General features: G+C 37.9%; 2 protein-coding genes across 3 annotated transcripts; both read right to left on the bottom strand.

Moving 5' to 3' along the window:
* Positions 1 to 38309: 38309 nt before the first annotated feature.
* LOC149138475 (uncharacterized) lies at positions 38310 to 38918 on the bottom strand. The gene has a single exon (XM_089450366.1). The coding sequence runs from the start codon at positions 38916 to 38918 to the stop codon at positions 38310 to 38312; it is 609 nt and encodes a 202-aa protein (XP_089306492.1).
* A 7791-nt stretch (positions 38919 to 46709) lies between these two features.
* LOC149138474 (xylose isomerase-like) lies at positions 46710 to 105771 on the bottom strand. 2 transcript variants are annotated; one of them, XM_089446279.1, is made up of 21 exons: positions 105617 to 105771; positions 105328 to 105411; positions 104922 to 105038; positions 95002 to 95076; positions 94672 to 94801; positions 94389 to 94480; positions 93745 to 93795; positions 93404 to 93483; positions 93153 to 93207; positions 92790 to 92891; positions 53704 to 53755; positions 53329 to 53374; positions 53163 to 53218; positions 50624 to 50675; positions 50166 to 50245; positions 49944 to 50014; positions 49754 to 49794; positions 47550 to 47649; positions 47351 to 47422; positions 47126 to 47203; positions 46710 to 47010 (listed from the first exon to the last, which is right to left on the bottom strand). In XM_089446279.1, exons 2-21 carry the CDS (start codon positions 105409 to 105411, stop codon positions 46975 to 46977), a joined length of 1470 nt encoding a protein of 489 aa, XP_089302405.1. In that variant the 5' UTR covers positions 105617 to 105771; the 3' UTR covers positions 46710 to 46974. The 2 variants fall into 2 exon arrangements, with proteins under 2 accessions (XP_089302405.1, XP_089302406.1); XM_089446280.1 differs by having other exon boundaries at positions 105511 to 105717.
* Between the last annotated feature and the right edge of the window lie 38408 nt (positions 105772 to 144179).

The raw sequence follows: 144179 nt of genomic DNA, 5'->3' as shown, positions 1-144179 counted from the left end.
TTTGACCGCAGCTCGAATTGATCTTGTAAAACACAATATTAGTAGCATTGTGAGACAATGGAGATCATGTAGAATCAATCAGAGGGAGTCTCACTTCAAAGGGAGCATCCATATGGAAGCTCAAATCTCCAAGTCCTAACAAGATGAGGCAGAGGCACTACTGAGATAATGTGGTTCATTTTACAAGGTATGCTCTAGTGGTGAATGCCAGATTGGGGCTAGTGTCATTGGTGACAATGATGGTTACTTATGTTCAGTGTAAGTACCTCCCTCGTTAAGATGGAGTGTTGATTTGTGTAGATTAGGAGGTACTCCACAACCCTAGGTGATGCGTTTGTGAGAAGTTTGACCACAAAAGGGTTTTGTGGGAGAAGTACCTAAGTTGGGGATTTTGCACCTAAGGTGTGGACACGAAACCAAGTGAAGAAAATATTTGTTTATTCATTGTTGCAAAAGGGTCACCCTTAAAGGACCAAGGAGGACCTATGGCAACAATGAGGTGGCAAGATCAAATGAGAGAAATTAATTTTCATAATGTTAGTTAGGGTTTGTCTAGAAATTTCAAGTCAACCTAGGCTTGAAAAGACACCCTTTGAGGGCCAACGTATACCCTCATAGATGACTATAAGGAGGTGAGGGAGAGTCATTTGATCACCATCAAGTGCATTCGATCAAGAGGAGAAATCCAAGTATGAGGTATTGCAAACCTATATGAGCTTGCTAGAAGGTGAAGGAGGATGTGGATGGCGCCTTTCCTCTAAGTTTTGGTATGGATGTGTTAAGAGATCTGTAGGACAAGTTTGGAAGTGATTTTTTATGCATAAGATGGAGTGAAACCCTCTTTATTTCTAGCCTTGGGAATGGTGATCCCAAGAAGAGGTTCGATACCCTACAATAAGTGTTTTAGAGAGGCCCTAAGCTTTGCCTTGGAAGGTCGAGAACCCTAATCTATTGTATAAGTAGGGTCATCTAAGTTAAGGCACCAGCACATGGATGAAAAGGGTTTGTGAGAAGTTTTTTTCATAAGAAAATAGGAGTATTGGAGGTGGAGTCTAGGGCACACTTGTAGCTAGAACAAGTTCCCTAAAAGAGGTTGAAAACCTCAAGGACAATGCACAAAACAGTGACCTTAAGATGGTGCAGAAGATGTCTTAGAAAAGGTATGTTTGACTTGGTTCTCATGTTGATTCAATGTTAAGCGATAGAAGGTTTGTCCTAGGGTTTAGGACATAAGTTTGATGCCCTAGTTAGGGCTTCTTCCTATCCAAAGAATAACCCTAAAGTTATGTTCCATAAGGCTTGTATTATGGCCTATTCCTTTGCATAAAAGAGAGGGTCGAGACCCTAAAAGAAGAGGGCTTGGATCTCTGAATTAGGATTGCATTCCTCATGAAATTTGCACAGGTTTACAGCAAGTAAAAGAGGTTGCAACAGAAGTGGGAAAAGGAAAAAATGTAGGGCTAATTATGCAAGGGATGGAAGTATTGTTTAAAGTTTTTTCAAGGGTTTGAATAACAGTGACCATAGCCTTAGTTCAGTGGATAAGTAGTAGACTTGTCATTGATAAGAAGGGAAGTGTATGTGTGCCCTAAGAACTGGCCTTATGAAGGAGCAAAAGTTGGTTAGTGGGAAGATTTGAGGATGCCCTAGGATCAACATTCTGAAGTGACTAGAAGGTTGATAACTGGGAAGATATGGAAGGCCTTATGATAGTAGCTAAGACACTATGTGAAGGCAATTGAGTATTATTAACAAACAAATTTATGAATAGTCTTTCTCATTGTCAAGTATGCAGTGGGTAGATGGATTCATCTACTATGAGAAGTCATCTTTGTAGAAGTCCTCACTTATACTGTTCATGAAAGGATCCAATGGCTTGTTAGGAGGCAGATTTGTGGAGCCCTAATTCAATGAATGCAAAGAGGAAAGTCATTGATAAGAAGGAATATCCAGAAGACCTAATGAGCAAACATCTTAGTGGAGCAAGAAGGCTGCTAGTGGGAAGATCAGTGGGCCAGATTTCAATCATCTTGGAGCAGCCAAGAGTGCTTGATAGTGGCATGTCAAATAGTTGAAGGTGCAGTTTCAATGATTAGCAGATGAGAGGCAAAGTGACTTCCAGATGTGTTCAAGTTATGTGGACTAAAAGGGCTAAGCATGCACGCCATCAGCAAGTAGTTCAAGCGTATCTTGTTTGAGGTAGATCGGTGCTCAAAGTTGTTGACACCAAGCCCTAGTTGTGTCTTCATATCAGGGTTTTATGTAAGGCCCGTGATCCCTAGTATGGGAGCGCTAAGACTGTTGTATTACAATTTGTAATATAACAAGTAGTGGGTTCAAAAGTTAAAAATTATTATGTGCACTAGTTGATTCACTAATGTATGTTATTTCGTTGTACAAAGTTACAGTAGTGTTGTGGCATTTGAGTGTGTTTGTGATCGTGATATTAGACTCAAATCAGATTCTTGAGATTTGTGGAAAATTCAACATAAACCGCCTCTCCAAAGTTGGATTGGCAATAGACATAGGCATGTTGAAGATATCCAAAAAACCCGATCTATCCACTCCAAATATTTTCATATTTATTGGCTTCATTCATAAATACTTATGCTTAAAGACGTTCTCGAAACAAGTAGCACATTTAAAAGGCTATCATAATAAATGAGTTATTGTATATTTTGATCTATTTTTGGTAGAGCTAAAATTAATCCTCTAGACATATTGTTGTTAGTTTTTCGATTCCATATGAACAAATGATTTGGAGTTATGAACCTAATGAATGCCATAGAAATCTACAAATTTAATTTGTTTCTTTTGCAAAATATAAAATTCTATAGCTTTGGGCCCCACGCACTAAAAATAGCACTTTGTATTAACCACCCAGCACTTTGTCTTACCCATCCCAACTAACTCCATCGATAAACACACACACACACACACACATATAAACACTAAATAAAAATTTCACCCCAGCACTTTGTATTACCCATCCCAATTAACTCCATCGATAAACACACTTATATTGAAGCACGCATCGATGAAATCATTAATTTTTAAGAAGCCATCACACATTAATTAGTATTCAATTTCATCATCCAAGTAAGACAACCCAATCAACAACCCCATCAATTAGTTACTCCCTCTGTCTTTTAACGAAGAATCATAAAAAGAGGATAACTACATCTATCTAAATCGTGAGTTAAGTATCAACTGATGCTACGATATCTCCTCTATGAGAAGAGCTTAGATAGTATCTTCTCTTTAGTATTTTCAAGTTACGAAAGTGATATTTTATAAATAATAGTGGATGGTTTAGGAGGAAAGAGGAATGATTAAGGAGGAAAGGGAAGGTGGCATAGTTATAGTTCTCAAGTAATAGTCTGGATGAATGTGGTCATCACTCTTTTTAATAAGTTATTTGTGGTATATAACATGGTATAAACAAACAGAGTAATGATCTTTAACTCAAATTGAGCACCTCCCACATGCAACAAAAGATTTGAAGGTATGGCAAAGGGATTTGGCAAGACTTTTTAAGGTTTTTCATGTCATTTCATGATTGCAGAGATTTTTCACATTAGTAACTTTTATTTGTTAATAATGCATTTGATGATTTATCTACTCTTCTTCTAGTTGGTTTGGTGGTTAGGTTTTGTTTCTCTTCGTGGGATTTATATAAGTGTCGAACTTTGCTAAAAAGCACACTGAGTGAAGAACTAAGCCCCCACCCCTACCAAGTTCATTCTTTCCGTCCTAGATTTCCCTCAACCCTCACTCTGTCAAAAATCTTTTGGATGGTAAGGTTTATGTTTATTGGTTATTTTCAAGCTGCATTGATTTTACTATGTTTGAAGGTTAGTAATAAGAAGGGCGGATCTCATTGGTTTAGTGAATTACTCCCTGGAAATAACACTTTCAACAACGAAACTTATGTTGCTTTTGGTGGAAAATGATTTTTTTCTATTCTATGGGGTTGTTGGTGGTCTCCATTGTTACACTCGACAACTATAGCCTCCTCATACAAGTGTTCTTTGCTACTTTGTTTGGCGGTCAGTGGCTGACGAGGGTATCATTGTTGGCTTCTCAACCATAAGGTGATGACACTTTTTCCTTGGTTAGTACCTGATCTTCGGTCATCCCCTAATGTCGCAAACTCATGAGTGGGCAAAGAGGGTGCAGCGAAGGTCCTCGCTTTGCAAGAAGTTTGTTTGGTTTTCCGGGGTTAATTTTTTGGGGGTCAAGCTTAGTGCTTAGATTTCCTTCTTGGCATGCAACCCTCTCCCCCTAATCGCTAAAAAAAAATAATAAAAAATCCAACAAAAACTTCAGGAAGTTAAAAATCATATAGTCACTGAGAAAAACTACCATTCTAATTTAGAAGTTATAGCTACATTTGCTCACTTGGTACCAAAATCTTGTCATAAATGAGGGCACAAAATTTATAATATTGTGGACCTCCATTGGCAATTAAAAATAGCTTTAGGCAAAGTGCTTCTCAACATAAATGATGTTAAAAGATGAAATCTTAATGTTGATGGATGAGTTTCAACTGGAATGACAATGATAGTAGATATCATTCTACAAGGCAAAGGCTTTGCTCCTGGAGATAGTCCAAGTGATCCAATGCCCATTGACTTGGATGTTTCCACTTCCTCCTAGTTTTTTAATGATGTTATATATTTTTTATGATTATTGTTATAGTTTATCTCGATTTGTTATGGTAGTTTACTTCTGTTTTTTATAGTTCTTGTGGCAAACTAAAACATCATAAACCTTTTGTAGTCTTAGGTAGTTACTAGGCTTTGCATATTTTCTTAAAAACATCCATATTGTATTGCCCATGGTCTAGTTTCTCCAATCATAGGCCAAATGCATCTAAAAGGCTAGAATGTATAATCACTCTCTTATCTAAAAGACTCGATTATATGTAATCACTTTCTAATTCATATAACTTGGCTTAATCTAATAGAACAAAAAAAATATAGTCACTTAAAACTAGTGCAACTTGCTTTTTATATTTTTTATCACACAATTTCCAACTCGGTTTGACCCGCTATTTTAAAAGTCGTGAGATCTATTTTATAGTCATAGTTTTAAAAAATCACTAGGCAGGGAGATAAATAAGTAAAACAGATGTCCAAAGGATGGTATTAGTCAGATTCAATATGCTAGACGTGGTTAGAAGCCAAAAAGACAAAACAAAACAAAAACAATAATTATATGTAAAATATCTCTTGACTAGGGCGTTGTGCCCCACACTACCATAAAGATAAAACATAGTTACCAGCAACTAATCACTGACATTTCCCAAGCCCAAACAAATTGATATCTCAAATTCTCATTACTATTATCACTCCCCAAACCACTAAGAATTATAGATCTCATATTTTAGTATAGTAGCAATCAAAAGTTCAAAAAAATGCAACTATTTTTCAACCAATTTAAACATTTCAAAAATTCCTCTAACACCATAAATTTATAAAAAAATATTATTATTATTTAGATAATGGTCCTTCAAAATCAGTTTATTAAAATCAATATTACAAAAATGTTATCAACCATAAAATAAAATATAGTAAAAATACTCTAAATATGAAATAAATCTAACTCTTTCTACTTAGAAAATTATTTATATAATTAAAATCATATCAAACTTATAAATAATTAAAAGTTAAAAAATTATTTATGTAATTAAAAGTTAATTTATAAAGATCACAAACATAGACACCCTACAATAAATGAACATCTCTTCTCAAAAACTCAATGGCTATAAGTGAATCCATAAAAAAAAAAATTAACACAACAATATCTTGCCATTGGTCAAGCAAAGCTCCGCAAGTGATGATTTACCCTATGTGATTAATTTCACTAGTTTCAATCTCATTTCTTCACCCCTGTGAGCATCACCCTATGCAATGAGTGCTAAGTGGACTATTCAAAAATCATGAGAAACTAACCATTTATGACTATCTCATGAAAATGGTCATAGATGAATGACTTACTATTTACCCTGTGTGATTAATTTCACTAGTTTCAATCCCACTTCTTCACCCCTGTGAGCATCACCCTATGTAATGAGTGCTAAGTAGACTATTCAAAAATCATAAGAAACTAGTCATTTATGACTACCTCTCATGAAAATGGTCATAGATAAATGACTTACTTGACACAGTTGAATCCCAAAAATGATATCTAATATAATACACTGGAAAACCCCTAATACTTAAATTAATATATAATTTTGGTTTTACCAAAAGTGTAAAGAATAACGACTTTATTTTTGAAAAATTACAAAATTTATGTTTTTTTAAAATCAATTTGTATTTAGTTAATTTTCAATTTAAATATATATTTATAAATTCACAGAAGTTTGTTGGAAGAATGGATTGTTGTATTGGAATTTAAATATATATTTATAAATTCACAGAAGTTTCCACAAGTAACATATTGTATTGGTTAATTTTAAATTTTAAATCAGAAGAAATTTAAATATATAGTTAAATATATATTTATAAATTCAGGTAAGTTTGTTAGAAAAATTAATGGTTGTTTTTCTCATTGGAAGAAATTTCCACAAGTAACATGTTGCATTGATTAATTTTTAATTTTAAATATATATTTATAAATTTATTTTTCAACATTAAATTTATATTTATAAACTTATATAAATTTAATTTTTAAATAACTTCGAACCTTGTTGTTAAGCGGCCTTAAACCCTTAAGAATCTTATCGTGCTTACACCCTGGAGGGTAGAGTATTTTCTCACATGAAAAAAGCTCAAATAAATTTCTCTTTACCTCAAAATTATTAATATCTATTATGCTAAAAATAACACGACTATTTTCAAATTTGATTCCAATTGTAACAAAATGGGCTGGTTAATTTTTTTTAATGTGTATTTATAAATTTGTTTTTTCAATTTTAAATGTGTATTTATAAATTCACATAAATTTATTTTCACATTTTCATTACATCTATCACAAGAATAAGATTAAAAATTTTAAATATAAAACTAAATGGTTTTTTTATACTTAAAAATAATCAAAATTAGCATAGAATTAAACTAATAGATCATATGAATTAAAAAGTTGGTAAATGTTGATTGGCATCAATTTATGATAAACATTTACTTATGATACTTCTCATGTTGCTAAAATTTAAGTAAATTGTAATTTTATTTCATTTACTAAAACACATTCATATAAATTAAATGATTGGTAAATGTTAATGAGCATCAATCCATAATATACATAAAATCACTTATTTCATAATATATTTCACATTGCTAAAATTTCAAAGAAAAAAAAACATAAAAACTAATTAACTTATAAATTTATTTTAAATTATTATTATTATTATTATTAATTATAAAAATAATTAATATATAAGTTAAACTTATATGCAATTTCAAAAATATGGAATAAGAATTTTTACCATGGAGATTTACCTATTTTACCATGGAGATTCTCAATCTGTGAATAGGCTTTCTTAAAATACATGACTTATCAATACCACATGCCCAAAAAACCATAACTCACTTCATATCACATTTTTGTTAATTACTAGGTTTAACTAAAAGAGCATAACTATTGTGGAGATAAATCTCAATCTTTGATTTGTGTAATTACTAAGAATATTCTAGAATATTTTGTGGAGATTAATCCCTACCATCCACCTAATAACTATTGATAATTAAATTAAAATTCTAGAAGCCATGTTCGAAAATAAAATTGTTTATCAACATAAATATTATGTTCACAAACATACTACACTCTTTGTTTTAGCTTGAGTTTGACACTTTAAAATCCTAATATTTATTAATGTCTTGTATTACTTTTGTTGGTAACAAGATGTAAAGTTAATAAGAAAAATGTATTGTGTCAATACATTGTTCTAAATTATTATAGTTCCAAGCTAATCTTTTAGAAAGTAATCATTTTTCTTTAAAACTAAATAATCAACTTTATTGATAAATTGGACAACTCACAGGTGAGGAGCTCCACCTGGAGACTGCAAAACGCTCTACCTCAATCATCTCACAATAGAAAATATATATAGTTTTCACACATCTAGGAAAGTTAGAACCGCTACCTAAGAAGTAGGAACTAATTCCTAATCTAAGGCTCTAGTGAACAGAATCTCTCCATATTTACATATTCTTCATTATCTTCAACACTCCTCCTTAATGGAGAAAGAGGTTCACAAGTATTCCTAACATTTCCCTAAACAATTCAAACTTGATTCTACTGAGAGGCTTAGTGAAAATATCAGCAGCATTGTCACACATATTATAATATTCAATATGGATTTCCTTTGACTGAACTTTCTCCTTGACAAAAGATACTCAACTTCTATTGAAGACAAGGATACTGTGTTCTGCTTTTTGCTGCTCCATGCAATGACCCCGGACCCAATGCTAAATGCATCTGTCATTTACATTTCCAGCCCAATCGAAGTCTGAAAAACCTGTCAATCTAACATCAAATGAATCAATATAAATAATACCAAAGTCTAAGGTTCCTTGCAGATACCTTAAGACGCCTTTCGCTGCAACCCAATGACTCTCAAGAGGCTTTGACATGAATTGGCTCAATACACTGACTGCATAAGAAAAATCCGGCCTAGTTGTAGTCAAGTAGATTAGACTCCCAACCAGTTGTCTATATAATGTTGCATCTACCTCCTTAGAACCATCATCATTATGAAGTTTGGTATTCTGTTGTAAAGGCACTGCTGCAGCTTTGCACTGATCCATTTTGAACTTTTCCAATAAGATCCTGACATACTTACCCTATGACAGAAAAGTCTGGCCAGAATCCCTCCAGACTTCCAGACCCAAACAGTAGTGTAGTTCTCCAATGTCTTTCATCTCGAAAACCTTTAACATCTTTTATTTGATTTCTTTAATGAGTTCATCTACATTTCCTGTAAAGATAAGACCATCTACATATAAAGAAATCAAAACAATTTTCCCCTCTTTGTCAAACAGAGTGTACAGATTAGGGTCATTCTTGTTTCTTTTATAACTATGTTGTAGGAAAAATTAACCAATTATCATACCATGACCTAGGTTCTTGTTTTAGTCCATACAATGCTTTCTTCAATCTACAAACTAAATGTTCTTCCCTTTTTTTAACAAACTCCTCGGGTTGCACTAAATACACTTCTTCTTTTAATTCATCATTTAAGAATGTAGATTTCACATCTAGTTGGTGTATCGCCCAATCATGTTTGGTAGCTAAAGAAATTAACATTCTGATTGTGTTTAATTTAGCTACAAGGGCGAAGGCTTCCTCATATTCAATATCTTCTTTTTGCGAGTACCCCTTTGCAACCATCCTAGCTTTATATTTGTCTATACTCGCATCTACTTTAAATTTAGGCTTGTATAACCATTTACAACCTATGGGTTGTTTTCCTTCAGGTAATTCAACTAGATCTTAGGCTTTGTTTTTAAGTATTGATTCATATTCCTCTTCCATGGCTGCTCTCCATTCACTATATTGACTAACTTCTTTATAACTAGAGGGTTCAACAACACTTAACATACTAGTTATAAAAGCATTCTCCCTATATCTTGCTGGCAATTGAGTTTGCCTACCTAATCTCCTGAGTGGTGGAGTGGCTTCAAACCTGTTCTGATCACCCCTTTGCATACTAGTTTCAAACCTGATTTGATCGAACACGTCTTCTTTCTCCTACTGTTGTTGTTGTTGCTGTTGCTCACCAACCATGTTTCGTCACCTTCTTTTAATAGTAAAGGCACATTCCATTCTTCATCAGTACGAACACGGTTCCCATCATCAATTTGTTCATGGAATACCACATCTCTGCTTGCAAACACCTTGTGAGTAGAAGGATTAAACAACTTATAAGCCTTAAACTCATTGCAATATCCAACAAAAATACACTTAATGGCTTTTGTGTAGTGCCCACTCTAGTCTCCTGACCTTAATATGACATTATCTTAGACACTTTATTCTTTGAGGACCTCAGGTTGAGGATCCGGACACATGACACTATTATTAGCGATTGAGATAGTCATGGTTGTGATGTTTATGAATGCTTTCCATTGATATTATGATAGCATGAATGGTTATGTATCTTATCTATCAGTATTCTGATGATTGCAACATTAAATAGTTAAGTTGGTCTCTATTTGAATTTATGATGAGGGTAGTAAAGAATATGTATGCGCTCTACTAAAAGCATAATGATGATAAATTGGATGGATAGGTATATTTCTACAATGTTATGATGTTGATAGCTTAATGAATATGTATGTTTTCATTGATGATTATTGATGATAACCATGAGGGATGTGTCCCCTATGTTACCTACTTTCGTTAGTTCAGACTTACAATGGACAATGATGTGAATGACCAGGAATTGTTAATGATGCTATTATGATAATGACTAACATTGAGAAACCTTGTTACTGATGATTATTGAGTATGGCAGGAAACCATCAGAGGCACTCGCATATGACATGTCGATGACACCTAGTTTGATGAAAATTCATATTATTTTATCTTTTAAAGTCTAAGTCGATCTTGAAATCTGCCATATATGTTTAACTATATTCTGATGATATGTTAATGGTTGCAGGCACAGATTAGTTGCTTGACCGAATGACCCACATATGGGTGATGGGGTTGTACAGGTGGATGGAACTACATGGGAGGGGTGGGACAGAGTCCCTGATCTCACCCACTAGCACTCCCGCCGTGACTTGGGCTGGAAGGGATGAAACACCTTCGCCTTGAAGATCACGATGCCATGAGGGCAGGTCCCAAAGTTGGGTCGCTCATGAGGACTTTACCGGGGGGCGCGCATCAAGGCGGATTCCTTGATCCCCAACACCATTAGTCTCACTATAGCAGGCAACATAGGAGATGATAGTAGTCTATGACGTTGCACTATACTTTCCCCTCGTAGTCACTGGATGCTTGAAGGGCAAGTGGTGTGGCACCCTTGGAACTTCAGGGGAATTTCTTGAAGGGCACGACCAGCTTGGCACCCTTGGCATCACAAATAAACTAGTAGGTGTGGCACCCTTGGAACTTCTAGGGAAGTTCTTGAAGGGCACAACCAAACTGGCACCCTTGGCATCACAAATAAACTATTAAGTGTGGCACCCTTGGAACTTCTAGGGAAGTTCTTGAAGGGCACAACCAAACTTGGCATCCTTGGAATCATTAAAAATAAATAATAATAAATAAATATAAGCAAGGAATGAAAACTAGGTAAATTTACATCAAGGGTAAATGATGATTAGAAACCAATGTAATTAAATCAAAAATAAAACTTGGAATAAGGAGGATCATAGGAAGAATTAAAATAGAGTACCTTAAAAACTCTACCCTTCCCATTTTGGAAAATACTAGGAAGATTATGTGGTTTAATTAGGAAAAAGGGGAAAGACAAACATAATGGTAAGGATAAAGATTAATCCTAAACTAATTTAAACCTAATTAAGAAAAGAGGAAGGTGAATTAAAATGAGAATAATAGATTAAATTTAGAGAAATGTAGAGAAGCTCCATGTGTCAACAACCAACATAAGAATACCCATCTAGGAGATAACCTGAGTTAAATTAAGGAGTAGATTGGGGATAAAATCTTGACTCATTAATTGACTTCAAGTAATGAACACAAATTAAGGAATAAAAGGGGGGGAATAAAGAGACAACTAGGAGAAGAAATAGGAATCTTGTTGAGGTGAGGAAAATATTAGTTTTCAATAAAAATTTAAGTAAATAATTTTGGGAGACCCTTGATGTGAGAATGACACATGGGTGGGTGAATAATCAAGCTATTGAATTATAAAAAATAATTAATTATGCATGACATGACAAGTGTCACCTTGAGGACTCCTATAAAAGAAGGGGCAAGCCATGGGAGAAGGGACTTTTGGGAACCCTATTGTTGGATGGATGAGATGATGTCAGAGCAGTGATTATGAAGCTATAGTGAGTTTGGTGAGGTAGAGGATTTTAGAGAGGGGACTCTGAAGCCAAGGTGTGCTCTCCTCTACCAGCTAGTGCTTTCCTCCATTGTACAACCCCATTGCAGCTCGGGGGTCCGCGGGGAAGAAGAGTACCCAAGGAGTAGGCTGGGAGGTTAACCGGTGGGTCTTCACATTCGGATCAAGTGCGTCATCATTCACTCGTGGAGGTGACCAGCTACAAGGGAATACCAGCAACAGCAGAGCAAGTGGAGTCTCGCCTTCTGGTGAACGGTACATATGTATTTCATTACTATTGATCTTAGTTAAAAGTATGAAAATGTCATGATATGTTTCCTGAAATGAGTGGCAGGAATGTGTGTGTTAATTAAATTTGAATTTCAATGCGTTTCTTTTCTGGTTATATTTGCTAAAAAAAATATATACAGTCTGGATATGGTCCTTACATTTGGTATCAGAGCCTAGGTTCAAAATCTGGACCTTGAAGCCTACCTACTAGAAGAAAAAAAAAATATTGCAAACAAATTTAATTATATTAGAAACCAAAATAAATTGAATTATTAAATGACATTGACCATAAATTTAAATGAAATAGACCCCGTCTTCTGCTCTATTGATTTTAGAATAGTCTCGTCTATTTCCATTCCAGGAGGAGCTGGATATTCTGCCACATGGGGTCTTTTGTAAGCATAATAGTCTGCAGCCTGAGATGTAGCCATGGCTGCCCCTAAATATCACACTTGTCTGTATCTGTAACGTATTGTAGCTGTGAGTATACAAGCTGTTAACACAGAGAATTGATTTAAATTGCGGTTGGAATCAGTAAGCGGACTTCAGTTAAACTACCTCTCCATTTTGAAATAAATCGGATTTGAAGATATCGTAAGGATTTTGGAAATTGAGTCGGATCCGGCAGTTTCGCATCAGAGCGTAGTAAGTGAGTCGGATCCGGCAGTTTCGCATCAGAGCGTAGTAGGCATGAATAAGATAGTTGAGTCTCTGCTTAACAAATTTCCTAGCATACCAAAGAAGCAGTTGAAAAGCAAAGTTCGTGAAATATCGGATTTTGTAGAAAACCGTTGGTAGGTCAAAAAGGAGGTCCTTGAAAAATTGGGTATGTTGCTTCCAGGGCAAGCCTTGGAAGTGACAAGTAAACCAACACTAAATGCTTTGGAAGTGACAAAGACTCCAATACTAAAGGCTTCCGAAGTGACAGATACTCCAACAAGGAAAATTAAGGTATCACAACATACTTCTCAAAGCGATGTTTACCTCCTGAAGCAGCTGGATCGAATGTGCAGTCTTCTCCTGACGGTTCTGAAAAGAAAAAGATTATGCTTCCTGCGATGATGGAAGAGTGCAAAGTAAAGATGCCATAGCGTAGCTAAGTTATGGAGTTGCTCGTACTATGTAACTGTGTTAAATTTTTCGTTTAGAGGTGCCAATTTTTTTTCATGTACAAAGGAATTTCGAATGGGCCATAGGGAAGCATCATACCCCATGCATGGATGAAAAATTAACGGTTATTGTCCTTTATTACCGAGGCGCCCATGAGTCCAAGAACCAGTCTCTGGTCATACGAGGCTATGCATGGACGAAAAATTAACGGTTATTGTCCTTTATTACCGAGGCGCCCATGAGTCCAAGAACCAGTCTCTGGTCATACGAGGCTTGGAAAGTGGCTGGGTGGCTCTGTCTGACTGCGATGACCAGATTTACTCGCTCCCTGGGCAATTGTGTCTTCATTAGAGATTCTATTCTTCAGCGTCTATGGAAAAATCGCAGAAGATAGCATTTTTTTTTTTTTTAGATTCTGCTCTGCGTATTGACAGAAACAAAATTCTTGCATTCTCACACCTTCTTTGGGCAGATTCATATTGTCTACATTTCTGCAACTAGGGCTTTATGGGGCGGATTCTTTGTTAGTGTCGACTGTGGTCGGCCCATATCTTTCCTCTCAGCAGTGAATCCATGTCGGTGCTGATTTCATTTCTTGTTTATTGTTGCTTGTTCTCGCGCTCCCCTCAAGTGGGCTTATTGTATCCCTGGTCTAACGTCTCTGTTGTGGCCCCTGTCGGGTGGATTTCTTCACAATGTTCTGTAACTTTTTTGGTACATATCCAAGCCAAATTATTGAAAATGGTTTTAGACCAAAATAGTTTTGCAAATGTTGTTAAGCTTTTCTCAGCTATTAGGTTCTCATTGCAAGCTAGGTCATCTGTCCAGGATATGATTAGTGAGCAAAATTGTTATGTCAGCCTTCAGAGAGGTGTATTGGAATGCAGAGAGGCAATAAGAACCACATATTTTAGTTTCTGTTTCTCTTGTCTGTTACGTGGGTGAAACTTCCCCAAGAAAACATTGCTATATAGTCCGATAAAATTTACTGTGTGCAAGTGAGGCCGTATATCTGGAAAGCTATTTCAATTGAAAGTTGAATTGCAAATAGCCCGACTCTAAGAAACTGGTTTACTGAAGTAGAAGAAATAGAATGCCCATGCACTTACTAATAACATCTCTTCGGGAGCTTTTGGTGCCTGGCTTCAAATTCACGTTATTATTCACTAACATATTTTTAATGTATCCCAGTGTGTCAGTCTTGCTGTGTTCTGTTGTTGTGACGTATTTTTGGGAAATTTCCATGTTTGCCATTTAGGAAAAATGGACTAATAAATTTTTGTTGTGATGTAGTTTTTGTGATATTCCAATGTTTCCTATATAGGAAAATAGGACTAGTATTGTTGCAGAGTTTTTCTTCGAGCAAGGGACACTAAGCGACAGTCTCTCAATAGGGGAATAATAATGTAGTTTTGGTATATGAACATTCTTAAATTCATTGTGTCTTATTCTTATATCTTATTTTTTTTGAAGTGAGCATTGCATCTTCACAATTTATGCATACTGTTCCATTAGTTTAGCTTGGATCTGAAGATGTCACTGGGCTACTATTTGAAGTAAGAGCAGTTAGGAATTAGTAAGCATGGATTTAGCTGCTTGCTGTAGACATGTTTTCTTATGCATTTAAATTTTAAACTTATATGGTGAGCAGTAAAAGTAGGATTCATTTTTAGCTTTCAAATTGTATATCATGATTCTTAACTAAGTCCTGCAAATTTTGTACTTCCTTGAGGGGACTGTAAATATTGAAGTAAGGTCCTAGTGTTTCTATTTGTGGTGAGTTTTACCGGCAAAACTGGTGTCAGCACCCTTATCTTCTTACTTTCAGCAGCTTCCACACTGTAAAGCTAACAATTTACTTGTAGTTAAACTTGTCATTATCAGAGATACTACAAGGGTTTTTGATGTTTTTAATGTGTGGCTACATGTTGGTTGATAAAATGAAAATGGATGGGGAAATCATGAATTATTAGGAAATGGGTTTTGATTTCTTTTTCTCTGTTTCCAGGGGTGTATTTTGCAAAATTTGGAAATCAAGCTTTATAAGAAGGCTCTCAAGAACTTAGGAGGTTACTCTAGAAAGGTGCTTGCCACATTTGGTCTACATTCCTTTAGGTTCTTAGATTTGGTAATTCACATTTCGTCATCTTGACACCGTAAGGTGCTAATGTTCTCTGGCTATATTAGAGGTGATGGGGGGATTGATGGGCTATAGAAGCACCACTCTAGAGGCGCATTGAATCTGTTGCCATTGAGAGAACGGTGATAATTGTGGCACAAGTGCAGCCTTCCAGTGTAACCAACATAGGTTCTTTCCTTTTGGTTGCCACAGCAAAGGAGCTCCAAAGAATTTCTGGTGGGGACTATGATGTTCACTACTATAACATTCACTCTCACTCACACACACTACCTGGAAAGAGATGGGGAATATTCAAGCAATTGATTTAGTTCAAAGAACATTAACCATTTACATGTAACGTGCCTCTTACAAAACTAGTAATTATTTATTGGCATGGCAGATCATTCAACATGGTAAAATAAATTATCTGATGAAAATTACAGCACTTAGTTTGGCAAAACAAGTCCTATTTTTGCAAGAGCAGCACTTTTATCAGCCAGTCTTGGCTACAGATTGATTGGTTCTCACATCTACCACTAAATTTCACCCATGGCAATTTTCATCTACTGCTGCATTCCTTGTCTACTGAGACATTCAGTCTGACATGAATGCAACTCTACTAGCTTTCTTGTTAGCGACAGGCCCTCAAGTGACCAGTATACTTTATCTCAGCATTCATTATTTATTGTTGGGAAATTAGTTGTTCTTGATTCAAGGTATCATGTGATTTTATTTACTTCTGATTTGGCTCTTAGATGAATTCTTTACAAGAAACCTCGATCTCAAGTATTTTTGGTAGGAAATTGTATATTCAGTTATGACAGTACATGAGGGACAATGGAGTGACTATATACAGTGCATTACTTTTCAGAAGATATACACGAGCAAATTATTTTCTGACTTCACATGGATGAGTTGAAAACATCCGCAGACAAACAAGATGCAGGTCATAAAATTTGATGTGGCTCGAGATTTCCCATCCGAAGTTGCCAACTTTGCATAGAGGACATTCATACTCTGATAGATCATTGTATATGCAGATGGTCTTCTTCTGAGATCTACAGTTGGAAGTATTTCCACAAAAAGAAAAGCACCTTCTGTTTCTCACTCGCTCTTTCCTACAAATTCCGGTTAATTATTAATTCTCAAATGTCCATATGTTATACACATTCTCTCTGCAGCCAAAGCTGTAAATTTCTACGGCTCCTCTTGGACTTTCTGGGTTCCAAATGTGGAATATATACACCATGAACAAAAGGAAATACTGCAGATTTGGTTGTTCAAGGAATCTTCGTTTAACAATAGAAGCTCCTGATGACACAGCCCTGCATTTATGCCAGGTAAACTTACTGATCTGACTGAATTCTCTGACCACCCATTCTGTCTGAAGTTCTGTTAAGTAGGTTACATTCCTAATATATTCAATTTTCTGATTAGAAATATCTTATATATATTGGGTAAGGAATGCAGCTTTATTCTAGTTTGCTCTCTTCTTCTGGCATGCTGTTTCAAAATTTAAACTTCTATTGAGATGCACATTGGTCTAGATATCTCTTTTATCTTTGAGGATTCAATTATGGATGAATTCTGATTTTTTTAAATGATTGGTGCAAGCCTTGTATTACATTTTTTTTGTTTCCATTTGCATAGTTCATTGTAATTGATCATAAAGAATACACCTATGGTTGTAGTAGCAAGACTTGGCTCGGTGAATGACTTGGGGAACCTGGAGAGGAAAGTACAACTTGGACTGGACAAAACCTCAGAAAAAAAATCTTGCCCCAATTTAGATGACCCTTTTTAGTTTTTTTTTTACTTGATAGTGGTGCTTATTGAGTTTTCGGCTCACGCTTGCTTAATTGGGCATTGAAAACTTGTGAGTACTTACTGTTGACTCCCTGTAGCCAAGTTTGACTTCCTTACTTAGAGTATTCTTCTTTATGCCCAATTCAATGCTCAATATATTATTGACTGCATGTTTAGATTCTTCCATTGCTAGGTCACGTGCCACATCATCTCTAACTAGTTGAGACACTAACATCATTACTTACTAGGATATTATCTATAAGTAAGTAATGTGGTGATGTTTCAAAGAGTTTCTTGGTTGGATGAACTCCTAGGAACTATTCATAGAACACTACATCTTGACGCACAATCACTTGCTTTGTAATGTATCTAATTATATATTTATTTACAATTGCTAATAAGAATATTTTAAAATTTTAGCACTTTTGACATCAAAGTCCTTCATCTTTTACTAGCTTGTGAGCTTAAGTTCACCATTTGAATTTCTTATTCTTACTTGTCCACCTCTTTCGACATTTTTCCGCCTATGGCCTAAATACAATGCTACAATTATCATTTTAGGGAATATACTGACAAGGGTCCAAAATGACACTTATTGAGATATTGCAGAATTATCAGAAGGGATAACTTTGAATTTAAAACTTTTTGAAAAATATCAAGCGTATGGATAATTTATACAATCTTTTCTTCTATGACAATATTATTGCAACATCTATGACAGTGAACTCTACCATATGCAATGATGACCATACAAATCACTTTGTGTACCCGATATTGTCACTTATAGCGTCATGTAGGAGTAGTTGAAATGAACGACTATAATTGGAAGCTACATGAGTACAGTGAGTGGACGACTTTACTTGATTGAAAGCATAATATATTAACTGTACCCTGAGATGAATTTTGATTGTGATTATCCTACCCTTGTCTTGTTATTGCTTACTTAAAAAAAAAAAAAAAAAGAAGAGAGACCTGTGTTATGAACATAGTATGAAGGATGATCATAACAAGGACAATTGTTGGGCATTACATCTCAAGCTCATGTTCGAAGGAACTATACTTGAAAGACATTCTTGAATATTCAAGAGGTTAAAGGAATGAAAATGAAAAGCATTAGATTTTATGACAATGTTTCATGAGGGCCTAATAGAACTAATTAGGTAAAAATGATAAAAATAATAATAACAAATAAATAAATAAATTAGTTGAGAAAATTACTTAATCCAAAAGATGAAAACGATTTTGTTAATTGATTTTAATTCATTAGAAAAAGAAATGTGCTTAATTTAAAAATCAGAGATACCTGTTACCAGAAGGTTAGCAAGAGTTTCAGGAAGGATTCCTAGGATATGTGTCGTCGTTTTCCTTTCTGTTTCGAGGACTTCGGGACGAAGTCCATTGTTAAGAGGGGGTGTATGTAGTGCCCACTCTAGTCTCCTGACCTTAATATGACATTATCTTAGACACTTTATTCTTTGAGGACCTCAGGTTGAGGATCCGGACACATGACACTATTATTAGCGATTGAGATAGTCATGGTTGTGATGTTTATGAATGCTTTCCATTGATATTATGATAGAATGAATGGTTATGTATCTTATCTATCAGTATTTTGATGATTGCAACATTAAATAGTTAAGTTGGTCTCTATTTGAATTTATGATGAGGGTAGTAAAGAATATGTATGCGCTCTACTAAAAGCATAATGATGATAAATTGGATGGATAGGTATATTTCTACAATGTTATGATGTTGATAGCTTAATGAATATGTATGTTTCCATTGATGATTATTGATGATAGCCATGAGGGATGTGTCCCCTATGTTACCTACTTTCGTTAGTTCAGACTTACAATGGACAATGATGTGAATGACCAGGAATTGTTAATGATGCTATTATGATAATGACTAACATTGAGAAACCTTGTTACTGATGATTATTGAGTATGGCAGGAAACCATCAGAGGCACTCGCATATGACATGTCGATGACACCTGGTTTGATGAAAATTCATATTATTTTATCTTTTAAAGTCTAAGTCGATCTTGAAATCTGCCATATATGTTTAACTATATTCTGATGATATGTTAATGGTTGCAGGCACAAATTAGTTGCTTGACTGAATGACCCACATATGGGTGATGGGGTTGTACAGGTGGATGGAACTACATGGGAGGGGTGGGACAGAGTCCCTGATCTCACCCACTAGCACTCCCGCCGTGACTTGGGTTGGAAGGGATGAAACACCTTCGCCTTGAAGATCACGATGCCATGAGGGCAGGTCCCAAAGTTGGGTCGCTCATGAGGACTTTACCGGGGGGCGCGCATCAAGGCGGATTCCTTGATCCCCGACACCATTAGTCTCACTATAGCAGGCAACATAGGAGATGATAGTAGTCTATGACGTTGCACTATACTTTCCCCTCGTAGTCACTGGATGCTTGAAGGGCAAGTGGTGTGGCACCCTTGGAACTTCAGGGGAATTTCTTGAAGGGCACGACCAACTTGGCACCCTTGGCATCACAAATAAACTAGTAAGTGTGGCACCCTTGGAACTTCTAGGGAAGTTCTTGAAGGGCACAACCAAACTAGCACCCTTGGGATCACAAATAAACTATTAAGTGTGGCACCCTTGGAACTTCTAGGGAAGTTCTTGAAGGGCACAACCAAACTTAGCATCCTTGGAATCATTAAAAATAAATAATAATAAATAAATATAAGCAAGGAATGAAAACTAGGTAAATTTACATCAAGGGTAAATGATGATTAGAAACCAATGTAACTAAATCAAAAATAAAACTTGGAATAAGGAGGATCATAGGAAGAATTAAAATAGAGTACCTTAAAAACTCTACCCTTCCCATTTTGGAAAATACTAGGAAGATTATGTGGTTTAATTAGGAAAAAGGGGAAAGACAAACATAATGGTAAGGATAAAGATTAATCCTAAACTAATTTAAACCTAATTAAGAAAAGAGGAAGATGAATTAAAATGAGAATAATAAATTAAATTTAGAGAAATGTAGAGAAGCTCCATGTGTCAACAACCAACATAAGAATACCCATCTAGGAGATAACCTGAGTTAAATTAAGGAGTATATTGGGGATAAAATCTTGACTCATTAATTGACTTCAAGTAATGAACACAAATTAAGGAATAAAAGGGGGGGAATAAAGAGACAACTAAGAGAAGAAATAGGAATCTTGTTGAGGTGAGGAAAATATTAGTTTTCAATAAAAATTTAAGTAAATAATTTTGGGAGACCCTTGATGTGAGAATGACACATGGGTGGGTGAATAATCAAGCTATTGAATTATAAAAAAATAATTAATTATGCATGACATGACAAGTGTCACCTTGAGGACTCCTATAAAAGAAGGGGCAAGCCATGGGAGAAGGGGCTTTTGGGAACCCTATTGTTGGATGGATGAGATGATGTCAGAGCAGTGATTACGAAGCTATAGTGAGTTTGGTGAGGTAGAGGATTTTAGAGAGGGGACTCTGGAGCCAAGGTGTGCTCTCCTCTACCAGCTAGTGCTTTCCTCCATTGTACAACCCCATTGCAGTTCGGGGGTCCGCGGGGAAGAAGAGTACCCAAGGAGTAGGCTGGGAGGTTAACCAGTGGGTCTTCGCATTCGGATCAAGTGCGTCATCATTCACTCGCGGAGGTGACCAGCTACAAGGGAATACCAGCAACAGCAGAGCAAGTGGAGTCTCGCCTTCTGGTGAACGGTACATATGTATTTCATTACTATTGATCTTAGTTAAAAGTATGAAAATGTCATGATATGTTTCCTGAAATAAGTGGCAGGAATGTGTGTGTTAATTAAATTTGAATTTCAATGCGTTTCTTTTCTGGTTGTATTTGCTAAAAAAAAAAAAAATGTATACAGTCTGGATATGGTCCTTACATTTTGAATCTAACTTCTTCCTATCTTCTTTCGCGACATGAGCAAAATCCTTACATCCAAAGTGTTAGGGTCCCACCCTAACCCCCTTATTTATGTCATGGGATCACGTCATAGTCAAGAGTCAATAAAGCCCATATTAATATTTGTAAGTGGTTAACCCGCAATTAATGACGGGACCACAGTTAGTTGCAAATGGGCGGTAATATTAGATAGATGGTAAATGGGCGGTAGTATTAGATAGATGGGATTAATAAAACCCACGGTATTGGCCCGTGGTATTGCATGTATGAGTCATATATAAAGGATAGAGACTCCCTGCGAGGAGTATCGTGTCTTGTTTTGTAATCGAGCTCTGCTCTATTGGAGGTTGCCCCCTCGAAGAGGCCTGTGAACATTTCTCTCTGAGTAATAAAATCATTGCTATTCTGTGTTCTGGGTATATTTTATTCGCATATTCTGTGTTCTGGGTATCTTTTCTTCGCATATTCTATGTTCGGTATTACTTTGCAGGTTAAGAGCATAACAAGTGGTATCAGAGCACTTTCCAGGGCTCGGTGGGATCTCCAAATTTTAGCAAAAAAAAATTTGGCTAGAGACGTGTTCCGGCGTCTTTAAACCACGGGATCTGTCGTTAAGCGCATAAACCTGCGGATTTGGGGAGGCATGCACGCAGGAAATACAAGAGGTGGTCACGTCTGTTGGACTCCCTTGTAACCCCTGTGGGTACCCCTTCGAGTAGTAGCGCATTAGACAGAACCGCGCACGGACTGTCTTCCACGTACCCTCTGGGTATATAGGAAGCCCCCTAGCTCCCTTGAAGCCTTGCCATAGATAAACCTTCGGCCGTCTTGTGGCTACAGTACACCGAGAACAGCACTCAGAGAGATTACTCGCCCGTACGATAGGGTAGTCGGGTTGTACGGCTAAGGGTACGGTCGATCCTCCTTAGTTAGAGCCCTGAAACATTGGGCCGAGTACTACTGTCAGACCCTTATGTATATTGCGATCTGTAGCACCTGACACTCCTCAAGACCATAGTTCCCTTTCTATCGGGGGATCACACATCACCTATTCCAGATCAGTGAGTGCAGCAGCAGCCGACATCAGTCCCGCAGCTCCATCAGATCAGCAGCAGCAGTTGTTCCACCATTCAGATCTATCAGATCCACCAGATCGGAGTAGTTGTGAAGGGTTCCTGTCCCTGGATATAATTTTCGCAGGACTTTTGGCGGCATTGACAATCTGAGGATTTGGCGACTGCAGTATTGATCAGGAAGGAGTAAAACTCCGTTAGGAGTTTTCCAAAAAAAAAAAAGTCTGAGATCTTCCGGGGCGCTTATTGGTGACCTAGCCCATCAGAATCAGGACGACGAGCTGAGCAAGGTGGTACCATTCAATTTCTTAGTAAAAAAATTTTAGGCGGTCCCAATTTTTCATCAAGCTGGTGTATGGTAGAAACTCGAGCTCAAGCGATGGCCAATGAAAAGATAGACAAAATTGAAGACCATGTGAACTCCCTCCAAACTGCGGTGAAGAATATCGAACTTGAGCTTAAAGGAATAAGTCTCTAGATACATGATGCACTCCCAAAGGGCAAGGAACCAGCCCATGAGGAGGCGTATAATGGCCATGAATACCATGAGGGTGAGTCTAGCCACTCTCATCATGTCTGGCACACCCATCCACCACCCAGTCAGCGACCTCCCAAGTTGGATATGCATAAATTTGACGGTTCTCACACGTCCGCATGGCTAGCACAAATGGAGCAGTATTTCCAATTGAATCATATCATAGATGAGGGGACTAAGCTTATGGTGGGCACCATGTACTTGGACAATGAACGATGGCAATGGAAGGAATGGCATCAGCGTTGCAATGGACATTTTCAGAATTGGGCCCAATTTGCCAAAGCTCTTCGAAGTCGCTTTGAACAGGAAGACTCTTTTTTGGGGCGTCTCACTAAGCTCCGACAGACGGGTACAGTGGAGGAATATATTATTGCTTTTGAAGCCTTAGCCTTCCGCACTAGGGGTCTCACAGATGAGTTCTACATGGAATGCTTTATCAGTAGTCTTAAAGAAGCCATCAAAGCTCAGGTTCTACTCCACCACCCTCCCACATGGACAGAGGCTTGCCAGGTAGCTCGTAAGGTGGAACGTGCATTAACAGCCCAATCCAGCCGCCCCAACTTCCCCGCTAAAGGTCGTCCCTCACAGGCTCCCAATACGACTCAGACACTTAAGATTCAAAAGGTGTCACCTGCGGAAATGGCCGAAAGAAGGAAGCAAGGACTATGTTATTACTGTGATGAAAAATATTCCCTGGGTCATAAATGCAAAGAGCCCAAGTTTTTTCAAATAGATTCCACTGACTACAGCTCCTCCAAGGAAGATCCACCACTTGAGGAACCGGAGGCGATTGAAGAAGATAACCAAAAGGAGATTGTATCTGATGAACCCATTATTTCGCTAAATGCATTGGCAGGAATTTCTTCCCCTCAAACTCTCAAAATCAGGGGTTTTCTTAAACATCGCCCAGTAGTAGTCTTGATTGATAGTGGAAGCACCCATAATTTCATCCATCAAAAGATCGCTGAAGCAGCACATTGTTTCGTCAGGGCAGTTTCTAACTTCCAAGTCCAGATTGCAGATGGGGGCACAATGAAATGTGAAGGTCGTTGTGAAAATTCCAAACTTCAAATGGGGGATTATCAATTGAAAACCCACATGTTTGCAATACACATGGGGGGTTGCGACATTGTCCTAGGCGCGGAATGGCTCCGCACTCTTGGGCCAATCACAATGGATTTCCAGGAGTTATATATGAGTTTTAAGCAGAACAACTCCACACATACCCTCCGTGGACTACAGGCGGGAGCCCCCTCTATCATCAGCTCGCATAGGATGGAAAAATTGTTAAAAAAGGGCCATCATGGAGTGGTAGCTCAATTTAATGCCATCCAGGTAGTCGACACCATGTCTCTGCCAATTCATCCTGAGATGCAGCAGATTTTAAATAAACATCGGACGGTCTTTGACAAGCCTCATGAGCTTCCACCCTCGCGAGGGGAACATGATCATAGCATCACATTGGTTCCAGGGGCCCAACCCCCAAATGTGCGGCCTTACAGATATCTGTTCACCCAAAAGAATGAAATAGAAAAAATCATCAAGGAATTGTTGGAAGCAGGTGTCATTCGTCCCAGCATTAGTCCTTATTCATCCCCATTGGTCATGGTCCTCAAGAAAGATGGAGAGTGGCGGATGTGTCCCGACTTCAGGGCCCTCATTAAGTTAACAGTCAAAGATAAATTTCCCATCCCGGTGGTTGACGATTTGCTGGACGAACTCAATGGGGCTCAATTCTTCACTAAGTTGGATCTTCGCTCAGGCTACCACCAAATTCGCATGAAGGAAGTCGACATTCCCAAGACGGCTTTCAGAACTCATGAAGGCCATTATGAGTTCCTGGTCATGCCATTTGGTCTCTGTAATGCCCCCTCTACTTTTCAGAGCCTTATGAATCACCTCCTCAAACCATATCTCAGAAAATTTGTCCTTGTCTTCTTCGATGACATCCTCATCTATAGTGGCACTTGGGCGGCACATCTTCAGCATGTAGATCTACTCTTGCAACTGCTCCGCACGCATAAATTATTTGTCAAGATGTCTAAGTGTTCGTTTGGCATGGAAGAAGTTGAGTATTTGGGCCACATTGTGGGGCGTGAAGGTGTCAAGGTGGACCCCAAAAAGATCCAGGCAATGCAAGAATGGCCTCAACCTAAGACCTTGAAAAGCTTGAGAGGATTTTTGGGTCTCACAGGCTATTATCGTAAATTTGTCCGCAACTATGGCCACATAGCGAAGCCCCTAACGCAACTCCTAAAGAAAAATTCCTTCTTCTGGAACGAGGAAGCACAACAGCATTTACCGCTCTCAAAACCGCCATGTGTTCCACTCCCGTCTTAGCACTACCGGACTTCACCAAATCATTTGTCATTGAATGTGATGCTTCGGGAACAGGTATTGGAGCGGTCTTAATGCAGGAAGGGCGACCATTGGCCTTCACCAGCCAACAACTAAGTGGGAGGAATCTGGGCCAATCTACCTACGAGAAGGAAATGATGGCCATCTTACATGCAGTCGAGACCTGGCGACCTTACTTGTTGGGGCGACGTTTCCAAATCCGCACAGATCATCACAGTCTTAAATATTTTTTGGAGCAACGCCTATCTTCCCCACAACAAAATAAATGGTTAGCCAAAATGCTGGGATATGATTATGAGATCATTTACAAGAAAGGGAAAGACAACAGTGTAGCAGATGCATTGTCGCTTGTCGCGCCAATTTGAGGAGGAAAGTACTCTGCTCGCAATTTCCCTCCCCATTCCAGACTGGATTGAAGAGGCTCGCAGGGAATGGTTTTCACATCCCGGGCTCTCCCAACTCATTTCTCAATTGCAGGTAGATCCTAATTCCAGCAAGGGCTACTCGTGGCAGAATGATATTCTTCGCTACAAGGACAGAGTCGTAATATCACCAACATCCACCCTCAAAAGTCGCATTTTGGCAGAATTGCACTCATCTCCCATTGCAGGACATTCGGGCTTTCAGAAGACGTATTCTCGCACCAAAAGATCATTTTTTTGGACCGGCATGAAACAGGACATCCTTACTTTCGTAGCACAATGTGACATCTGTCAACGCCACAAAGGGGAAACCGTCAACACACCAGGCACATTACAACCATTGCCCATTCCGGCGTCAATTTGGACGGAGGTCTCCATGGATTTCATTACAGGTCTTCCAAAGTCTGGGAACAAGTCAGTCATCATGGTGGTTGTGGACCGACTGTCGAAGTATGCTCATTTCTGCGCCCTACCCCAACCATTTACACCAACTTTGGTTGCTCAAACTTTCATGGATCAGATCTTCAAATTGCATGGCATGCCCACTTCTATTGTGTCCGACCGTGACCCAATCTTCACTAGTAATTTTTGGCAGGAGCTCTTCAGAATACAAGGCACTCAACTCAAACTCAGTACTTCATATCATCCGCAAACAGATGGTCAAACCGAAGCCGTCAACAAATGTCTAGAAACCTACCTTAGGTGTTTCACTTCAGAAAAGCAACACCTTTGGGTACAGTGGTTACCTCTGGCGGAATGGTGGTATAACACCAACTATCATGCCACCACCAAAATGACTCCCTATGAAGCAGTCTATGGTCAACTTCTGCCTTCCCCTACTTCTTATCTCACGGGGTGCTCCAAAGTACAAGCCGTGGATCAACTCCTACAACACCGCGCAACCATGCTCGCCCATCTGCGCGAGAATCTTCATCAAGCTCAGAACCGTATGAAGCAACAGGCTGACCAACATCGCTCAGAGCGCCAATTTCAAGAAGGGGATCAGGTCTTTTTGAGGCTGCAACCATATAAGCAAACATCACTCAAAGACAAGGGTTATCAAAAGCTCTCTCCAAAATTCTATGGACCATACCAAGTACTTCAGCGCATTGGAGAAGTGGCTTACAAGTTGGCTTTGCCACCTACAGCAAAAATACACCCAGTTTTCCATGTATCGTGCCTCAAGAAAGTGATTGGGAACAATTGCCGAGTTCAAACCAGTCTACCTGAATTGGACGAAGAAGGGTCAATCTGGCTTCAACCTGAACAGGTTCTAGACACACGAGACAAGCACCTGCGCGGCCGCATGATTAAGGAGGTCCTCGTCAAATGGAAAGACACCTCTCCGGAAGATGCAACTTGGGAACCAGCCACTATTCTTCAGCAGTTTCCGCAGCTTCAGCCTTGAGGACAAGGCTAGTCTTAAGGGGGAGGGCATGTTAGGGTCCCACCCTAACCCCCTTATTTATGTCATGGGATCACGTCATAGTCAAGAGTCAATAAAGCCCATATTAATATTTGTAAGTGGTTAACCCGCAATTAATGATGGGACCACAGTTAGTTGCAAATGGGCGGTAATATTAGATAGATGGTAAATGGGCAGTAGTATTAGATAGATGGTATTAATAAAACCCACGGTATTGGCCCGTGGTATTGCATGTATGAGTCATATATAAAGGATAGAGACTCCCTGCGAGGAGTATCGTGTCTTGTTTTGTAATCGAGCTCTGCTCTATTGGAGGTTGCCCCCTCGAAGACGCCTGTGAACATTTCTCTCTGAGTAATAAAATCATTGCTATTCTGTGTTCTGGGTATATTTTCTTCGCATATTCTGTGTTCTGGGTATCTTTTCTTTGCATATTCTATGTTCGATATTACTTTGCAGGTTAAGAGCATAACACAAAGACTCTAAGATGACTTACTGTCGGCTTGAAGCCAAACAATTCTTCGAAAGCAGTTTTATAATCCAAATTGTTGGCTTGTTGGGGACTGACCCAGGTTCGGAGTTTATTAACCAAACAAATCCCTGTACTATTGGCCCTTTCGGCAACAATCCGCGGAGAGCGAACTGAGGTCTCACCCGAAGTAGTATGGGAGGGGTGCTGGAACCAGGTTTCCACACCCTTGAGATGTCTAAGGGTTTGGTTGGGTCCAAATGTGAGTCCCTTCGCACAGGTTACTTCGTGCACTTTCCTAGCCTTCGAGCCCTGATATATTCGCCTTCGCGCAGCCCTAACCCGAGGCTGAGGGACTTTCGCACTGCTGGAGTAGCAGTCTGCACTATTCCCGTAAATCACACCCGAGATATTACTTAACTTCTTATACCAGTTAGTTATCTTCGCGCAATTGGATGCCTTATGTTATATTTACTTGTTTTAGCACATTCATATGAGTTCGTGCAGTAAATAAATAGTAAAATTGCAATTCATACTCAATAATACATAAGAGGTAAAACTTCTCTTTATTAATTCTTCCAATGGTTATAGACTCGCCCTGCCTTGCGCACTCAGCTGAAGGGGTCCACGCACTCAGCTACAGACTACTAGGCCTCTGCGCACTCAGCCGCAAAGCCTTCTCCTACTCTACGACCCAAAGACACGATTTACACTTGACTCGATGCTTCATCAATCTTCTCTCGTCATCTTTGATTCTCCTTTCTACACTTAGAGCCTCGCTCTATTTATACAATTCCATGGCCCGTGGAACATGGGTAGATCTTTCAAATCGACATTATATTACAAAAACAAGAGCGAACAACCCTGTGACTCTATTATGACTCCGCGCCCACAAATCGCGGAGTCTTTACAATGGAATTAGTCAAAACTTGGGGTTTAAGCCCCAAAACATGCCTTGGGGGGATTCCACGCCCAACGGACCCCCAACACAAACATCGCGACTCACCCTCGAGTCACTCTGTCGGTGCCGATATCTTCGTGCGGAGACCCTCCAACTTTGCTCGAACCGCTGCAAGGTCGACAGTGCACTGAGCGGCTGCCTGTTGAATCTGTTGTACACGTTGTTCTGAGACCGCGGTGTCGGAATTGCTTCCCTGGATCTGTTCCTGCGTCCCCTGCATTTGCGCGAGCTTGCCTTCAATTGTTGTTGTAATGACGAAGGCCTCGTCGATCCAAGGTTGAACGTACGCCTTCAAAACCGCTTCTCGATGTCGTGCTGCGTCCATTTTCTCTTTTAGCGCTTTGGCCTACTACATCTGCACAAGCCTCTGAGTGAGGACCACCGTTTGCGCAGTCCCTTTGACGTTGTCATACTGCTGTTGGAGCTCACACGCCTTTGTCTCTAAGCGCTGGATGTTAGGGTCCTCCTGTAGGTTGGTGAGGACCTCGAATGACTCCTCCAACATTCTGATGCAGTCCCTTACTACACTATTGATCTCTTCCATCCCCGATGTAATAGTGTTGGTGCATTGTTCTCTAACTTCTGGAGGGGTGGACAGCTACGCCTTCAACCGCAGTTCTGCTATCTGAAGGTTTAGATCCAGTTGAACCTTGGTCATTTCTTCTCGCAACTCATGTACCCCTGCGACTAATCTGTGGATGCGTGCCTCCTTTGATGTGTCTGTTGGGATGGTCGGCTCAAGGACCATCTAGCAAGCTTCTTCCAGTACATGTACCATCTTCCTGTTCTACGACACCACTTCGTCGCGCTGCAAGATCAACTGCTCCATGTTGATATTTTGCTCGCTCAGCACTTGCAATGCGTGGCTCTCCTTAGCCCGTAATTCTGCAGTAATCCCATCCTACAGAACATAGAGTGTCTCTTGCGGGAGTGCAGCCATGTTGATCCCTATCCCTTTGTGTGCGCTAACCGTAGGTCTGTCGGCCTCTTTTGTTGTAACCAGTGCCCCTTCTGGCAGCGCTATTGTGTTTGTTGTTCGAGCGCACAGCATTTGCTCGGCTGCAGCTATCCCTACTGCAAGGCTGGTCAAAAGGGTACCAGCCTGAGGAGTGCGCACCTACAACTCCTAAACCTGCGCTCGGAGGGCCCCCAATACAATCTAATTCTCCTACGCGAAGTTCTGGAGCGCCTCAGAGGTGACGTCGTGCACCGTCTCACCTATGTTGTGTAGATCCCCCTCCGTAAGGGTGATCAGGTCGATAGACAGCTTCGATGCTTTGACCTTCTTGCGTGGCCCTGTCCGCTTGCTCAAGCACTCGTGCTTCAGTTGTGTTGCACTGTTTGTGGGTCCACACCGCCCTCCTCGTCCTTTGTTTCCATCTCTTTCTCCTGCCCATGCGAAGGTGACTTCTGGCCCTCGCGCACCTTCTCAGCTGCCTCCTGTGATGCTGCTGTTGCAGCCTTTTTTTGTTCAGATGTTGTTTGCGCAGTGTCCTGCGCCTCCTGCGCTTTTGCTGCTGCTGCTTCTTGCTTTCTCTTTTCTACCAACTGCGCCATGTGCAGTTTGGCCTCCTCTTTCCTCTTCTGCGCAACAGACTTCTCCACTACCACGATGTATGGGGCGTGCCACTCCGGCAGCCATGTCTCCAGTACATTCAAAATCACACCATTGGTGGCTATGAAGAGTAGCTCGTTCCATTTCTTGGCCGAGTCCTTGTGCACTCTGAGATATATGTTGTGGAAGTCTGCTTTAAATTTTGCAAAACTCTGCAGGCTGTTGTAGACAATGGGTGATAACCACGGCTTGTGGTTAATCCCCATTCTGATGTTCATCTCCATGAACACCCAGAATATCTTATTGTCGAGGATCCGGTTCAGGTCCTTAGTGGCCCATAGCGAAGCATACTTCACAACCTCTGGCAGATCCCTGTCAATTGTGTGGAATTGGTTGTCCTCCGGCAATTCCCCTGCCACCAGCACTATGGACAACAAAAGCCATGCATAGTGGAACGTCTTTCCTTGTTCCTGTGCCTCGCGACAATTTTCCAGGAACTCCTTACACAAAAACTCGGACTAGTTAAACTGGACTCCCTCCGCGCACTGCTCAACAAGTGCTACCACTAGCGCGGGTACCTCGTCCGCGCAGCACTTCCACATAACTTTACTCGCCAGTGTTTGAGTCGCCACCTTGATTGCTTTGTTGTTGATACTGGAGATCGCGTAGCCCCACTTCTTCTTCTCCAGCTCGTATTTCTTCTTCATGGCCTTCGCGATGGCCAAATTGCTGCTCTTCCCCTCCGAGATATCTGCGAGGTCCTCTCCTTTGCACAGGAGTTGGGTAATGCAATGAATTAAGTGGTCCATGATGGGGATGGGCTCCTCCAGCCAAAAACACCCATAATGCACCAGGCAGAGCATCTACCTGATGACGAATATCGTTACTGGGTTGCGGTGGAAATGCGGCACCCTAAGCAGGTTTAGTAACCCTACCTTTTCTACTCCGCGTAACCACTTTCGTGGCTCTAATTAAATAACCCTCGTTGCAGTGTTCTGCGTGGGCTTCATGAGATGCACAGTCTCTAGATGAGGGAATTTCTCGTGGTTAGTGAGATCCCAATCTTCAAATCTCAAGCTCGGCACTCGTCCCAGGTGCGTGCCCTCAAAGATGATGTCGTCCGGGAGGAGCAGAGTCTGGAGAGAGCTCTTGCTCTCGTTGAGGTCTATGGGAACTTTCACCTTCCCCTTCCGCGGAGGGATATACGTGGGCAACTTGGTTGGAAGGTTCACAGGCTCAGTTTCTTCCTCCATGCCCTCATCCTCGTCTTCTTCAATTATGAGGTCCTCTAGGTCTTCCTCCTCCTCATTGGTTTCCAAGTTAACCGCTTTCCCTTTCTCCTCCATCATTAATCTGGTGCGCAATGGGTTTCGCAGGGACACACGCACCAGAATCATCGGTTGTTTGTCTTTCTTTGGCCTCGGCGTGTGTAGTGATTTATGGATTTCCGCCACAATCCCGGCGCCTTCAAGGGCATCTTCCACAGTCAGGGCCTGCGCGGCCTCTTCAGCGGTCATCTCTGCAATTTCCCTAGCTTCCTCAGATGCTGCCATCTTGCTCATCCAGAAATCTCTCAATTGCTTAATCAGGGGCTCAATCAACTCTTAGAACAAGGCAAATAGATCTCAGCTCAGAATACGCGGGGCATACAATAGCGCAATTTGCAAATGACCAAGTGTTGTTTGCTGGGCAGCCCTTTGTAATTTATAGCGCCTTTTGAATTTGGAATCGATCGTTCCCCCCAAATCTGATTCATTAATGCTCCCTTGGCAACAGATTTTCACAAATCTTGCCCATAAAGCGCATCTTAAATGTCTACCGCCCGCTCCATTTGATCTCAAGTCGAGCATCACATCGTGAATAGTGACTCCAACAGTCATTTTCCAGCTAACCCGCGCAACAACGCATCCCCCATTGCGCGGTCGTGGACCTTGCGACACTTTGCTCCTACACGCATTTCCAACATCGCGCAACTCCCAGGAAAAGTAGTTTATAGTCCCACACCTCCTTTCAACTGCCTGGAGCGCTAAGACTGTACTTCCCACAGCTAGTCAGGTGGTTGCGCCACATGTATAGGGTTTCAATCGGTCATCCATCACTTTTCCTGGAACACATCCACCTTTTATTGTTACTGGCTGTGTCGCGCACTTTATCATCTACAGCGTGGTACCCTAGTTGATCCGTTTAGTAATGTGTGGTCCAATCCAAGGCATCAGGCTGGTCAACTCTCGGCGGTAGTCCCCAAATTTGTCAATGTAATCGTGCGCACCCTATTTTATCACCCTCGTTTTCTTATCAAGAAAATATTTCTTTATTTCGTCCTCACACTTATTGACTTCCGCTTCCAGCAAAGCGCTTTTCTCCCTTAATCGCATCCTTTCTTTCATAAGTTCCTGGAGCCTAAGATCACCTTGTCAGATTTCTTCCGCAAGTCCCAAGCGTTCTTCTTCGTTCAGCTGCACGATCCCTTCTTCCAAGGCTCCACGAGCCTTCGTATCTACCGGTGCTATTATGCATAGACTAGTCATTTTATACGCTATAGGGATTACATCATTCGCTCCATACTCCAAACTCGAAGGCCCCTACTCCGTCAGTTTCTTGCACGTTTTCCTATAAGCCCACAAAACCGCTGGTACGCGTAGGTCCCAATCAGTTCGTTGCGCCTTGTGTACCTTATTCAGCGCTTCGCATACTTCGTTAAAGGCTTCTGTGTGGATAACTTTTTGCACATCCGTTCCCTCCATACTTCGTTGTTCCAACCGGAGGGGTCATTCACGCAATTGCCTTGCCCGCACATGCTTACTGACCATGTCTCCTAATGCGAAGGTTGTGTGCATCCGTGTAGGTTTTGAAACATATGTTTGTATCCCTCTAGACAAGTGCCTGCGTAGATCGTTCCGTCCAGCGATCTTGTGTGTTAATCGCATATGAGGCTTCCCAAACCACATGCACATCATCCTCCTGCATTCTCACCAGTCCCCAAAGCTTCCTTGGTGTGTACCCCACCACCTCGCGGGCGTAGCGCGCAGTATCCATTTCAAAGCTTCGAAATGTTGTTGTTCCGGCACCTCTTTGAAATCTGTTCAGGAAGTCATCTACCTTGCTTAACCCATCATATGTAGGCAAATCCCTTACCTCCGTTGATACGCAGCGCAGCGATCTCGTCATCATGTTACAGTTCAGCGTGGTTACCTCGTGTAACCGGTTCTGCCATCGCTCTATCTCCTCGTCAGAATCCGATGTACAGAAGCTTTCGCGCTCCCATGAGATTCACCCATCCGCGGTGGAAATCACCCAATCTTGCTCTCGTGCAGTTATCTTGTAGATGCAGTCCAAGTCTTCGTCGCTTTCATAGTCACGCACTAGCTTCGTGTAGCGTGATTCTTCTACAGGGTCCAAAGATATAACTACGTGCAGAGACTTTTTCTCAAAACTCATCTTGCACTTCTTCAAATTTATCACCCCATTCATGTCAGTGGACCAATCGATTCCTAATAGCGCGGGTAGGGATTGTTTTCATCAACAATATATATCACTTCAAAATTTGCTAGTGCGCTCGCTCCTTCAATATCCACTGTGATCCCCTGCAATCTTCCCATAGGTAGGATCTTTTGTTGGTTCGCCATCCACTATTAAATAGGAGACCATTGCAGCATAGGCCTTCCCATGAGCTCCCATGTCTACTTCGACAAAACGTTCGCGTCTGATCCTAGGTCCAGAATCACTTGGTCCATCTCATATTCCCCAATCTGCTGGTCAATCTCATTTCTCTTCCTGTCTTCGTCACATGCTTTCCAACCTTCCTGACTACGCGTGGTTCGCCAAGCGCGGTCTTGGTGCATCTATTTATGGGTTCCTGCAATCCCTTTACAACGTTGTTGTCGCGTAGCAGCTTCATGTATGTTTCCAGGAACGTTGTGAGCATCAAGGGGTCCATTTTCGGCTCCGATCTGTCTTTGCTTTCTGAAATGGAGGCATCAGCGAAGCTCTTCCTAGCTTCTATGAAGGTTTCCTTATCGCGCTCCAAATCAAACTCTGGTTCTTTCGTCGGAGCCTTGTGAACCCAAGTACTCTCTTCAGGATGCTTTCCTTTGTCATCCCCTATCGTAATTCCACTTCGGAGCACAATATTCACGTTAGGGTCTTCCTCACGTGACTCGGACCTCATCATTTGCAGGTTTTGAGTCGGGGGAGGTTGGAGCTCCCTTGTCACGCAACCACGCTATTAATGTGGGACAATCCTCCATATCATGATCAAACAATGTACAATACAAGCATAATGGACGCGTCGAATTCATACAATCACAAGCATAATGCCTTGGCCCTTCGCAATTGTAACATATCAGTTGTTCGCGGCCTCTTCCAGGTCCTCCACCTCGGCCTCATTTGCGCCCCTGAAATCCGGTTCGCACCATTCCTGTGTTCTAGTCAAGAGGTCGCGTTTCGGCCTAAACCCTATAGGTGGGAGTCCTACCATCATCATTTCATAACTTCTACAGGTGCGCTCATCATGTCCCACTGACCTATAGAAATTACAAAACAACAGTTCCAAATTCTGTGTGTACTTCTGCAATAAATGGCAGTTGTCTGTAGCATGCTTTCCTCCTATTTGACAAATCACGCACCATAATGCAAGCGTTGCGCTAGGTCCTGCTTGTGCCTCTGGTCTCAACGGAATTAGTCCTCCTCCCGCAAGGTAATTCGCAAACACTGGGCAGTGGTCCTTGTCATGACCCGGACCCTTACATTTAACACACCATACCTCGTCGCGCACCTCTGGGCGAGTTGCCTTGTCTTGTTTCAAACTCTGCATCTCAAGGCACAAGTTTTTCAACTGCATGTGGATCTGCTAAACTCCCAGGTTAGGATCTTGTATCGGGGTCTCGTGTAGTCTCATCGCGATCTCCAAGGCCTCGTCCTGAGTGGTTAGCCTTTGTTGTGACAGTGTGTTCCTTAAATGCGAAGTTAGGGATGCTACAAACCATTCGTAGTGTTGTCCATCCGTCAAAGTCATGTTAGCTTCGTGAATTGTGCACTTCAATCCCTGATCTAACTCCCAAAGGGTCTCGCCTGGTAGCATTGTGATCTCCTTGAACCCAATAATCGACCGTGCCTCTGACTTCGGCCTGCTAAATTCTTTGTTTAACATAGTTTGGATATCCGCGATCCCCGCATTCAGATTGCCATTGGAATGCTTAATGTACCAGGTCAGCGCACGATCTTGCAGAGCGCTGACCAACGTTGTTTTCTTTATATTGTCATCTGTAACTCCCTGCACTTCCCATACAGCGTTTATCACGAACCAAAGCTGGTCCGGATCTTTATTCCCTACTCCCTTGAACACTGGCAACTTTATCGTGCTTGCCATATTGACTCGCAGTGGTGGCGGAAGTGATATGGGCGAAGATGGGGGTGAAGACGGTGAAACTAGCGTTGTTGTGGGTGGGGGTGGTATGCGCGGAATCCTCTACCTTATCAAATTGATCTCACTTCTTGGTGAGACCTTCGCAAGCTCTTCCTTGTCCCCTCGCGGAGGTGAAATCAAGGGGCTAATTTCTAGCTCTGCACTTCCTTCGTTTCTATAAATTCTCCCACTCGTGGTCCTTTGAGGAAGCGTCGCTCTGCCTCGCTGTAGTTGACTGAAGTATCTACCGCGAACTCAGAGATGAATCCTCTTATAATTCAATCGACCCAATGATCAATAGCGTGCCCGATCTTATCCTTCGATGCTTCCAATCTGCGCATCAATTCTAGAGTCCACACAATAGGTCTGTCGAGCTTGCAGCTTTCTTGGCTATCTGCTAGCTTTGCGATCCACTTGTATAGCTCAGTAGGAAAAGATGTGAAGAAAATTTCGTGGATTTCTGTGTACAGGTAGCAGTCCAACCATTCTTCTTTTGACAGTCGCGGATTCTTGTTCTCCTGCGCCGCGAACTCATGAATCTTCCTATCCAACCACTCTTCAATTCCTTTCTTAGTTGGATTCCAGTGATACGACATCAGACATCTCTATGCAGATCCCAATCTCGGCAACGGAACCATTTGTTGGTTTGTTGGGGCCTGACCCAGGTTCGGAGTTAATTAGCCAAACAAATCCTTGTACTACTGGCCTTTTAGCGACAGTCTGCGAAGCACGGACTGAGGTCTCATCCGAAGTAGTATGGGGTGGTGCTGGAACCAGGTTTCCGCACCCTTGAGATGTCTGAGGGTTTGGTTTGGTCCAACTGTGAGTCCCTTCACGCAGGTTACTTCACGCACTTTCTTGGCCTTCTAGCCCTGATATATTCGCCTTCGCGCAGCCCTAACCCGAGGCTGGGGGACTTACGCGCTACTGGAGAAGCAGTCTGCACGATTCCCCTAAATCACACCCAAGATATTACTTAAATTTTTATACCAGTTAGTTATCTTCACGCAATTGGATGCCTTATGTTATATTTACTTGTTTTAACACATTCATATGAGTTTGCACAGTAAATAAACAGTAAACTTGCAATTCATACTCAATAATACATAAGACAAGAAAAGATACACAGAAATATGGTAAAACTTCTCTTTATTAATTCTTCCAATGGTTATAGACTCGACCTGCCCTGCGCACTCAGTTGCAAAGGTCCGCGCACTAAGCCGCAAACTACTAGGCCTCTACGCACTCAGCTGCAAAGCCTTCTCCTACTCTACGACCCAAAGACACGATTTACACTTGACTCAATGCTTCATCAATTTTCTCTCTTCATCTTCGATTCTCCTTTCTACACTTAGAGCCTCGCTCTATTTATACAATCCCATGGTCCGAACCATGGATAGATCTTTCAAACCGACATTATATTACAAAAACAAGGGCGGAAAACCCTGTGACTCTATTATGACATCGCGCTCCGCGCCCACAAATGCAAAGTCTTTACAATGGACTTAGTTAAAACTTGGGGTTTAAGCCCCAAAACATGCCTTTGGGAGATTCCACGCCCAACGCAAACACTTAGTAGGACTCTTATTCTTAAGATATACTGCAGTGTTCATAGCTTCTGCCCAAAAACCATTGGTCAGATTATTACCTTTCAACATACTACGGGCACACTCCACGACATTTCTGTTTTTCCTTTCCGCAACCCCATTTTGCTGAGGAGTGTAAGGTGTTGTGAATTGTTGTTGTATTTTGTGTTCTTTGCAGTATTTGATGAAGTCACCATTCTTGAATTCTCCACCTTGGTCTGAGCGAAGAATTTTGATGAACTTTCGTGTTTGCTTCTCAATCATAATTCTAAATTGATTGAAGTATTCGAAAGCATGACTTTGCTGCTTGAGGAAATACACTCAGGTGAACCTTGTACATTCATCAAAAAAAATAAGAAAATAGTAGACCCCTCCTAACGACCTTGTCTGCATTGGCCTACATAGATCAGTGTGTACAAGTTCAAGTATATCCCTCTGCTTCCTATCAACAATAGCAGGAAATTCATCTCTATGTAATTTACCAAGGGCACATGCTTCACAATTAACATGCATAGTCTTCAAAACAGGCAGACCATTCACCATACCTTTTTTCTGAAGAAATAGTAGGTCACTAAAGTTTATATGCCCAAATCTCTTATGCCCGAGGTTCTCTGCAGACATGGTTGATGATGCCAACGCTTCTTGTGATGCACTTCTGACATCCAGTTTATATAATCCTCCTACACATACACATGTTGCAATGGACTTCACCTAATCCAGCATGTCTTTAATTACACAATAGAACTCTACCTTAAGATCCTGATCTATTATTCTAGATATAGAGGTCAGAGTCTTTATTATCCCGAGGATATCCATAACATCATGAATATGCCAAATGTTTCCATCGTGTAGTACGACAGGGACATCACCATATCCCTTGATTTCATACCATGTATCGTGTCTAAGGTATAACTCCGTACCAATGATGGATTCTCTAAAAAATTTAAACCATTGCCTCTTACCTGTCATATGGGAGGAGGCTCCTGAGTCCACGAACCAGATTTTTGCTTCATCCTCCTTAATTGACAACGCAGAATCAGATACGAATAATTTGATATTCGAATTCTGATTTGCATCAACCAGATGGCCTGCATGCTTCTTGTGTCTCTGTTGACCTTCATCAAACTTCTTCTTCTAGCAATGTTTATCCGTATGACCAAATTTACCGCAATAAAAACATTTTGGTCAAAAATCACGTTTGGAGACATACCTTGAGATGGAGGTGGCTTTCTTTGTGGGGTTCCTCCACTTTTCTGTGTTGCATTTGTCTTTCCTCTGAATGGCTTCTTCTTTGACATTAAGGCAAGATCTGAGCTCTAAGTTTCAGGGTCATCCTCATTTCCTCCTCCTGTATTAGGATCCATGTCAATTCTTCAAACTTGGGGGCTTTTTCTCTCGCATTCAACCCAGTGATGAACATCTGATAGTCGTCAATCATACCATTCATGGTAATCATGACCAAATCAGTGTATGATATTGTTTCATCAATGTCGCCTAGCTTATTCTTAAGCTTCAGCGTTGCTATTGATTCATTCTCCTCCATTTTAATGGAAAGAATCTTGCTCTTTAGAAACAATAGGTGATTTGTGTTCTTAATCTCGTACAAGTCTTTGAGAGTTGTCCAAATGTCTGTTGCAGCTTTACATTCTCGAATATGAGGAATAATGCAATCTTTCACAGACAATTTAAGCAACACCTTTGCCTTATTCTCCCTCTTTTCCCAGTCCTGGATTGTTGTTGTTGTTCCACCTGTGGCTAGGGTCGGCTTCAACTCATCACCGGTTGCAATCGCCCATGCGTTTTTCCCCTCCAACAGGGTCTGCAACTTAAATTTCCAATTGGAGTAATTGGAACCGCGGCGCTTATTTCTCTCGTTCAAATAAGCCTCTACCATTTGATTGTTCATCTTGACAAAAAAAACGACCTCCAACAACAAAAAAACTTGACCTATCCCAGATCCGAAAAGCAATTTCAAAATACAAACTTGAAATTCAAATTAAAAAAACATGTCCCACTTGAAACAAAAACACCTTTATTTTATTTTGTTTTATTTTAAACGCACAAAAAAAATCCTTTTTTAAAACCTCTTCCCTTTTTAAATGTATGCGACCAGCATTAATAATCCCAAAACATATTTTTTTAATGTTACCATACACGGACGCCCTCAAATTTGGCTCACCGCACCATTAGCGATCTTGCTCAGCACACAACTCTTCCACAGAACGCAGTCTCTCAGGTGCTCTTATTTAGTCACATCCAGCACAATCAGCCCCTTCAATTCACCACAGACTCCACCTCGCAGCAGGTAGGCAACGAACTTTCTCACGACAGAATGAGACTACTGAGTCGATGATTGCCTTCACGGAACAACTAGCCTTCACGCTTCCTTTGCAGCAGATAGCATTCGCCCTTCACCTCCACTACGGGCTCTTTCCAACGACAGAACCACCCACGGCTCCTTCACTGCTCGGACAGATCTCCTCAGACATATCTCCTCCAACAACTTCAAACAACGTTGCTCTCTCTGGATCTCCTCCTCAAACGGCAGAACCACCCACGGCTCCTTCACTGCTCGGACAGATCTCCTCCAACAACTTCAAACGACGTTGAGACCCACGGCTCCTCTGCTTGCTGGTTCCTCCAACCACAAAATTTTCAACGCCTTCAAGAGTGATAGATCCAATATGAGAGATGGATTGTTAGAGGAGATCCGAGTAGTAAGATATCTCTCATCAGATCGTGATCCAATCTAGATAAAGAGTGATAAGTGAAGAATTTACTCGGATCGGGATTGGTCAAGAGTAAGAGAACCATTGGTCTCATCTGTTCAAAGGTGTGGCTTCTATACTCTGGTATTCGTTGTTGCAAGAGGACATCCTAACAAAGGACGTGGTTTGGCCAGTACCATCGCTGCCTCCAAATTGGCGTGGTATGTTTTATTCAGAGATCAATTAATCCATTGCTATGAACTCTGCAGGAGAGAGTGTAGAATCCAAGTGCAATTGAGTCAAGTTGAGAGTCGTGAGGCCACTGAACATTGAAGGGAGATCGGACCTCCTAATCAAAGAGAGATCGAAGTTGTTGCTTCAATTAGTATCTATGTGAAGGATTTGGCACTGCCAGCTTGGCAATTAATTACATTCAGATTGCTTAACATTTTCTGCAGCCACTGCCTATGGTCATAATCAGCTATAGCACTAGATTCGTGTAACAATTTTCATTCCAGGATCCATGCCATCTGTTCAAGCAATTGCACTTAAAGACCAATTCTCTAGTTTCCTATGTTGTTTAGATTCGTAATAGCTTTCACATATTTAAAGAGAGCTACTAGCGGGTTTAGGCCAAGTCATTTGTTGAAGTAATGATAGTTTGTGAAATAAGGGGTTGGAAAAGGTCACCCAAAAAAAAAAGTGTTTATTGTGAGATTTTACAATAATACCAAAATCAAATGAAAAACCAATCTTTCTTATGAACTATCTTTAACCCCATAAACATTAAAAATAATTTATTTCTTACCCTATATGTTTTGAGTTTCATTTTGAGGGCAAATAATGAAAAGAAACCAAACCACAAGGGTAGTTCAATGGAAAATTGAGTGGATGAAATTCTAGATCTCGACATCATCAGTATGCTTCCCCTACCAACACATCGATCAAGAACTACAGATAATATATAAATCCCTACATCTGGGCAAAGTTTACGCTACTCCAAATCAAAACCGCACAAGCTTAAGATATATCTCGGCAAATCGAAAAATAAATATAGGCATGAAACTTAATATATCTCTATGAAAATTATGGTCAGATTACGTTGGTACGGAGCATATATACTTTAACCTTCAGAAGTGTTCTAGATTGTTAAAATTGGCAACTAGGGCCAAACTCCATGTGGATCATCTTATTAATGACAGTGGATATTTTTCTTGGATTCCTCTCATTGAGAGGTGTAGGATTGATCTAAAGATCATCTGATTCCGATAAGTATTCATGGAGATATGAATTTATTTGTGTTATGGGACAATTTGTCAAGGTCAGCCAGCAACCAAATAAACCCCACTTGTGCTCAATGTTTTAGTATAAATAGAGGTGCCTTGAAAGTCATTTGGACACACTCACTTGGGATCTCTTCCTCTCTACTTGTCTTTGGGTTTTGGTGAGAGGGGAGATCCTAAGGGATAATGTTGCCCTAATGGAGAAAGGTTCTATGCTAACTAGAGGGAGTGCCCTAGGCTCTACGCTGCCCTAATGGAGAAAGGTTCTATGCTATCTAGAGGGAGTGCCCTAGGCTCTACACTGCCCTAATGAAGAAGCCCTAGACGCAGGAGGAAAGGGAGATCTAGCACGGTGAAGGAGGCCTAACAGCAGACCCTAACGCAGTCCTATCATGCCCTAATCTATACGCTGTTCTGGAAGGGTTTGAGACAGCCCTTAGACACAGCAAAAGGGATACCCTAACAGCAATAAGGAGGCTCCCATTCACTGCCCTAACCTGCCCTCATACGTTGTCCAAAGGAGCCCTTATACGTTGCCCTAATCTATTGTCATAAGGAGGCCTTAAGTATGCCCTAGCCGCAGATCTAAGGTAGGGTTACAACTGAGTTAAATGTGCCCTAGCCGCAGATCTAAATGGAGACTTAGCCGCAGATGAAGGAGAGCTCTAGCAGCCGTTAAGGGAGAGGTCTGGCCGCAGTTAAAGGAGGCCTAAATCCACAGCAAAGAGAGGCCAAATCCAGAGCAAATGAGGAGACCTATACGCATCTAGGAGAGGAGGCCTAATCTACAGTCAAGAGGAGCTCCTATACGTTATCAAAGGGAAGTCCTAATCTGTTGTCAAGCATAGCCAAGATCTGCAGCAGAAATCTAAGTGTGTTGTAGGTGACAGCATGGAAATGTGTGTTGTAGGTGTTACAATGGGACAACAATATAGTTGTACATGATCAATACATGGACATCAAGGTATAGCATGTCTAAATAGGACAGCTGCAAGCATGATGACAATGGGAAAACAATGAAGCTTGTTAGAGCAAGCAAATAGGACAATGGGAAAACAATGAAGCTTGTTAGAGCAAGCAAATAGGACAATGGCAAGCATGATGACCATGGGACAGCAATGAAGCTTGGTGGAGCAAGCAAATACGACAGTTGCAAGCATGATGACAATGGGACAGCAATGAAGCTTGGTGGAGCAAGCAAATAGGACAGTTGCAAGCATGATGACACATGGGACAACTGCAAGCATGGTGAAGCATGGACAGCGGCAACATGGTGAATCATGGACAATGGCAAGCATAGTGTTGCAAGTACATTGGGACAGCAGTATAGTACTTGGAGCAACAAGTACACAAAGCAGCAATGGTGCAGCAAGCACATGGGTGACAGCATGGTGCAACATTGGCACAAGGTACAACAGTGCCAAACACTGGGACAATAGTGTAGCATGGTGCAGCACGGTGAGGTGCAGCATGATGACGAGATGCAGCACAATGATAGGTGAAGGAGTCACCTTGGAGAATCAGTTGAAGCAACTTGTCTTCAATTGATCTCATGTAGCATCTTCTTAGAGATGATCTATGCTCTTATCTAGACAAGTTAAAGTGTTGCCTTTTGTTGTAAATGTACTATCTCTCTCTCTCTTTATCTTTCCGCTGAACTATTGAAGAACATATAAAAAGAATTGATCAAGAGTTTCCCCACATTAGGGTTTGTCCCTGGCTAGTGCCACATCTTGTGTCCTCTTGTCTTGGCTTGTCTTCTGCGATTTATGTTTATGTTCTATCTGCGGTTTACTTTAATGCTGATGTGATTGCTAATTTTGAAAAGATATTGAGCTAACTATGAAAATTGAATTAAATTGCTCTAAGCACAAAACATACCTAAACTTAACATAGATCCTATGGTGGATTTTTCAAACTATGTGCTTATTTGGAAGAATGCACTGCAATTGGTATTTTCTTGAGTGCACCAATTCTTACTAAAAAAATTAAATCGCACTTGTAATGTACCTGTTCTGGAGCACGCACTTTTCTTGGAATAAACAGCAAAGTTTGAAAACATAATTTTCTGGCACAAAGCGCCGAACCTGAAATCTGCAAAAGAGGAATTCTTTAAGGCACAATTCACTAGAGAGATTGAAACCACATGTGGAGCAAAATTGATATGATCAACGGAGCATGAGGTGTCACAATGTTCATTGCCTTTGAAGATCTCGCAAAGAAGACAAGGTGTGGAAGATTTTAGTAGGTCCAAAAAATGATATAAACAGTGATGCAGATCCAAACTAGAAGTTAGTACTAGAAGGTATAGAAGATAAGAGCACTTTTAATGAATCTCAATACTTTATTTATTATGTTTATTCTTAAATAACGAGAATATTTTTAAAATGGGCAAGGAGGAAAAAGATTCAAAATGTTAATCATAAAATTGGCTTACTACAACAAAATCTTGATGATACTTCACAAAAAATAGAGGTTACAAAGGCAGAATAATTCCATAATTGGTAATGTACCAGAGCTAAGATTGCGAGATAGTAAACATTATCATGAATTTATTGTTCTCATTACACAACACATCATCATATTAGAGGAAATGTTGAAATCAAGGAATCAATGGGTAGTTAATCTTTTCAAAATTCAAGATCAAAAAAAGATAAATTGATAAAAGAAAATGTGTTGTTAGCAATTGAAAATAAATTAAAACAAGAGAAAGTAAAGTGTAATAAAATTTATAATACATATGATTTTCTTCAAAAGATTGATAGTTCTGGTAACACTTGTCATTTGATTGAAGATGATAATATTGACGTCCATCTCATGTTGTGGGGCATAGAATGGTATTCATGCTGATATTTTTAAAGATGAATATCTTAGTGAAGATGACAAAATAGGGTGTGTTGAAAAGCACATAAAAGGAATTGGTTCCAAGTACAAAATGGGTTCTGATGGGAATATTGCATAAATAATCAAGATATCTAGAAACCCATTCAAATATATGTAAGGCAAGAAATGAAGGCCTTGGTTATGAAGATCGAAGAACTAATGAAGCTATCAAGTTCATGAAAGCAGATTTATAAATAACAAGTGAATCATCTACAAGTACGAATGCAACAAATCAAGTGCAAAAGAAGAAACATTACTGCAATCATTTTAGCAAAAAAAGACGTGCAAGCTAAGTGTTGAAATAGAAAAATATTAAAACGCCACATTCAAGTACATTGTGGTTGGATAGAAGAGTAAGAATGGTAGAGAGTTACTTTTATGCTGAAAAAATATATAAGGTCAAATCTTCTAAGGTTCATGAGTCATTTGGTCCCCCAAAAGTTAGTAATAAGTTGTCATTTCTTTAAGTCAGATTGGTTCAATGGTAAATCAAAAACTAATTTGTACAGGTCAATTCAAGTGAATCAAATTTGTGGAAATGAGATGAGCTTCTATAATATAATTGTTTAATGGACACATGATCGGTTGTACTTGACATCCTAAAAGTTTTGGTCCAAGTTGAATTCCGCAAGTGTTTTGTAAACACTTTTGAGTCAAGTCTTATATGATAAGACATGTAATTGTGTATTATGTAACCTTTTATGTATAGACAGGATAGGGCATCAAGTTGTTGAATCAATCACTCGAATAATTGCAAGGTGGCAAGTAGACTAGTATCTAAACTTGATATAGAATTAAAGAGGAAATGTGAGATAGAGAGTAATCTTAACATGTAACATGGGACCAAGTTTAACATGTTGATGAACCATGTAGGGGAAACCGGGAGTAAAATGGATGGCACTCATATATCTCAGTAGATGATTTCTTTTTATATAGACATCACGATCAATGATTGCATTGAGAAGCAAAAGTTCATGGAATAATTAATTTTATGTGAATACAGAAAAAGACGCAAGAAATTTCAATTAAAGAAAGCCCAAGCAAAGACGTTGATATCATTATGGATGCAGCAAAAAATAAAAATTGTAGACATTGCATGTGAAGATATTGCAACAACAATGAAGATGGCAACACAGGAAAATAAATGATGATGGTAAATCAAAGTTGAAAATTTATGACTCGTGAGTCACACATTATCTTTATAAAGAAGTCCATAGTGTCATTATATTTGTAAAGAAGTCTAGTGTCATGTTTAAATATGTACCTAGTATATCTATCGATAAAGCATAAGAATTTTATATATACCTGAATCAAATGTGAGCTTGATTAGGCAAGTGTATTCCCATAAAATTTGTGGTAATCTAAAAACTACATTGATGCAGTGTATAGTTTGTGGTAAATGAGAAACCACTTGATGTGAAGGTTTGTAGTCATGTAGAAACCATTAATGCAAGGTATAGTAGTCATCCAAAACCACTTCATGTTCATGTGATGTTTATGGTAAATAGCCACTTGAAGTGTGATGGTTGAGGGTTATCCCCAAAAGACCCAAAGGTGTAATGTCAAAGTGTGATTCCGAGTAAAACCAAAGAAAACACAAAATAATGACGATGCAAGGGGTGTTACAAGGACAGGTGCAAGCATGAAGACGTGATGGAAGAATGCATGAATGAAACAGGTACATGAAAGAAATCCCATTACATTATCAGTTGCAACAGCATTTTACTCATGCATTCCAATGAATAATTATTCCTTTATACGAGTATCAAAATTACAAAAGTATGATGAAATTGAACCAAACATAAACACAAACATTGTTGATCAAGATGATCATGTGTTGCAAAGGAAAATAAGTTAGGTGTTGTAAAGAATATATTTCTTCATTAAGGGGGGAGTGTTGGAGATAATGGAAAAATGTATTATTCCCCTACATTCTTCTAGATTACTATAGTTCCATTATAGTCTTTAAAATATCGAATATCATAGTTGTTAGTTTCCAATGCAAGAGTGAACTGTAGTAGTTGTTAGTTTCCAATGCAAGAGTGGATTGTAGTTGTGAATAACACCTGCATTATTATAGTTCCACTGTAGTCTTCTAGATTATCATAGTCGTTAGTTTCCAATGTAAGAGTAAGAGTGAATTGTAGCTGTGCAGGTATTATTATCCTCCAAGTTGTTGCGGTTATCTCAATACTAAAATATGAGATTCTTCTGTGTTTCAAACACAGATCAGATTAAAATATTGTTGTTTTTTTTTCTATTTGAAAAAGTATCCACAGTTATGATTGAATTCACTGCTAGAGAAATAGTACATTGAAAAATACACATTAATCACATATTAATGCTTTAGGTTCTGTTAGTTAACCTTCCAATTTCTAGCACGGTAAACTGGATTGTGGTTTGTCCTGGTTAAATTACTAAATGTGTAACTGCATCCACTCCGTTTATCATTTTTTTGGTGTTATGTGCCTATAGATATAAACTAAATTCTTTGGTGTTACAAGCCATACATGTAAGATCTCCCTCACCCGACCTAGAGCACCTCGCCTATCAGAGGGATTAAAAACAAGAGTAATTAACCTTTTACATAATAGCCACCTTCAGTTTAACCTAGAATGAAATATGGAGTATGGCAGATGACCTTTTGACAGTAAAATTCAATGCAAATAATCCAGGCAATGTGTGATTTTCTTAATTGCATAGCAAGTCCACTGGGAAGGAGACAGACTAACAATTCGGCTTATCGTTAACTATGCGCAGAGTATGCACTACATGTTTCCTATTCTTTTGAACCACTTCTAAGAAAGTAACCATTGTTGATCCTGTGCTTCCCATTTGCTCTTGACAGATGGCCGCATGCGTGTTACTTCCGAAAATGGATTTATTACATGTTGAAAGCCACCTCGCTAACAGAAGAAGACAAACTAACAATTCGCGTATCGTTAACTAGGTGCAGAGCATTATGCGTTACATGTTTCCTATTCTTTTAAACCACTTATAAGAAAGTAACGATTGCTGATCCTGTGCTTCCCGTTTGCTCTCGACATATGAACAGTTTCTAATTACAAGTATGATTAACAGTTTCTAATTACAAGTATGACTGGAAAATCATCTCCGCAAGTTCCTGCAACCGAGAAAAAGAGTAAATACGTTGCAAGATAATTTCCTGGAATTCAAGAAACTGAACAGAATGCATCTTAGAAAATGCGAATTCACAAGGTGGTCCGTACGAAGATCACCTGCTTCCCTGATGACAGTGGAGGTTCACCCCATTCATGAGCTTTCTTTTCAAGTTCCTCAAAACTGACCTCTCCATCCTACAAAAAAACAAACTCAAACCAGATGCATATCCAGAGAAATCGATTCATGCGATAGTAATTTACATATTAAAGTAACAGAAACAGAAACAGCTTAAGGATTACTAAAAATAGAGACTACAACGGTTAAAATGGATTGTGAGGGACCTCAATCAGAGCTCCTAGTTTTGAATTGAAGGTTTCATAACGTTTTGCAACAAGCTCTGACATTCTTCCATCCTGAGCAAGAAGCATACAAGTAGAGATCACAAAGATGCTAAAAAATAAATTATATGAATGCCACTATAAAAAAGATATGAACCAGAACACCGGAAACATACTATACAAGGACGAAGAAAATGACAACCTGTAACAGCTTAGCCGCATTTCTCAAGCCCCGTGCAAGAGTGTCCATGCCCGATATATGAGCAATGAATAGATCTTCCACATCTACACTCTCTCTCCGCCTGTGCAGAATCAATAGCAAACGTAGATGAGCTCCACAGCAGATCTTATAAAAATAAGCCTAAAACGACAAAAACATGCTATGGCATGGGAAAAATAAAGTTGTCCGCTTCCCAGACATATGAAAAATTAAATGTTAATGAACAGAATATCGTGTGTTGCTTCGTTTATTTCGATACAACCTCTGAAAACAGCTTTCAGAAAACCTTGCTTCGTCTTTTTGAAGAAGTTATTGATATCTCTGAAGAGAACTTACTGAAAATAGCTTTCAGAAAACCTTGCTTCATTTTTTTGAAAAGTTATTGATATCTCTGAAGATAACTTTTAGAAGACCGGGAAAGATACTGAGGTCCATTTGAGTTGAGAATTTACAATGATAAGGCTAAATAGGAACCAACAAAACAAATAAATTTAATAAGCTAAGAAATTAATTAAATAATACATATTTGAAAAGAAATTAGGTGATAGTACAATTATGATAAGTAAAAAGCGAAGGAATAGGAACCAATAAAACAAATATTAAATAAGTTAAGAAATGAATTATATCATACATATATTTGTAAAAAGTTGGGTAACAGTTCAATTGTGAGAAATAAAATTGATAAAAAAAATCAATTTTATGAATAAAATGTACAAGAGGATGGGATTGTCGTCAACCTCGAAGGAAAAACTAAACTATGTTTTGCATGGAGAGTCCATCGACACTCGAACAGAAGTGTTGACTCTATTCCAAGAATTGTTCGTTATCAAATCAAGAGGAATCCAAAAATTAATAGTGATTAGAAATTCCAAGGATGGTTTATTATCATATCAAGGGGAATCCAGAAATTAATAGTGATTGGAAATTCAGTGCTTGTAATTCATCCTTCTAATCAAAATCTATCCAATCTATCCCAGGATAGTTACATGTCTAGATTGATATAAAGAGCTAAACGGGTAGTGAGGAGCATTGAGTCCATATAATTTGGACTTCAAAGTTCGATCTCCGAACAGATGAGCAGGCAAACGGTGGAGTTATTTTGAATGGCGAAGTTATTTTGAATGGCGATGTTAATAGGGAGAGTTATTTCGGAGGAATTATTTTTGTTTCATTCATCTCATAAATTGCAGGTATTCAAATTTTATAATATGAGTGTGTTTAAATGGACAAGTAGTGTGTGCATTAAGGTCGATGAGATGAGCGTTTATCTTACCTTACTCCCCTGTACATTTCACATGCTCCATGGCATATGGTGGAGGGTCGGTCCCTATTCTTTGATAGAGTAGAGCGATTGGAAAGGTGATAGTTTGGATGGGTTTTGATGAATCTCGGTGTTCCTGGTCTCACAGCCTTCCTTCAACTTGTTCTTCTAGATTGGACTCGGATCTGGCTCTGGTCTACCATGTTCAGAGGATAGGGGTTTTGCACCGAGTGTTGGTTCTTTGCTCTACTCTGATTCTTTGTCCTGGTCTGTTGTTTCTGGAAAATAAGGATTCCGCATAGGTCCTTCCAAGGATTGTTGTCTTTTCTTTTCTCTCATCTTTCAGGGAATTGAGCATTCTGGATGAAAACAATCACTCCAATCTTTATATTCACTGTGAAATTTCTAACTTGCATAGGGTTTCAAGGCAAATTGCCAGGAAAATTAAGGATCTTCAGGTGGCATTGTCACATTTAATTCGCAAAATGACGACTTAGCTTAGCTCTCAAAAGTCAAAGATGTTGACATACCAGCACTAATGGCTCATCAAAGTCGGCAGATTAAGAAACTGAAAACAAATTTAACAAATTGTATGAATTGGTTCGACTAGTTAGATACACAACTAGATTACTTCTCAATCAACGTCTTGAAATGGTCCATCTCTACAAGCAAAAAAAATGTTGAGTGGAGAGATCAGCCACAATACAATCATTCATCCAGCATGAGGAAGTGACTTATCAGAGACAGATTAAAACCTCATCCAAATTAATCTATATTTAAAGCAATTGAAGCTCAATAATTGGGGTGAACTGAAAAATAATTAATAAAGATTCGCAGATTGTTTCTTAGGAAGTAGATGCAGTTTGTAAGACAAGCTGAGTTTGACGAGTACAAAAATTGAAAAGTAAACCGACAGAATACCCACAATTTTGCATCAAAGTTGAACCCACCAGGTGCAAGCCCACCCTGCACAGAAGACCAGACTTGATTGATGAGGAAAAATATAAGGTAATGTTAAATGGAAACCAACAAAGATTCTCCAGAACATTAGTACAATTATGAAGAAACAACACTGTCAATAAAATTAGTAGAACCATGATCTAGTAGAGACTCACATTCTTTATAACAGTCAACATGATTAAAGTTGCTTCTCCAATATCCGTAGGAAATTGATCAGTATCCCAGCCTGCATAGGAGATTTCACATGAAAATTAGCCCCAAAAAACCACCAAGCTGAAAACATTCGCATTCAATTGAGCATCAATTTTACAGCTGGACCTGCCAACAACTCTGATTTATGTCAGTAAATTAACAACAGTGAATATAAACCCAGGTACCTGTTTGGGCATCTCCAGTGTTTGCATCGATGTTTCCAAGCATCCCATAAATCCGTGCTATTTCCAGCTCGTGATGACAGCTGAGAACAAGTTAAATAACTTAATTATCAAACATATGATTCATATTTTTAATTGGCCACAACTATCCGGAGAGAAGCATAAATGGTCTCTTGCTCTGATCGTGAAAAACTAACAAAAACATGACGCTAGATGTTTTTTCCTTCGTCATAAAGTATGTGACTTAACAAACATTAACTAGTGCAATGGCACTCACGACTGGCCAAATGATAACAAGGGACAGCCATTGTTGCATGGCTTTTAAAGAAAAAACGCAATCAAGATGAAAAAATGATAACAAAAAAAACCGTGCTTGCAAATTTAGCCCGCCCTTGAGAGACTTTACATAGGATCCAATAATCTCTGTTCAGAAAATTAATTTAAAGGGAAGATTTTTTTACCTGTGCCCAGACAGGGTTGCATGATTGCACTCAACATTTAATTTAAATTCTCCTGGATTGAAGCCAGCCATGTCAAGACAAGAAATTGAGTATGTTAGACACCAAGCCAGACAATAAATGAAACCTCTAGAAATCTTTAATCATCCACAACCATGGTTGACACACAAAATCATGTTCACCATTTGCAATCACAGATAAAAAATGTCATTAGAAAGCCACAAGAGAAGTATTCCCCTACACAAGAGGGATAGACTAAAATTTTAAATGACTTTATGCAGGGGATAAAGGGAAACCCAAGGATTTCAGGATGTGGGTGAGATTAGAGGAACAATAAAGGGGAGTGCCTCATCTCTACCTTGTTAAAATTTAAACCTACTTTATGCAGGGGGTAAAGGGAAACCCGGGAATTTCAGGATGTGGGTGAGACTACAGGAACAATAAAGGGGAGTGCCTCTATCTCTACCTTAATAATCCAGAATCAAGAATTACTGTGGAGACTATGACAAAAAAGATAAGGAAAACCCCAACATATTGGAGTGTATATTCCATAATAATAGGATGAAAAAAAAGGTGTGGCGTGAAAAACACATTAGAAATATATAAATTTAAGAAAAGATAGAAATAATTAACACATAAAAAACAAATAAAAAAATAAAATAAAAAACAGGAGGTGGATTTCCTTGCCAACATGGTCATGGATTGTGATGCATCATGCACCAAAGGGAGATAAAGGAAGGTGGAAGACGTGTATATAAATGAAAACAAAAACAAAATAATCGAATTGGTAAAATTAATCCAAAATAACTAGCGCAATCGCAATAAAAAAGGATGTGCTCATTATAAGAAAGGATATCATTCCAAAATCATGCAAAGAGGTGAGGGCAACTAAATAACTCGGTGAATTGCACGGAAAAAGGATGTGCTCATTAATTTCCTGTACCCTTCAAATAAGCAGGTTATCCTTGCAAAATCATGCAAAGCGGGGAGGGCAATTCAATCAATCAGGCAACAGCAGATATAGAAACAGCTAACCTTGGTTTTTTCAGACTTTGCAAACCACAAGATCAACTCAAATGTGTTTGTGGAGTCTACAACATCTCTGCATTAAAAAGGACAGAAGATAGAAGGCCTCCTAAAATCATGTGCATTTTGAGGAGCCATTATCGAAAAGAAAAGAGAAAAAATATAGTTTGCACTTGAAAGAATCTCAAGAAGTGAACTATATACTTAATGCTTGCAAGTTTGAAGGAGATTGGGAACCAGAGGCTGCTGATAGAGAAAGAGGTCTCAGGGACGAGGAAATAATGGCTCTCAACAGAAAGGCTACTCGTACAATGCCAAAAGAGCTTAGAGTCTGGCAAAAAGGGGAAAAGGAGCCAAGCTAAAGGAGAGGAAGACCCAGCTTATTGACCAATGAGGTGGTTGAATAGAAGAGGTTTGATAGGTTGCTCGAATCTAAATCCCTCCAAGTAAGGGATCCAAGGACGACTATGAGAAGGAAAACATATACAATCTAGTGGCCTAGAAGGCATGTCGATATTTGACAAAAAAGTTGTAAAAATCTCAAGTCGCCTGTCTACTAGTCTGTACATGGAGAAACAATGGGGTATAGGAAAGACTAAAAGAAAGGCATATCGAGATTGACAAAAAAGTTGTCAAAAATCTCAAGACACCTTTCTACTAGTACATACATGCAGAAATAATGGAGTATAGGAAGAGACTAAAAGAAATTGAAGAAAAGCTAGAAAAATTTAAGCTCCACTTTCAGACAATTGTTAAGACTGTTTTTATGTAGTTGAGGTTGTTGAAAGATGCAGTTACACAGGTGGTGGTGGAAGATATTCACACTATGGATTCTGGAAGAACCAGTGAATGTGAAGAAAACGATGTAAATAATGAAGGTAGAAACTAGAAAGTTGCATACTCTTGCAGATACAGCTTCTTGGAGACAATAAGATACATCAAGCATGGATAAAAGGATGCATCTCTGCCCTGTGGGATTAATATGAAGAGATGATGAGTATAGAAACTGAATTGCACCAGATGAAAATTCTCAGAACATTCAGAAATGAGATGGACAGGCTATCAGAGCATCTCTGATGGAATTGTTTGTTCAATTAACTATATACAACATTAACCACCAGAATGCAGAAACACACACATCTCCCAAAGATTTGCAATTTGTGATGCTTAAGAGTAGACATGCTTTGTGCATTACAACTACAGGAGAAAAAGGATGTATGATATGTAATGTCTTTAAACAGGTATCAGAGATCCATCATACCAGTAATCAGACATTGTGGATTGATGTTGTCAGAAATAGAAACATTTAACATTCAGACAGGAAGAGTTCTCACTGAGATAAAAAGACTATAATGGACATAATGTAGATAAATAAGAAGTTATGAAATGGAGAACTTGCTTCAGGCAAATACCAATATCCTCCTGTATAACAATAGTAGATTGGAAAACTGTACAGATGCATAGACAACTCTAACAGGACAGAAATAATAAATTCAGAAATAAATGGTCCACGCACCTGCAAGCCCATATCTTTGTAAGAAGCCCATAGTTGTTGCAGCATCCCAATCATACCTGAAAAAATAGGATAACCAAAAATTAGTATACAGAAGGGATTTATTTGGTAGTGAGAATGGGGTTGCAAGAACAAAATCATAGAAAATCATTCAGTGATTGAAATATACTGGTGTTTTGTAGGTTCTTGTGGCTTAGGCTCAATTAGAAGGGTCCCTGTAATCATAATACGAAAAGATTTAGAAATGATAAACAGGGAAAAATAAATTGAAAGAGTTCAAAGTAACCCAACACCAAAGTGACTTCGACATTTTTTAACATTTTCCTTTCCTATTTACTGACTTGATCCAAACTTCTTTTTAACTATCCACTACACTAATATCTCTTATTACTACTAAGTATCAAAGCATCAATTTCCATCTTATATTGTCAAATGTTGTTTAGGATTTGCTACCATATCAAGAACATTTCTATGGATTCTGCCATCAAGTCAAACTTGTCTTCTTCATTCTGAATAAGCATATTGATTTAAGAAATGAACTCACCATTGAAGCCAATGGTTTTCTTCCAGTTCACCACTGCTTGAAGAAATTTGGCCTGTGGATTCACATATATTTAGAACTACTTTAACTACTTTCAAGTATAGCAATCCTGACCACATCCAAAGTAAATCTGAGAGTAATTTCTCTTACTGTATTTGTGTGCAAGTGCATATGCACCAAACATTAGCTCATCAGTTTTAAAAAGAGGTCTTCAAAGAGCATGAAGCTGCCAGAGAATGGCTTACAAGTTACAACAGTACTTCTATACAAAGTCTTGATGAAAAGAGGAAACATAATGCTCACAAAAGCAGATGTGATCACAAGTTACAGGAGTTGGATGTTTGTTACCATTTTCAGACTTAAAAACAACTGTTTCAAAAAGAGCCATTTCAAGCAGTGCATCCCAAAATGGCTCAGAATACTTATCAAACAAAATAAACAGTGAAAAATTAAAGTTTAAAAACAGTAAGAAGAAAGAAAGCAAAGTTTTAAAAAAATATCATTTGCATTCTGCTTTTCAGGTGCTAGATCTAGCAAGATATCATTGCTCTTCTACATGTACAGTAGTGTCTCCCTTAGTTAAATGGCAGGTCCAATGGACTTTCGTGCCTATGAGTCTTGTTAACATTGAATTTGTCAATTTTGGCACATTTGTGAGTGCATATTTTGCTTCTAGTGTTCAAGATCAAGTGTGTTCTACTTCCATAGATTGGCACTCACATAAGGGCCATATTCAGTGCTTCAGTTCAAGATTCAGTTCTATTTTAATCAGCATTCCCATGCATGCACGATGCATACAATGCTTGGAGCATGCATGGGAGACTGATTACATAAAATGTGTACTTTATGATCTTGAGATCTGTTGATTTTTCATAGGATCTTCTAATTTGATAATTACTTCTTATGATTTTTTATATTAATCATTCTTGCATTCACATTCATCATAAAGCAATTACACAGAAAATCTCAACAGTGGAAACAAAATACCAGTAGGATCATAAAGAGACAGCCAAACAAGAGACACAAGAATTTTACCCAGGGAAAACCCATTCACATTCATCATAAAGCAATTACACAGAAAATCTCAACAGTAGAAACAAAATACCAGTAGGATCATAAAGAGACACAAGAATTTTACCCTGAGAAAACCCATATGGGGGAAAAACCCAGCAACCTTCTCTTTAGAAAAATTATTATGTTCAACAGATATACATCTAATTCTTCAAGTCAAACATAAAGCCAAACTGACTAGTAACATAACCCTGGTCACACCTGGTCAAACTGCCATTAACAGCCTCAGCAATTTGATCTTCATGTGCCTCAAAAATTTCGGTCTTCCTTAGATTTCGTCCTTCCATCTAGCCTCAGATTTTGTCCTTGTATTTTCCTCAGATAATGCCTCAGAACTTCGTCCTTCTGGTGAATCGAAATAAGCCTCAAATAATCCGAAATTGGATGCCAAAATTGGAGAGAATGAATGCCAATATATAGATGTTAAAAAGGGCCAAATGGGTGTGTCCTTTCAAGCTGGGCCGACTTGATCCTTTTGGATCCAAAATTCAAATTTCAAAAATTAAAAATTCTTTCTTTTGCAGCAGACGTTAAGAACATGTCTTATAATTCAAGGGCTATTGATTATAAAGACCGACCATAGCTACAAAATTCAACGCTCCCTCTTAGCTAGGGAGGTATTCATAATGACTATCCACATGTTCTCTTGTTAATAAATTTCTCTAAGAAAAGGTTATAACAATTCATCATCAACATCAGCATCATTTGATCATCATAAACATAGTCAACAACTTTGACCTATGGCAAAATCTATAGCATCAACTAGGTACCAGAATTCTGGTTGGTACCTCTGACCTATGGTGCATCATCACCATAATCTTGCTCGGTACTCCTAACACATGGTACATCATTAGCATCAACTAGTCACCATGATTTTGGTTGGCACCTTTGAACCATGGTACACTGACTAGTTGTGGTTCACCATCATCCTGGTCAATCTCTTTGACTTGTGGTGAAACCCTAAGGGCACGCTCAATCCATTTGAGTACTCTGGTCCCAAATCCAAAGGCCTCACTTTAGGTCATGATGCTAAACGAGCTCACTCAACGTATCTAGAGAGTAATCTGAGCATGATGCTGAAAGGCACCCACTCAACTAAGTGATTCTAGGCCTCTAGGACCACATTCTTCCTAATTCTAGTCAACATAGTTGACACAGGAAGAATGGTCCTCTTTCGGACCATTTTCCCTAATCCTGGTCAACCTACTTGACCAAGGGAGAATGTTTATCCCCGATGCTATCATATCAACACTCTGGACCATTCTCCCTAATCCTGGTCAACCTAAACTAGGGAGAATGATTGTCCTTCATGTTGCAATTTCATCACTCCCTCTTGCTCAGAGAGACATGCTCAATCACTACAAGCTTGTCCTTGAAGTATACAAAATTCATCTTGGGACAGATACTTTGTCAACAATCTACTTGACTATAGAATAGTACTAGAGCCATACTACTTCCTTCTGTGTCATGTTTCAATACTAGATCTCGTTGTTCTTTGACATGTCATCATGGTCGTCATCTACGCTTGATCAAACAATCCTACTAGTAGTTTATGAAGCCATATTTCTTCTCAAACTGCCAACCAATCTACAATATAGTTTGCTTTTGCAGTACTGAGTGCGACAGATATATGCTTCCTGCTCATCCATGAAATCATAACAGAGCCCAAACTGAAGAAATATCCTAATAACCTCTTTTTGTCTTTTGCACTCTCTGCCTAATCTGAATCTACATATCCCTGAAGTTGTACTTCCCTGTTTGAGTCATCTCAAACCATAACTCGTTGTGCCATAAGCAATTGTACCATGCTTGCACTTTAACATATGTTTGGCCACATGTCTTGGGTCAACCATACACTGATCAGCTATTTTCTGGTTATCCTAACTAGGTTCTCTTTCTGAAACAGATCCTATTGTGGTAATCCTGGCTACTCCCTCTGCCACTGCAGCCACTAGTCATTGTAGCATATCAATTATCTAGCCTGACAATCTCATTGACAGTCTATCATCCCAAAAATCTCTGAGGGATCTCAATAGAATGCTTCAAGAAGGTAATGCATCAAATCTAGGTCCTTCATCTCGAACTCAAAGGTCAACTTCCTCTGAAGCTAAAACAAACCTTGATTGCTCCCTCTATCACTCAAGTCTTTCTGCTTTTGGCATCTAGAGCAAATGTTTTTTCATGATTCTCTCCCTCTTTTCTAGGAGAACCTTCCAGTCTTAAATCTTGCTTTGTACTTGCCATCTACTACACACTAGATCTTGTAGATCTATTTGTAAGCCACTACTAACTTCCCCTTGGTATAATGAAGGTATACTTCAAACTTGTTGATATGCATGCTCCCTCTGAGCTCGAATCTCATCTAGTACAATATCTCAACACAAAGCACCGATCCTAGGAGAGTCCTCTTGTCACAAGCTTTGCTTCGTTCTTCCACCACTTCCATCTGCTGCCAGATCCTTCACAGCCTTTACCATGTACCTGCAATCCTCAGTAGGAAGCCATGGAAAAACAATTATAACCAAGCAAAAGATACAAAGACAAGAGGCTAACTAATTGGAAAACAATAACAATAATAATCAAGGTAGAGAGATATAAGTTACTTATCTTTTGAGGATTTAGGGGAATTTGTCAGCTCCCACTTGAGCCTTGCCATCTTGCAGAAATCATCCATCCGTAAAACTCTTCATTTGAATGTTGCTTTCCTTTCCTTCCTTTGCTAGGGTTTCTTCATGCAGCGGAATTGTAAGATAACTGCTAGGAAATGCCCCAAAATGGCCACTAATTTTCCGAGTTTTGATGAGCCTTTTCAATGAGATGTCTTATCAAACATTACTGTTGTTGGTATATTTTACCATTTTTCCATTCCCAAACAGAGATACACAATGGTAAATACTTGCCAAATGAGGGTCTCAAACAATAATAAATGAGAGCAAATAACTCAAGCAAGATCAGCACCACTATTTCATATTTGGGACATCATATAAGATCATTTTTCCTCTATTAAATATCAGCCCAAATTCATATAATGCAAGTCCAATAATATTCAGCCTTTCATTAAATATAAGACGTTGCAACTTGGAAAATAACACAATGGAACCTGGTATAAATGACTCAAATAGGAAAACTACAGAATGAGTTGTCTTTGAATAATATTAGTAGTAAACATTCCAGAAGAGTGACCCCATCAGTGCCATATCTTCATAGGATGTAGCAGTCGTACAAGATACCCAAGAAACTCAATGTACCTTGAAAATGTGCAAACCTTGCACTGATAAATATGCACGGGAAATGGGTGTTTTAGCCTTTGCGTCCAGTAAGATTAGGCCCATGAATTCTTTGAGTTTGGTTGCCCTCCAGTGCTAGTGACTCGTCCAACCCAGTGAAAAAAGCTCTTAAACTCAATCCCTTATGAAATGTGTTCAGCTATGAAACCGGATTCGTCCCCCAAGCCTGTCGTGTCCCGAATCGGGCGAATCAGACACGATTCAGTCGGATTCATGTCCTTCCGAATGTGTTCAATCAGGACACGATCGAATCCGGATCATGTCCCGATTTTCAGATTCGAATCTCGATTTTGGCAGTTTTTTTCCATTTTATTTTCACATTGACTTGTTTTGTTTGTTGTGGGTTTGCTATTGGTGGTGGGAGCAAAGAGCAAAGGGTGTGGGAGCATTTTCAAGGAAATTCAAGCAACAGGTAAGTGCATTTTCTCTCTATTTTTTTGCATTTTTATTATAGCAATTTGCATATGCATTTCTTTTACAAATTTGTGCATTTTTTGTTTTTTTTTTTACAACATTCATGGCTCAATCAAGGCTAGCAGGGAAGGGGCAAAGGAAGGGGAAGAATGTCCCCATTGGAGATGCCCTCCTCTCCCAATTTCATCAGGGTCTACTGCAAGTGTTCCCTCTATTGCAAGTGGCACTACAACAACAACTTCAAATGTTGAGGGAAAACTTCCTCCTCGAGATAACAAATATCCCCTGTGGAAATATGTCACAAGAGAACAAGGGCCAAGCAGCAAGGTGAAGGGAGGAGGGAATGTGAGTTGGAAATGCAGCTATTGCAACACTACTTTCACAAGCACATATTTCTGTGTGAAAGGTGATTTGTTGGCTTTACACAGGTTGTGGAATTGCAGCTTGTACAAAGGTGCATTTACCAAAGAGAAAAGAAATGGAAAGAGAGTCCAATGTTGGTATGGCAAATGTGGCTGCAAAATCTAAAAAAACCAAGAATGATGACCTCCTTCCATTCTTGAAGAAAAGCAACAACAAATTCCCATTTAAGAGTTCTGGTGGGGGACAATCAACAAAAAGAAAGGCAATTTCACTTGGTCCAATGGACAAGATTTTTCAAAAAGAGAAACGGGAAGAGCTTGATCTCACCATTGCCCTTTTTCTATCAAAACTTCATATCCTTTAATGTTGCACGCTCACCTCTATTTATTGAGATGTGTCGAGCTCTAACTCAAGGGGCTCTATCAGGGTATGTGCCTCTTGGGTCAGAGAAGCTTAGAACCACATTGTTGACGAAGGCAAAAAAAGAGGGGGAAAAAATGCTTGAGCCTATTAAAGCATCATGGCCAACATCTGGGGTTAGCATTGTTTCTAATGGATAGATAGATCCAGCACGGCACCCACTCATCAACTTCATGGTGTCTTTCTTGAATGGTCCAGTTTTCTTGAAAGCAGTGGATGCACTTGGACAATACAAGGATGCACAATATATGGGTGGGTTGTTTATTGAAGATGTAGGTGTTGATTCTTGTGCGCAAATCATTACAGATAATGCACCTGTTTGCAAGGTTGTTGGCATGATTGTGGAAGCTAAATATCCACAAGTGTTTTGGACACCTTGTATTGTCCATTCATTGAACTTACCACTTAAATCTATTGCTTCTTATATGCTTTGGATTGGTAGCATTATCGAGGATGCACGGCACATCTGCAACTTTCTACAAAATCATACAAATGCCCTCACTATCTACAAGGAGTACACCAATCTATCATTGTTGAAGATTTCGGATACACGGTTTGCCTCTTCATTCATCATGTTGAAGAGGTTGAGGGAGGTCAAGACCGCTCTTCGGGCCATGGTTATTTCAGAGTTTTGGTCTTTTTGGAGAAAGACAAATCAAGCAGCCTCTAAAAAAGTGAAGGACACAGTGTTAGATGATGCTTGGTGGGAGAGGGAAGATCTACTTATTCAGATCATGGACCCTATCATTTCTTTGCTTCAATTTGTAAATACAGACCAACCCATCCTAGGAGAGGTTTATGAGGGATGGGATTCCATGATTGAGTTTGTGAGGAGAATTGTTTTATAGAGTGAGTGCCCCGAGTGTGAGACATCATCAGAGGCCTCCTTCACCACCATACAGGATATTCTTGTCAACTTATGGGACAACAATTGCACACCTCTACATTGTTTGGCTCACTCATTAAACCCAAAATAATGGTGGACCTTCCTGCAGATTCCCTCCTCACATGGATGGTGAAATCTCCCAGGAGAGAAAAGATGCATTCAGGGGGGTTTTTCAGGATAAAGCATCCCTTGATGAGGTGGAGGATACCTTTGCAGATTTTTCCGCTGGCATTGGTCGATTTGCAAGATATGATCTGATTAGAGATAGGGGGCTAAGAAGCCCTATTCTTGGTGGGCAAATCATGGGGCAACAAACCCTCCTCTACAGCAGTTAGCCATGAAGCTCCTCTCTTAGGTGACTTCATCCTCTTGTTGCGAGAGGAATTGGAGCACATATGGGAATTTGTATAGTGTCAAGAAGAGCAGGCTTAAGCAATCCAGGGCAGAGACAATGGTGTATGTGCACACCAACCTTTGTCTTATTTACAGGCAGAGGGATGAGTGGTTGAAGGGAAAGACAAAAATGTGGGATGTCTTTCCTGATGATATGGGTCTGGACAGTAGTGGTGAGTTGGCATTGGCCAACTTGGATCTCAATGATCCAATGCTAGAGCTTGCCACATTTGATGATGGTGATACTATAGAGGGGTCATCCTCCACGCCAGCAGATGAAGAGTTGACTTTGGATACAGGGGAGGAGGATGCAGCGGATGAGAGAAGTGGTGACCATGATGATGAGTACAGTGATGCTAATTTTGATGATGACTATGAGGATTGATGGCTCATGAGTCATGAGCTACCTACTGCCTTGATGCCTATATACTTGTAGTTGTTTTGTATTTGCTATTTTTATTTTCCATTGGCATTGCACTACCTATGTAACACATTTTGATTTTGATGACTTAATGAGAAAACTACAATATCTTTATCTTGCTATCTTGTCTTTCTCCTATTGGATCATTGATGAATTGAATATGTATTATGATTTATCATTTATGTCACAATTGTATGAATTTGTGTCATGAATGATAATTTGTGTAAGAAATATCTAATTTTTAATATATATATATATATATATGTATATGTATAGATATATAACGTTGAATGTGTCTTGTTCCAGGGGATCAATGAGTCTGTATCCGACACTCGAATCCCCGTGTCCGTCGAATCCTGTATCCGCGTGTCATGTGACTTAAGTGTTCAGCCAGCAATATACAGAAGGAGTGCAGCCTAATACAGTGACAAACTCGACCCTTTAATAACCATAACTTGGCCAAGAGGAAAGAGGATGACTCAGCCCCTTAGGTAGAGGGAACTCATCCCTTATTGAATGGAACTTTGACCCCAATGTTACTCAGAATATCCAGACCCTTATTGAGAAAACTCGGCCTCATAGTAACAACTTCGACCCATCAAATCCATGGCAGAGTATGGATCTTCTTCTCTAGCAAAACCGACCCCAGCTTTGGCTTGGATCTCTACCTATGAGAAGAAAGTATAGAAAAATACACCATCCAAAGATAAAATCAACTAATAAAACCTCTTTACCTCAATATCTTCTGCAAATCATCTTCTGCATTGAACCTCAATAGTGAAATTAGTGTGATCCCACTCTCAAGACCAACTAGTGTGTCTAATTTCAACATCGAAGCTAGCATTGACAGCTAAGGTTTCTATAACCCTAAACTTCTCTCCAAAAACTCTCTAAGAGCTCTTTTTTTCCAAAATGCAAATGATAAAATGAAGAGAAACTCCTTACTTTTCACTTTTTATAATTGAGTGGCCACTTTTGCTGTCATTTTACCCTTTTAATTTTTTATTAAGTCACTTTAGAAGACTTTCACTTTATAAAATTAAGGTGAATTTTCATTAGCCTAAGATATGTCTTTCTTTTCACCCCTTAGGCAATTATAAAGTTTTCTTAGACGAATCATGTCCCTTATTAACAAATTTCCCAACCTTATCCTATGGGAATTTTTTAGGCTATTAGAACCCGTCTTATTTCTCCTAGACGGTTAGTGACATTACAATCCTCCCCGCCTAAGTTTGCTTTCCCTTAAGCAACTTCAACTCTAGATGTTTGAGAACATGTTCACCTTCCGAGGTGGTGTCCTCAACGAGTAGATCCTTCCATTTAACCATGTACTCTCATAGTTCTATTCCTCAACTTTCACTCCCTTGTTTTTGGGATCTCCTCCAGAAGCAGGATTATCTCTCCTTCCTCATCTAATGGAGGGAGCTTAGTGGAGGTGACTACTTGTTTCCCCAAGGCCTTCTTGAGGCATGATACATGAAAGATATTATGAATTTTACATCCTTCATGAAGCACAAGTTCATAGGCCACTACTCCAACTCGCCTCACGATTTCGCATGGCCCTTAGAACCTGGGTTTCAGTTTTTCTACCCCTTTGTTTTGAGCGATGACTGTCAATGGGGTTGAAGGTGAAGGTATACCATATTCCCCACCTCAAAACTGCGCTCCACCATATCCCTGTCTGCACACATTTTTTGTTGGTTCTGAGCCATTTGCAAGTTATCCTTAAGGACTCATAAGATATCATGGCTCTCCTGAATCCAGTCTTTAGCCAAAGGGGCACGACTATCCCCAAATACCCATCTACAAACATTGGGGCATCATATCTATATAGTGCCTTAAAGGGCATCACACCAATGGACATGTGGAAAGTGGTGTTGTAGCAATGTTCCCCAAGATGCAACCACTTAACCCATGCCTTTTGTTGGCTAGATACATAATTTCAGAGATAGCCCTCCAGCCACTTGTTGACTATCTTGGTCTAACCATCAGTCTATGGGTGGTAACTAGTGTTCGAGGTCAATTCCAAAAGCCGCCCATAAATCTACTATCTTTGTTGCTCACTATGGTATTCAATAACCCATGCAATCGGAAGACCTCTTTGAAGAATAGTTCGGCCACTTGTGATGTTGAATATTTAGATGGTATGGCAAAGAAGTGTGCGAACTTTATGATTTGATCCACCACTACATATATGCAGTCCTTTCCCTGTACCAGAGGTAGCCCAGTAATAAATTCCATGGAGATACTCTCCCACTTCTACTCAAGAATAGGGAGTGGTTGTAGCAACCCCACCGGGTGAGTATGTTCAGCTTTGTTCTGCTAGCAGATGCTACATTCTTTTACAAACCTCAACACATCCATCTTGAGGCCCTTCCAAGTGAACCTCTCCCTGATTTGTCGATATGTTTCTAGGTAACCCAAGTGTCTTGCCAAAGGTGAGCTATGAGCTACCTGGATAATTTTCTCCTTCAATTGTGATTCTAGTACAAGATAGATCCAATCCTTATAATAGATGATGTCATCCACAATCTGGTATCTTTAATCATGTATCAACCCTTCTAGAATCTCACATGCGAATTTGTTTTTGGAATATTCTACAACCAATGGCACCTTCCAGTCATCTGTTATCTCCATGAGTGAGACAATGGATGGCATCCTCGAGAAGGCATCTGCTACTACATTGTGTTTTCCCTTGATACGCTCGGTCTCGAAGTCACAGGCCTGTAATTTACTAATCCACTTTTGTTGTCTCTCACTCAGCTCCTTTTGCTCCATGAGAAATCTCAGGCTATTATGATATGTTTTTACTTTGAACCTGTTCCCCACAAGATACTATCAGAATTTGGCCAATGCATGCATGATGGCCAACATTTCTTTGTCATAAATTGAGTAATGTCGCTCATAATCTTTGAGTTTGTAGCTCTCAAACACTATGGGGTGGTGATCCTGCATCAAAATTGCTCCTATTCCAGTCCCCAAAGTGTCACACTCCAACACGAAAAGCTAGGTGAAATCTGATAATGCAAGCATAGGGCACGAACTCATCACCTGCTTCATCTTCTCAAATGTTTCATGTGCCTTCTCAGTCCAACTGAAAGACCCCTTTTTGGTGAGGTCTGTAAGGGGCACTGTCAACTGTGAGAACCCCTTGACAAACTTTCTATAGTACATGCAAAGGCCAAGGAAGCTTTTCAGTTCAGTTATATCTTTTGAGACAAGCCATTCGATGATTACCTAGATTTCCCCTAATGGACCTAAACCCCATCATTCCCAATCACTTTCCTTAAGTAGAGCATCTTTGTCATGTTGAATTCACGCTTGAAATCCTTTGCATATAGTTCCTGCTCCTCCAAAATCCCCAACACCTCGTCCAAGTGCATCAAATGGTCCTCCCAAGTCTTGTTGTAGACCAATATATCATCAAAGAAAACTAGCAAGTACTTCCACAACTGTTTATTGAACACATGGTTCATGCATGACTGGAAAGTTAGGGGGCATTGGTTAGCCCAAATGGCATAACCAAGAACTCATAATGCCCATAGTGGCACCTGAAAGTTGTCTTTAGCATGTCCTGCACCCGGACCCGAATTTGATGTTAGCTTGAATGAAGATCAATCTTCGAAAAGTATTTGGCCCCCCACAATTCATCTATCAACTCATCTATCTTGGGGATAAGATACCTGTTTTTATTGTTCGTTTGTTAAGAGCCCGATAGTCAATACACATTTGCAAGGTACCATCCTTCTTCTTAGCCATGACCATTGAAGAAGCGAAAGGACTGGAACTAGGCCGAATGTGACCCAACCTCAACAACTCCTTGATGGCCTTCTCAATTTCATCTTTGTAAACCTTGGGATGTCGATAGGGGCTGGTAATGACCGCCTGTACACCCTCCTCCAATTCTATAACATGTTCAAAACCTCTGTCTGGTGGTCTACCTGGAGGAATGTCAAAAAAAACTTCTGGTGTTTACGGAGCAATACCTGAATGTCGTTGGGATGTTGCCACAGTTGGTTCGGTTGTCTGTTGTCTATAATAAAGCACTCAACCACCCACTCAATATCACCTCGCCTCAATATTGCTTCCATGTTGTTGGATGATACTATCTTCGGTGGATACTGATGCATGGCCCTCAAAACTACCTTTCTGCCATCCACTAGATCTTTGAATTCCATCTCCATGTTTTGTTGATCCATAGTATACTTCCCGATGTAGTAGAGCCATTGAACTCCTAACACCACATTGGTGTCTAACACATCCACCACGAAGAAGTCATTAGTCACTGTGTAATTCCCCATGGTTAACTGCAGCTTGGGGATGTATCTAGTGCAGTCCATCTGATGGCCACCAAGTATGGCTACCACAAAGCCATCGAACTCCTCCGTAGGAATCCCTCTCCGTTCAACCATGGTTGCATCTATGATGTCGTGGGAGGCCCCACTGTCTATCAATATTGTCACCTTGTTGTTGGCATTATGAGATAAGTGTTGTCCTTGATGGCAAACCTCACTGATGACAAATCATAGTACAGAAGGTCAGCAGCAAGGAATTGATGATCAGACTATAAGAAGAAGAGAAAGCTCATACACGCAGGTTCGTTAAGCCCAAGTCGCGTGTACACGCAGGTTGGCTTCAGCAAAAGCGCGTGTATGTTGAAAAGTACCTTTGGTCCATGGCGGTTAGTCCTTGGAAGTTGTGCCTATGGTTTCGGACCATTATGTCTCGACGGGCGTGTCGATCCCTAGTTTTGAAGTTGATGGTATTGTGTTACTATGGTTTTGGCTCTTGGTATTGAACAAGGCCTAAGGCTATATAAGGAGAAGGAAATCATTAGGCAAGTGCATCTGAAATGTCTTGAATATCTGATGAAGCATTAGATCCAGTATGCAAGGTTATGGGTTGATGATGCATTGCTTGATCTGAACTAAGGAGAGATCTCACCTGTTGATGGAGAACTAGATCTAAGGAGAGATCGGGATCAAATGGTTTGAAATAAACTATCTTTATGATGCTTATTCTAGATCTACATACTGACGCATGTATTGTTCTATAAGTGTTATGAGTATGACTGATGTCTGGTACAGCTGCAAGTTATGAGAAATTATTTTTAGATCTGTACGCGGGTTGGCTTTGATAAAAGCGCGTATACACGCGGGTTTGATTCATCGAAGTAGCGTATACATTGTAAATCTTAATATTTGAAGTTGCAGATGGATCTGATGGTTATTACAGAGTTCTGTGTCTGCTCTGTGTTCTGGTGACTGTTGTTAACAGGGTTTCAGTGATTCAGAGTTTGATGATTGTTTTGAGCTTCAATGATAGTTATGGGTCCAGTATGAAAATTGGATGAAAAGTGGCCTTACAGATTATGTGTTGTGCTTCAGTGTATCCAGTCTGAAAATTGATGAAACGTGGTACCTGGAGGTGAGAAGATTGTAGGCAAGCACCTACGTACTAGCATCTAAGCTAGTACAAAAGCTAAAGGAGATCTTTGGAGCATTGTAGCAGGTAGCAGCCTGCGTACTAGTAAATGGATCGGCTAGTACAAGAGCAAAGGGGGTTGTAGCTCCCGTACTGGTATAAGACTGCACCAGTACAAATATTGTAAAAGGATTTTCTTATTAAGAAGAAGATTGAGATGACTTGCAGCAGGTGGTTTTCACCCACATTGGGTTTCCACCTTATATCTTTGTGTTCATGTGTGTGGCTCTTGTGTGATGTTCTGTTCTGTCATTCTGCACCTGTTTACTGTTAATATGCTTAATAATGATCTGATGCATTTACTGAAGATTAAGCTAACTGAATTATAAGATCTCTGGATATACGCGAGTTTCATTAGACACAGTAGCGTGTACACGCGGGTTCACTTAATTGAAGTAGCGTATATGTTTCTGAGTATGAAATTGAAAAGTTTGATTGATCTGATAATACTGATTCACCCCCCCTCTCAGTATTATTTCCAACACTTGTGTCCTGCCAAAACCCCTCTAACTCTAAAAGTATGATTCTTGGGGAATCTCGACATGGATGCAATAATAGGGGCTTTGCCCTCTACATGTGACGTCTCACCCCCAACTGTTTGATGTATCTATCCCTATACATGTTCTTACACTGGCTCCTCATCTCCATCATCACTATCACTCTCATAGTACACCTCAATATAGTGGGCCTTAACCACCTTGTCCTTACATGCACACATTTGTTCCCTGGTGCCCAAGGCTCCTAACAACTAAAATAGAGCTTCTTCTTTCCAAACTCCTTTCGGGTTTCATCATCCATCCTTCGTTTCCTAGTGCCCTCCCTTTGAAAAGATTTGGCTTCTTTACCTTTATAGGGAAAGGAAGGCTTAGGAGGGAATCTTCTCTTTGAAACAACGTCTTGCATGCCCCTGATATTGTTAATTGTTTCACAAAGACTGGTGGGTTCAAAGCCTTTATTACTTCACATCCACAAGAGACCCATCCCATCTCCTTTGACAGAAAATGCAATCGTTCTATTTAATTATTTTCCATTGAAATTGTGTTGAGGCTCTCTCAACCCTCTTGACTTAGACACTCTTGAATATCATATTTGGGTTTTATTATTTAATTCAACTCCACAAAGAACTACATAAGCAGCCCTTAGCTTTTGTGAATTCTATGTCGTGTCAAATCAATGGAATCTCCAGTAGATGGCTCTTTTTCATCTTGTTTGATCATTAACGCAACAGTCCTTTAAAGTTCTTTGATGACCTACACATCTTTTTTTATTTCTTTCATCTTGTAAAGTCATGGTTGATTATGTGCTTATACTCTAGAAAGAAAGGAAACTATGTTGTGGGCAGCGTTGCGGGTTATAATAATTTGCAATATTTGTTTTCTTTCTTTAAGTATTTGAGACAGCCTAGTCCTACTTAAGTGGCGTTGTGCTTAAATGAAAATATTTCCATGTTGAAGAGTATGTTGGGGTTTGTTGTTTTGCACTCACCCATTTTTCAACTAACAAAGAAAATCTAGAACTTAAAAAGAGGAGTACCATCTCTATAAAAATGGAATAGAGAATTCTAGGATTCTCCCATGACCCCTCCAATGTTGATCCTTTTTCTTTGACAAGGGAAATGTAATATCCCGTTTCAGAGATATTCCCCAAACCCCAGCAAAACTCCCTCCAAAATCCGTACAAATGATATAATAACCGGGAAGCTCAAAAATGATAAGGATAACAGTGGTGCAACATATAATAATATAAACATGAAATATAAGCTACTCAAGAAATGCAGCGAGAAATGCTAAGTCATTTTAATTTTTATTATACTGAGTAATAGAATGAGTACAGGAGGTAATCAGAAAGATGGCACCTCGACTTGCACAAGGCAAGTGAAGAAATACACTTAGAATAGCAAAGGAATGGCCCCTCTCTGAACTGTGTCCAAGCTACTAGAGAACTGTCGTGTTGTTGTTGCTGGTGGAAATCAAATGAGGATTTGGGGTTGTTCCCCTCCTCGGAATGAGCTGAAACTCTGGAATCGGACTCTACTCAAGAAACCCAGAAAAACCCAGAAAGCTTTTCTGAAATGGCCAACCCCCGAAAATCACCCCCTTGGGGTTCTACGCTGTCCCTCAAGGCTCTGCGCTACCACTGAAATAAACCCACCAAAACTCTGCCTGAAACTCAGCCAAAATCCTCCAATATGCAAGGGCTGATCCCCTACTCAATCTCCCAACACAAATCCCTCTGCAAAATCTCAATCCAAAACTCCTACTAGAAAGAACTGCATCATCCCTCTCAAGACTACGCAGTGATCCAAAATGCTCAATCCTCCTGCCAGAACGCTGATGAAACTACTGCAAAAATACTGATGGAAATACCTTGCCCGAGCAGGCACTCGAAGTCCCCCGGGGCTAAGGGTGAGATCTCCGAAAAGAGACACTCAATGCACTAAACAGTGTTGCAGACTAGCTAAATAGCCAGCGTGCTCTAAGTCGAAGTGACTAGCTCAAATGCACATAATCGAATGCCAAAATGAGGAAGCTCCTCTTCCCTTTATAGCCTTTGCCTCTCTTAATCCCAAGGCCCACCTTCTCCAGCGTAATTCCTCTCTTGCCACGTGTTTCTTCCCTTTTGCGCAGTCCCTCCAAGTGTCTGCGTGGGCTCCATCTCTGCATCCCCCTTTGGCCCCCTTGGCTCCCCTTTAAGTCACAACGTTGTGCTACTAGGAAGTGACTTTTATTCTAAAGGTGAGTCATGTCCCCTTTCCCTCACCTTTTTATTCATAAATAACTATAGAAGGCAAAAATAAGCAAAATCGAATATTCCAATTAGCCGTGGCTAATTAGGAATATTACAGTCTCCCCCAGCAAAATGTTGCTTGTCCTCAAGCAACTGAAGTGATGGATGCTGCAATATTTTCTCACTCTCCCAAGTGGCATCCTCATCCGACAAATTCTTCCACCTCACCAAGAATTCCCGGACCGTCCTGCTCCGCAACTGCCTCTCCCTGGTATCAATAATAGCCTCTGGCTACAACACCAAATGCCCCTCATCATCCATGGGCGGTAGCTCATCTGTCACTGTCACCTGCTGACCCAATGCCTTCTTCAGGCATGATACATGAAAAATGTTATGAATCTTGCTGCCTTGGGGCAGCTCCAACTCATATGCAACCTGTCCAATCCTGCGTATCACCCTGTATGGCCCATAAAAGCAGGGCTTGAGCTTCTCAGCCCCCTTCTACTTCAGTGACGACTGTCGGTATGGCTGTAATCGTAGGTAGACCATGTCCCCTACCTCAAACTGTCTCTCCACCCGACCCCTGTCAGCATACAGCTTCTGCTGGTTCTGCGCTATAGCCATGTTATCCTTGAGAGCTCAGAGGATATCCTGACTCTCTTGGATCCAAATCTTGGCTCTCGGAGCCTTGCTATCACCAAACATCATGTCAACAAAAGATAAAGGATGATACCCATACAAAGCATAGAATGGTGACATACCAATGGACATGTGATGTGTAGTGTTGTAGCAGTACTCCCCTAGATGCAGCCACTTCAGCCATGCCCTCTGCTGCCCACTGACATAGTTACGCAAGTAGCCCTCCAGCCACATGTTAACTATCTCTGTCTGTCCGTCTGTCTATGGGTGATAGCTGGTACTCAATGTCAACTCCGTCCCCACTAACCGAAAAAGCTCCTGCCAAAACCCGCCCATGAAACGGCTGTCCCTGTCACTGACGATGGTCTTAGGAAGACCATGTAGCCTGAAAACCTCTCTGAAGAACGGCACGGCCACCTGTGCTACTGTGTAGTGTGCGGATATGGCAAAGAAATGTGCGTACTTCGTCAGTCGGTCAATGACGACAAAGATACAATCCTTGCCCTGCACCATGGGCAACTCTGTGATGAAGTCCATCGAAATACCCTCCCATTTCCCCTCCGGAATGGGAAGAGGCTGCAATAAACCAGTGGGATGGCTCATCTCCCCCTTGTTCCTCTGACAAACGTCGCACTCCGGGACATGTTGGGGTACGTCCTCCTTGAGGCCCTTCCATGAGAACCTCTCTTTGATGGCCCTGTAGGTTTTGGTAAACCCCTGATGGCCAGCCAATGGTGAATCATGTGATGCCTAGAGTATCTTCTTCTTGAGCTGAGATCCCTCAGTCAAGAAGATCCGATCCCTGTAGTAGATGATCTCATCGACCACCCTGTACCTGTCATCCGCCACCTGCCCGTCCAAAACCTCACATGCAAACCTGTCCTTGTAGTACTCAACTAAGATTCGAGCCCTCCGGTCTATGTCCAAGCTCATAAGAGACAACGTGGCTAGTCTACGTGAAAGAGCATTTGCTACCACGTTGTTCTTACCCTTGACATACTCAATGTCAAAGTCATATGCTTGGATCTTGTTGATCCACTTCTGCTGCCTCTCCTATAGCTGCTTCTGCTCCAAAAAGAATCTGAGGTTGTTGCGATCACTCCTCACCCTGAACCTGTTACCTACCAAATACTGCCGGAACTTGGCCAATGCATGCATGATGGCCAGCGTCTCCTTGTCGTATATAGAATACAACCTCTCGTGCGGAAGGAGCTTCCTGCTCTCATAGGCTATAGGGTGACCTCCCTGCATCAATATTGCGCCAATCCCCTCTCCCAACGCGTCACACTCCAAAACAAATGGCTACGTGAAATCTGGCAATGCAAGTACTGGGCAGCTGCTCATAACCTCCTTGAGCCTATCAAAGGCTCGGTGCGTTGTATCCGTCCAACTGAAAGCCCCCTTCCTCGTCAAATCTATCAGGGGTGCAGCAAGCTGTTAGAAACTCTTGACGAACTTCCGGTAGTAAGTACAAATGCCAATGAATCCCCGGAGTTCTGTCACGTTCCTCGGCTCCGGCCACTCTCTAATGGCCCTGATCTTCTCCTCATGGACTCTCACTCCGTCCACCCCTATGATGTGTCCCAAATACAACATCTCCGTCAACCCAAACTCACACTTGCAGAGTTTGGCATAGAACTACTACTCCTGCAAGATACGCAACACTGTCTCAATGCGCTGGAGATGCTCCTCCCAAGTCCTGGTGTAAATGAGAATGTCATCAAAGAATACCGACACAAACTTCCTCAAGTGACTACGAAAGATGTGATTCATGCAGGGCTGAAATGTGGCGGGGGCGTTGGTTAGCCCAAAGGGCATCACCAAAAACTCAAAGTGCCCATAATGACACCTAAGGCGGTCTTGGGAATGTCCTGCTCCCTCACGCGAATCTAATGGTACCCAGATCTCAAATCAATCTTTGAGAAGAATCGTGCTCCTCTCAACTCATCCATCAACTCGTCGATCTTGGCTATGGGGTACCTGTTCTTCAGTGTCTTCTTATTCAGGGCCCTGTAGTTAATGCACATCCTCAATGTACCGTCCTCCTTCACCAACACCACGGAAGAAGCAAAAGGACTCGTGCTCGACCGAATGTGCCCAAGAGCCAGCAACTCCTGAATGGCCCGCTCAATCTCATCCTGATAGGCCTTAGGATACCTATAGGGGGTAGTAAGCACTGCCTGTGTACCCTGCTCTAGCTCAATGGTGTGCTCAAATCCCCGATCCAGTGGCTGTCCCGGCGGAATCTCCCCAAACACTATGGCATACCGGTCAAGGATGGACTGTACCTCTGGATGCACCATCTGCCCTGCAATCCCTGCCTCTAATGCACGCAGCTCCACTGCCCACTCTACATCTCCCTTTCGGAAGACTGCCTCCATCCAATGAGCCGAAACAGTCTGAGGCGGATATGTGTGCTATCCCCGTATCTTCTCATGCCTCCCTATCTTCTCATCATCCCACTCCATCTCTAGGGTCTTCCAATCCATCGTGACTTTCCCGAGAGTGATGAGCCACTGAACACCTAGTATCATGTTGGTGTCCGGAATATCGACCACGAAAAAGTGGTCAGTCAATGTGTAGGTACCCATCGTCACTGATAGCTCTGGAACATAACGAGCACACATCATGGTCTGATCTCCTGGGACCAAGACTGAAAACCCATCGAAGCTCTTTGTCTGTATACCTCTCCGCTCAACCATCTGCATCAATGAAGTTGTGGGTTGCCCCGCTGTCAACCAAAACTGATACTCGCTGGCCACGTACTGTCCCCCGTACGCGTAGCGTCAAATACTTGGGAACTCCTCGCAACGCTACAAGGGCCCCTCCGTTAGGTGCAAAAGATGCACCACCTGCTGCTGGCGGTGGAGGTGGCAAAGGTCCCAGCATGGCGTGACTATCTCCTGCCTCCACATCATCCTCGTCATCTTCTTCCCCACTGCTCTCAGAGAAGACCTCAATAAAATGTGCTTTGCCAACAACACATCTATGCCCTGGTGCCCACGGCTCCTAACAGGTGAAGCACAACCGCTTCTTCTTCAGCTCCCTCCTGGCATCATCATCAACCTGTACTCGTCCTAGATTCCCCTTTGGAGGTGGAATCTTCACATCCTTCCCCTTAGACTGGAAAGTCTGTCTCTAGGGGTAAGGTGTCCGAGTCCTGGGCAAGACATCCTGTAAGTCCCGAGTCCTGCTAATAGCATCCTGGAGTGTGGCTGGTCTAGTAGATTAGACTAAACCCCGAAGTGGCTCTGCTAACCCTTCGATATACATATAGATCCTCCGTGTCGTGGATAGATCTGGCACGATCACTGAGACCCTCAAGAAATCTGCAATGTAGGTCTCTGGGCTCCCTGTCTGTTTGAGCCTCGTCAGCTCAACAAAATGCTACTTTGGATCCCTCCAATCAAATCACTCCATCAATCTCCTGGTGAACTCGGCATATGTTGTCACTGTGGAGTGTCCGAGTGTAACCATCCCATAAAACCACCAATCCTGAACCTCACCATCCAAATGCAATGTTGCCACCTTGATGGCCTCCGTCTCCGACATCTGGTTAAGCTGGAAATAAATGTCCAGCTTCTCCACCCAAGACTTTGCCAAACTGTTTGATGAACCATCAAACGTAGGCAAGTGGAATCTACTAGCTACACAGCGGGTGTCACCATCATGGTAATGTCGGTACCCTCTGTGATGGTAGCGGGGTCTACTATCCCGCTGGAGCTGAACAAAGTCTCTGAATGAGAGGGCTTCCCTGAACTCCTGCCCATAGGCCTAGTACTCTGCAAAATAATCGCCCCTATGTCCGGGCTCTGCCTCCTGCTGGGCTACGGCCCCCGTGTCTGCTCCTAAGAAAGTGGGCATGGTAGAGCATGTAGGGACATGTGAGGCCACCTGTTGCGCAATATCAAGCTGCTCTGGCAAATGGTGGGATACGCCCGATCCTTCACCAACCTGAAAAAACCGTGGGCTCTCATGATGTCTAGCCTATACTACCGTCAATCTCTGCCCCATCACCTCAATCTGCCTCGACAGATCCTGTACTGATTTGAGGAGCATATCTGCAAATCTCTTCTCGTCCTCATCTGCCATCGGATCCCCCTGCTCTGCATCCACCCTAGGATCCTCCTGTTCTGCATCCACCACCGGAACACAGTCTCCCTCTCCGTAGGTATTCTCCAACCTACGCCCAGTGTCTCTGTATCTCCTACCTCTGTAACAGATGTAGGGTTTTTCCCCCGGTGTCATAGATTGCTAGCTCCACAAGTTGAGCCAGATCTATGCTCTGATACCACTGTAATATCCCGTTTCAGAGATATTCCCCAAACCCCAGCAAAACTCCCACCAAATCTGTACAAATGATATAATAACCGGGAAGCTCAAAATGATAAGGATAATAGTCTTGCAACATATAATAATATAAACATGAAATATAAGCAGATACTCAAAAAATGCAGCGAGAAATGCTAAGCCATTTTATTATACTGAGTAATAGAATGAGTACAGGAGGTGATCAGAAAGATGGCACCTCGACTTGCACAAGGCAAGTGAAGAAATACACTCAGAATAGCAAAGGAATGGCCCCTCTCTGAACTGCGTCCAAGCTGCTCGAGAACTGTCGTGTTGCTGCTGCTACTGGAAATCAAATGAGGATTTGGGGTTGTTCCCCTCCTCGGAATGAGTTGAAACTCTGGAATAGGACTCTACTCAAGAAACCCGGAAAAACCCAGAAAGCTTTTCTGAAATGGCCGACCCCCGAAAATCACCCCCTTGGGGTTCTACGCTGTCCCTCAAGGCTCTGCGCTGCCACTGAAATAAACCGACCAAAACTCTGCCTGAAACTCAACCAAAATCCTCCAATATGCAAGGGCTAATCCCCTGCTCAATCTCCCAGCGCAAATCCCCCTGCAAAATCTCAATCCAAAACTCCTGCTAGAAAGAACTGCATCATCCCTCTCAAGACTGCGCAATCATCCAGAATGCTCAATCCTCTTGCCAAAAACACTGATGAAACTACTGCAAAAATACTGATGGAAATACCTTGCCCGAGCAGGCACTCGAAGTCCCCCGGGGCTAAGCTAAGGGTGAAATCTCCGACGGAGACACTCTATGCACTAAATAGTGCTACAGACTAGCTAAACAGCCAACATGCTCTAAGTCGAAGTGACTAGCTCAAATGCACATAATCAAATGCCAAAATGAAGAGGCTCCTCTTCCCTTTATAGCCTTTGCCTCTCTTAATCCCAAGGCCCACCTTCTCCAACATAATTCCTCTCTTGCCACATGTTTCTTCCCTTCTGCGCAATCCCTCCAAGTGTCTGTGTGGGCTCTATCTCTGCGTCCCCCTTTGGCCCCCTTGGCTCCCCTTTAAGTCACAACGTTGTGCTACTAGGAAGTGACTTTTATTCTAAAGGTGAGTCATGTCCCCTTTCCCTCACCTTTTTATTCATAAATAACTATAGAAGGCAAAAATAAGCAAAATCAAATATTCCAATTAGCCGTGGCTAATTAGGAATATTACAGGAAAAAATTAACAATGGCTTTGCACACGGTCTCAATTTTTCTCAGTTAGCAGTCTATGGGACCTCATTATCCTCGGGATCTATCATCCCAGCTAATCTCGACCAAATTATCCAAGAATAGGGTTGGCTAGGAAAGGTTTGTTTCTTAGAGGATCTGTCATATGATTCCAAAACACTATTTATATAAAATACAAATGTGTAGGGAAGACATAGTGTGGAGGCATTAGAGATAGAAGAATGAAAATGTTATTTACATCTATGAGATGAACGATCTTTATGAGCTAATTAGGCACTCATCCAATATTGGACCTGCTTGAATAATGGGGGCTTGGAGATCTGGTGGCTCGATCACTAAGGGACACACTATTGCGGCCAATCTCAGCCAAATTATCCAAGAATAGGGTTGGCTATGAAAGGTTTGTTTCTTAAAGGATCTGTCATATGATTCCAAAACATTATTTATATAAAAATACAAATGCGTAGGGAAGTCATAGTGTGGAGGCATTGGAGATGGAGGAATGAAAAGCCTATTTACATCTATGAGATGAATGATCTTTATGAGCTAATTAGGCACTCATCCGACATTGGACCTGCTTAAATAAAGGGGGCTTGAAGATCTGGTGGTTCGATCACTAAGGGGCACACTGCTATGGCCTCTCTTCCTCTAGACCCGTTTTTTTTCTTCATGTCGACATGTGAGTTGCATTTATTTAGGCCATTTTTTCTACAACCTCTTGTTTTTAACTTGACACCCCTCAGAGTCATCAGATTGCTTTAAAGGTTGGCAATGGTTTCAATATCAATAGTGCAGTTTTTGAGAGTTAGAAGCATTGGAGGTGTCTTGTTTGCCTAAAGGATAATCTTCAATAAAATGGATATGGGAGTTACCTCGAGATCAAAGGGACTCAGACCTCTCGGACTTAAAAACCCAAGGGGTGGCCCTTGCCAATAAACAAGTGATATGGGCACTAGAAGGGAATGCTCCTTGGCAAGGCTTAATGTGTCTTTGAATTTGGCAAGCTTGACATACTAGATATATTAAAGGTTATTTTTAGATTTGACATTATCAATAATGCAAAGGCATTTGTGAAGGTTCAATTCCATTCAAAAGAGAATGGGCAACTTGGCAGACAAATTTTGGTTTCTCAACTAGCAATTAGAAGGGCCTCGTGATGCTTGGAATCTAGCACATTTTTGAAGGGACTTGTAGATTAAAACACCCAACAACGGCACACTTAAAGGACTCTCAAACAAAGCTAACTGGTTCTAACAAGGTTGTTTTAGAGGGCCTTTTCCTTATGATTCCAAAGAATTGTTTATATAAACTACAAATGCATGTGGAAGGCCTAGTTTGGAGGCAATGGAGAGTGAGAAGCACAATTTGGAAGGATTGGAGCAATGGGAAGCTTATTTATATCTGTGAAACAAAATATCTTTGAGAGCTAGCCAAGCACTCATCTGACCTTGGTACCCACCTTAGATAAAAGAGAGGGTTTGTATATCCAGTGGTGTGATGGTTGAGGAGGTGTCAAACCACTTGAAAGGCTCTTGCTTTATTCAAACATAAAGGTTGGAAGTGGCTATTGCTTTTATTAAGCAACAAAACAATGTTGCATTTATCGGCAATTTATTGTCAGGGGGTCCAAAATTTAAATTATCAACAATATCGGGGAAAATATCGGAAACTCGGAAAAAAATATAAAAATGACCATTTTTTTCAAATTTTTATTCTTTTAAAGCAACATCAACATCAAACAAACACATTGACACACAAATATGAAAATAAAACTACAATATAAAATGAACAAGACTGCATAGCTAGCGTTCCCTGCCGCTTAGTTTAATTATTGAACTTCGAAAGGGCTACAGTGTAGCTACTCTCACTTAGTTCAAATATAATTTAATTAGAGTAAAAAACAATAGAATACATACAACTTTATAGTTATAAAAATTACAATTAAAATAGCAAGATAATTAACGATTGCATTATATCTGGCTAGACAAAGATAATAAGAACTCTATTTATGGATAGTTTTTAATTTTTATAAACTTTAATACCACATTTGTTCATTTTAACCTATTATTTGTATAGATTTATATAGAAAAATTATAATTTTCTCAACAAACCTCATCCATGCGTTGAATGGAAGATTATGATGGAAATGAACTTTATTATGTAATTTATTTAATCAAGCTAGACTATATTATTTAATTTATTGTAAAATTTATCAAAAATCATTTAGAAAAATTAATGCTATATTATTTAATTTATTGTAAAATTTACTTAAATTAAATTTGTTAATGTTAAAAACAACAATATTTTATTATTTAAAAAATAAATTATAAAATTAAATTATTTATATTAATTTATAATACTTTAATTAACTATTGTATTGGACAAAAATATAAATATCAGTTAATTAATATTTAACATTGAAAATGAAATTTTAGTTTTTTATATTATTTAATTATATTAAATAAATAAATAAAAACTGAGAAATATATTTAATATAATATTTATGAAAATTAAATTTAATTGAACATTCTAATAATCATTTTTTATTTATTTTAAATAAATTTAATTATCAAACCTTAAAAAATATTATAATTTCTGAATTAAGACTTCTATGATCTATAAATCAAATATGAGAAAACTTTCAGTGAAACTGAAAACTATATTAAAAAACCATTTTCTTTAAGTCTGGTTGATAATGTGGGTTAAATAACACACCTCCATATCATAATCAAGAAATAACAACTTTAGTAATATTAAGTCGTATTTAATAATGGTTTGTTAGAATGATGAGAGTGAAGCATTAAAGCTCTAAAAAATTCAAATTTCGTATAAAATAAAATAATCCTATATTATACTTCATTTAAATATTACTTTTCATTAATATTTGTAATAATAATTAAAATTGTATATAAATTTTAAATAAATAATAATTAAAATTATATATATATATATATATAATTTATGAAAATAAATATTTCAATCATAATAATTTATTATAATATTTAATTTAAATATTTTCACATTTATTTCTATAAAAAAAAATTATAACAAAATATCAAATTAATAAAATTTTATAAAACATTAATCTAAACTATAAAATAATGAAAATAATTATGGAAAACAAGAGTGATTTTTCCCTCGTTACTAAATTATACCCTTACCAGGACCCGTAAACATTCGTATAATTTCAATTAAATTGTTATTGGACGAGGGAAGATTGATATTAAATTATTTAATTGAAGTTTAGGCATCACTTTTTTATTTTAATTTCGTTGCATCTGTGTCTTCTCATTTCCCCCCGTCATCTCTAGAAAATTGTGAACACGCATATTATTTAATGCGCCAATGCATTGGGAGTGGCAGCCGAACTTACGAATACCTCCCATATCCCATGTGGGATTACTGCACCGTAGCCTCACAGCTTCTTCCTACTTATCAATATATTGTGGTCTATGATTTTATATATTGCAATGATCATACAATAAAATATTGTTCTATGATTTTATATATTATATTGATCACCTATTAAAAATGAAACTTAATAAGTAAATAAATAAAAATAAAACATTAATCAAAAGCATATATAGAAGCCAATAAATAAATGAAACTTAATAAGTAAATAAATAAAATATTAACCAAAAGCATATATAGAGGCCTAAATAAAATATTAACCAAAAGCATATATAGAGGCCTAAATAAAATATTAACCAAAAGCATATATAGAGGCCAATATTTTTTGAAGAGCCAAAATTCTTATTGTTTAGTTAACGACTAATTCTCATCAACTCCATTGTGAAACAAGGCACTTGGAAAAACCAAAATAAGTGTGGGAGGAAAAAGTATACATTTTTTGTTCTTCCGGAAAAGTGGAAACGGAAAAACATTTCATTTTAGAATATGAGGCCTTCAAAGACAACGGGGAATATGTTTGCAGCTAGCTCTTGGGATAATCTATTTAGCGAGGGGTTTGTCGAGAAGCTAGAAGCATTTATTTTGAAGCATCACAGAAAAAGGGCCGAATATATCAAGCAGATGAAGAAGCAATCTGTCCCACAGGGTATCCTTTAGCCTCGTGGACGTTAAAATAATTTCTTCTTCTTCTTTGTTTCCTAATATAAATTTTATATTAGAATTTTATTTTTTATTTTTCAAGTCAAGAGTATAAATTAATTGATAATTAAAGCATATCCTAGCTAGATAATTTTTTTATTAATAACAATAATTTGAATATTCACATTCAATTTTTACCAATGTTCCACCAAGACTCCGGTGCAGGAAGACGGACAGGGGGACATGTAAGAGTACCCTCAAATTTTAGGGTGAAAGCATAAAAATATTAAATAGACAATTGAATCATTGATCCATCCTTATCATTCATTTTGATACATACATCATTCATATGACATACTCAAGTCTCATTATTGAATTATTCATACATACCATGAGATTCGATAAAAATAAATAAAAATCAATAATGAAATATTCAAATACATTGATCCATATCATTCATCATTTTACAATCTACATTGATTTAAAAATTAAATTCATCATTCATCATTCTAGAATCTAAATTGAAAGCAAAACATGCTAGTATATTTTCAAAATTTGAACACTAAATTTATATAACTCAAAGTTTCAAACTCAAAAATAGTTAAGAGTGAAGAGTCAAGCCATCAATATCTAGTGTTGTTGGCATTGTGGCACTGATTTAGAGCTATGGCACAGGTGTTGTCCTTGATGGCAACTCACTTTGATGACAGATCTCAGTACAAGCTCTCAGAATGAAGGAAAAAGATATATACGCAGGTTAACCTAGACGAAGGAGCGTATACACGCGGGTTAGACATTACAAAGGAGCGTATGCGTATACACGCACTTTCACGCAAGGAAATTCGCGTATATGTTGGAGAACTTACTTTTGGTCCGTGGTAGTTAGTCCTTGGTATTTGAACCTATGGTTTTGGACTATGGTATCTCGTCAGAAGTGTTGATCCCAAGTATTGGGTCCATGGTATTGTTTTATTATGGTTTTGGACCATGGTATTGTGAAAGGCCTAAGACTATAAAAGAGGAAGGAGATCATTTCGCAAAGGATTATCTGAATTAATTGAATATCTAATAAGTGCTAGATCTGAAATATTGGTGATTGGGGTTATGGTGCAGATCTGGATCTGAATGACGGAGGAACCTTAGCGCAAAGAGAAGGATAAGTTCTATTGATGGGTCATAATCTTTAGGCTTGAATGATAATATCTTTGCATGATTTTGATCTGTTATATGTGGCACATGCTTGATCTATAAATCTGATAATCTGGGTTAATTAGTGTCTGAATATTTGAAAGAGTGAATTATCTTTTATAGATCTGTACGGAGGTTCAATGAAGCGAAGACGCGTATACACGTTTTTTCAGTGAATAAAAACAGCGTATACGCAGGTTTCTCCAAACACAGAAGCGTATGCACGCAGGTTTCAGGTTATTGAAGTAGCGTATATCTTTTGAGTTGTGATCTAGCTGCTTCTGTTTATTGTTGCAGTGTTCTGGGTTCAAAATTTGGTGTGTGGTTACTGTTACTGTGTTTTGGGTACAGCTGTCAGAGAAGTATCTACTTGATTCAATTCTAATTGGAGAAAAGGAGATTGTTTCATGCAGAAATTCTTGATGATTGATTGATGTTCATGGATCCAGTCTAAAAATTTATGAAACGTGGTCCCTGGAAGAAAGAGAAGGTTGTAGCCTTTTGTAGGCCAGCACCTACGTACTAGTATCTTGGCTAGTGCAAGAGCAAGGGGGGTTGTAGCTCCCTTCCAGGAGGAGCTGGAGAACGAGAGAGGGTTGTAGTTCTCTGCAGGTTGCAGCCTGCGTACTGGTAAAGGACTGCACCAGTACATTGTAAAAAGAAGTTTCTAATTAAAAGAAGATAGAGATGAATTGCAGCAGGTGGTTTTCACCCACATTGGGTTTCCACCTTATATCTTGTGTTCTTGTGTGTGATTGTCTTCTGCTCTGTTTTACTGTTTCTGGTTACTGGTTATTTGATTCTGATACACAGATTAACAATCAACATCTGAAAGATAAAGTAAATTATAAGTTTGCATTGTATACGCGGGTTTCCTTCTACATAGTTGCTTATATACGCGGGTTTCCTTCTACATAGTTGCTTATATACGCGGGTTTAATTAACTGAAGTAGCGTATATTATCTGGATTCGAAAAAGGGAATATTTGACTTAATAAAACTGATTCACCCCCCCTCTCAGTATTATTTCCAACAATTGGTATCAGAGCAGGTCCTTCTGAAGAAGCTTGATCGCTTGAAGGAAGATCCATCATCATGAGCAACTACGAGAGAGAAGCATCAATCAGGGCACCAATTTTTGATGGGACCAACTTCGTCTATTGGAAGGTAAGAGTTACAGCCTAACTTCAATCTTTTGGTACAGAAGTCTGGGATATCATAGATACAGGGTACACTTTTCCTTCAGCAACTCCTACAGATCCGGCTAGTAAGAAGCAATATGAAACAAATGCAAAGGCGGTCAATACTCTATTAGGATGTCTATCTCAATCAGAATTCGTCAAAATTATGCAGTATAAATCCGCAAAAGAAATATGGGACAAGATTGTTCTGAGCTATGAAGGAGATGAACAGGTAAAACGAGCAAAACTTCAAACCCTCAGAATTCAGTACGAAAATCTCAGAATGCACAATGATGAAAGTGTGGCTAACTATTTCCTTCGTGTAGATGAGATTGTTAATTGTATGAAAAACTTGGGTGAAGAAATAAAAGAGGTTGTTGTGGTTGAAAAGGTTATAAGATCTCTGTCCCCTAGGTTTGAATCCAAAGTTTCTGCAATAGAAGAAAAAGAGAATCTACGAAACCTTACCATGTCACAGCGGCACGGAATTCTGACTGCTTATGAAATGGGGAAAGGAGGACCATCAGACAGGAGAGAAGCTGCCTTCAAGGCTTCAGGCAAAGGAGACTACTATGAGTCAAGACATGTGTCAGAAGAAGAAGAAGAATCAAATTTTGTTAAGAACCTTCAACGGGGTGCTGGAAGATTCTAAGGTAAGTTACCTTTCAAATGCTTTGCTTGTGGAAGAGTCGGTCACTATGCTGCCAAATATCTTCATAAGGATAAGATTGACAAGGGGAAGGAACCTGTTAGATGGAACAAGAAACAGAATGCAAATAAGAAAAGCTATTACACTCATGAAGATAGTGATGGACTTTCAAATAGTGATGAAGATGAACAAGGTAACAAATATAAACTCTTAATGGCTTTTGAAGATGATGATTTTGTGGATGTTATAGATGAAGAAAGTCTTTATGAAGTGATTTCTAGACTCAAAATTTATTTAGAAGAAAAGAATGTGATCATAGATACTCTACAATTCCAACTTGCTAAAAAGGAAAAACATCATGAAAAGTTAGAATGTGAAATTGTGGGACTAAAAAAAGTGATTGAGAAAAAAAAAGCCCTTAATTTTAGATTTGTACACATTAGATAAGATTATCAAAGTGCAGCGCTCTCCACTAATCAAGACAGGTCTGGGATATAATGAAGAAACAACTCAAGCGCAAAAACCATCTACCTCCAAGAGTTATCTTGATGCTGCAAGGAGAAGTGAACAAAGACCCAATGGAAATCACCAGGTAAATCAGAGACAATTTACCTCAAGAATGAACAAAGACTACCAGGTAAATCGAGCGCAATCTACTTTAAGGACAAACAGAAGCTACAACCAGCCACAGGTAAAACCTTCTCAATTTGCCTCAAGAATGGATGTCAATAGGAACTACAATCATTTGGCTGGTAGATTTGATAATCACAAGAGTTTCTTCAATGGCCAATGTTTTTCTTGTCATAACTTTGGTCACAAAGTAGCTCAATGTGTTGCCTATAAGACAATCATGACTAGAGAAACTCATAAATAGAGGAGTATGATTGGGATCATGAAAGGACTTACAACAACTTCTTTGCTCTTGAAAATGAAATAGAATGTTCTATTTGTAACAATTTCGGTCATGAAGATTCTGAATGCAGGAGCAGGTTTTGGCAAACAACTCAGAAGGAGCAAGCCTCAAGTGCCAAATCATGGAGAATAAAAGAACCCCAACCAGAAAGATGTGGTATAGCCTTATATGCGAAAGGGCAGGAAAATCAATGGTACATCAACAGTGGATGTTCGAAACATATGACAGGTGATAAAGAAAAACTTCAGTCATATAGTGCCTTAGAGAAGGAGAAGAAGGTTTCTTTTGGAAATGACACCCCTGCTCTCATAAAAGGTAAAGGTTCTGTTCAGTGGAAAGAAAGAGTCAAAGCTGGAAATGTCATGTATGTTGATGGCTTAAAGCATAATCTATTAAGTGTCAGCCAGATATGTGATCAAGGAACTGAGGTAATATTTCGATCAAATGGATGTAGTGTTTGTGATCTTGATAAAGGAAAAACAGTGATCAAAGGCATAAGGACTCCAAATAATTTATACATATTCAAAGAAGGACAACATCAATGCTATCTAAGCAAGAATGATGAACACTGGCTATGGCACAGAAGATTGGGGCATCTTAGTTTCTCACAGATAAGGAAAGCATGCAAATACCAGGCAGTTCGTGGTCTTCCAGACATCAAAATCCCAGATAATACAATATGCAAATCATGTCAGTTTGGTAAGCAAACCAGAACTAACTTCCCTGATAAGGAAGGATCAGCGAGCAGGCCGCTTGAACTTGTCCATACTGATGTATGTGGACCAACTAGGAAAAGGTCATCTCGAGGAGAAGAATACTTTATATTATTCATTGATGACTATTCCAGGATGTGTTGGATAGGACTTATGAAGCACAAAGACGAAGCCTTTGAAAAATTCAAATCATTCAAAGCCTTGGTGAAGAATGAATCAGATCTCAGAATCAAATGCCTCAGGTCTGATCGAGGAGGAGAATTTACCTCGAATGAATTTTTCGATTTTTGTGAAGAACATGGAATAAGAAGGGAATTCTCTACAGCTAGGACTCCTCAACAAAATGGAGTAGTGGAAAGGATGAACAGAATGGTTCAACAAATGGCTCGTGCAATGCTTGATGAATCTGGAACTCCCGCAACTTTCTGGGGTGAAGCCGCATTTGCTGCAGTTGTTATTCTCAACAAGACAAATGTCCGGGTGAACAACACTCAAACTCCTCATGAGCTCTGGTATGGTGAGACTCCTTCGATAAAATATTTCAAAATTTTTGGAAGCAAATGTTATATTAAAAATAATGATGAAAATCTTGGCAAGTTTGAACCTAGAGTAGATGAAGGCATTCTCCTTGGTTATTCTCCCCAAGGGAAAGCATACAAGTGCTACAACAAAATACTTGGAAGAATTGTTGACAGCATTGATGTAGTGGTTGATGAAGAAGGAAACATTCCTAGGCAAGTGAATTCCGAAGATCTCGAAGATGATGAGGACTATCCTTCAACATCAAATCAGAACTATGATGAAGAAGAAGCTCAAGAGGCACCAGAAGAACAGATAAGGATAGAAGATAAGACTCCATCCAGGTACGTTCAGAAGAATCATCCAGAACCTCAAATTTTGGGACAGAAAGAGGCAGGTATATAAACAAGAAGAACAATTGCAGAAGCCTCAAGCTACTTGGCTTTGCTCTCCTCCACTGAACCACAAAATGTAAAAGAGGCATGCAAAGATCAATGCTGGGTCAAGGCAATGGATGAAGAACTTAAGCACATCGAAAAAAATAACACTTGGGAGTTGGTTCCTAGACCAAAAGATAAGAATGTCATAGGGACAAAATGGATCTTCAAAAACAAATTGAATGAAAATGGGGAAGTAATTAGAAACAAGGCCAGACTTGTCTGTAAAGGGTATGCTCAATAAGAAGGAATAGACTTAGAAGAAACTTTTGCTCCCGTTGCTAGACTTGAGGCCATCAGAATGTTCCTTGCTCTCTCTAGCTTTCAGAAGTTCAAAGTATTTCAAATGGACGTGAAATCAGCCTTTCTGAATGGAGACTTAGAAGAAGAAGTGTACATTGAGCAACCAGATGGTTTCATTCTTGAGAATGATCCAAATCTTGTATGCAGACTAAAAAAGGCTCTCTATGGTCTTAAACAGGCTCCAAGGGCTTGGTACTACCGTTTGGACAAATATCTTCATCAACAAGATGATATTATCTTTGGCAGCAATGAAGAAGCTATGAGTCAAAGCTTTGCCTTGGTGATGCAGAAAGAATTCGAAATGTCTTTGCTTAGAGAACTGACATATTTTCTTGGATTGCAAATCCAACAAAATGAAGGCGGTATCTTTTTGTCTCAAACCAAGTATCTCAAGCAGATCTTGAAGAAATATGGCATGGAAGATGCAAAACCAGTATGTACCCCTATGGTTACAGGATGCAGCCTCAGTGCAAATGATGAATCAGCAGCAGTGCATCAACCAACCTATAGATCCATGATTGGAAGTCTGCTTTATTTGACAAGTACACGACCAGACATCATGCATGCAGTGGGAATAGTTGGAAGATTTCAGGCAAATCCAAAGGAAACTCATCTTCAGGCAGTTAAGAGAATCTTCAAGTACCTTCAAGGAACTCAAAACTATGGCTTATGGTATCCTAGAGATACAGATCTCACACTTCATGCTTATACAGATGCAGATTGAGCGGGAAGCGTGGATGACAGGAAAAGCACTAGTGGTGGTGCATTCTTCATGGGTTCCAGATTAGTATCTTGGTTCAGCAAGAAACAAAGTTCGATTGCTTTATCTACAGCCGAAGAGGAATATGTGGTTGTTGCATCTTGTTGCACTCAACTCCTTTGGATGATGCAAACTTTGCAGGATTTTCAAATCACTTGTACTCCACCTATCTCCATCTTATGTGATAATACAAGTGCAATCAGCATTTCAAAAAACCCAGTCATGATTCAAAGACTATTTCAAAAAACCCAGTCATGATTCAAAGACTAAGCACATACCGATCAAGTATCACTTTCTCCGGGAACAAGTGTTGGAACAAAAGGTCAAATTGGAATATGTTCCTTCTAAGGAACAAGTTGCTGATATTCTCACCCAACCACTGCCCAGGGAAACTTTTGAATACCTCAGACAGACGCTGAGAGTAGTTGATGCATCATCTTGCCGCTAAAACTTGTTGTTTCAGAGAAAAATGAGTGTACGCGAGTTTCCTGAGGAGGATCCGCGTACATACTCCGGTTTGTGCAGAGACAATCGCGTATATGGAGGTTTGATGGATATTAGTAGGGACAAGCTCTGGTTGAAGATATTCTGATATGGGTCTGACAGAGACCATCCGGCACAGGTTCAGGGGGAGCAGATAAACTTCTAATGATGCATTGTTGGCATCATCTTAGAAGCTTTTGGTTCAAGGTCACAACTGTTGTTGGTTTCAGGTGGAACAAAGGCAGAGGGAGAACAGAAGGAAATCTTGGCTGTTGATCTGAATGGTGATTGACGGATGCTGCTGATATCACTTATTGGTGACTTTCATAAGTCTTGCTCTAGATATTTCGTCTCTATGTCATGTATCTCTTTTATGGTGTCAAGGTCATGTAACGGCCTATTTTGGTTTCCCCACTATGCCTGGGATGAAGATGTAATGTACTTGGTTGTCATATGTAAATTTCTGATGTATCCCCACTTGGTTGGGTGGATGATCCCCACTTGGTTGGGTGATGGATGTATGTAGTAAGTCTTTTGGTGATAGGAAGGTCTTTTATGATATATAAGTCATGGTTCTTCTTGAAGAACATCTTTTTGCAGATCTTGCCTACAGTCAGGGGGAGCATGGTCAGCACAGCAGGACAGAAATTTCAGCATGTACTCAGGGGGAGCACAACCCTTTGCCCTTGATGACAAAGGGGGAGAATGACTTTGAGGATCTTGGGGTTGCCATCAAGTCCAAAGGGAGAGATTGTTGGCATTGTGGCACTAATTTAGAGCTATGGCACAGGTGTTGTCCTTGATGGCAACTCACTTTGATGACAGATCTCAGTACGGGCTCTCAGAATGAAGGAAAAAGATATATACGCAGGTTAAGCTAAACGAAGGCGCGTATACACGCAGGTTAGACTTTACAAAGGAGCGTATGCATATACACGCACTTTCACGCAAGGAAATGCGCGTATATGTTGGAGAACTTACTTTTGGTCCGTGGTAGTTAGTCCTTGGTATTTGAACCTATGGTTTTGGACCATGGTATCTCGTCAGAAGTGTTGATCCCAAGTATTAGGTCCATGGTATTGTTTTATTATGGTTTTGGACCGTGGTATTGTGAAAGGCCTAAGACTATAAAAGAGGAAGGAGATAATTTGGCAAAGGATTATCTGAATTAATTGAATATCTAATAAGTGCTAGATCTGAAATATTGGTGATTGGGGTTATGGTGCAGATCTGGATCTGAATGAAGGAGGAACCTTAGCGCAAAGAGAAGGATAAGTTCTATTGATGGGTCATAATCTTTAGGCTTGAATGATAATATCTTTGCATGATTTTGATCTGTTATATGTGGCGCATGCTTGATCTATAAATCTGATAATTTGGGTTAATTAGTGTCTGAATATTTGAAAGAGTGAATTATCTTTTATAGATCTGTACGCAGGTTCAGTGAAGTGAAGGCGCGTATACACGTTGGTTCAGTGAATAAAAACAGCGTATACGCAGGTTTCTCCAAACACAGAAGCGTATGCATGCAGGTTTCAGGTTATTGAAGTAGCGTATATCTTTTGAGTTGTGATCTAGCTGCTTCTATTTATTGCTGCAGTGTTCTGGGTTCAAAATTTGGTGTGTGGTTATTGTTACTGTGTTTTGGGTACAGCTGTCAGAGAAGTATCTACTTAATTCAGTTCTAATTGGTGAAAAGGAGATTGTTTCATGCAGAAATTCTTGATGATTGATTGATGTTCATGGATCCAGTCTGAAAATTTATGAAACGTGGTCCCTAGAAGAAAGAGAAGGTTGTAGCCTTCTGTAGGCCAGCACCTACGTACTAGTATCTTGGCTAGTGCAAGAGCAAGGAGGGTTGTAGCTCCCTTCCAGGAGGAGCTGAAGAACGAGAGAGGGTTGTAGCTCTCTGCAGGTTGCAGCCTGCGTACTGGTAAAGGACTGCACCAGTACATTGTAAAAAGAAGTTTCTAATTAAAAGAAGATAGAGACGAATTGCAGCAGGTGGTTTTCACCCACATTGGGTTTCCACCTTATATCTTGTGATCTTGTGTGTGATTGTCTTCTGCTCTGTTTTATTGTTTCTGGTTAATGGTTATTTGATTCTGATACACAGATTAACAATCAACATCTGAAAGATAAAGTAAATTATAAGTTTGCATTGTATACGCGGGTTTCCTTCTACATAGTTGCGTATATAAGTGGGTTTAATTAACTGAAGTAGCGTATATTATCTGGATTTGAAAAAGGGAATATTTGACTTGATAATACTGATTCACCCCCCCTCTCAGTATTATTTCCAACAAAACTGAAAAGTAGAAATGGATAATGAGCACTGAAAATAAAATGATAAATCAACATCAAGGACTCAATCTCAATGATTGGTCCTCTACATCCGTCTGTTGCATGAAGTCATCAGGACCACATCAATGGGAATGCCAGTGTCCGAGTCAGAGTCACTCTCTTGAGTAACCAACAAAACTCGAACCAAACCATGTCGCAGCGCATCTGGTCCATCCTCCTCATCTATCTGTGCACTATCCTCAGGATCCACATCCCATCGTGTTGTCGGTCCCTTTCAGTGGCTGGGCAGCAGGGCTCAAAATCAGTGTATTTTGAGCAAGTTCCGTTGAAATGAAAATGAGTGTTCCATTTAAGTTTTAACTTTCATTTTATTCAACCTAGGTTTTAGACTTTTAGTTATTTAATATTTTTTTGTTCTATTTAGTTTTAATTTTAAATTTTTTTAATTGTTTTGATTTTTGATTTTTTTATTTTTTATTTTTAATTTGGGTCTTATTAGACAAATTTAAAGGGGGACGCCCAGAAGCACCCTTTTTGAAAGGGGGTGCCCAGAAGCACCCTTTTTGAAGGGGGATGCCCAGACGCACCCTTTTTGGGGAATCTAGACTCCCACACTGGGGAAACGCACCCCCTTGCATCTCCCCGAGACTCCCCAAAAAGGGTGCATGGGGAAACGCACCCCCAAGAAACTCCCCGTCCCGGGTGCGAGGGATGCGAGGGGTGCGTGCACCCGACCCTGGGGGACGCGTCCTCATGGAACAATGGTTTTTACAAAATTCTAAACCAAATAACCATACGTTAGAAAAATATTTTATCAACCTAGCGTTCACGAGCGATCAACATAGAGCCCTTGCTCATCCCACCCAAGTGATCAAAACCCACAACGCTATGAATTGCTAATTCACAACTAAATATCTTTGACAATGTGTTGTGAATAGAGATATGTAACTTCGACTCGCGTTTCTAAACATAGAGGTAAGTCAAAGTGAATGAATTCATTAGGGAAAACCACGAAAACATTTGTCTGCAAATGGCCTTTGTATGTTAAATTTTCTAAACATAGAGGTAAGTCAAAGTGAATGAATTCATTAGGGAAAACCACGAAGAAATTTGTCTGCAAATAGCCTTTGTATGCTAAAGTTTTTATAATAGGAGGGAGTATAAATAGTGATTTTCTAATTTGGTGAATATATTTACATGATTTAGAGAATATAAATAATGATTTTCTAATTTTGATGGATACATTTACATGATTTTAACAATCCATGTGTATGTGGGCCATATGATTCCAAAGAGTTGTTTATTTAAACTACAAATGCAAAGATTTGTTTATATAAACTACAAATGCATGTGGAAGGCCTAGTTTGGAGGCAACGGGGAGTGAGAAGCACAATTTGGAAGGATTGGTACCCACCTAGATAAAAGAGGGGGTTTGTATATCCAGTGGAATGATGGTTGAGGAGGTGTCATACCACTTAAAAGGCTCTTGCTTTATTCAAACATATAGGTTGGCAATGGCTATTGCTTTCATTAAGCAACAAAACAATGTTGCATTTATCGTTATCAACAATTTGTTGTCGGGGGGTCCAAAATTTAAATTATCAGCAATATCAGGGAAAATATCGGAAATTATCAAGAAACTTGGAAAAAAATACAAAAATAATCATTTTTTTCAAATCTTTATTCTTTTAAAGCAACATCAACATCAAAAAAACACATTGACACACAGAAATGAAAATAAAACTACAATATAAAATGAATAAGATGTCAAGTGGTACATCAATCATTGATAGTAGATACTGAAATATGATATTTGTCCTTAATCATAAGTTCTAACAAGATAATAGTTAATACAAAATCGCATTAAAACAAAAATAAATGGTTCTCATGGGATGATCATCATGAGGCATCTAGAGTATAATGATAATCTGATAATAATAATGCACTAAGAAGGTGTGGCCAAGGATTAGGTTTCCCTCACCCTCGAGAAGCTTGTGGTTTTCATGCAATTCCTTAGTTCCTCCCTCTAATCTCTCTTTCTAGCAATATCAAGAATTGAGTTCTTTGCAATAAGGACAATGTCTCCGGTAGCTATAGGGCTCAATACCCTGGGGGGTTTTTTAGCTTTTTTGTAGACCGGAACTTTCCTGGTACCCCAGTTGTCTGTATGTTGTAACCACCCTTGAATAGTAATGTAATTATTCATTTCCAAGAACAATACATGAAGCAATTAAAAAAAACAAGTCTGATAATGAGATGTTTTATCATCACCCGGATGCGGGTGACAATTGGACAAACTTGGAAGTTTGCAATGAGGGGCAGCTGGTGTCCTGAGGTTGATTGTCAGGACGGTTACATAAATCGTTCCTGCCAAGCATTAATGCAGTTAAATGTTGAGGAGATGGCTCTGCAGAAGGGAGATGGCCTCAAGCGAGGCAAACTGATTACCATGTACTTTGATTCGATGAGTTTCGGCATAGTTGCATCCAGATTGTTCAGCACCGAGTTCTATTTAATCGCGCATATGAGCCAGGTATGGTATGTGAGGTCTATTGGTATGATGTTTTCTGAGAAGTCTGGAAAGGAGCCGAGCTCTAGCGGTGGAAGTAGTTGCAGAGGTCTAACCTCTGTTCAGACTGCGCGTTCTTGGCTCTTGACCGAGGAAGGAATTGCAAGGAACCATAATTGGGTCATTGCTGCTATTGAGGTGGATCTGGGTGGTAGAATTAAGGCTCTGAGTCTTGAAACTCCGCCTCCTACTGTAAGTAACGCAGGCTATCCCCTGCTCATGGCGCCGAGACAACGAGGAGTCCCAAGGCGTGGAGGTGTTTGGGGGATAAGTCGTCGGCAAGAGGCTCAGGTAAGAGCAATTCCGCCGATTGCCATGGTGGAGCCTCCGTCTTCTCCCTCAGAGGAGTCGGACCCCTTAGACAGTCAAGTTCATACATCCCGCTGCACTTTTAGATGCCGGAGAAACCAGTCTCGTATCTCTCTGCTGATAACGGTCATTGCGACGGAGGAGGAGGAAGATTCGGACAGTCAGGAAGAGGTTGATGGGGAGCAGGAGCAAATTGGTAGCGCCCGGGCACTAGCTGTGGCTGAAAATATTGACAATCATCCTCCTGGTGATGTCAACCCTGTGGAGCCTGTTTCTGTTCTGGGTTCGTCTCAGCAACCAGATCACGCGCTTCAGCAATCAGTTCAGCAACCGTCTGGAAATGAATGAAGATGCCATCAAGCCAGGAATTGACAACAATGCTTAATTTCTGCTTCTTCAGCCGCTTAATGAACATGTTTTGGAGTTTTGGAGGGACCTCTTCTGGTATAGAAGGGCCCAGTTGTTTGTTTTCAGGTAGTGAGCCTTCTAGAGTTCTTAGTTCATCCAGAACTCTGGATTCAACGGGCTCTCTACCCTCGTTTGGCATAATGTTATCAGCAGCACGACACAATCGGCATGCAAGGTACCAATGGTTCTTAAATTATGCTGCTGCTGTTCTTTTGGAAGAATCTCTTTTTGTAAGTCAGAAGGCTACCAGCTACAGCTTTGCTCATTCTCTTTGTCATCATCTCTATCTTTGTAATCCAGGTAGCCATGAGCACCTGCTGTGTTTTTTGACAGAGGGTGACCCCATGCACCCTCAGAGGCCTGTTCCTCTTTGTACATAACTTTTCTTCTTTTAATATAATAGTTTAGCCTTTATTCAGAAAAAAAAAATGAGATGTTTTATCATGACTTTCATACTTGACTACTAGTTATTTTAATAATGGCCATTGATACAATCAGATATTATGTAATACTCTATATAACCCACTGGTCTACTGTATTTTGCATTATTTTTTACTGCTTGTGTTTGTTATTAAAAGTTACAACTTAGTTTCAGAATATGTGCTTCCCATACCATACCTATTTCAAATTTTAAGCAACTTAAGTTTGTATGCATACATACCATATGGTCAAGCTCCTTCCTTAGATCAGTATTCAAGAGAGTTTGGTAACCTTCTCTTCCACCCCAGAAGACAAAGTTTTCTCCTCCTAATTTATGTGTTACCTGAAACCATGGGCAAGGATATAAGTACTGCATCCAGGATAGACAATGTAACTGTCATGACTCATGATTCAAACTGAAAATTATAGCCTGAAATGTTCACCACTTAGAATCATATAGCAAGATGGCTGTCAACAAAATATAACAGTTTTATAACTATGACTTATAATACATGTGTAGCTCTTACAGAGCTGCAAATTCATATACAAAATTCATAAAAGAACTAGACTATCATAGGGCTAGAATTGACTTCCCAGATCATACCTCCATGGCTTTCTTTACTTGAGCTGCAGCATATGCATAAACACGTACATCTGGACTGTATCATCAAACAAAATGTGATAATAAAGATTATCAGCCACAAGTAAGTAAAACGAGAACCATGAATGCTATATGAGCAAGCTTGAACATGATATCAAGATTCAAATGCATCCATATCAACTAAATAAATACAATAGTATGAACAATATCTATATGGTCATGATAACCAGTTGTTTGAATCTTAATCTTAGAACCTCGTAGCAGCTCCATGCATGTAACGAGGATGCATGAACAACTGTGCAGTTCCCCACAAAGTATGAATGCCAGTTTCCTCCTGCAATTGATACAAAATACTATTAAAATGAGTGAATGGTAAAAAGCAAAACATCACCCTCGATAAGACAACAAGTAAATAACCATAGCTGGGAGTGACTTCGGTCATTTTCAAAAAGTCTTAACACTTTCTGGAGACATTACTTGAATTTTGAAACACAGATCAGTCAGGCCCAGTCATTTGAGGTCACCAAATAGTACATCGTTAAAAAACAGTTCACAAATAAGAATACTATGAAGAAAACAAATGGAAAATCATTACCTGAAGCTGCTTTGCAAGAGCCACAACTACATCCAGATTGGCATTAGACTCCTAATCACATAAAAAGAAATTTTTTCAGCATATACATCAATATAGATGAGGATCGCTTATTCTCTATGCTCCAACATAACAATAACAGGCACCTAAAAAGTAGAAACAGACAGCCACACACGCATACATACAATTTATATAGAGATTCAAAACATAAAAGTAGGGCACTCTATGCATATCGTTGAGCATATAACTTTTTGGACAATGCCAGGCATAGCTTGCCCTAGCTATTTTGTTTAATTTATGAAAGGATAAACAGCATTCTAATTGATATTTTCCAGATGCCAATTAAAAGAACATGAAATTATGAATACTTAACTAAAAAGATCTCAACTAAGTACTTTAAATATTAAATTTCTTGAAAATGTTTGAACAAAAATAGATCAGAATGAGATGGCCTTTGTTTGCCTGGAAAGGAACGGAACACATTTCAAATAAAATACCTATATCTACTTCAACATGAGAGCTACTAATCTAGGGAAGCAATTTTCATTAAGTTACATAGTAGTGCACTTCAAAACTCAGCTTCTTGCTTCAGGTATTCATTACACTAAATATTGTCTTCTGCATGAAAACCTTATTGCCAGACTTACTATGAGTGTTTTCCCATCAGGAGCAATGTCACGGTCATGAAAGCACCACAGCTCAACTCCTAATTTAGTTAGAAACTCAAAATTCGCTTTCACTGCAGTAGCAATCACATTGGAAAGTCATAACCAAGAGATGGATAGAAAAGCTAATTTTAGATAAATTTCACATAATGTTACTGTGATTTGAACTGTTCAGGTTAATGGAGGTTTTTCTTGCAATAATAACTGCATGAAAAGTTATGCTTGCTTCATTAAACAGTAAATACAGAGAGAAAGTGAATCTTACTTCTTCTTAGAGCCATAGCTAATGAGTTAGTGCCATCTTCCCATGGCCAGTTCTTGGTTGGAGCCCCAAATGGATCAGCCCCACTGCCACGGAATGTATGCCAGAAAGCAACACTAAATCTCAGCCAATCCTGTAAAGATGTAGAATGTGAAATCATTGTTTCTGGTAAACATATCAATATGAATTTAGCTGTTTATGTAAACATACCGATGGAAAATTTGCATTACAGTATCTTAGCTAACATCCATCTAGTTGATGATGTAATTGAAATACACAAGATATGTGGCAGAAAAGAAACGAACGATTAAAAAAAACTACAAACCTTCATACCTTCATTTTCTTTCCAAGAATCTCTTCTTCTGCATTATACCATTTGAATGCCAGAGGGTTCTTACTCAATGGCCCCTGGAAAACCTCAAGACAAAAGATGCTTAGAATCAAATGGCTAGCCATTGTAAACCCCAAAATACAAAATTTATGATAAGCCCACAAAGAAGTTATACACACATTTCACCACTGACACCAACTAATGGAACAAATAAGTTTCGTTCAGGTACTGTCTCGAGGTACTCGGAAGTTCAATTCGACCAGTAATCTTACATGTTCTGTAAGATCTAACCATTCCTGGAGGAAAGGTTTCCTGCCAATTACAGGATATCAACTCCACAGCAATCTCCATCCAGATTATGTGTTGGTAACCATTACTTGCTTCTATATTTTTTAGTTTTACTTTAAAAAAAACAGTTTTTCTTCTGTTTTTTTCTCTGCCACTTTGGGTGTCAGTCATAAGGATAATAGAGCCTGCTCCCACTAACTGATCCCTCAAGTCATGACAATTGTGAATTTGCCACTTATGTTGTTTCCTATGACCTGGACATAATTGACCTAATCAAATCAAATCATCTTGAGCTTATCTGATTGCTATTGCTTTCAGTTGAAAAAGATGATGTTTTCAAGGAGTGCTTCAAGAAATATTCCTCAAGGGGCTTCACCGTGAAAAGTGGACTTGCTTTGACTGATGTGCCAGATATGTTCCCAGAAACAAGATATAGGAATTGGAAAGAAACAAGAAACAGGGCTAGAGGGTTTCAACTTTCAAGGAATAATGTAATGTTCCCTATGAATTGATTGCCTATGGAAGGACGAAATAGCCTATGCGGCCCTGTAGGTTAGTCTTCATAAAGGGGTAAAGACCCAATTTTTCCAATGTTGGGGCAACATTGTGCAAAAGTTGGGGTGGCTGGGGCAAAAAAAAAAAGCCAAAATTGGGGGTTGCACCCACAACTCCTCACATTTGGGAACCCATGGAGAAATCTATAAATACAAGAGAGTTAGAATCATTTGATCATCCTTGGATTGGATTAATTTGTCTTAGAATCATTTGATCATCATTGGATTTGATTAATTTGTCTCTATTTCTCTTTGAGCCTGGGTTCTGAGGGTTTTAAGTAGTGTGGAAAAAGTCGGAAAAAATCGGGATTAAATCCCAAAAAGTCGCCAAGACATCCCAGGCCGCGGATAAGAGGTGGAGAAGTGGAAAAAACCCATCATTTTTCGCTGTTTTTGCTCCCATTCATCTTTGTGGAGAGAGGAGTTGTTTGCAATTGCCCAAGAGGAGGAGATTTGCTAGTTTTGTGGTGGGGATTTAAAGATTTGTCCACTGCTCAACGTGAGAGATTCAAAGTGTCGATTTGTTGCGGCCAGGTATGTATTTCAATTTCTCCCTTAATCTTAGTTACACAAATGGCTTCTTAAATCTTTCTGTAATTTTATTAGTTTGTTTTTATCTTATTTTTGCTTAGAATTTTGAATCAAAACATTGCTTAATATCTAGATTGAAGTGAAACTTCAACTTTCAAGAATCAAATGACAAAAATCCAAACCCTTGTTTAGTGAATCTGAGTGTGTTCAAGTGAGTGAGAAGAGGCATTTAAAATTTAAAATCAACAATTACATTTGTGTTCGCTTCTTATGTGATGGGCAATTTTTTATTTTTTTCAAAAAAAAATTGTGCCCAGGTTCAAATTCAAGTTCAAAGTTTCAAACAAAATGCCAAGGCTTTTAGACCCTATGTGGGAATATGGTGAACCTAATTCTATACCCAAATCTGGGGGGGTCAATAGAATGTATTTGACTTGCAAGTTGTGTGGCAAGCATATGTCAGGGGATATCAACAAATTAAAATTCTATTTGGGGCAAAATGTAGAACTTTGACCAGATCCATCTCTGGAAATCATCCGGCAGGCCATTAAATCGTTGATGGATAAAGAGGAGAGCAAAGACACCAGGGCAGCACTAAAATCCTAAATTGTAGGGGCCTCAAGAGTGGGGGGACGTGAGAGTGGTTCTTCAACATCACCTTCCACACCCACATGTCCCAACCCCTTAGCTTTCTCAACTTCTTTTGTTCCTAGAACCACACCCAGTGCACAACCTGGCATCAAATCGGCACTTAAAAAAAGGAAAAGGCAGAAGTTGACAAGTTGGTCAGTAAGTGTCTTCTATGGAGTGATGTTCCTTTCAACATTGTCAAGACAAACTGTTAAATTTGGCAACTAGGGCCAAACTTCACCTTGGACAGCTCATATGATGAAGCTGATGTTTTTATTGGATTTCTCTTTCCGAGAGGTGTAGGATTGATCTAAAGATCATCTCATTCTGACATGTACATATGGAATTATGAATTTATTTCTTTATGGACAAATTGTCAAGGTCGGCCAGCAATCTAATGTAGGCTCAGAAGCCCAAAAGTCATGTCTCTTCACCCTCAACATTGCATATAAATAGAAGGAGCATCTACCTCATTTGGACACTCATCATCACTCACATATCTCTCTCTCTCCCCATCTGATTGGGTGTACGAATTTCTGGGCAGCCTCTCTCCTCCACACGTGCGAAGGACAAGTCTGTGATTTTCTGTTTTATGCGTTGATCGAATTGCAGAAGGGTAGACCAGCATTGACCAAGCAGCATTTGACCTTGTTTGATTGCGATTTTTCTTGGAGAAATTCTGTTTGGACAAGCCGCATTTTTGGGCACAAAAATTGAGGCATTATGAGTTGTTTGACTAGCGTTGACCACAGGTTTGACTCTACGTTGACCAAGTTTCACTAATATTTTCGGAACTGTTTTGGGTTGTTCGCACTGTCCTTGGAGGTCGAATTGACTAGGTTTGACCGAGCTGATTTGGAGGAAGATTTCTGCTAAGTTGACTAGCATTGACTTTCTGGTTAGGGCATCCTGTTGACTGCAATTTGACTGGATAAAATTGACTGTGATTGGGCAAGTGAATTTTGTATATTGTACTCTTTCTCTCTGTTGAACTTTTGAAGAATAATAAGAAGAATTGATCAAAGGGTTTCCCCACATTGGGGTTTTTTCCTAGCATCCGCCAAATATTGTGTCCTCTTGTCTTGGCTTGTCTTCTGCATTTTATATATGTTCTATCTGCATTTACTATCTTGTTAATGTGATTGCTAATCTGGAAATTGATATTGGGCTTATAAGAAAAAATGAAGTAAATTGCTCTTAAGCATACATAGAACATACCATTGTTATCTAAAGTTAACACAAACCCATTCTACCAACCTATGTTTGATGTTGTTGTTGTCGTTGGCCCGAAGTACAAAGCCCCTAACCTTTGCAGAATTGAGAGGGCCTCTTCTTCAAGATGAAAACACTGATTGCACTTCTAGATTGGAGGAGTTTAGGGCAAAAAAGCACAACAGGTAAAAAAAATTCAAATTAAATTTTTGAATTCATTTGATTATTTTTAATATTTAAATTTTCTAAGTAGTAATTTACAATCTGTGACCCTAATACAGACTGGAGTCCCAACACCTCAATGACATGGTCTACATCTACTACAATCTTCGATTATGGGTGAGACAACTTCAAAAAACTCTTGATATGGAAGCCATCTCATTGGACAATATTGATACCACTGCTGCATGGAGGGTCGAGACTGAGAGACCGACCATGGACTCAATCCCTGATTGGTTAGATGTGGATCCAAGGGCACTAGCGACAGAGGAGATAGTAGTTCTCGGGGAGGGAGAGCCAGAGGTAGAGGAGGAGGAGCAGCCTCAGGGTCAGGAGGCAGAGCAAGAGGAGGAGGTGACACCATCTAGGATGGGTAGTAGCAGCATAGGACATAGGCCACCTCTTTTATTGGCTTCTAGAGGACAATTGAGTCCATTTGTATCCCCAGGAGCTGGACCTTCTTCCTCTAGCAGAAAAGGCAAAGCCATTCCCTATTCCCGTAAAAGGGGCAGAGGATCTTAGTGGCTAATTACTTTATGACATGTAGATGACTCATGATATACATTTATTATATTTTTTGTTGGTATTTTGACTCTTGAGAGTTGAGACTGAGATAGGACTCAAGATTCAGGAGTTGATTCACTATTTTGATATGTGATGTAGCACTAGACTTCATATACATATTATATATGAGTGTTGATAATATCGTCGAGATATCGGCGATCTTCGGAAATATCGCGGTATTTTCGGCGAGCTGAAAGATTGCCGAGAAATATCACAATATTTATGAGAAATCATCAATATCTCGACAAAATATCGCGCAATGATAGGAAAAATCGTCGGGCAAGTTGAGCTGCGGCTAGAAAAGGGAAATTGCTCATTTCGGTTTCTGAGTCTTGGAGAAGGAAGAGGAAGAGCTTTGTGGTGGTTGTCAAGGAGGGATTGGGGATCAAACAACCATTATCACCACCCACTAAGAATTTTTTGTGGATCAAAGATTGAAGAACAATGAGACGAACTTCATTTCTTCCATTAAGAGATATGTTCTTAAAAACCCCTATGTTAATGATTTTTTTCATAGATTTAGGGTTATGTTTGCTTGCGTCTTTGCCTACCAACATTTTGCTTATTTTTTCCATTTGCTATGATTTTCATGCCCATGAGCCAATGCAAGGGTTTTCTTCATATTTGGAGAGCTTCATTTCTTTTTTTAACTTTCTTATGCACCCTCTTATGGCCATTTTTCATTGAATTCATATTGCAAATAATGTAGTAAAAAACTTTTTTTTTAAAATGAGGTGGTTATTACTCAAAAAAAATTTGTGTATGGGTGTTTAATCATTAATTCCAATTTTTAGTTTTGTTGGTGCCCTAGGCTTGAATTAGTTCACTAAAAATATGCCAAAAGCCTTGGACCCATATTAGGAGTATGGGGACCCTGATGGTGGGACAAATCAAGCATATCTATCATGCAAATTGTGTGGGACAGGGATGACAGAGGGGTTACACAATTGAAATACCATCTGGCTAGACCCCCTAGACTTGATGTTGGGCTTTGTACAGTTTCCAGTGGCGAGCTTATACAAAAATCTCTTAAAGCAATTGATGAAAAAGACAGAAAGAAGGAAGAAGCGGAAAGAAACAAGGTTGAACATGCAGGTAGATCTTTCAGGATATCTTCTTCTGATTTTGAGGCTAAGGGTAATGGGAGGGGGCTCCACAGCGTCACCTGCTATCGCTAGTGCTAATGTTATTGGAAGTGGGAGGTCATCAATTTTTGTTCCACGAACAAGGCATGGAGCACAACCTTCCATAAAATCAATTGCTTAAAAAATGGAAAAGCAAAAAGCAGATAGAGTTATGTGGAGGTGTCTTTTATGGAGCGACTTACCTCTCAGCATCACCAAAACCAATCCATTTTGGCAACCAATGTGTGATGTTATTGTTGTTGTGAGCCCAAGGTACAAAAGTGCTACATATGAGGTGTTGCAAGGGCCAATACTTCAAGCAGAAAAGCAGGACATCAACTCTAGATTGGCGGAGTTGAAACAGACATGGGAAGTGTCTGCATGCACAGTGATCTCTGATGGTTGGACAGATAGGAAGGGTAGGACCCTTCCAAATTTCTTGGTACATTGTCCTAAAGATACCATGTTTATTAAATCAACGGATGCATCAGCACATATAAAAGATGCAGCAATGATATGTGAGTTGTTAGATGGGTTCATCTAGGAGATTGGTGTGCAGAATGTGGTGCAAGTCATAAAAAATAATGTAGCTAATTATGGGCCTGCCGGCAGGATGCTTATGGAGAGGCACCGCACATTGTTCTGGACTTCGTGTGTAGCACATTGTATCGATTTGTTGCTTGAGGATATGGGGAAACTCTCCTTCATCAAGGAGGTCATTGATATGGCTAGGAGCGTCCCCAAGTTTATAGCCTCGTGAGAAGATACACTAGAAACAAGGAGTTGCGGTGTCCTCCAATCACACGTTTTGCCACCAACTTTATTACTCTTCAATCTTCGCTTTGATGTTGGTGTGAGTTGAAGCAAATGCTTGTTTTTTAAGAGTGGCATGATTGTAGATATAGTAGGAGACAAAACAGGAGAGCCATTGCAAAAATGGTGTACACTGACACATTTTGGCAGGGAGTAGAAGAACTGTGCTCAATTAGTGAAACTACAGTAAAAGTTCTGAAATTGGTAGATGGGGACAAGCCTGCAATGGCATATTTGTATGAGGCCATGGATAGGGCCAAGGAGGTCATTTGTTCTTATTATGCAGATAAGGGTTCTGTTGGGCTTGATAGACATATGATGTTGTGGAATGTGATTGATAGTTGGTGGACAGGGATGCTTCATCAACCCATTCATGCAGCAACACTCTTCCTCAACCCCGCATTTTCATAGAAATGCACTTTTCATTTTGATGGCAAGGTGATGGACGGCTCCATTCCTGTATTCAGAGGATGGTACCTGATCCTGAGCTTCGTAGAAAAATCAATCGCGAGATATAATTTTTTTGGGATTGTGTTGGCCTATTTGTCTTCGATGATGCTATTGGGGAAGGACCCTCTTCATGCCACATAAGTGACAAGTCATCACTCGTTAGAATTTTCAATTTAGAATTTACTTGTTTATAATTCTAGATTTTTAAAATTCAATTATGTAACTTTTATTTGAAAGTTTAATTATGTTTTTAATTTTTGACTTTTTTTATTTCTTTATTTTGTTGTAGATATTTGGTGGCAAAGCTATGGTGCAAGGGCACCAAATTTGCAGAAATTGGCCATAAGAATCCTGAGTCAAACAAGTAGCTCTTCAAGGAGTGAGCACAGAGAAAATACACTCAAAAAAGCGCAACAAGTATAACTTTGAGCTTCAGCCTTCAGTTGAGGAATTACATTTATTGTAATTTTTTATTTTTAATTTATGACCCTCAAGCGTCAAGACTCAACACTCAAAACTCATTAGTTGTTTTGACAATCTTACAAGTTGGAATTCTCACGCCTCAATGATTTAGTGTATGTGCATTACAATATCCGGCTTCAAGTGAAGCAAATAAAAGCACCAATGGATCCAGATATCATTTTCTTAAACAATATTGATGTATTGTCTCAGTGGAGGGTGGAATCTAAGGTGCCCATCTTGGAGGAGTCACCTTCATGGTTAGAGCCAACGGATCCATTATTACAGGGGCAGCAAAAGGAGGAGGACTCAAGGGAGGAGGAGCACGAGGAGGAGGACACTGTGGGAGCATCAGCATCAACACCATTAGCTATAGATATAGGAGAGCATGGCTACATACCTAGCACTCATTATTTGACATTAGATGCAAGGGCAGGGCCTTCTACTCCTAGGGGCAGGCCTGGCAAACAACCCATCATGTTTTCCCGTAAAAGGGAGAGAGGGCACTGATTTCAGATAGATGGCTGCTAGTGTTATTTGTTTTGCTACATATAACTCATGATGACAAGATAGTTTTATATAGGTGGTGTTATTTTGTATTAGTTCTCCACATTTGAGTCCTTGATTAGACAATTAACAGGGATCAGTAAGATTCAGTATTGCCTTTGATGAATCATTTTTATTTTACGTCATATACATCAATGCTTTCTTCATATTTATGTGTCAATGTGTTTATTTCATGTTGATATTGCTTTATATATTTAAAAATCTGAAAAAATAAAATAAAATGAATATATTATGTATTTTTTATGCTTGCCGATATTTTAGCAGATATTGTCGATAAGATGTTTTCTGGACCCTCATTGATATTTTGCCAATACCGATATTTTCAACACTGTTATATATTAGCTTTGTTTACATGTTTATGTGGAAATTCATTTATTTGATGATACTTTAGATACTAAAAAAATAAAAATAAAAAGAATATTTTTGTATTTTTTTAATTTTGCCGACTTTTTCAAAAAACTCCCTACTTTAACGAGTTTTCCAATATTTGGACCTTTGCCGATTTAATCCCAACTTCGACTTTTCCACATTGGTTTTAAGACCCCTTTTTCTAATTAACTTCGGTGGAGGTGACCCCACCCTATATAATCTCTTTTGTCTAGTTTCAGTGGAGCTGATCCCATCCTACCTAAACACTCTTTTGTCTAGTTTCAGTGGAGCTGATCCCATCCTACCTAAACACTCTTTTCCTTGTTCTGGCGGCACAGGTCATTGGAGCAGTCTGGTTCAGTTTAAGGATTAAAGATTTACATTGTTCTAACTTCTCGCACAGCATTTTTATCTTGAACAACTCGGATCTATCCTGGAAGCAGCTCTCTAAGGTTAATTGACTGGTCAACAAGCATCCCTCAGCAAGCAGCGAGATTCTGGCAGCAACATTCGTCTGGGCAGCAAGCTTTGGAGACCACAGGGGCAAATTTCCTGTCTGGTACCGCCCTTTTAAGACAGCAACTCACACTGAACAGAGTGACCGGACCCTACTGCAGCTTCAGCCACTAATCCAGGAGGCCTTCCTGAGGCCAGCTATTACAGTTCAGGTCTCCTGGTATTTCCAGGACAAATTGGGACACGATACAGTAACAGTACAGTAGATAGCACCGTAGTAAGAGACAACTAGATTGGACAATATAGCATAGTCACATTTGAACATTGATTTGCTAAGTTCTGATATTGCAAACAATGGTAGATTGATTGGATTGGATACATTAACCATTGTGGGCAGTTAACCCTATCTTCTGTAACTTTTCTGAAGAATTATGTCACTGTCAGTGGTATAGACAAATGCTATAGCTTATTGAAGTTTGGTTGAAGAAATATACTACTGTTCAAGATCATTATATTGTGCATTAAATTGATGGATGCCCACCATGAATAAATAAATGTGTCCTGTTGTTAAATCATTGGAAAAAACCTAGATAAACATAATCCATAGGGCAAGAAAAAAATACCCTAGGACATTACAAATAAGAAACATAAACACACCCCTTCCCAGTGTATTATGCATATAAAATTGATTGGTAATACAGTGTCAAGCTGAGCTTGGCATAGAAATGTGAATGGAACGAGAAGGAGGTCTCTTAGTTAAGTTTACAGTAACCACAATGTGCCAGGTATGTTACTAGAAACGAGAAACCAGAAAGGGAACAGAACAAGAAACAGTGTGAATGGTAACAGCTATGCACCAGCCTATTACCAGAAAAAGAAAACAGTATATGGAATAAGATAAAATAATTTTACTAACGTCCAACAAGTGACCACAAAGTTGGTAAATGGGACAGAAAAATACTTCCCACACGTAAACAAACAGTAGAGCGAAATCAACTCCTATCGCTACTCTAATAAGAGAAGAGGGAGAGCTACTAATTGCTATTTAATCAATAGAAATGCAAAATGTAGCAGACACAAAAACTACAGGGTCAAAGAGATTAAAACCATGTCAAGCATACAACGTTGCAATCGATACCCGCCGGGGCACAAAACAGAGAGGGGAGAGGAAGGGGATGGATGGCTCCCGATCTTAATTAGCGATTACTGTGAAGGGACCAATACACCAAAATCGCCCAGGACTTACATCCAACTTCATCCCTAATGCATTTAAAGCTCATACCCTACAAATGGGGCAGAGCATAATGACAATGAGGCAGAGCATAGTGACAATGAAAGCCTGGTATACAGCTTAACCCTCCATCCATCATCCTCGCCAATAAACTGATGCCAAATGCCCCATTGGCTGTTAGACAAGATGTTGGCTATTAAACAAGATTTTGGGGAGTTAGTCAAAATTTTGAGATTATGCCCAATTGGCAGTTAGACAAGATTTTGATATTAAGATAAGAATGTACAGAAAGTGAATGTCACTTTAAAAGATAACCACAAAAGTAGTTCAATCTCACTAAAAGACACATTCAGCGTAAATACAAAGTGGAGTGATCCAACAACTCCTAGACAATGTTGAAAGCTAGAAAAAAGTGAGAGAGAACTATTTTAATTGAGAAAACAGAAAGGCCATACCTCATACTTTATCTTCGAAATTCCTGGAAAGAATTCCCCTTCCCATTCCTTCTGAATGCCAAAGTCGGACTCCAACCCCGGCTCGGCGCGGCAAGTCCTATCCGCTATAATCTCATCCTGCTCGATCGGAGAAACAAACAAAACGCCACCATAGCCAAATTGAAACAATGCAGAAAACAAATTTTAAAATCCATTACAATAATAAACTCTATAGTGTTCAAAACTTATAGCACGCTCCAAAATCGAGACTACTAAGTAAATGTGTTCAAATTCCGTCCACCAGCACCAAACATGAAAATCGCCTTAAATAGAAAAGGATTAAATTAGATTTTCAGAGATCATCATATTCTCCATCCATAGAAATAGTTTGGCCCTGAGAAATTTATAGGGTCCACAAGAGAATTACCTCGGAAACGGCTACATGTAATAAGCATAAGCAGAAGAAGAGTAACAGAAGCAGAAGCCTTGCAGTTTTCATTGTTGCTAGCATCTGTGATCATCATCGTAATAATATCATTGTTATTAAAAATCCACTTCAAATTAACCCTAAATTCAATTAACCACCAAATTTTCTGCATTGAAGCCAAACCTAATGAATTAATTTCCCGGACAGAACAGAAAATTAGCCTTCGATCAGGGTTTTAATCCCCGACAGAATAGAAAATTAGCGTTCGATCGAGGTTTTTAATGTATACCGAGGTCTGTAGATCGGTTTTAGTAACAGAGTATGTATGGCCGACTGCAGACAAACGCTGTGGCCAGTAAAGAGAGGGTTGACGCTTTATAGTGCCTCGTGAAGAGTTTGCTCGCTAGTCGAGAGCAGGAATGTATGCCGCCTTTAAAATGGATAAGGAAAATGACACGTCACTCCGACGTGTAAAATTAACTTGAAAGCGTGTTGGTAAGAGGCCAGCTTTGGTGCTAAAAACTCATTTCAAGTACAAAGAAGGGGTTTAGTGTCGCCACGTGTAGTGTGAGTTCCATGAAGCAGTTTTAAGTGTCGCATAACCATTGCCTCAAGGAGTTTTCTCTCTTTAGTCTAATGTCCATGTGTTGGAAAATCTATTGTAGAAAAACTGACTTGTTGGATTGTCAAATTACAATGGGAGGGAAGATGGGTGAGTTAACCTACCCCAAATATCCAAAATATGTTTGTGGATGTGGTTAATTTTAAAAGGTGTATTTAATTAGTTTAGTGGTATAAATTAAATAAATGATAAGCATCATAAACATTAAAATATTTGTCTAAGAAATATTTCATATTGTTTAGGTTAAAAATGTTGAGGTTTTTTATTACACTAAAATTGAGAGACTTGAGTAAATTTATAAATTATTATCATGACTTCTTTTAAGTGGTTCCGGGGTGGATCTTAGAGTGGTGGTTAGTGATTCCCAATGAAGTGAGTGTGAAAATCCAACACCTGCCTCAAACACGCATTGGAGAATCGAATCCCAGTGAAGTGAGTGTGAAAATCCAACACCTCCCTCAAACACGAATTGGAGAATCGAATCCCAGTGAAGTGAGTGTGAAAATCCAACACCTCCCTCAAACGCAAATTGGAGTGAAGTGAGTGTGAAAATCCAACACCTCCCTCAAACGCAAATTGGAGAATCGAACGTGGACCAAGGCTCTAATACCATGTTGAGGTTTATCATTACCTTTTTTAAAGTGGTCCCAGAGTGGCGGTTAGTCCGTGATCGATTTCCAATGAAGTTAGTGTGAAAATCCAACGTCATAAAAAATAACTAAATTATAAAATTATAATTTTATTTTAAATTATTACTATTAATTATGAAAAAAATTAATATATGAATTAAATTGCACTTTTAACCACAGAAATTCATCTGGCTTTATCGTGGACATTCTTAATTTATAAATAGTTTTTGTTACAATAATATGGGTTACCAATACCACACACTCAATCTTACATATGTTGATATGACATTTTTAATTAATTAATAAGATAAATTAATTAAAAGAACATAATTAACATGGAGATAAATCTTTTACAAGGGTGATAGGGTGTTCTATTTAGGCACTCTGTGGTGAAAAGGTCACAAGTTTGACACTCTGTGGGCAAAAATCCAGTCATGCTAAGGGCTAGTGTGCCCCAAGATGAGTGTGACAGCTTAGATGCCCCTCGGTCACGGCTACTCAAGCCACAACTTAAGCGTGGCAGTCATCTTGAGACTCACATTACCTAACAAACCAAAAAAAACTTGGAGATAAATTTTAACCCTTGATATATGTATACTACTCTCACCTTATTCCATGGAGGTTAAACCTCCACCATCCACCTAATAATTATTGACAATTAAATTAAAATTCTAGAAAACTAAATAGACATGCCTATCAAAATGTTTAGTTAAAAATATTTTAATATAAAATATAAATATGGAAATTTTGATGTGGATACATATTATTTATTTAACAATTTAATTATAGAATTTCACAAACATATATTAAGGGCATAGTTTAACTTAGACGAAATAGCCTTTTTCACTCGAATTCACCAAAATCTGGCAATACAATTCCAAGATTTTTTGTTGTTAAAAATACATTTTTGAATGCATAAATGGATTCAACACCTTGAAAAACTGCAGGGAACTCTAATTATGCAAATTAAACAATTTAAACTCAAGTTTTTAAAAATCTCAGTCATATTTTGATTAAAATTAACCTGAAAATGGTCGTGAAAAATCTCATTTTGTCTATAAGTTAGACTACGCCTATATTAAGTATGGAAATGTATCTGGTTAAAAAATGTTTATGTAAATATATATTTATGTTAATTCTTACAATATTGCATTTATATGTGCTCTAAGTCCATACTTTGTATTTTATTGTATGTATTTTAAAATGAAAATTGTGTCATTTTATGTATTAAGTTATACAATAATTTAGCCTTGAGGTTTAGTTCGATTGGTTGAGCTCCCAAGGTCACGAGGCCAATTTTCCTCAACGACCTCGGGGTTAGGCTTTGCTAATAAGCTGATGAGATGTAATCCCTTAGGGTCGATCTGCTTGGATATTTCCTCGAAAAAAAATGTTATACAACATTTTTTTATATATTATGAGAAACTCTTTCAAGTAATTCAAGTATATTCATGGGCCTAGAGTATGTCCTAAAACTGTTTTTGGTTGGCTAAGATATCGTCTTCCTCATATGTAAGGAAATAAGTTAACAGCCCAGGGCCCAGAAGCATCTGGTAGGAGTGAAAGCTCACCCCCTTACAAACCACCAACGGGTAATTTCAAGTGGCGTGGTTTTCCTTAAATAACAGTGATGAGTTAGTCTACATTCGCAAATAGCAACTAGTGATGGTTGTCCCCACTGTTGGTTTGACAACTAAGTTATGATAAGTTTTCCCACTATTTAAAAAATTCAAGTTTATTCATCAAACAAATTATATGTTCATGTCTTTAATAATGATTTATTGGTCTCTATATATACCAATTTTCCTTCATAGCATATCTAAACCTTTATCAAACCAATCCCTATTATATATACAATATACCTCATTATATATACACTCAACCTTAATATACTTCTATTAGGTTCATCATAATACACATATTGGTTCACTATATGAAATATCTAGCCAAAGGAAAATTCTACATTTTGGGGGATAGTTTCAATTTTGACATTGTCTTCCACCACCATGCCTTATGTCCTATTAATTCCTCCTTGATCTGATCTTTAAGCCTAATTTTGTTGTAAATTTCTTTGAACTTTATTTTGTACCAAACCACCCTGTCCTCTTCCTCCTTTAGTGTTATGTCACTTTGTTTGAACCTGCGAGTGTATTGATTCCATTCCATTGTCATCTATCCTTGTAAGCTTGGTTGGATAACATATTTCCAACCTTAACTCTAGATTGAACTAGCTTCTAAATCAGTTATGTCTAGCGAATTGAATATCTCTTTGTTGTGTAAAAGATCAATTAAAGATTCTAGTAGCCGAAAATTTAAAGAGCATCACAACCATGAGTCCTCATCAATTTTCACACTATTTCCTTTGCCTATTCTCCAAACTACCTGATTCCCTATGAGGGGAAATGCCCTTACCGTTGCTTTCGGGATAATTAAGCCCTACCATGACCTTTGGGTTCATTTCTTATCCATTTATTTATTGATCTAAGACTAATGTATTTTTCCATCATTATTTAGCCTTGGAAAACTTTATTGTGCATTAACCTTCAAAATTTTGGGTGCTAAAGTCACTCCGAAAATGTGGATGTTTTTGAGACCTCATCCACCATATTCTTTCGATTCACATGAAGCTAAAGCACTTTCTTCCTTATTATTTCTGAAATACCCTTGGGAATATGTACTATTAACAACAAGTAAATTGAGATTCCTCTTAGGATTGATTTTACAAGTGTTGACCTCCCACCTCCAAACAACCATCTATAGCACTAATTTGTAACTCTCCTCTCTATTTTTTAATATAATCATAACCAATCTCTAGACCTATAGTCCTTAGGTTTTAAGTAGAACTAAGTTAAAAGGAAGGATATGCTTACATTGTCTTTCTATTTTTACCTTGGAATTGTTGGAAAGAATAGAGAATTTGTTAATGTTTACCTTCATACTCATTAGCTTGATGTAAATATATAGGATTTTTTTGAACTTTTTTCTATTTAACTCCCTAGTCAAAATCGAATTACATCAATGAGATATATCAAATGTGATAGTGATATTGAATTCCCCATTTTTATTCCTTTGATTGATCTTTCTCTTTTATGTGTTGAAATTACCCTATTCAGGTCTCCTACCACCAACAAAAATAATGAAGGTGTGTAACATCTTGTCCAAGCAACAACTTTTTTTTTCTCAGTGACAATACACAACTAAGCAAGCGAGATGTAATCAACATAGTATAAACTTCACAAATACAGAAAATAAGGAAGGCATGCCAAGGTTCCATAAGACATATATAACTTCACAATTTAATCATTAAAATATGGCAATGCACAATTTAAACATGACAATTAGTACTTTTAGTTCTTATCTAACTTAAGTCCAAGTGTTAATTCAATCAATACTCTAATATTCCAATATCCAATCATTAATCAAAGAAAGTAAAATCACACCCAATAGTAGATTTTTCACCCAAAAATACAACTACATTCATAAGTATTACTCCCTAGGCAAGGCTCATACTCAACAAGGAGAGGAACTTCCATAGAAACTTTATGTAGATAATTCACAATTCTCATGGGATATCATATATCAGACCCCCATGTAATCAACCATAGTGTGGAGGAGAGGCTCATGGTCTATTGCACCCCCAAATTCCTTAGGGTATAATGTGTGAGAGTCTCACTACCACCATCCCCTGTGATGATTGCAACCACACTCGAAAATGACACCCCTCTGCAAGAATTATTACCACCCAGCTATCAATCTTAGGAATTTTATAACAACCTCTGAATATCAAAATGAGACAAAATCGTATACATTATTTCCTTATTCATCGAGAGAGAAAGGACCCCACCTAGCATATCTCAGTTAGAATTTTATTTTTCAACTTTTTAGTCCTTGTTTTCAGGAGGAGAACTTATAAAATATCGCAGTGGTTTGTGCCTTTGCAGGGAGGTGAGTCGACAAGCTCCACGTAGATTCCAAGTGGCAGTGGGAAATGGCCTCAAGGGAGATTCGATTGGTCAAAAACATTAGTGACACATGTCCCATGACATGGTTAGATTACCACGTGGCAAGATGACACATCGACTTGGAAATCTATTGTAGGATGAGGCAAGGAGAGGTCTCCGTATTGGACCATTGGGAAAGTGAAAGGAAATAAGGTATAAGGCTAATGCGAAGGCCGATGCTCGAGAACGAAAAGATTTCAATTTTTTTAGGAAGGCGCTGAGGTGATAACTAATGGGAAAATGTTTCGAGACTCGAGGCTTCCGGGGTGTTTAAAAGCATAGGGAAGAACATCCAAAGAATATCATTTCGATAACGGGAATAATCTTGTTAAGTAATAGATGGTTAACCTTGATGAGTAGTCCACAGGGCTTGGGGGCATAAGGTGCCTTCTTAAGGATCTTGTGTAAGCACAGGCCCGATGTCCCAAGGTTTCCCCTTAGGTTTTGATACATTTAATCATAAAGGCATACAAAAGGTATTTATAAGGGAGGGAATTTATATTTTATGTTTATGTGAACAAGTTTAGTTTTTTTGGTTGTGCATAGGGGATTGAAAGTTAGTTCTAGAATTCAAGGGCCTTTATTATTTTTATTAAATGTTAAGAAAAATAACAGGGTTTTTATTATATCTCAATAATTGGCAATATATTGGGAAAAACATTTATTTTTATCAATAATTAAGGTCTAGGGTGAATTAAAAGAATTTTGTTTTTACTGTCTGATCATTTTGATTAAGAAGTTCACTCGTAGTACTTATACATTTTAAATTATTCTTCAATCAATGTAAAAATGAGCTAATTGATTTACAGGCTTTGTTAGATATACATGGAATGTGGTCAACCAAATAAGGTAAAGCGTGAATGCCTTTACTATTAACAAATGATACACATATATAATATACACATATGACTATTGGATTCATATTCCAACGTCTCTTGGACTCCCTTTGACTGTTTATCTTCCCTTAGAGGATTAGGTGTCCAACATTCCCCCCCTTAATCCGAAGGGGTATGTATGAGTCCAAGACGAGAGTTGTAATACAAAATGTGAAAAAATGTATGGCAGCACTAGGTTGAATGTGCTCTCTGAAATGTTGGGATAAGGGTGTGGTTTAAGGATGACCACCAACACTGGAACGCTTAGTGCAGTTCACGTAACTCTTCCAAGTCTGGCAAGAAGCTGAAATATTATGCTAGAGGAAGTGTTTGTAATGCTTTGGAGAGGGAGAACTTCAACCTGAAAAAGGGAGGTCTACAACCCGCGGTTGTTTAAGGATGACCACCAACTTTGGAATGGTTAATACAATCTATGGAACTCTTCCAGAACTGGCAAGAAGTTGAAGTCTTCTGCTAGAGGAAGTGTCCCCAATTCTTTGAAGAGGGAGAAGCTCAGCCTAAAAAGGGAGGTCTCACCCCACATAGATGGTTTAACGTTGACCACCAACCAATGGCATGCTCAGGGGCATCTCTGTCTCTGGCTACAACTCTTAATCTGGTATGGCAAGTTGTGGCTCAGGCTCGCTTGATGTGGCTTTGAAACTTGTAGATGACCATCACTTCCCCCCCCGTCACATACAAGGTGAGAAGATGAAGAGATCTCAACTACAAGACTTTTCAATATTCGAGAACAAATCTTGTTGTATGAGCGAAATATCTTCTTGGTTGTTGAAGCCCATTGCCAAGAAGCGATCCATCCAAGATGAATCTTTGTTCTTGTAGGAAGCTTGTTTTTGAAGCATCTGTGTGAAGAGTGAGTACGCTGACCATAATTCTTGTAGGGATGAAGATCAAAACAATGATCTTTCATATGGCCAACTCAGTGATAGTGTTGGCATTTAACAACTTTTGGCTGTGAATGTGGAGCAGAATCTTAAACAGGTGAAGGTGAACCGCCACGAAGAAATCCAACACTTTGAAATTTGATGGGCTTTGAGTAATCTGGAATATGAAAGGACACATCATTTTCATATCCAAGACCGGTTATGTACTTGTTATGTACAAGCTCTTCCCAAGGTCTGATGATGGGCTTGGGAAGTGTATGCTGAGTTTCTGCTTCTGCATGCAACTCTACTTTTGAACTAGGCACTGAATGTGAATCAACCTCAACTTTATATTCTTGCTGCTGAGGGGAGTATGTCTCAATGTTCTGAACAGAAACAGGTTCAGAATGATGACTCCATTGTTGTAATTCTTCTTGCTGGAATTGAGATTCTAGTTGCAAAAACTCGATCTTTTCATGTGCATGTTGCAAACAGTTTCGAATTTGAGAGAGAGAGGCTTTGCTGACACTTACCATACCATCAATAGTGGAAAGTATCAGAGTGTTCAACAACTCTAATGCATCATCAAGACTGGCCATTGTCTCAGAATAAAGGCTCAAAGTAAACAAATAAGCGTCTTATTTTCAAGAAATTTGTGCAAGGAGTCCAAAAAAATCTTTAAACCAGACTAATAAGCAGTTTGAGTATTCCTTCAAAACTATAATTCTTTCTTGCCCAAAACTTGCAAGGAGCCAACAAACTAGACAATGCAAGTTGGTTCTTGGTGGAGACTTATATATCTCAATACTAAAGAATGCCAAAACATCAATATTTGTTCCTAATGGAATATCGTTTTATGTGTTGTCTGGACTCTTGGAATGGCAATAAATTTGCATTTAATGCACATATAAACTTTATCGACACCAATGCACATTACTTATTCAATTCAAACTTGTATAGAGACCTTCCCAATGTTCACAACTTATGCACAACATTTCACGACTAGTCCAATGACCAACCAATACATGCCATCAAGCAGTAAAATATCAATGTACAAAGATGTAAAATACTTCATCTCGAGTGTAGGTGTTATAAAATTGACGAGGGTTGTCCTTATGGCCTCGGCTGCCGATACAACACATACTATTCAAATAATATTAAAATTGACTATAAAATGGCTCCATTATGCCACACTACTTGAAAAGTCCACCATCAACAACCACAAGGAGACCAATACTATATATTCAAAGGGGCGGTACCAGTCAATGGACTTTGTAATGCAACTGTTCACTACAACACCATTCTGACCATATGACTCCTTCACATATGAACATATGCTCTCATGTAAAAAATGCAACGTACCAAACCAATTCACCGACGTACCATTCCACCACACTGAAATGAACTACCGAAAGGAAACAACATACCAAGAGCAAGTTAATATGGTGGTTGCATGTTGCACTCAACGTGGCTCAAAAAAGGTTTTTGCCACGAACACACCGGGGCTTTCTCGAAAAGAAATTGCACAGTCCTCCTCTGGCGGACTGTTCTCATGGCTTACACGAAACAAATATGAATCTCTTCCTCCCCTGGATTTTCCCCTGTCAGGCGTGAATATTTCGCTTACACTTCCAGATTATGTGGAACCAACAAAGACCATTGTCACGACCCTTCCAAATGGTATCAAAGTTGCATTTGAAAACTCTTCGAGCCCCACTGCATCAATTGGATTGTACGTTGATTGTAGTTCCGTGTATGCGACCCCATTGTCTAGTGGGGAAACAGACCTCCTGGAACGAATGGCGTTCAAAACCACAAAGAACCGAAGCCATCTTTGGATGGTGCGCGAGGTGGAAGCCATCAGAGGGAATGTTACAGCATCGGCATCCTGATAACAAATGGGTTACGCTTTCGATGCTCTCAAAACCTATCTCCCTAAGATGGTAAAATTGTTGATTGATAGTGTGGGGAACACATTTTTTTACAGGGAGGTTAAGGAACATCTAGCAAAAGTGAAATTAGAGATTGCAGAAATTTCGAACAATCCCCAAAGTTTGATTTTGGAGGCACTGCATTCAGCTGGCTATGCTGGTGCATTAGGGAACCCTCTCATGGCTCCTGAATCTACTATAAATAGATTGAATGGCACAATTTTGTCAAGATGACAACTTAAATTGTCAAGATAGACATCCTATAGCTTTGAATTCTTAATGAAATGCTGCACAATACAAACAACAAAAAGCTATCAACTCCCCATCTATGATATTCGACCTAAATTTTAAAGAATAAAGCGACTCAGTGATCTAATGGAGTAACTGGATGATATAATTCTGGAAGAGAAACATTACAACTAGGACGATGCAGTAATGCCTCGGTAACGTTGGATGTGCAGACCCGCTAATAAAAGAATGGGCATAATTATCATAATAAGAGAGATAAGGAGATCGAGGCGTTTCTACCAGGCTAGGGAAATAGAGGCGTCAGAAAGAGCAGTAGAATGCCAAAAATTCTTAGAGTAACGCCTTACAAGGAGTGGAGGTTGATAATAATAGGCTCATGATGGTCATGAGCAGGCCTTAAAAGTGTTAGAAAATGTAGCAAATAGTGGAAAAAATAGCACCCAAATGCACTGACAGATTTTCATGAGCGCTAGGGAGGACAGGCGAAAATGTAGAAGTTATTAAATGTCATTGACAAGAAGAAAACCTGACTGGATGGTAGATATTGTAGACACATTTAAAGCGAGGCCTCTCATCTGTGTTACAGTAAGTTCAAGATGGCAGAACTGAAATGCACAGTGGCCACAAAACTAGTGGCTCAAGAGCAGGGCAAGAATTCGCCTGGCTTTGATACCATGTTAGATATACATGGAATGTGGACAGCCAAATAAGGTAAAGTGTGAATGTTTTTACTATTAACAAATGATACACATATATAATAGCCTCATATGACTGTGGAATTCATATTCCAACATATCTTGGACTCCCTTTGACTGTTTATTTTCTTCGAGGATTAGGTGTCCAACATTAAGCATTCCAGAGTTGGTGGTCATCCTTAAACCACCCCCTTATACCAACATTTCAAAGAGCACATTCAGCCTAGTGCTGCCATACATTTTTGCACATTTTGTATTACAACTCTCGTCTTGGACTCATACATACCCCTTCAGATTAAGGGGAGAATTTTGGACACCTAATCCTCTAAGGGAAGATAAACAGTTAAAGGGAGTCCAAGAGACGTTGGAATATGAATCCAATAGTCATATGAGTGTATTATATATGTGTATCATTTGTTAATAGTAAAGGCATTCACGCTTTACCTTATTTGGTTGTCTAGATTCCATGTATATCTAACAAGTTTCATGTTCCAAAGGATTCCATTTAAACATGTCATTCTTTTTTATCATACTTTGTAAGGGACAAATTGTTTGAGTGAAGTTTGGTACATATTGCCTTACAAAATTAATCTGTCCTAAAACGATTCCATGGATTTATTGTTGTGGGGAATATGACTCTGTGATATAGCTTTTACCCTGGACGATTCAATTACAATCTCAGTCTTGGAAATAATAATTGTTAGAAATTTCTCTTCAGTTAATACAAAAAATGACTTTTTAGGATATAGAGAAATATCATACTTTCTACATCTTTCAAAAATATGTTTGAGATGATGCATATGATCAGACCTTTTATTGAAATAAACTATTACGTCATCCAAATAAACAACTATTGATATGTTAATTATCCCTCAAAAGACTATGTTCGTTGCTCTCTGAAATGTGGCACTAGTGTTAATTAGTGCAAAATACATTTTACGATATGCATATGTGCCCCACTTTATTTGGAAAGTTGTTTCATTTGATCAGTTGTAGCAATAAGAACTTTGTTATAACTAGAAAATCCATCTAATAATGGCATTATTTCTCATCCAACTACAAATTATAATATTTTTTCCATTGGAGGAAGGGGAAATATCCTTTTCATAAGCTTTGTTTAAATTTTTTAAATCTATATAGATGTTGATATTCTCATTCTTCTTTCTCACTAAAACTAAATTATAAACCCATTGGGGATGCCTAACAAGGAAGCTTATATTTTTCTATAGAAGTTTGTTTAAATCTTCCTTGAATGGGGTTCCAAGTTAGGGTGAATTTTTCCTCAACTTTTGTTGAATTAGTTTTAAATATGGTGTTAAGGGAATTGTATGTTGGATTATGGATGGGTCATAAGTTTTCAAGTCATTATAATTCCAAGTGAATACACCTTTATATTGTTTTAGCAATTGGATGAAAGTGGCTCGTTCATAAGGTGAGCATCCTAGATCAAGATTAACATTTTGAGGGTTTTGTTTGGTGCCTAGGATGATTATTATGAACAACATCAAGGAACTATTGGTTTTGCAATTAGTAGGTGCCTTGAAACGGACTTTTAGATCATGAAAATCTTCTAACTTTACTACTAATTTTGGAATGATATTTTCAAACTTGGCGTTGTCATCTAAAGACGATTGATTTTGCTCTCTATCATGTAGGTCTTCATCAATAACAAAGTCATACTAAGTTTCCTCTAAAGTAAGGAAATTCAAGATGTCTTCATCATCATTAAAGACTACTCTAGGAATAGTAGTAATATTGAAGGTGGAAAATTTTCAAATCTAGTCGAGAACAATCTGCTCATAATTTCTCAAATGATTTGAGACATAATGAATTGTATTCCTCAAGTGTCTAATAATAACATCTGAATCTTAAAAAAAAATTGAGGTATTGTATTTTCATATTGATGGATTTCTTTAGACCTTGTATTAACACCTCATATTCATCCACATTGTTTGTACATTGGAATTCAGGCCTACAGGCTAGCATGGTTCTTTCACCAATGGGACTTTGTAATATGCAACCTACTCCAACACCATCATTAGATTTGGAACCATAAAAAAAATAAAGACCAAATTTGATTATCTATATTTTTATGTGAAATATTATGTTCACTATTTACACATATATATGAACTGGTTTGAGAGAAATTATCAATTTTTTACTGAACAAAAGAATGAGTGAAAATATAATTGTTTGTAATGAAATTCTTGAAGAAATAATCATTATAGTAATTGCCAAGTATGGTGTTTGAGAACATAATAGTTTCATTGTCATCATTAATATCAATCATTGTATGCTTCATATGTTTTTCTCAATCCACTTTGATCTGATTAGGCTTACCATTATATGGAAGCCAAAGATGGGACTAGTCTGAAGTAAAATAACCATTCGCTTTTTTGGACCAGTCTCAAATCAATAACAGGTTGTAGGATTCAAGTATATCAATAATTACTAGATAATTTATTTGATGCACTTTGGGTTTAGAGGCTATTCTAATAAAAACATTCTTAAGTTCGCCCAACACTCTAACTTTAGATCAATCAAGTTGTGCAATTTAAGTAGTCGAATTCTAGGCTTCAACAATAATTTTCATGCATACTGAATAAGGTGTAATGTTAGAAGAGGCCACGAGTCTACTAAGTAGTTTTTCACACTTTTTCTTAAATATTGCAAAAGTTAATAAAAATGGGGGTGTGTGAGAGTTTAATTATCTCCTATAAAAATGGCAATAATACTAACCATTTTACTTTTGTCAGAAGAAGAAGATAAGACACTTTTCCCTTTATCTTTATGTGTCGTAGCAAGGGATTATTTTTCAGCAAGGGTTTGCCTTTTGGCAACATCTAAAGCCCTTAACAAGTTATTTCTTTGTTGCTTCAATTTAATCAATTCAAAATGACAAATGTTGGCCCTTATGTTTTTCATGTCTTCTACTACATCATAACAAGAAGTTTTTATCTGATCGAAGTTTTAGCACTTGTCTTGTCTTGTGGGGTAGACTTTTTAGAACTATTTGTTGCAGACATGGTATGGGCTGAAGAAGAGGGTGCAAGAGCTAAAGTGGAAGTTGGAGATCCTTTGCTCCTAGTTTTTACTACATTTATATCAGCATAGAAATATCCTTCATCTGCTTCAATGATCCCTTCAACAACATTCCATATGACATTTGCTTTTTTGGTATGTTGATCCTAATTTTCTTCAGGTGTTTGATCTCCTTCTTCAACTTCTTCATCATTCACAGAGGAAATTTGACCACTAGGAGGAGGAGGATTCCTTTTATAAAATGGCCTAAAAGGCCTTTTAAATGAGGATTATTCTCCTACATTTTTCTTGAGGTCAATAATGTCATTGGCAAGGTTCTTGATGTGTCTGTGCAAGCTCTTCATATAGAAATCATCTTTGCCTTTATTTCCTTCCTTGAAGGAAACCTTCTTCACAAGAGGTGTCGTTTTTTTCATCCATAGGTTCCTTGCTAGCAATGTTCATCATTTCCTTTACAACATTCAAGGATTCCTGCATTACCTTTGTTAGAATAACCTAAGCAACTATTTTACTAATATGGATTTGGATGATGACAAAGCAGTACAATAAAATTACAATCTGAACATTGGTTGTCAACCCATAATTTTAAAAAATTTATTCAATAGAGATACAAATATTTGATTAAAATCCTTAATTTTTTCCTTACTATGCATTTTAATTTTGGATAATCCCATCATTAACGCGACTGATGTTTTGTCATCACCAAACATTTTAACGAATATGTCTTTAAATGTGTCCCAATTTTGTATTGAACTAGTTAGTAGGGTGAAATATCAGGTTGAATCTTTTCCTACAAAGGTGTGGGGAAATAACCTATAGAAAACATCTTCATCTTGCATGTTCATGAGGTTAATTTCTAGCATGAATTTCCTAATATGAGCTTCATGTGCTTCTATGTTATCGAGATCAAATTTAGGCAAAAGAAAAATCAGGATGCTATGAAATATCACGTTGAACTCTAGGAAAGTCTACTACAATTAAAGATAGCGAATGTCTTCTAGGTTGTTGTTGTCCTCCAACTCCTGCCATAATTGGGGGAGGTGAAGGCGTTTTGGGCGGATTAGGAGTTGAAGGGTGAGTTGGCAGTGGTTGATAAAGAGGAATTTCAAGTGATACAGAGGTATGAACTAAAGCAGTAGATTCTTCTAATTCTTCAATAGGTAAAGGGTGTTAACTCTAGTAGGAAAAGGGTATTCTAAGTCTTCTTTTCTAAATTTTCGACTCTAAGCTCTGGTGAGAACTCTGAAATTATACTGCAAAGGAAGGATAGAGGAGTTGATGGGTGAGTTGGTAATGGTTGATAAAGAAGACTTTCAGGTTATGCAAAGGTATGAAGTAAAGCAATTGTTTCTTCTTTAGATTTAGATTATTTTAATTCTTCTTCGGATCAAGGTTGTTTACCTCTTGCAGGTAAAAGTTATTCTAATGGTTCTTGTAAAAAAAAATGGTTCCAAGCTTTGTTGGTGAGAAATCTAGTTTTTTTTGCAAAGGAGGGACGAAGGAATTAGATTGGTGTGGAACTAACATATTTGTAGGGGCCTTCTCCTAAAATTTGTTCAATTTGTTGTCTAATATTTTCAATTTTGGGAGAAGCTTGAGTAGCGGAGGAGTAATTTTGATACTATCCTTGTTGTCACTCAAGATTAAGACTTTCAAAGGTGATCCTAGAATTAAAAATTTCTAATTAAGGGGAATAAGCCACCAATTCTGATATGAGAGGATAAACTTCAAAAGTTGGAGAATTATGTCTATGACGTGTTCTTGAAGTTAATTGAGGGTTTGAGGGAGGCTATGATCCTTGTGAATTGGTATCAATTTTGGAAGTTTCTCATGCCATTCATCATTGAATTCCCTCCTTCTAGCGCCATTTTTTTTCTTAGGTTTGACCAAACCAATAATAGGAGAAATTGCCCGATCAAGGTCCCAATTAGATCTATATTCGTTTGGTATGGCAATCCTCACTAGTATGTGGGCTTGATTGCCACCAAGGGATTTTGCTCTTGAATTTGGAGACTTTCTAAGAGAAATTGCTAAAAAATATAAAGTATATCTAAGGCATAAGAATGAAAGTTAATTATACTAATCTAAATGATTGAGAAACATATATATTTCTACTCTCAATTATAATTATAAACCTATGTTGGGAGTGATTTAAATTGTGTATGAATGAAAATGAAATCGTTACAAAAGGAGATTTAGATCATCATATTGAAACGATTATTAAGCTCAACTGTAGACAATACGTGAACCAAATAAATAGTTAAAATAGAACATGAAAGCTACAACATTCATACATTATATATCATGCTCTTGAACCAGTTGCTAGCATTAGTACAATAACAACTCATTCACACAAATGCAATTGAAAGTGGACTAAGCAAACATTTGAGAATTTGATGTTAAATGGAAACAAACAAATGTAAATATGTGATACCAAACTTGATTTTGCATCAGAGAACAAAGTCCTCAATTGGCTAGAACAATGTCCTCAATCGGCTCTTGTATTCTCCAAAAAGATTGACTCGTACAATGGGGCATATAAAATTTCTTAGAAAATTTGGAACCCCCTCTAAGATTTCAAGAGTTACTGTAAATAATTACATAATAACAAATATAAAGTACTTCTTGTGTCGTTACAACATAAATGAAAACAAAAATATAATAACATTCTAATATAATCTGAGGACATTATGATTTTGAAGGGAATTTTTTAGCTTGTACTAATTATTCTTTGCTTAATAGCCTAGTTGGTTGAGAAGCTTCCATATGTTTTTTCCACCAAGGGAAATTTCTAAGATCTTTGATATTAACATAGGTGGTTTCAAATAGATGTTGAGCTTGCAATCAAAGGTCCTACCTTCTACAATGGGCATCTCTTGCAATAGCTTTGAAGTAATTTGTTTGGCAATTAGATAATGCCCTTGAGGTTTGACCAATAATTGATTAATGGCTTTGAGATCAACTTTTTCCAATTGTTTGATTTTCTTTTGGTGGCTTCTCTATGTCTTTGAACCTCACTAATGAAAGTTTCCACTTTAATGATTTCATCTAAAAAAGATACCTTGGGCATATTTGTACTCTTAACAACACTAACCACTAAATTGATAAACAAAGTCCAAGCTTCTTCAACTTCTTTTATCAATCTCTTAGGTTACTTCAAATTTTGCTTCCAAATCCTCAAGTGAATTTATCCTTTTAATTTCTTTGTCTCTGAAATCTGAGGGAGATTAGGAGGGATGGATTTAACCTTAGCTTGCCAAGCCTTTGACTTCATAAAATTATCTTGAGCTTGATCTAGCTCGATCTATTTATCTCTGATGTTGTCAAAAAAAGTCATTAACCAAATCTAACTGATTTTGAATCAATTTCAAGTCCCTGCAAAATTGTTCTTGAACTTGTTGGAGTTGTTCATTTGCTTTGATTACTTCTCATTTAAATATATTGATATCATTTAAATCTCTTCTTTTAATCCCTGCATTTGAAGCCAAAGTTGGGATATATGATTATCTTTTTGTTGCTCCAAGCAAATAGTGAGTTGTTGGGTTGTGGTGATTTCTCCTTTAAGGTGTTATTCCAAAGATTTTATCTACTCAGAATGTTGTTGTTATGCTTCTAGGACTTTAAGGTTGAGTTGTTCTTCAAATTGTGTTTCATGTTTCTTTAGTTGTGGGTTTTTTGCTTCAAATTATTAATTGGCCATATGTTGACTAAAGAAAATGCCACAATGGAATTTGCTAGTTCACCTGCTAACTCCTCGTCATTATATTTGGAAGCATTCCATATTATGGTCTGTTGCATTGGAGGTTCATCTTGTTGAAGTTTCGTCTTTTTAGTTTTACCTTTAATGATGGATCTCTTCTTAATATTGAAAAAATAATCAATAGGAGGAATGCCATCCTCTTTAATGGATGATAAAGAATCTACATGAACCACACATCGGGTTGAAGCCCCAGGAATAGTGGATATAAGAGTCTTGGATATGATTTCAGAAGCTACGGTATTGGTTAATTATTCTATTTCTTTGCCTCTGGTAGGAGAAGCAAATTCATGATTGGTGATGTGTTGCAGAGGCAATATTTGTTACAATTCCACTTGAATAACACTTAAGGGAAGCTAAGATTCACTCTAAACATGTGCCTCTATGACTTTTCCCACTTGGACATTTTCAAACAAGGCCCATTCATTTTGCAACTTTTTTTCCTCTATCTCTTTGCTGGCCTACTGTGTGATATTCTCAATAATTGAACATTATTGATCGAATTTTAAATCTATAAATTTATAAATTTTTAATGTACGATATATTTTAAAAATTGATCATTAAATTTATATTTTTAGTTCATCTATTTTACTTATAATCAATTTACAATATAATGCATTTTCTGAATTACTTTTGTGATCCATATTACATTAAGAAGAGTCTTTTCGGTAGAAATCACATAGGAGAAAATTTTGCCGACGCGTTTCGAACTAGCTAGTGTGGTTCATCATCAGGACCAGATGAAGATGCAGATCATGGCACAGGCTTAAATAGAGGGCGATGTAGAGACCAAAAGATCATATAACGACTAGTTTATGAAAATTAATATTTTAATAATGATTATTAAGATCAAATAATATTCCTATAATGGCTAATATAATGGCTAGTTTAAGAATAATAATATTATAATTTATAATAATAATTAAGATAAAATAAAAATAATATTAATATTAATATTAATTAAGAAAGATAGAAAAATGTAAACATTAATAAGAAACAAACAATCCAAGTCAACTAAATACACAGAACACACTCAAAAAATAAAAATAAATATATAAAATAAAATAACTAAATAGGAGTCAAGACTTAACGATTCAAGATCCTATAACAAAAATAATAATTAAAAGAGACTAAAATTAAAACAAAGCAATCAAAAGGGAGGGTAAAATTATTATTATTTTTATTTATTTAATTTTTTTTTTATAACGACTAGTTTATGAAAAAAATATTTTAAATGATTATTAAGATCAAATAACATTCCTATAATGGCTAGTTTAAGAATAATAATATTATAATTTATAATAATTATTAAAAATCATATATATATATATATATATATATATATAAAGAGGAGTCGAGACTCGATTAATGAGTCAAGATCCTATAACAAAAATAATAATTAAATGAGACTAAAATTAAAACAAAGCAATCAAAAGGGAGGGAATTTTTTTAGATCAAAAGTAACACTTCAAACCTTAAAAAACAAAACAATCTGCAAAGAGAAACAAACTAGGAGGACAGGAGAGGGGCCCAATTTATATATATTTTACTATGTTCCCTATATTTGGTTGACTTGATTTGTTTGTTTCTTATTAATGTTTATGTTTTTTTATTTTTCTTAATTAATATTATTATTATCATTTTTATTTTATCTTAATTATTATTATGAAATATTTTATTATTATTCTTAAACTAGTGGTTATATTATTCGTTATAGGAATATTATTTGACCTTCATAATCATTATTAAAATATTAATTTTCATAAACTATGCGATCTTTTGGTTTCTACATTGCCCTCTATTTAAGTCGATGCCATGATCTGCATCTTCATTTGGTCCTCATGATGAACCACACTAGCTGGTTCGTAATGCGTCGGCAACATTTTATCCTATGTGATTTCTACCAAAAATACTCTTCTTAATATAATGTATTTCAAATTTTAAAAATAAACATACATTTCAAAACATCAACCATAATTTCTAAATTCATAATTTATTAATCATAGAGGAACTTATCATGGAACTTATTAATATAAGCAATGTACTTCATAAGTAAAATATTTCAATTCCATATTAAGTAAAATATTTCAATGTCAACCAATATGTACAATAAACATTTTTAAGCATTTCAAGCACTGTTATTATTTTATATTTGAGCTATATTTTTTTTTGTCAATTTTATCTTTAAATGCAAACATTTTTTTTTCAAATTTTGCATTTAAAAAAAATTTACACAAAAAGAAATTATATCACTATAAACATTTCTTAGATTTGTAATTAAAATAGAACAATACTGATCTTTAAAGAAAAACTAATAAGATCAACTTGCAATTTGAATATATGTTATTGAATGATTGCTAATTAATTTTAGAGCACAAATTCATTCATGCTACTTTAACTAATTCTACACTAATCCTACACTAAAAACATAGGACAGACCAAATTCCTACCTAAGCTACTTTTATATGTTTGTATTTGAAAAGTAAAGCAATCTTCCATAGAACACTCCTTCAAATAATTAACATCTAAACCACACTCAGTTACTAAATTTATAGCGGACACATAATTAATCTCATGGAGATTCGTAGCATAAGCTGGTCAAACCTTGTACTCCTCATTTGTGCGACGACACATATTTCTCTCTAGAGTCAAGGTCCTTAAGTCGGCCTCCTGATCCAATATAAAATGCCCAAACTTCTAATATAGGTTTTCCATGTTAAATTTTCCACTATTAGACACATGTGGCAACATACAAATATATGTATGTTCAGATACTAGTAAAGCAGGCAGGGAAGTAAGTTATTGCCATAATTATAGGAAAATGCCTTGTTATATATGGTATGGAAAACTTTGTTATTAATCGAAGAAGATGTAGCATTCACAACTTGTAGTCCACGTTCTTCTAGCGTGAGCAAAATATTGGAGATTGGAGTAGACAATATGATCTTCGAACACGTTGAGGGACATCTTAACCTCGGAATGGATAGAATTTATTTGCACCATAATGAAGAATAGGAAAATACCTTGTTATATATTTGCATATATATATATATATATATATATCTATATATATATATATATATATATATATATATATATATATATATGGATGTTATAAATAATAATGAGGAACTTATCATAGAGGAACTTATTAGAATTGGAATAATCTCAAATCCATAGGAAATTGGTGGGTGAGGAGCCACATGGCATGAATCTAATATTTTAAATTTATTAAAAGTCAGTGCAATCTAACAAACTCTGTAATACACTAGAGTCGTTGATAAACATTAAGAAGAAGCATATAAACATTAATAAGAAGCATATGCTGAGCATATTCCCTTGAGAATCAATCTAGGCCGTCAATTTAAAAATAAATAAAAATCAACAAACCTCTTTCCAGCGAAAGTTCACATATATAGACTTATCGAAGAGTTATGTAAATATTTAGTTAAAAAAATTGCAAATAAGAAATAATTTGTTATGGGTAAGAGATATAAGATAACATGATTTAATATTTCTTTGAATCTTGTTGAACAAAATTTTATTAATAAAACGTGTAAACTAGTCATCTAATAATAACTCAATAAATTTAAAAATGATATAATTAAAATTAAAATTTTAAAAATTAATATCTTTCTTTAGTTATGCATAATTGTTAAAAAAATTCTTCTCTTATTCAATTTATATCATAATTCTTATATTAAAGAATATCTTTAATTTTACTGAATATTAATAAAGATCTTCTATATTTTTATTTGTAACCTTCCCGTTAATAGATATTCCTAATTAGAATAACCTTTGGTTTTAACCAATATCCTCTATTTTTAATTAAAAAAATAAGATTATATTGACTTTATTATTTACAATAATAAAACCCTTTTATAATTAAATATTAATTAACAAAATAAAACTCCATAATAATTTTTAGCAAGAGAAATAGCTACAATGCATTATAGTCCATGCCTCTACCCCTTGTCGTGAGTGTAAAGAAAACTCTGTACAATGAAATATCTCCACACCAAACTCTTCACACAATGAAAGCTTTTTGCATAGTGAACTCTCTTTCGAGAGTCAAATCTCTTGGCACAAAACTTTCGGCAAAATGAGAGTTACACAACATGGAAAAACTAATTAATTGATTAACTAACACTACATGATTTTCATGTCGTTCGAGAAATAGATACGTTAAGCAATTTCAAAAATCAATTTTGTGTCCTTAGCTAGAGCTGCATCTATCCACAATACTCCACGTGTAATTTGCTAAACGATAGTTACCCATCGTTCTCCATTGTAAATATGTCACCATGAATGCGAATAAGAGCTTGTGCAAGAGAGCTAATTTCACATCCTGTTTAACGATTTTTCAGTAATGATTCAATTATCACGCTACACCCATCTTTGATATTCTACGTGCAATTTCCTGAATGATAATTTCCCATTGCAGATGCAAAGGAGAGCTAATTATGCATAGCTTCTGCACTCTGTGTAGTATTGTTAATATTTTAATACTAAATAATGCATATCTTCGTTGGGAGAGTAAAGGGATGCACGGAAAGCAATATGTTTAGCAAAATTTCTGTTCATTTCTTATGAAATATCTTCGCACAATCAAAGCTCTCTGAACAAATATCTAACAACAATTAATTGATTAAAGGTTGTATGGAGTGCAGAAAAAATACGCACAATGAAATCTCATCCCAGCTTGTACTGCATGATTTATATGTCTTTTGAGAAATCAGATACATGATGTAATTCCAATAATCAATTTTGTGTCCTTAGCTAGAGTTGCATCTATCCACAATATTCCACTTAGAATTTTCTAAACAATAGTTACTTATCACTCTCTAATCTAAATATTTCAACATGAATGTGGACAAGAGCTTGGGTAGGAGAGACAATTTCGTATCCTATTTAATGATTTCTCAGTAATGATTCAATAATCACATTGCATCCATCTACGCTATTCTATGTGCAATTTTCTAAACAATAATTTCTCATTGCTTCCTGGTCTAAATATTTCACCATGAACTTTCTGTGAAATGCCAATGTGGATGCGGAGGAGAGCTAATTCTGGATTTCTTCCATACTCAATGTAGTAATAGTGATATTTTAACACTCAATAATGCATATCTCCGCTATGGCAAAGTAAAGGGATTTGCAAAGAACAATATGTGTGGCATAATCTTTGTTCAATGTTTATGAAATCTCTTCACACAATGAAAGCTCTCCGCATAATGAAAACTAGCTTCACAAAGCTCTACCACTAATTAATATTTTTGTGTTGATGATAGTGTATTACTAGTATATGGTACTCTATTTACTTTTATGACAACTTTTTGCACACTAAAATATCTCCGCATAGTGAATTAATTGATTAAAGGTTGTGTGGAGTGTGGAGAAAACTCCACATAATGAAATCTCATCCCAAGTGGCATTGTATGATTTGCATGTCATTCGAGACCCAGGTGGTACTGCATGATTGGCATGTAATTCGAGAAATTGAATGCCTGAAGCGATTTATAGGTCAACAAGACTTTCAACAATCAATTATGTGTCCTCAACTAGATCTATATTGCATAAATGTGTTTAATGATTCAATGATCACGCTACATCGATCTACAATATTGCATGCACAATTTGCCAAATGATAATTTCTCATTGCTCCCTAGCCTAAATATTTGACCATGAACTTCCTGTGAAATGACAATGTGGATGAGAAGAGAGATAATTCTACATAACTTCTGCACTCTACACAATAGTGTTTGGTGATGTTCCACAACTTTAGATGTTATTATATAGTATTGGTAATATTTAATACTAAATAATGCATATCTTTGTTTATTGTTTTTTATACTTTTATATATGTTACCCATCCACACATAGCAACATTATGGAGCATGGATCACTGATTATTAAAAAGTTACACATTAAAGCATTATGTAGTTTTTGTTTTGTTGTTAATGGAAAAATTAGTAAACGATAACTAGAATGCTTAATCATGATATTCACTTACTGAGTGAAGCTTTCTTTCTTTGTGTTTCGCATAAAGGTAATTTAACATTGTAAGAGAAATTATAGCATGACTTATATCACAATCTATATCATATTATGAATTATATAAATGTGCTTATATTAAGTTGTGGAACAAGCAATGTTATTGCATTGTGTGAAGTGCTTAAAGATTATATGGATCCTTAGTATACTTTCCCATTTAGTTTCATATATACAAAGGAACTGGATATAACATATCCGAAGAAGGAGCATCATATTATATGTTGGTTTAGAATTTGGCATTGACTACAGATAAATGCATTAGCAATGTAGAGTGAAGGATTTGTAGGTGAAAGCGTATGTGTAGAGACAAGCTAGTCCGGAGAAGGAGACGTAGATATAGCACAAATTCAAAGTAGGTTTTAGAGAACCAAAATACTAGAGAACATTATTTCTGAGTGTGAGAAAAAAGGGAACTACGAGCTAATGTTTATGTCACGGTTGTACAAATTGTGTAGGATTTCTTTTTTATGCTTACTCTATACAATATTATATATCAGAGAATAAATGGAAAAACCTCTAAGAAAAGTTATCATTATATATCATTGTCTTAATTGAAACAAATTTTCTTTTTAAACTCGTTCAATACTACATTATACTATTTTTCCTCCATTCTCATTTTTTACAATATTTCAAATTAGTATCATATACAAGGTACTGGGTTTTGATTGTGTAGAGTGTGAAAGTGCATGAGAAACACAAAAAAAGCTTTATTCGTATTTTCGTATTCTGCAGAATGAAAGCTATGTAATTCTAAAGACCTTCCATTAGCAATTTTATTCTTTAGAGATCTATGTTTGAAATCCAAAACTGTTGTCAAATGTTCATTTTTGTTTTAATCAATAACACAACATTAGATATAAAACAAAGTCTCAAAGCATATGTTCGAAAACATATAGAAGACATTATCATAAAATTGATACAGAGTCATATAATTTTAAATGGAAAATAGTTACTATAGTTTAATCTATAAATAGTGAACACTTTGAAGCCTATTTAGCTAATTAAAGTTTCTGTGGCACTCAAATAATTCAGATTCAATGCACTAAATCATATTCAAAACATAGGCATAAAAAACAAACTTGCTCAACAGAATTAGAACTGTAATACTGAGAGTTATTTTGTTGTACACATAAAGGGTGTGCAGGAAACATAATTAATTAATTAATATGCACACACATAATTAAATTGAGCTTTGATTGTGTGGAATGCAGTAGTGTGGAGGAACTACAATGAAAATTTTAGCTAGACTTATGTATTTTATGGATTGAAATATATTTAGTTGTGAAGACATGTTGCTAGCAATTTAGTATTCAGAGATGTATGCCTTTGATTGAAAACTATTTTCATATGTTCAATTTCATTTTAATCAATAAAATAACATTGACTATAATACAAAAGCTCAAAGCATATGTTCAAAAAATTATAGAAAACATTACCATAACATTGATACAAGATTAGATTCAGTAACAACTGCATCTAGATTCAAATGTCAATGACCATAGCCATAATTTAGATATACACGAGATAATATTCAAAATATAGTCATAATTAAGATATATAGGATATAATATTCAAAACATAGTCATAAAAGACAAACTTGCTAAAAAAATGTCAGAATTGTAGCACCGAGAATTGAAAATCCTGATACAAAATTGTAAAAGTAAACATGTTCGTTCCAAAGGGAACTGGGATTTTGCTCCCATGAACCATAATATGAAAAAAGGAATTTGCAATGAAAAATAATAATTTTTATATAGTAATTAGAAAAGGTCATTATAACATAATCAACAAAGCTAAATTATCTAATATTGGCTAACAAAGAATTGAATGTTTAAGTATTTGAGAGAAGGTACATTATGCAAAAGTGTCTATCGCGACTATGTTTCTTTTATATGTCTTATGGGTTCATGATTTATTCAACAAATATATTCACCGTAGTATTAATGTAATCTCTGTCAGGAGCAACTAAAATTTCCATTTTTACATTTTTATTCAATATCTCCTTTTCAATTTTTCTAGCTTCTTCTTGCTTCTGGGCAACGAACAAAAAGTTATCGTTATTGAATTTAACAAAATTCATTATCCATTTGGTAATTTTCTCTGCATTAAAATCAATTATGTGATCAAACTCCCCCACCATTGACTGGTTTAGTCAATATAATTCAGTTTTTAACATGTCTATTGAAATTAATTCAGAATTGTGTAGGATTTGTGGACCTTCTAAGCATCATATAATTTTTGGCATCATTAGATAGGCATCACTTCTTATCTTAATTAGCTTATCACATTCAAAAATTATTTCCTTAAGTGCAATGATTCTCTCTAGCCATCCAATTTCCAATTGCTTTATTCAATAAGGATTTGGAAGCCCTTTGTTTTTCTTCTCTATATCATAGAGTAATGAAATCCTCTAATTAAGAGTAACTACATCATTCTCAATGAATTTCTTGTCTACCTCAATATTAATATCAACAAAATTCACAAATGTCCTAATTTCCTCTTGAAAATGCATTAAATCGAAAACTGCTTGCCATGCATGACGAATAGTTTATAATATTTTACATATATTATTGATGATATGTGATTTGACTGCATTAATCATACTGACAGGTTTATATATCCCCGTGGTGTTGCAGTAGCAAAAGTTGACAATGATGGTAATCATATTGCTAGTGGAGTCATTAAAAAAGGAACCAAATTAAAAATGTCTTCTAGTTCTTTTAACCTCTTTTTCAGTCTCACATTTTCTATAGTTTGTTCGTCAATAGACCATGCAAGTGTATCACTGGTATTTTAATGGAATACCGTGAGCCTCTTCATTCCAACTCCAAACACATCAATATCCATTTGTTCTTCATTAATAATCTTTTTATTATGAACTTTTACCTTTTCAATTCTCAATTTATTGGTGCACTTGTCATATTTTGTATTTTGTGACAGGATGTTCATCGAAAATAATGAGCTCTTCTGCAATCTTCTCCATTATCTTATGATTATCTTCTAAATAAGAAGTAACCTAGTCAGGTGGTTCACTATTATTATTTTCCATGTCTATAGATTCTCGAATGCTTTCTCTCTTTGTGAAACTTTTAGATTGTGTTGTTTGAATCGTATGTGGTTTGTCTGGAAAGAATTTTCAAAGAGACTCTTCCTCATCTTGATGACCTGATATCTCAACATGGACCAATTTTCTAGTGCCCGGGGATTTTATCTTTGCTAGACTAGAGCATGAGGTGGCACTAGTACCGGGTGTGGAGGTTGTAGATTGTTGTGTAGGATTTAGGCCTCTTTGCCTATGTTTTGCTTCCCTATTAATGTTGGTTTCTTGAGCATTTTTTCCGGCATCCATTATTGATATTTGATTCTTTGTAAGTCTTGTAAATGATCTATTGTGTTAAGATATTTTGAATTAGACAAAGATTTAAACAAAATATTTTCTTGCACATTATGGGATGTGAAATCGCGTTGGTTCTTTGTTTGGATGCGATTTAGGTTATTAGGGTAAGTCCTCAAATACAATCCATCTTGTATCGCTAACAAGGAAAATTAAAATACCATGGGAAAAAGAGAAAGAAACAATAAGTTGATAAGATGGAGTGAGTATTGATGTGATAAAGTTGATAATGTAGGGACCTTCCCTATGACACTATTTTTTCTTTTCTTTTTTTAGTATAAATAATGCAGACAATTTTGGAATACAACTATAAGAAAATAAGTATTTTCAATTTAAGTAATCATTTTCTAGCCACATTCATATCAAGTCACACAATACCTTAAAGACCTATCAATATTGAAAACACATAGGTAATAAGGCACTTACATCAAACATCCATAATTTACAATACATTCTACAATACATTTATTTTCACATTGTGGTAACTATAGATACAACAAGGCCGTATAGCTAGCGTTCCCGCCGCTTAGTTTAATTGTTGAACTTCACAAAGTATGACCGAAGTCTTAGATTTGAACAAAGATTTAATTTAAATATAATCAAATTAAAGTGAAAAGCAATAAAGATATAATGAAAATTGATCCATTTTTCTTAAAGAGAGAAGATAATAATGTGATCTGTCATTTTATTTTTTAGATAAAAATTGTAATTTTCCTTATCATATTTAATCAAATTTTAAATATATAATAAAGTTTTCTAAATTATTAAAATTTAATATAATTGTAATAAATGTGAAATATATAAATTAATTTAAATTTTAATTAAAAAAATTAAATTTATCTTTTAGTACTATGTAATCTTCTAAAAGTAATAAAATTTATTGTCATAATCAACAATAATTATGCTTTTTAAATTTTTTGGTTCATAATTATAATATTATATTTATATAAAAAACTGATAACAAAATCAATTACTATTTATATCACAAGGTTTTTAATATCAAAATGTTGTTCCATGATTTAAAAGACTTTGTGATTAAATTAAGTCTATGGATAGACGGATTTATTTTTTGAATAAAAGAAAAATTATTGTTTCAAGTACTTTGACTTTAAGGGTGAGTAAAAATCATGCCGTTATAGTTTACCTATTCTTCACTTGGTTTTCAATAAGCTTTTCCATGATTTAAAAAATGTCTTAATTAAAGTTTTAGATTTATTTATTTCCCAGAACATTCACTCAAATTAATGTTTTAAGTACTTTGACTAAAAATAGATATTATGTTTATATGAAGTTTTCTTAAACTTTTAAAGTTTGCATTAGTATGTTTCCACTATGCCAAAATTCACTTGTTTGAAAAGGATCTCTCACGTGATTGACATATAGGTAGAACACACATGAACCATACTCGTACAATTAGAATTTTGGTAACTAAAGTCATGTTTGTCATTTTTTTATTGTACAAAATGAAAATTTAGGAAGTTTATTATATATAATAAACTTGACATAAAAATATATATATATATATATATATATATATATATTAAACTTGACATAAAACGCTAAATTAAACTATATATATTAATTACTTGTTCATTGAGAAATAGTAAAATGCTGATAGAATATTGATTGAACCGTTAAACTATACTTATAAGTGAATTATGCTTAAAAGTCACTCGGTACATAAGTGAACTATGCTTAAAAGTCATTGGATGCATGTGAATCTCTCACACATACTAGTCCCTCTCTTCCTACTTTCTTAAAATAAAACCTTCCTACTTTCTTAAAATAAAACCTTTTTCTGAAATGATTCATGGTAAATGGACAAAATGCGGTGGTAAAAGGGTGGAGTACAAGAAAACTACAGGATCAAATTTAGATTGGGATTTGCCATCACTTCATTTAAAATTACCAAAGCTACATATTCTATTGCGAATATATTTACTGCTTAGGACCAGGGGAAAAATGAAAAAATAAGCCGTACATATGTTGTTCAATTATGCTCTATATGGTAACTCATACCATAATATCTGAAACTGCAACATCACAATTGTTTAAAAAATAAAATAGAATTGATGTGACACAACATAATAATGGTAACAATAGCTTTAAAAACAAGATCAAAGAACATGCAACACCACAATTGCTTAAAAAAAAAATGATGTGACACAACGTAATAATGATAACAATGGCTTTAAAAACAAGATATAAAAACATGAATACATGCAAGTGCGGTCATCACATCGAATTTAATGGCTTTAAAAACGAGATCACAAACGATCAATACATACAGCCACGGTCATCACACCAAATTTATTACATGCATTTAAAAGGAGATTCGCCAGCTTCTAAGGTTTTTGATTGCATTTTTTTTAATAATCTAAAGTCAAAATTTCAAATTTATTTAAGTTTATTCACGTACTGTATTGAATGAGTGTACCTCGAATTTTATAAAGGTGGTAAAAATCATTGGGATTAGCAAAACTCAATTTCACACGCGACGGTGTGGCTGAAACATATTTCATCATCGTGTCTTCTATGTTTGAACCAGAGCACGCTACTTGTAGAACCGTTTTTACCAAATCTAGCACATGCACTGTCTTTTTGAATGACCTATGGGACGCTCATGGATCTGTAAAAACATGAAAATGTTCATCGAAGCAGTGAAAAGGTGTATATATATATATACTGGATGAAAGATAGAAGTTTATATACCTATTGTAAGTAGCTTCTAAACTATGTGTCCATGGCCAATCCTCGTCTTTGTTTTAGATGGGATCTGTTCCTGTAGACCGAATGCCAGAACACATCAAAATATGCTTCCTGGGTCTTTACAATTTGGTTAATGAAATCGCAGAAGAAGGGCGCAAGAGACAGGGGCACGACATGCTAGGTTACATTCGAAATTTAGTATGTATTAAGTTTACAAGTTTGATGTTACCGGAGTGTTTCATTTTCTAGAAAGGTACAATTAAATATTGATTATGGATTTGTGCGTAATATGATATTTGGTAGTGAAGATCGGCAAGAGCTAACCAGCCATATATTGGGTATTAAATACCCTTATGTAGGCTGGCTCATCTATGTATGTCATGGGGGCGCATCCATGTAACTCCGGCGGCTACTTTTGCCTTTCCGGCAACGAATGCGGGACCCACCAACCGCGAGCCCGGGCCCAAAACGCTATTGACTCCAAAACGACCTCGCGCCAAAACGCATTCGTTTCCCGTTCGAAAATACTCTGCAACTCGCCTTGACGAAACTCTGCAACCCCCCTGGACGAAGCTCTGTTCAACCGAGGAATCTGCTTCCCCTCGCAGGCTGGTTCCCGGGCTCCTGGTACATTCCTGGTAAATCTTTTCTCCCAAGACATTCCATCTCTTGAAAATTAAAAGGAACCAAAAAATCCCATAACCGAGCTGTTCATTCACATAAATTTTAAAGGTATACAATATATTTCATAACGGACCTGTTCATTGGCATAAACGATACGGATTTACAGTTTAGTTCATAACTGAGCTGCTGACTCGTGGACATTTTAAAACTTCGACAGTTTACTTCATAACTAACCTGCTACTCGCAGAACTTTTGAAGAATTGAGTGTATTTCAAAACAGAGCTGCTCACTGGTAGAAATTTTAAAGATTTGACACTGTATTTCATTATTGATTTAACCGAGCAGATTTTTAATTATTTCACCGTTTATTTCATAACAGAGTTGCTCACTCCTCGAAATCTATCTAGACATTAAAACAGCAAAACTTTTAATGCTTTGACAGTTTCTTTTATGACAGAGCCGCTCACTGGCCAAAATTTTCGAGATTTAACACTTTATTTCATTAAAACGGATTAAAACGGATCAGTTATGAAATAAAGTGCGAAAACATGAACATTTCTGCCAGTTAGTAGCTCTGTTATGAAATAAGATACATAGTAAAGTTGCTCGTTCTTAGATTTTGACTCAGAAAAAGGGACTAGATAGATCACAAAGTCCCTGAAGGGATATTAAAACGTGAACATACCTGGTAAGCCTTGATTTTAATCAGAAGAGACTACTTGTGTAAGAGCTGGATGGAAAGCCTCACCCCATTCTAGTGGAAGAAGAGTTAGAGATTAATGTCCTGGGTTAGTGATAGACAAAATACTCTTTTCATTGAGAAGGTCTCCGCTCCCATTGTCCTGATGCTCAGATATATGCCTTCTTTGCATAGACAGAAGATTAAAACGTGGATTAGTTTCTAGTTCCACCTATTGTTTAGTCCCAGGCTATTCCACCTCTGCTCAGCCCAGAGCCACATTTTTCAAAGAAGAAAGGTGACCTTGGTCTATTCAGAGTGAAGAAATTGTCTCCAGTCAATATTATTCATGATGCAAGTTGTCTTTCTTCCATTGATCATATATACAGAAGTAAAGTGAGTTTCAGCCATGCAATCAAAACTTTTTGGATAACAATTTTCTGACCATCAATATAAACGTTTTCTGTTTTTTAGATGATGTATCTTATATTTCACTACTGAACAAATATATATCAAGAAATATACAAGTTGTCCACCTTGTCGGATCCTTGTTCTATGGAAACCTGTTTCTATATGCCATTTCCAGGAGCTGTGATCTGTCACTTTAGTTTAATTAGTTGATTTTGACTTTTATTTTGAGCTGGTGAAGCTCAGGGCTAAAATGTAACTTCATGATTATTGTGTTCATGTCATGCATCTGGCTGGTTGGCTGTTGAAAGTTTACATCATTAAGAGTTTGCAAACTGCATCTTTTGAATCTTAAATATTTTGATATATGCAGGCTTTGGTCATTAAGAAACCTTCCTTGCTTTTACATTATGTGAAGAATACTGGCATTTCTACATTTAACATGCATTCATCCCAACATACAAAGTGACAAGTTCCTGCCCCATAGGATTTCTCCATCCATATATAAAATTAAACACATTCGAGTTAAAGTTTGTTCTATATGCCCAAAGTCTTATCACTGATATTTGATTTTCTGTTATTTTTCAAGGATGTGCATTCAGACTTGAGGTAGCATAAAAATAATCAATTTCAATCAGGATATTTTGTCATGTTAAAGTATTCTAACATGAATCTATTTTGTTGTTGTCACTATGCAGTGCTTCTAAGCCCACGGAATGGTGGAAAAGTGGACACTGTGCATTGAAGTATCATGCCGCCCCAATCCGGGTCCAGCATCTTTAAAAATTGTCCTTCACAATGGGGCAAAAAATCATGTGATTTATAGAATATGGGAAGTGCAGGGAAAGACAACCAATAACGAAGCATACTACATTACACTTGTTGCAGGTTTAAAAGAGGCAAAACACAATGGGGTGAATAACATAACAGTGCTGACAAACTCAGATTTAATCTGTAATCACATGGAAGGCATCTACAATGTTCGCGCAGACAATTTGAAGCCCCTCTACAGAGAGGCAAAAATCTGGAGTGCTCGATTTAATTCTTTTTCGATAAAGCACGTTGCGGAGATCCATAAAATCTCTACTGATCTAATGGTTGGAGCAATCTCAAGTGTAGATGCAGGTGCCAGAGATGATTCAGGATCATCGTTCATTCCACTGGCAAACATTGATCAGCATCAATATAGGTCTCGACTATGTGTATACACCATGGTTGTCATTTTTCTTGGGATTCTCATACCGTGGTTCTTTCAGTAAAGTACTTGTTAATGTACTTTTTTTTGGTTTTGTAATATCATTCACCTTAGATGTCCAATCATGTTATAATTGAATTCATGTGTCCAATTATGTACATTATATTTGAGGTGAACTAATTATTCTTAACCTACTAGTGGTTCAGCGAATATTATTATAGCTTCGTATGAATTTAATTTTAATTTCAAGTTTCAGATGCTACCTCTTTAATAGTGTTGATTTCCACCTGGATGGATGCCATGGGAATAAATGAAAGTAACAAAAGAAGGTTATTTACATCTGGTTTGTTGCTTTTCACAACATTTAAGAAGTATAAGTCATTTCTGATGCAAACCCTAGCTATATCCATATCTATATGATGACAAGCCAAAAATAGTTGATGCGTAATCTAATGTGAGATGAAGAATTCCATACCATGAAACCCTCCTAGGAACATTGATGCATAATAATGACAAACTCTAACCTAGTATGAAGTTAATTTTCTTAGGTACATGGTTTGCCCTAGAATGATGCAATGTACGCATATATCAATGAAGCCCTACATGCCCATGATGCCTTTGAAGATGCCATAATCTTAATAAATAAAGTTAATAAATAAAGAACACAAGTGAAGAAACGCTCATCTTTCAAAATTGCCTAAAAGATTAAAAATATGGAGTCCGTAAACTTTGTCAAAATCATAATGATAAATTTTGCTTCAAAAAGCTTAATCCCCCATTTTCTTGACATGTCGCTTGTTCATCACACCCACACTAATCTTCCAACTAGGACACCTTTCTTACAAGCACAAGAAATGCTCTAGAGTCTAGTGTCCCATGTTTCCAGCACCGGAACCAAAAACTAAGGCTTTGGAATTTGCAAGAATGACACCAACAATAACAACTACAAATTTAAAGCATAATGCCCCATAATATTGGCCATCTTGTTACCACAGATCTAACTCAGCTAATGGCCATAGCTAATCATCTAATCAAGAACACTCACTATTGACTTTACACCAGAATCAACGGTGATGTGCGACCATAAAAAGCATGCCATAAACCATAACAGGGTTTCATGTTCCCAGGCACGCATTGGAGGAGCCAACTCAGGGTTTCATTTCAGTTGCTTCTGCATGACCCTCCACCTTTGATTTCTATCAAAGAATACAACTAATTTCCCATTGCCAGTTGGAAATCATTTGCAAAAATTGCCTGGCAGATTTTGAAAAACTGGTTGTTAGGAATGCACTGCATACATTTTTTAATATCCTGCACTTCAATTTTCTGTAGTTCCTTCTTTTCTTGGCGCAGATGAAACAACATTTAACCGTCAAAATCATGCCCTTTTAAATCCCCTACACTTCCACTCTCTGTAAGGTAAGTTATTGTATGAGACAGATTCTTCTCAAAACTGAAGGAGGGTCAACAGCTTATGTCCTTTGTACTCAACAAGCAACATCCTTATCCTTCTCTACCTATTCTTTGATGAATATATCCTAAAATAATGATATAGTGAAATGATGAAGGCCCAACTGCTGATATCCTTATTATTGTTATGTCCTTTGTCTTTTCACTCAGAATCAACAATGCCTATCAAGTATACATATAACCCTACTGTTGTAAGATAATTATAAGACTTTGTCTGGTGAACAATGTGTTACTAAATTTCTTCTTTGCTAGAAGACTGAATTAATGCTTCTGGATGATTGGTTACTTTCCCACTCACAGATGCTTCAAGCTTGTATATGACAATCCCTAGCTATAGCTATCGTCTTGATTATGCCAGTCCGTGCTGAACTGCATCAGGATGTAAGCTTAATGCAATTCACACATTCAACACTGCCTTTTCACTTACCGACACATTGGACTACATAGACATGCCATTAATGATTATTTGAAGCTTCAATGATTTGTACATGAGAACATGACATTTCTTAACATACTTGTGCCATATTATTTCTTCAAATTGAACTCACTTTCAAGGACCGAATTCCCAAACCAGAAATACTGATCTTATCATTGTCATAAGTATATGCCAGATTTGAATCTAGTTCATTACACAGGGATCCATTCTTGATTGAAATGATTGTTGTAGAAGTTATTGTAATTAGACCACTGATAAATGTGCAAACTTCCATGTCCAGTCTTCAAAAAAATTAGGACAAAGACTCCGAGCCAATCTGAAGAATGAGATTGAAACATTCAATTATAGTTGTTTCACTCTTGAACTTGCACAGGTCGACTTAATTCTCCTTGACACTCATATATGTATAGTTAGTGAATTCTAGACACCATGGCAAAGGAGAGTGTTGCAATCACAATTTGACTACTGCAATTAGACTCAAAATCTTCATTGTCATGCAATTAGGCTTAGGCACTGCAATTTGGATCATATCAAAATCATGGACAAAATGGCAATACCAATCATCATTCCTTGTCGTTATCAAAATTATTGGCATACAACTTCTAAAGAAACCCAAGGCTGATAATGGGTCTTAATACCACAATCTGTGTTCTTAAATTCAAAACTATGAGGACATACCTTAATTGCAAGGCTGCGATACTTACTAACTTCTTCGCAGGGATAAGACAATACTTAGTCCATTTTAAGAGAGGGAGAAGATGAATTCACATAGGGACTTTCAATTGTCTAGGAGGCTCAAGGAAGATTAATAGTTGTTGAGATTATATCATCTTAGAAAGGAAGAGAATGCATATATCTGTTGATGGCAAACAGTTTTAATAATTTGTCTCTAAAATTGAGTGTTTGGCTAGTTAAATACTTGTTGTTTCTTCTGTAATAACATAAATCTGTTAAAGGGAGAGGTTATGTTTCTTATTTCTTTTTGTTTGTATTTCTTACCAGTAGTTTTCTCAGTTTGTTTGTGATGTTGGACAAATTATATGATCCAAAACAATTGATTTGCACTGAGATAATATCAGCTTTATTTCACATAACTAGATGTAGCAAGTAACTATGCAATCACTTATTGTTGTTAGCTTCAGCCTAAAGGCCTTGGAATTGTTCCAACTGCTCCATATGCCTCTACTATGGATTTGAATATGACCAACATGTGATTTGACCACTAATGGTTACTTGCTTTCCTACAAATCAGAAAACTATTATTGTTATGGTATAAAACACTCACTATTGACTTTACACCAGAATCAACGGTGATGTGCGACCATAAAAAGCATGCCATAAACCATAACAGGGAAGTACATCATCACCATAGTTATTCATCAAAGTGTAACGAAGAAAGATGTAACAAAATACCATGCTTATTAACATATACACAGCAACTACAAGAATCCTGATGGAACAGAGTAGGTTATCAAACATTTAGAACAATGCTCCATTCAATATCCACACAATATGGCAAGAACCCTTCAATAGCATGCCAAAACTAAACAATGTTCCCACTTGTAACAACCCAAAACTAGCAACAACCCTAAACTGTTCAGAGCTCAAGTACTTGTACACCACTACCTGCTCAATGGCAATTTAGGTAACCTTTACAGCATTCCGTTACCCTCATGTACATGCATCTTTCACATCCAAACTAGTAAGTAAAGCAGAGTCTTTTACAAAGAAACGTTACAATGAGTTCGAAGCTCTCTTAAAACTTCAAAGTTTAAAATGAATATCACTTTACATTTGACCAAGTGAAATAATATATCTAAAACGGGGATCAAGAAAAGTACATAGTTTTTAAAGTTGAGGTTTTTATAAACCGAGTTACACATATAGTGACATAATGTAATGCATTAACAGATATTTAATTAATGTATCCCCGCCATATAGTGACTCCAAAAAGTGCAAATTTCTTCACAACAAAATTGTGCCTCTCACACAAATATATAAACCCACTCTGTGATATATATATATATATTTCAATTGCATTGTATTGTAAGTTTTACATCTTTTTGGATGGTATATATACCCTTAAATATATTTTACTGGAATTCATGTTTTCAATGATATCATACTTAGGATCCACTCAGAATGTAACTTACCACACTTGGTAAGAACACAACCAAAGATCAACTCAATCGTGCAAGAACCAATTTACAGTGACAAGTAATAGGCTTTGCTTTTCATTAGAGTGTCAAGTGATGGGTTCTCTATCTTTTGGATAATAAATATTCTCACAGACACGAACATAGAACCATCTATGATGAAAACATAAATCATCATTGTGTAAGAATGATGAAAGCGTGCTCTTTAGAAAACATTATGGACACAATGTTACTCATATATTAATTTTTTTCCCACTTGGATATTGAGGTTCAAGAACTCTCTCACAGACACAAACATAGAACCATCAATGATGAAAGCATAATTCTGATTCTCTTTAAGAATGATGACAGCATGGAGAAACTTCATAGCCAATCCCATATTCACTCATTCATAGCCAATACTGACCAAGAACCCAATCATATGTACCTACCAAAACAGCCATTGTAAACCATATCCGAATCATGTCTACCTACCAAAGCAACATAATCACAACCATGTTAAGAATGCGCATAAGCACAAAGTTAGATTTGATACCTTTGTCTTAAACCTCAATAACTGGAAAGAGAGATTAAAAATATATCCTTTTCGTATTTGTAATAATAAAATTACTTAAATATAAATTACAGAGATTTGGATTTGTATCCAAATGTGATCACTTGCCCACCCTTGGAGAGCTAAAAGCCCTTCATGGCTAAATGGAGCAGACCTCCTCTCACAATGATCATAATGGTTTTCATTGTTCCTCTCAAGAGAAAGGAAGATAAGTTTGGGACCTTAAATGAGCAGAGCTGGTTTTCTCAGTTAAGACCAGGACATAATCTGAGCACAGATAACCCCTTTTGGGACCTTGTCTGAGAAGATATCAAGACCAAGATGCCCACCCTTGGAGAACGTAAAAGCCCTTCATGGCTAAATGAAGCAGACCTCCTCTCACAATCATCATAATGGTTTTCGTTATTCCCCTCAAGAGAAAGGAAGATAAGTTTGGGACTTTTAAATCAGCAGAGCTAGTTTTCTCAGTTAAGACCAGGACATAATCTGAGCCCAGATAAGCCCTTTTGGGACCTTGTCTGAGAAGATGTCAAGACCAGTACCTTATATTGAGAATAGTCATTTATACTCGGTGCAAATACAATAAGCTCATAAAGGGAGCTATGAATATGGATGTATCTGATTTGAGTTTGAGTCATGATGGCAAAGGAGAGCTCTCACTCTATTAAGTACCGCATCAATATTTGTAATTTGTTTGTGCTGTTGTAAAACGTTGAGAAAACCCATACGAAACAGAGAAGTAGAGCAACAGATCTCCACGTGATCAACTTTATTGAAACTGCTAACAAAAATAACAAGCAGAACAAGAGATATCTACAAATTTGTTTTATCAATTTGTAGTTAGTATTTTGTATTTATTTATTGCTTGGCACCGCTGAATAGCAGCAACTTAGCTCCCACAACCTGAAATCAGTGGACAGCTTTTTATTATGCTTTACAACTACAGATTTTTATTGAAATTTACAAGTCCTTTTTGAGATGAAGAGAAGGTACTTATTGAAATAGGGATTCTCAGTGAACAGTAGTCCTCCAATACTCCAAAACATTAAAGGTAAACTATGGCTATGCTTGCTGAGGACATATTCTTTCACTTGTCCTGTATAATTTTATCCTTGCATGGCAATGAGAGATGTTGGAATTTTTCAACCCAACTTGTACATAGCCTTCATGTGATAAAACTTATCAGAAATTAGAAATGGTGGTCTCTATACAAATAACAATTTCCTGACTCTTGTCATCCTCACAACAAATCAAATGGTCATCAAGAATTCTTACACTGGCATATCAGTGACACGAAGAGGAAATGCAGGGCTGAAAAGTACTCTGATGAACTTTTGAAAAGATTGTAGTGGATCTGGACAAATTGTCGAGCAAGGGAAAGTGGTAACAGCATCCCCACTCCAGCTCATTGATAATCAGAATGGTTGCCCAACTTTTACCCATTTGGACAATTTATGGAAGCACCAAATTCAAAGGCGGGATCAAATTACTCTGATATCAACTGATATTCCATTCACAGACTTCTTGAATGTATAGAAACTAGGGATAAATCATAGAGAATCCTGTAACAGTTGAGCTAACTGCCTATGTTCAAACTTCAGAGGCCTAGAATGAATTCATTTCCAGAAGATATGTCCTCCGCTTTGAAAGCAGGCTAGCTGCAGTCTTGAATGGTCCTTCGAAAGCTCCAGCCAAAAATCCATCAGTTTCCTTGCATATTGGGTACTCACAAGGGCGAATTGAGACCAGTGTCGCACCCTTCAACACCATTCCACATGGGAGCTCCAGACATGGGGCATACCAAAGCTTCATGTTTAGTGCAGGAACTTGGGTTCTGTTAGATGAAGCAGAGGCTGCAAGAGGTTTATCACGAAATTCTTGCAATTGACTTCTGTTCATGCATAGAACTCCTTGCTGATCTGAATCAGTAAGAATAAGATTTTCCAAGGTGGGATGCTCAGATATGATATTTTGAAGAAGATAATGCCTTGCAGAGGCTGCAATAAGGGAGCTGATGGTCCAAACCACTCTCAGTTTCAGGCCCCCATTGGTGTAAAATGATTCAGGAATGTTCCCAGTGTCTTCATCCTCTGAAGCCCCATTTTCTGCATTGTCAATACTTTTTTTCAGTTAGAATTGAATATATTTTATAAAGCTAAGACATGCTATTAACGATTAAAAGCACGAATTCCCGAAAGATAAACCCAAACATAATGATGCAAATTCTTTAACGAAGCATTTTTCTGAAAGGTAACAGCAAATAACAGAGATCCCATGACACACTCAAACAACAGAAATTTCTAGATGCAGAGTACAACCTTCCAGCCCCTCTTATCTAAACCTAACAGAAAATGCTACAAAACCAAAATGCAGTCCATCTCAAAACCCCAATAAGGATTCTTTTTTCTTAATCCTTCTAATAAAAGAAAATCAGTTACTTCCAATAAACTAAAATAATCTCCAAAAGCTGAACAGTGACTATCTAATGT

The sequence above is a fragment of the Pinus tabuliformis genome, chromosome X, assembly GCF_031772625.1.
Source record: "Pinus tabuliformis cultivar Carrire ecotype Pingquan chromosome X, CPIR1, whole genome shotgun sequence".
NCBI classification, from domain to species: Eukaryota; Viridiplantae; Streptophyta; class Pinopsida; order Pinales; family Pinaceae; genus Pinus; species Pinus tabuliformis.
This window is presented reverse-complemented; position numbering and strand designations above follow the sequence as displayed.

Bases quoted from the DNA above. Each gene is read 5' to 3' on its own strand.
- LOC149138474 (XM_089446279.1), bottom strand. From the start codon at position 105,411: ATGCTAGCAACAATGAAAACTGCAAGGCTTCTGCTTCTGTTACTCTTC. The intron at 93,208-93,403 runs GTTCTAAGATTA...TTGATGATACAG, and splicing joins ATGCATGGAGCTGCTACGAG to TCCAGATGTACGTGTTTATG. The intron at 50,246-50,623 runs GTAAAAAAATCT...ACTTGTTCTCAG, and splicing joins GCAACCCTGTCTGGGCACAG to CTGTCATCACGAGCTGGAAA.
- LOC149138475 (XM_089450366.1), bottom strand. From the start codon at position 38,918: ATGAACAATCAAATGGTAGAGGCTTATTTGAACGAGAGAAATAAGCGC.